This window comes from Staurois parvus, unplaced genomic scaffold (genome assembly GCF_062004578.1).
Source record: "Staurois parvus isolate SC_StPar_1 unplaced genomic scaffold, SC_StPar_1.0 ptg000255l, whole genome shotgun sequence".
Taxonomy (NCBI): Eukaryota; Metazoa; Chordata; class Amphibia; order Anura; family Ranidae; genus Staurois; species Staurois parvus.
The window spans coordinates 1,001,218-1,145,396 of NW_028318051.1; the positions used below are offsets into that span (position 1 = coordinate 1,001,218).

Below are 144,179 nucleotides of genomic sequence, written 5' to 3' on the forward strand. Positions count from 1 at the left end.
TCTGAACCACAAAATTTGAGATCTATTTTTCTTTTGAATGTTATTGAGTAAAATTCTAGGTAACCAAATCAACAAATACCTCAGTAACTTAGTTCATAGGGACCAAGTGGGCTTTGTCCCAGGATGCCACTTGATTGCAACATTGTAAAATTCCAGGTTTCCTCATGAACCTCTATAAAGCCTCTTATTAGTTCTCCTGGGATTACTTGTAGTAATTACACCATTGGGGATTTTAGGACTTTGCATGGGTATCACCTCTGTACTCTGCCCATTGGCTGTTGTCATTTATGCTGACTTTCACTCACAATCCTTTAACATCTTCATCCCATCTCCCCGATCCTTTTCATCTTGGCTATAAAGCCAATAGTGATCGTGATTAGAAGCCATCAGGATATCATTGGAATTACTAATGCAGGACATTCTTATAATTTAACTTTTTTGTGGAGTATGCCCTTCTGGTGCTTACTAATCCCACTCCATACAATTTTCCAAATCCTTCATCTTATTCAATCCAGTTTCCCTTATTAGTGGTCCTGTGACACGTTAGATTATTTGGGCATGAAGCTGACTCTTCATTATAAATCCCTATTCCCAGCTAATTATTATCCACTCTTACATTATCTTCCCTCTCTTATGCAAAGCTGGAACTTTCCATCCCTTTCTTGGCTAGGCTGTTTTAACGTGACCAAGATGACTATCCTTCCTAAAGCCCTCTACTATTTCCCCCCCTACTGATTAATGTCCCAGTCTTCTACTTACGCTCACTGCAAAACAGGATCCTCTCCTTTATCTGGGCTCATAAATGCCTGAGGGTCCCATATTTTAACCGATTCACTTATAGGCTTCAAAGAGGTGTTCTTGGAGCTCCCGAATTGTGGTTCCATCCCTATTACAAAATTATTATGGCTTCCGTACCAAGCACATCAGCCTTATCTAAACCCTTTGATACAGCATAGCCTAAAGGTCTGGGACTCAGTTTGCTATTCTGGCAAACCGATGTCTCCCCTTTAATCTTTGCTACCTTTCTTTAATACTCCACTCTTTCCTCCTGACTTGGACCAGCCTAGGTCTTTCATGTGGAGCTCCACACATGGTTTGCATTTCCTGACCTCACACTCTTTTCCTACTTGGGCTTCCAAATGGGATCATCATGATGCCCTAAACTTAGAATACTTCTGCTATTTACAACTTAGGCACTGGACCTCTTTGAACATGTTTGGCTGAATTCAGCGGGATCACCTAGACTTATGACAATATTATAGCCTACGCTAAACCCCTTTTGTATGTTGTGCATTGGGTGCAAGATTTATTGGTATCTGTGGACTTGAGGGACTGGAACAAATCCTGGCCTAGTAGAGCTAAATGTTCCTTTAACACTTACTTACATAGTTATATAATTATAAAGTTGAATAAAGACATCAGTCCATCCAGTTCAACCTGTGTGGGCGTATGAGTGAGTATGACTTTATGTCTAAGTTATTTCCCATATTCCTGTATATTGCATTGACTAAGATGCCCATCTAAGAATTTTTTTAACTTATTGACACTCCCGGTTGACACCACCATTTGTAGATGGGAGTTGCATGTCCTTACTGTTCTAAGAGTAAAGAACCCCCTATGTAGCTTAAGGGTAAACTGCTTCTCATCCAACTTCATTGAGTGTCCACATGTCTTCTTAAGCGACCCGAGACTGAACAGTTTTTTCACTGTGCTAGAATCACTATTCACATATTTGTATATTGCAATCATATCTCTTCTTAAGCGTCTCTTCTCCAGGGAAAATACGTTTTCTGTATGTAGTCATTCCTCAAAACCGAGGTCCTCCAGCCCTCTTATCTGCTTTCTTACTCTTTTCTGGACTCGCTCCAATTCAAGCACATCCTCCCTGAGGATTTGTCACCAGAACTGGAAGACATACTCAAGATGCGACCGAACCAGAGTTTTGTAAAGTGGTAGAATTATAGGTTTATCTCTCGAGTAAGTACCCTTTTTAATGCATAGCTTTGCTTGCTGTAGCTTGGCATTGCATACTATTGTGAAGCCTGTGGTCTACTAGAACCCCCAGATCGTTTTCCATCCTAGATTCCCACAGAGGTTCTCCCCCTAGCATGTAATTTGCATTCATATTTTTAGTCCCCAAGTGCATTACTTTACCATTATTAATATTAAACCTCATTTGCCATGCAGTTGCTCACCCCTTTATTTTATATGCAGTAGGTCATTCTGTAAGGTTGATATATCCTATTGTGAGTTTATTACCCTGCTTAATTTTTTATCATCAGCAAACACTGAGATTAAACTATTTATTCCAACCTGTATATCTTTTATGTACAAATTAACAGAATTGATTCCAAGACATAGCCCTGGGGCATCCTGTTCGCAACTATAGTCCATTCAGAAGATACGCAGCATATCACCCTTTGGATGCACTCCTCTAACAAGTTTTCTATCCAGGTACATACACTACTGTCAAAGCCAACAGACGTTAATTTGTGGATTAATCGTTTATGGGGTCCTGTATCAAATGCTTCAGCGAAGTCCAAATACACCACGTCCACATGCCTCCCTGTATCCAGATTACAGTTTAACTCCTCATAAAACGTTAAAAGGTTGGCCTGGCAAAAACAGTCCTTTATAAGTCCATGCGGGTTACTACTAATGATACTATTTTTATCAGCAAATTCTGGGATATTGTCCCTTATCATCCCCTCCAATAGTTTACATACTATTGATATTAGGCTGACTGGTCTGGAGTTTACAGGTATGTATCCCAGTCCTTTTTTTGAATATTGGTACTACGTTAGCTTTTCGCCAGTTGGCTGGTACCATTCCGGTCAGTAAACTGCCCTTATATATTAGCAATAATGGTCTAGCAATAACCTGGATAAATTATTTAAGGACACTTGGGTGTAAGTCATATGTCACTTGTTATTTATTCATATTACGTTTTCCAGCCAAAAGGGAAGATTCCATGCTGTGTTCATAAAAACACCATCTTGTCTATTATACCCCTCCTTTTTCTTAGAAAAGAACAAGGAGAATAATGTATTTAACACAGCTGCCTTCTCATTATCACTTGTAACCAGATTCCCCTGACTATCCTTTATGGGCCAATATGATCCGGCTTTGTCTTTTTACTAATAATATATTTAAAATTTTGGAGGGGATTCTCTTTACTCTTCTCTGCTATGTGCCTCTCATGGTCTATTTTTGCTGCCTTGATCACACTCTTACATTTCTTATGGCATTATTTATAGCAGGGGTGCTCAACCTTTTGAAGATCGAGTGCCACTTAAGTGATTTGGTAACCGGTCGCAGGCCACAATGAAATGAAATGGTTCAGAATTTCACATTTTTTATTTTGAATAGAATAATGAATATTTTCCTCCTGTAGCCAATTAATGCCGAAGAGAGTCAGAAGAGGAAAAGCAAGCTTTTGGGGGGGTTAAGGAGGAAAATGGGGAAGATCGGTTCCTGAATATACCACCGCACCAGGTGGGGTTGCAATTGCAAACCCCTGTTGCTACACCAGTGCTTGGGGGTTGTGGTAAAAGTACTTCTCAACTGTGGGGTTTTACTGCCACTCCAAACCGCAAATGTAAACGAGCCCTTGAGCCCACTATAAGGCTGCTTTCACACTGATGCGCTATGGTTTACCCGCACCACAGGTGCAGCGCGGTGCACATGCAGCTTTCCTGTGGGTTAACACTAGAAATTCTGGATGAACCCTTTGCACACTGCTATATACCCTTTCTAGCAAACTTTGCAATAAAAAATAGGTATATTTAGTTCACATTGCAATATATACTATATTGCCAAACGTATTGGGCCAGCCCTCCAAATCATTAGATTCAGGTGTTCCAATCACCTCCATAGCCACAGGTGTATAAAATCAAGGACCTAGGCATGCAGACTGCTAAGTGAATTCAAGCGTGGTACTGTGATAGTTTGTCACCTGTGCAATAAGTCCACCCGGGAAATGTCCTTACTACTAAATATTCCACAGTCAACTGTTAGTGGGATTATAACAAAGTGGAAGCAACTGGGAACAACAGCAACTCAGCCACGAAGTGGTAGGCCACGTAAAATGACAGAGCGGGATCAGCGTGCACAGACATTGCCAACTGTCTGCAGAGTCAATAGCTAAAGACCTCCAAATTTCATGTGACCTTCAGATTAGCACAACAACAGTGCACAGAGAGCTTCGTGGAATGGGTTTCCATAGCTGCATCCAAGCCTTACATCACCAAGTGCAATGCAAAGCGTCACGTGCAGTGGTGTAAAGCACGCCGCTACTGGACTCTAGAGCAGTGGAAACGTATTCTCTACAGTGTAGAATCACGTTTTTCTGTCTGGCAATCTGATGGACGTGTTTGGGTTTGGCAGTTGCCAGGAGAACGGTACTTGCCTGACTGCACTGTGCTGCAAGTGTTTGGTGGAGGGGGGATTATAGTGTGGGGTTGTTTTTCAGGGGTTGAGCTTGGCCCCTTAGTTTCAGTGAAGGGAACTCTTAAGGGGTCAGCATACCAAGACATTTTGTGGGAACAGTTTGGGGATGGCCCCTTCCTGTTCCAACATGACTGCACACCAGTGCACAAAGCAAGGTCCATAAAGACATGGATGAGTGAGTTTGGGGTGGAGGAACTTGATTGGCCTGCACAGAGTCCTGAACTCAAGCTCATAGAGTACCTTTGGGATTAATTAGAGTGGAGACTGCGAGCCAGGCCTCCTGGAAGAATGGTGAAACCTTCCCATAGACACACTCCTAAACCTTGTGGACAGCCTTCCCAGAAGAGTTGAAGCTGTTATAGCTGCAAAGGGCGGGGCCAACTCAATATTGAGCCCTACGGACTAAGACTGGGGGGCCATTAAAGTTCATGTGCGTGTAAAGGCAAGCGTCTAAATACTTTTGGCAATATAGTGTATCTTTAAGCAATTTTTTTATTGCAAAACTTGCCGGAAAGGTACCATGGGTACCGGGACCATGGGTTCTCAGTGACACCCAGGTCTTTGTGCTGGGAGCGCGCAGTGCAGCACGCTCCCAGCACAAAGGCAGGTACACAAATATGCGGCCCCACTGAAAAAAGCCCAGTTCTATGAGGCCACATATTTGTGTGACATCGGCGTCAAGGGGTTAATGCACATAAGGCACTAAGTGAGTTTAATTACCACCTTAATCAGCCACAAAACCTGTGTAATTAATATGTGTTCAGTTTTAAAGGGATGAGGTGGCAACCCTACTGGTCCCCCTTTCATATTCATCTCACTGCAGCAGTGTTCTGGACCCTGAGAGGGCCCCACCGTTGGACAACCAATAAAAAGTGTATACATCACCCAGGCAGCAACATGCGCACCCGAAGGAGGACCACCCCACTCCGCAGCAAGGAAGCTGGAAGACCTGGAACTTTTGCACCATCTGGCCAGATCTAGGTAAGCAAAAGGGGCTTGTTGGTATTTTTTTAAGCCATGCTGCTTTATAGAAACTCAAGTGATAATGAAAATACATTTTATAATAGACCTATTCAATAAATTGCCTGCAAAAATAACTTTGGCTAGATAAGGGTAGCTGCTGCTAAGCCATTGAGCCCTTGATAATATCTCAACATTTCACACTCTCACCAAAATAGAAAACCCCATTCGAATAGTTATGACCCAACTTATCCTGGAGTAACCCGTGATATTCTACTAACAAGCTCCAATGAGATCCAGCCAGCTGATCACTCCCTCTTGTGGGTTAATTTTTTACTTTTGCACAGAATTTAGGAAAAGCAAGGAAGAAAAGTCCGATGACAATACAAGCAACTGTTTGGATTATTACATTTATATTTGTGAATTTTCTTCTTCATCTGTATCTATTCCAGGGGGTCTCCAAACTTTGGCCTGCTACAAGATTCTATCTGGCCCACAACTAGGGTCAGTGGAAGATCCTCAGCACAGACTGAGGATTCACATCAGGTGGTCTCTGCTTCCTCCCACAGTCTCCAGCGCAGATCTGATGGGGACACTAATGCAAGAGGGAGCTCGAAGGTGGACCCTGATGTAAGGGGGACTGTGATGGAGACACTGGTGTAGGAGTGGACTTTGATCGAGACTGTGATGTAAGAGGGGATTCTGCTGGGGACCCCGATGTAAGGGGGACTCTGATGGAGACACTGATGTAAGGAGGGCCTTTGATAGAGACATTGGTGAAAGGGGGAACTCTGATGGGTACCCAGATGTAAGGGGGGGCAGGGGCGGACTTACCATTTGTTAACTCGGGCACTGCCCGAGGGCCCGGGGTCAGCAGAGGGCCCCATGTGATGCCCCTGGTACCTTTTCCATAGGCTTTTTTGGGTGTGGTTTAAGCGTGGGTGAGGACACAGGGGCCCCACAATCCCCTATTGCCCGGGGGCCCCATGAGTTGTCAGTCCACCCCTGGAGGGGGGGGGTCTCTGATGGACACTCTGATGTACAGGGGAATATGATGCAGACTCTGATGTAAGGGGGGACTCTAATGGGGACCCTGATGTAGGAGGAGGCTCTGATGAAGACACTAGAGTAAAAAGGGGGACTCTGATGAGGAAATCTGCTGGGGACCCTGGTGCAAGGTGGGCTCTGATGGAGACACTGGTGTAAGGAGGGACTCTGAGGGAGACTCTGATGTAAGGGGAAATTCTGAGGGAGACTTTGATGTAAGGGGGGGCTCAGATGGAGACTCTGATGTCAGGGGGGACACTGATGTAGACACTGGTGAAAAGGAAGGACTCTGAGGGAGACCCTGATATAAGAGGGACTCTGATGAAAATTTAAATGTAAGTGGTTACTCTGATCTGGAACCGGATGTAGGTGGGACTCTGAAGCAGGCACTGGTGTAAGGGGAGGACTATGATGGGACCCTGGTATAAGAAGAAAATCTGATGAGGACACTGATGTAAGAGGGGACTCTGAGGGAGACTGTGATGTAAGAGGGGACACTGATGAAGACATTGGTGAAAGGGAAAGACTCTGTTGGAGACCCTGAGACAACAAGGACTCTGAGGGAGACTCTGATGTAAAGAGGGAGTCTGATGGTGATGTTTTTTAAATTCTTCTCTTTTGTTCTGAACCATGCCCTGCTAACAACAAAAAACTCCAAGTAAAACATATTCATTCATTTAAACTTTATTCATTCATTGATAAAACTGATTTTTTTCACAGAATTTTTGTAAAATCTACGATGAAAAGTTTGGAGATCGCTGGTCTAATCAGTCAGTAGCAATGCTGCCAAAAGACATTTCTTTTGCTATTTTAAGCAAGGAATTCAAAGCCATTGTAGTTTCAGCACCGATTTCAAAAGAATAGCACTGAATTCCAGGCAGTATGGACCATGAGATGGGAAGAAAGGGGTTATAAAAGCAGGGGAAGAAAGATAGGAATTAAATGAGAGTTACAGAGCTCAGGATCCAAGGAATATGTTTGTTGTATTTACAGGTTCAAAATATATTAGAGATGTCAGAAGAAGCTGCACAGTGGCCCAGAAGAATATAGAGGGAGCAGAGAAAGATGGGAGCCAGGCGCTCGGTATTATTATTATACAGGATTTATATAGCGCCAACAGTTTGCTCAGCGCTTTAGGTATGGTGGTAGAAATGCTTTTACTTACATAGCTTTCATTTAAAGTGGTTTTAAAGCTAAAAAATGTTTCTATCTCAATGCATTCCCTGTGTTAAGGGGAAAACCATTTTACAATTTGCTATGTTCCCCTACCTCCATAAATACCCACCTATGTCCTCAATCGACCCAGCACTGTTGCTGCCTGCATCTCTTCTCTCCCCTCTCCCTCCACTCACTGAGACACAGCAGTTTGAACCATCACGGTCAATCAAATGCTGTGAGGAACAAGCGGGGGCAGGGCTGTGTGTGTCTATAGAGGCACACAGCCCTGCTCAGGTCTGCACGTCTGCCCCCATAGCAAGCGGCTTGCTATAGTGGCATAGTGGCAGACACAGAAGTGTAGGAGCCAACATCACTAGCAGGAGGAGGTTCAGGGCCGCTCTGTGTAATACCATTGCACAGAGCAGGTTAGTATTACATATTTATTAATTTAATTGAAAAAATTTCTTTAGAAACACTTTAAAATATCTTAAAAAATTGAAGTCAGTTCCTTGCTTTTATCAGTATATGGGATTGATTTAGCAACAGCAGTTTGTTCAGAACTTCATCAAATAAAAGGAGACAGTACAGTTAAACTGCATTACATGAGGGTTAGGTGGGCCCTGATCATTAGAGCTTACAATCTAAAGAAAGGGACAAGTGTTACAAAACTGTAAAGGATGAACTGATGAAGAAAGTGAAAGATCTTGTTGCAAGGAACAAGGTAAGTATTTTCTTCTTAATCCTTTTCCCCTAGACATTATGAGCATTTAACCCTTGCTGGGGGGTTATGGCATACTGAATTGGTGGATTATTTTTATTTTAATGGAGCTGAGCTTTAAGAGACCAAAAGGGATCATATAAGAAAGGCTCATAGTTAGGGTCTACATTCACTTCCTCGCTTCTTTTACTTGTTGCTCCTTTCCCCACTATGTTTCATTTGAGACTTTGCCTGCCACAACAATTCTCCCCAACTCCATGATGGTGGTGGGGAAGCACCAGATTTGTTTATGTTATATTTTGACAGATACACTATACTGCCAAAAGTATTGGGCCAGCCCTCCAAATCATTGGATTCAGGTATTCCAATCACCTCCATGGCTACAGATACATAAAATCAAGCATCTAGGCATGCAGACTGCTTCTACAAACATTTGTGAAAGAATGGGTCGCTCTCAGGAGCTCAGTGAATTCAAGTGTGATACCGTGATAGGTTGCCGCCTGTGCAATAAGTCCATCCGTGACATTTCCTTCCTACTAAATATAACTGTTAGTGATATTATAACAAAGTGGAAGCAACTGGGAACAACAGCAACTCAGCCATGAAGTGGTAGGCCACGTAAAATGACAGAGCGGGGTCAACACATGATGAAGCGCACAGTGCGCAGAAGTCGCCAACTGTCTGCAGAGTCAATAGCTAAAGACCTATAAACTTCATGTGGCCTTCAGATTAGCACAACTGTGCGTAGAGAGCTTCATGGAATGGGTTTCCATGGCTGAGCAGCTGTATCCAAGCCTTACATCACCAAGTGCAATGCAAAGCACCGGATGCAGTGGTGTAAAGTACGTCACCACTGGACTCTAGAGCAGTGGAGACGTGTTCTCTGGAGCGATGAATCACTCTTCTCTGTCTGGCAATCCGATGGACATGTCTGGGTTTGGCAGTTGACAGGAGAACGGTACTTGTCTGACTGCATTGTGCCAAGTGTAAAGTTTGGTGGAGGGGGGATTATGGTGTGGGGTTGTTTTTCAGGGGTTGGGCTTGGCCCCCTAGTTCCAGTGAAGGGAACTCTTAAGGCGTCAGCATACCAAGACATTTTGGACAATTTCATGCTCCCAACTTTGTGGGAACAGTTTGGGGATGGCCCAACATGACTGTACACCAGTGCACAAAGCAAGGTCCATAAAGACATGGATGAGCGAGTTTGGGGTGGAGGAACTTGACTGGCCTGCACAGAATCCTGACCTCAACCCGATAGAACACCTTTGGAGTGGAGACTGTGAGCCAGGCCTTCTCTTCCGACATCAGTGCTTGACCTCACAAATGTGCTTCTGGAAGAATGGTCAAACATTCCCATAGATACACTTCTAAACCTTGTGGACAGCCTTCCCAGAAGAGTTGAAGCTGTTATAGCTGCAACTCAATATTGAACCCTACAGACTGGGATGAAAATTAAAGTTCATATGTAAAGGCAGGCCGACCAATACTTTTGGCAATATACTGTTTGTGATATCTACCATTGTCATAATCGCCCAACAACTACATGACTTCACCGCCACCTGCTGGTCCTAAAATGTACTGTATATTCATTACTATGCACAGAAGCATCAAGTCATATTACCATCGTCTACACTGTACATCATACCTGGGTCTCATAGGACGTGGCGGACTACAGCGTACACCCATGTTAGGCCATATTTACCTATATATGGATGCATAGGTGTTCCATGTATCCCTGTGCAGGCAGTCCCATTGACGTCAATTGGGATGTACACTGTCTGCATTCGGGGATGTGCACCCACATGGCTGTCAAATTGGGAGCAATTATAACACTAACTATTTGATGGTTTGACAGTTTAGTTGAGAGCGTACTGAACAATTTAAAAGCCCTGAACACAGCCAGTGTGAGGTCCGGGACACACATACCCACATCCATACAGATGTCAAATTGGGAGCCCATGCAGCCACTGCAGCCCAGTTGCTATCAATGGGACTGCAAAGGATGCATGGAACATTTGTGCACCTGTATGAGGGTAAACATGGCTTCACCTAGGCGGACGTTGTGGTACACCCTATGTGATACAGTACACACACAGGCACACTAAGGCTTCACCCACACTTTTGCATTGAGGGAATGAGCACCTTACAGCAGCGTGTGAAACCATGCGCTGTGTGTTGTGGTGCTATGATGCCATTCACTGAACCCCAACACACCTTGCCAACACACTACCGTACAGTGTGGTATTGCTTTTCTACAAAGAATACATTCATCTATTTTGGTGCATTTTAGTTTTCAAATGAATGGGCTGCTGTAAGGGAATTCCACAGAATAGTGACCAGATGTGCACATGCACACAGAAATGCGCGATTGCGCACACGCACAGTGAAAATTGGCATCAGATGGACTATTTAAAGGATGCTACTGCCTGTGCTTAGTGCTGACTGGTATCCAGCTGTTTCCCTGGGTCCTGCTGTATTCTTGTATGATCCTCTTGTTGCTGACCCGGCTTGTTCCTGACCTGACTTCGGATTCCACTCCTGCCTTGCTGCTCATTCCTGACCCCGGCTCTGTTCCTGACTTCGGCTTGCTTATGATTTGGTACCTCTCTGCCCACCCATTGATGACTTTGGCTATTCCTGTGACCTTGCTCCTGTCTCTGATCTCAGCTTCCTGTCCTGCTCGAGTGCCCGCCTGGCTGTCTATTATACCAGCTCTGTTCCTGCTTCAAGTCAGCTGGGAGATCTGACAAGTCATTTATCCTGATCCTGCTGGGCAAGCGGAGTGCCTTTTTAACCCAGGTGGGATTCCGAAACATCGCTACCATTCCTGAACCGGTGGTTCGCCAGTCTCTTCAGGACTCCAACTGCAAGCTCTTCAGGCAACACCTGCAGGCACTCTTGTTCTCCTGGTCCCTCAGCATCCTCTATTCTACTTCCAGCGGGGTCAGTGCTAGTGACACAAGTGAAGCCGACCTCGTCATTTCACTCTCCTATCAGGTACATGACTGCTACCCTACATGTATCACGTTAACGCACTTTGTCTTTCCGTGGTTGATCTTTCCCTGACATGTCATTTGGAACATCCTTGGCTAATTTTTCAACAATATCTGTTATCTATCATTCAATGTGATACAACTTCTAAATGTGTGAGTAACCAGCTCTGTTGTATATATATTTCTCTCTCAAAAATGTTATTCTGTACTATATTGTTTACTTATGTAATATGATGTTATGTTTTAGACCTGACATATTTAGTCTGTGAAGAAGGAAACAAGAATTCCGAAACGCGTTGGATTTGTCTGAACAACATCACTGTACAAGCTTCTTTGGGCCTTGAACCCACTTGCCCATTCATGTAATACAGACTGTCAGGTTTTATGCGCGCTGTGTTTGTTCAATAGGTGATGCATTAATTATTGGATTCTAGATTCCACATTAAATCTCCTGATTCGTTTTATCATGTCAATTCTTTGTAATAAACATTACTGTTTTATATTTTTTGTATATTGATTGTATTTTGCCATATAAAGTCCCAGGGAATATTTCTAGTTTCCTTGTGTTAGAGCACCACAATAGTGTCACTAGTTCTGCCCAGTTCCAGTCCTTGGATATTCACTGATGTATAGGGATGACTATGATCCTTACTGAATCACATATATAGAATGTTATAAGATGGCTGTATACTCCATTTTGTCTTATCTGAAATGTTTTTATAACTTCATATATTTCAAGCTGTTCATTGCAAAACACATATCTTGATTGGAATTGTGCCATTAGGCATGTGTGAGGTTTTAGGAGGGGTGTCCACTTTGGTCCTTCCAAGGTGATCTGTTTCTATTTCATATGAAGGACTTTGTAAGCAGAGAAGGACTTTATGAAAAGCGGACTGCAGGGAGGGTGGACACTGTATTCCCCATATACGTATATGCATCAATCGGAGCCTTAACTCATCTGAAGGTACAGTAATTATTCAAGTTTCCTTTAAAATAGAGGAACGTGAGCAGGAGGTACTATCCTCCCTATACACTGACATATAGGGGGAGATTTACTAAAACTGGTGCACTGGGAATCTGGTGCAGCTGTGCATGGTAGCCAATCAATTTCTAACATCAGCTTGTTGAAATAAAGTGGAAGTAAGCTCCCACTGGACACTTGTACCTACCAGGGGCGAACTGACAACTCATGGGGTCCCTGGGCAAAAGGGGATCATGGGGCCCCTGTGTCCTTGCCCAAACTCAAAAAAGCCTATGAAAAAGGTACCAGGAGCATCTTATGGGGCCCCCTACTGACCTCAGACCCTCGGGCAGTGCCCGAGTTTCCAAATGGTCAGTCCGCCCCTGGTACCTACACTTATAATAAAGCTTACCTGTAGGCACAAGGAATATTTCCTAAATGTGCACCGTTTAGGAGATATTTAGTGTCCCTGCAGTCGATGACATCACCGCACCGGAGCATGCATTCTGAAGAAACAGCTTACCCATGCTGTTCCTTCAGAGCTCTGCGCCACAGCCAAGACTCCAGCACACATAATTTACATGAACATTATAGAATCTACAAACGGCAGTAGAGATACTGGAATTTGAATTGTTTTATACTGGTTATGGTGGCGATCAGCGACTTATAGCGGGACTGTGGTGGGTATTCTGACACTCAGTGGGAACTAACTGCCATTGACATGCCCAGTGACACTAATACAGTGATCAGTGCTAATAAAAAGCACTGATGCTGTATTAATTACACAAGGCAGGAAGGGTTAAATATCTGGGGCCATCAAAGGGTAACTGTGTGCTGTATGTGTTTTACTGTGTGTGCTGTTTTATTTGGGAGACATGCTGCTTTGTATCTCTCTGCTATGCAGAGATACAAAGCAGCATGTCCATACTGACAGGAGAGAGACCTGTGTTGTTTACACACAGCCAGGGGCGGACTGACAACTTATTGGGCCCCAGGGCAATAGGGGATCATGGGGCCCCTGTGTCCTCGCCCACACTCAAACTACACCCAAAAAAAGCCTATGAAAGATACCAGGGGCATCTCATGGGGCCCCCTACTGACCCCGGGCCCTCGGGCAGTGCCCGAGTACCCGAATGGTCAGTCCGCCTCTGCACACAGGTCTCTCCCCTCTCAGCTTTGCCGACGATCACAGATTGACATCCCCAGCCACTAATAGCAGTGCAGGTAGGGCAGCGCATACGCGTACCCCCTACCCGGAAATGAAAATCATGTATATATACGTGATTTTGCGCAGCCGTGCCGCCCCATAGCAGTACTTCTTCTATAGGGCAGATGGCAAGTGGTTGACAAGCAGCACCACAGAAACAGCAGTGGGGGGCTGAAGGCTGACATGTTTCACAGCTTTCACAATCTGGTTATGATTAAGCTCTGAGACAGGTGTGAAACGCGTCAACCTTCAGCCCCCCCTGCTGTTTCTGAGCTCTTGCTTGTCATTTTAACCCCTTGACGCTGACATAACACAAATATGCAGCCTCATGGAACTGGGCTTTTTTCTGTGGGGCCGCATATTCTTGTACCTGTCGTTTTGCTGGGAGCGCGCCACGCGCGCTCCCAGCACAAAGACCGCAGTGTCGCTGAGAGCTCCGGGTCCCGTTCTAACGATCGGGAGCCGGTGCTCCCAATTCCAGGTCACGTGATCGCTGTGACAGCCTCTGATTGGCTATCACAGTGATCAATCACTGTACAGCCTGGCCCCCTGTCTTTTTTTTCTCTATGAATGGAGGAGAGAGATACATTGCATCTCTCTAACTCCTGGCATAGAGGGGGAAAACAAATGTCCGTAAGAAGAAAAAAAAAAAAAGATAAATAAATATTAAAAAATAAAATAAAAAATAAAGAAAAATACCCAGATCAAAGTTTGATCTAGTTCAGTGCCAGGGTAAGTGTTTGGGTAGAGGTCGGGGTCCAAGGTCAAGGTCAAAAGTCAGTGTGTTTTAGGTAAAAAAAAAACAAAATGTGCACTATTGTTTCTGGGCTGTACTACACATATATATATATATATATATATATATATATATATATATATATGTACTATACACATATATGGTATCGCTGCGATCGTCAAGACCTGGAGAATTTATTTTTGGTTGTTCTTTGGTGGTAAGTTATGGTAATAACAAGAAATAGAGCTAAATAAAAAATTTTTTTTTGTTTTACTATTTTGGGCCAGTTTTCCTTTGAATAAAAAAAAATCAGGAGATATCCATTGCCACTCACCACCAAATGAAAGCCCAATTAGTCCTGAAAAAAACAAGGTATAATCCACCTGGATGTACAAAGTAGTTGTGATGATATGTACGGTTTTACTAACACATGTCAACGTTGCAAAATTGTACCTAGCTGTGCAACTGCATTTACCCGGTGGTGTGTCATTGGACACAGCTGATCACGTGGTAAAAGGCCACTGTGATTGGCCTTTTACCGTAGGACACAGCGATCATGGACATTGTCAGATGCACGCCCTCCCAGAACTGGACAACCATGCTGTAGCTGTCATTCAGATATAGCGCGGTTGGCAAGTGGTTAAGTAATATTTAGGTCTAAAATGTTCATTTTAGCGTGTATGCTAAGCAATACAAAAACAGTTCTGGCAGTGAAAGGGTTACAGTTGGTTCACACTACTGCGACCTGAAAGTCGTGCGGCTTACAGTGCGACTTTGCCAGGTGACTTGATTACTACTTTGAAGCAACTTTCCGGGAATGCCTGGGTAATCTTCCTGTAATGTGGGATCCAAATCACATAAATATAGATAAGGATCCGACTTGGAGGCGACTTCCATTAAAGTCTATGGGCACAAGTCGGATAGAAGTCAACTTGTAGTGCAGGAACCTTTCCTAAAGTCAGAGCAACTTCAGTAGTGCTAATTAAGATGGCTCTATGTGGCTAAAATGGGATTTCACGTCATGCGACTTGGGGTCTCACAAGTCGAATCCCAAGTTGCGGCAGTGTGAACCAAGCCTTAACCGCTTTCCTGCTGCCCTAAAGCAGATATTCTGCTACAGGGTGGCAAGGGTGCGACAAATCACGTATATATACGTGATTATGCATTTCCGGGTAGGGGGAGCACGCCCTACCTGTGCCACCATTAGCGGCCGCGGCTGTCAATCACCGGGTCCCAGCCGGTGATTACCGAGCATTTCTGAAGGGGAGGAGGACTGTTTTGTTTACTAACAGCCCTCCTCCCTGTAAGCTCGAGCACACTGCTCTGGACAGCTGTGCACAGCCATCCACAGCAGTGTGATTACAGTGAAGCACACAGACACCGCCTACCAGTAAAACACTCCCTGCAGAGAGAAAACCCTTTGACTACCCCACATGTTAACTCCTTCATGCCCAGTGCCACTAGTACAGTGTCAGTGCTTTTTTTTTAGCACTGATCACTGTATTGGTGTCACTGGGGATGTCAATGGCACCAAGTCAGTTCCCCCCAGTGTCAGAATGCCCACTGCAGTCCCGCTAAAAGTTGCTGATCGACGCCATTACTAGTACAAACCCAGTATATATACCGCCATTTGTAAATGCTATAACTTTCATGTAAGCCAATTAATTTACATATATTGGGATTTTTTTTTTAGCAAAGACATGTCGCAGAATACATTTTGGCCTAAATTTATGATGAAATTTGATTATATAAATTGCACTTGTGAGCCACTGAAAAAGTGAATAAATTGCTATATCATTAATAATGTGGTTCGCTGACATTAGTACACATCCTCATAATCATGTGTTATTAAACCATAAATATTAAAACTTAAATGTCACGCTCCAAAATTAATACCATTAAAATAAATATACATCAATGAATCTCCAACTTTGTGTCATTAATCCTGTGCTTAATCAAAAAGTAACATGTGTGCCATGTGACATAATTGAAACAACTAAAAGTAAAAAATATAAATTAAATTAATCAGTAAATCAATCTGATAAATATATTAATAAGTAAATGGTGACAGCCCCACAAATTAATTAGTGTGATTCAAACGATATCTGTATTCCTTGTGTGAGTGCCCTCCAAATTATAATATCAATATGCGCTCACCTCAATGAAAGCCTAATATTTAATTTAGGCAAACATAACTTTGTGTCCTTAATTATGGTTGGATATTTTCAGCTGCTGTGCATTTCGGGTCTGCTGGGTGATGGATATCCCCTGGAGTTTCCTAGATAATCCAATCCTTATTTGCAGGTGTGGATACAGAGACTTCTTTCTCCTTATGCTGCAGGATTACTCCTCCATCCCTCCTCCATCCCTCCGTTTTCTCCTTAACCTCCCTAGCGGTCTGATTATGTCCATATTTTTGTGCTCAAAGCGGTACATTTTTTTGTATGGAAATATGTATTTTTTTTATTGTAGGCCTGTAATTTTTAGGAATAACTCACTGAAATCTGTCCAAACAAGAGTCTAGTAAACATCCCAGGTATGTTACAATTTGAAACACGAAATCATAAATTATAATTTAAGTAACAATCCTAAAAAAATAATAATAATATAATAATAATAAATTTAATTCAATAATATAATCAAACCAAAAACACTGAAATTTGAAATATAGCGCCAAGTCTGCACATCACTGAGCAAAGTCGCAGAATCGTTTTCAGTGTCTGATGACGAATTTCCCCACGAATCATTATCACTCAATTTTGCAAGTGGTTCTGATTTACTATCGCTGTTCTCTAGCCGGTCTAAAACCGCTTTTGACATAAAGGGACGCTTTTTGGACACCATGGACGTTTCTCAGTTTCCAGGCAGAAAGAACAGTAACAATGCAGGCAGGGCACAGGACAAAGCACGCGGGACAAAATATATGTGAAATGGTTTGATAGAGTAATGTTTTACTATGTGATTTAGTGAATTTAGTGAATGTCACTTTTTGTCAATTTAAAATTTCCCGCCGTTCCGTCCCCCGTACTTCCTGACGTCGCAGGGAACGGAACCCAGAAGACAGATGCCGGCATCCACCGGAAGACATTACCGGGGACACTGCAGGGGGGACATTGCGGGAGCGCAGGACAAGCTAAGAGAAGAACAGATCCCGAAGCAACACTGCAGTGTATTCCCGAGTGTAGCTCGGGGTTACCGCTTGTGGTACTGAAACTTTACCCGACACTCAGAAATACCGCCAGGGAGGTTAAGCGCTCGTTCACACTTGACTGTTTTTCCAACTCTTGCCAAACGTCCCTATAGCGTTTGACAAGCGTTGGTCTGGCGTTTGCATGTGCGGTTTAGCAGCGGTTGCTAGGCGTTTGCCAAGCGTTAAAAACGTCCCACAAACACCTATAATGAAGTTTGAATGGTGTTACTGCTTTGCAACCGCCGGCCGGGCGTTTGCGGAGCGGCACCATAGGCTTGAATAGGAGGCTTCAACTCCTCCTGACTCGACCAGAGGCGTCCGTTTTGCCGCGACGCAACGCTAATGCTCCCATTTGAACAGCACTATGTGCTGCACTGTGCAGAATTTTTCCAGGTGTCCGAGATATGGTAAAAACGCTTCCCAAACGCCTGTCTGCCGCATGCTAACAAGGCTAGTGTGAACGTAGCCTAATGCAGGCCATTGATGGGTTGAAAATCAGCCGATTTTTCGGCCGAAAATAAAATCGGACGATTTTCGGATCGTTAGTGGGTTAATAGGTCGGCCGTTTTTCGGTATTTTGGCAGATTTTTTTTATCGGTAAAGTTTGAAAAAAACGTCCGATTTTGCTGATCGGCCAATTTTCGCGGCAATGATGGGCAAATCGGCCGATCTTTTTACTGATAAAAAATCTGCGCGTGAGCAGTGACCTGCAAGAGGAAGACAAAAAGAAGTAGAAAAAGAAGAAGAAAAGGATGAAGAAGGAGAAGAAGAGGAAGAAGAAGTAGAGGAAGAAGAAGAGGAAGAAGAAGAGGATGAAGAAGAAGAAGAGGATGAAGAAGAAGAGGATGAAGTAGAGGAAGTAGAAGAAGAGGATGAAGAAGAAGAAGAGGATGAAGAAGAGGAAGAAGAAGAAGAAGAGGAAGAGGATGAAGAAGAAGAGGATGAAGAAGAAGAGGAAGAAGAGGATGAAGAAGAAGAGGATGAAGAAGAAGAAGAGGATGAAGAAGATGAAGTAGAAGAAGAGGATGAAGAAGAAGAGGAAGAGAAGAGGAAGAAGAAGATGAGGAAGAAGAAGAGAAAGAAGAAGAGGATGAAGAAGAGGAAGAGGATGAAGAAGAATTCCAGTCCTGCAGAGAGCTTCTCTATTTCTTTGACAGTTCTTTGACATTTATAGCAGCTACAACAATGTATCTATTTGTTTCCGAATAAAAACATCTGTATCCGAAATGGATTCAAATAGATACAATGTTGCAGCCGCAATAAATATCAAAGAACTGTCAAAGAAATAGCGGAGCTCTCTGCAGAGACACTTTTTGCCGGCTGTAGATGGGGTGAAAATCGGCCGATTTTTTTTTTTACCGTTCCTGGTAACGTCGGCCGATTGAACGACTGATTTTTCGTTTTTTTAAAGAAAAATCGGCCACTTTTCTCCCCATCTATGGCCTGCATTACTCTCCACTGCGATCTGGGGTTGCCTGTGCAGACTGTCTCTTGTTTCCCAGATCCTCTCTGTACAGCTGACTTATTCATATATTTATCAGATTGATTTACTGATTAATTTATTTTTTTTACTTTTAGTTGCTTCAATTATGTCACACGTTACTTTTTGATTAAGCACAGGATCAATCAAAGTTGGAGTTTCATTTATGTATATTTATTTTAATGCTATTATGATGAAGTTTGATTTTTTAATTTTTTTTTACTGGACATGTTTTTAGCAAAAAGTCAAAAATATTGTTTTTGCAAAATTGTTGGAATTTTTTTTTATAGTGCAAAAAATTATAAACGCACAGGCAATCAAATACCACCGAAAGCTGAATTTGTGGGAAAAGGACGTAAATGTAATTTGGGTGCAGTGTTGCATGACCGCGCAGTTGTCAGTTAAAATAATGCTGCGCTGTAACGCAAAAAATGGCCTGGTCAGGAAGGGGAGTAAATTCTCAGGAGGGAAAGTGGTTAATGTTCTTTTTTCCCCTGCAGTTGGGTCCCTGTGATAGAAGGAAAAGCTGAGCATTCAGCAATAACCACAACCACCAGGAGGTCTAATTCCCTCCCACTCTATCCATAGCGATCAAATCAGTTTTTTATTTACAGACTAAACTTTATTGACATCCAAGTAAAGCCCTCTACTTCCGCGTGTGACGCTAGTCCACAACGCGCAGGCGCCAGGATTTCCTGCCTTCACCCAAAACTTTATTGCTCCCGTACACCCTTCCCTGTGTCGTCGTGTACGCATGCGCTGTGTACAACCCTCTTTTTGGCTGTCGTTTCCTCCTCACACCGGGCGCTGCCATCTTCACCGGGGCGGAAGAGTCGGAGAGAGCGAGGTGTTGGCTTGACGTCGCCTGCGGGCCCCGGCCGAGCCGTGTCGGGCTGTTCCCAGACTCGGGTAAGGCGGCCCCGGCCTCTGGAGTGTCCTGTTGTTATGGTGAACTCTGTGTTACCTTGTAGCCATGTCTGTGTATGGGGGGCTCTGCCTGCCTGGCTTCCTGTCAGCCTTGTCACCGGCCCCGGGACTTTCCCAGAGCTCGTACAGCCCTGTCCCTGGAAATGGCCCCCTTGGCTTGGCATGTCTGTGTACAGGAAATGTTTTCTGTGTTCTGTCCTCTTAGTATTGAGCAGAGTGGGGGAGGGGTAGACCCTCTGTCAGGTTTTGGTTGCTGTGTGTGTCCCCGATGGGAAGATTCACCCCTCTGTGTGCCCTGGTGACCACCAAGACACAAAGTTGGGAGGAATCCAAAGCCATTTTGAGTTGACATCAGAGAGAGGGAAATCCTCCAACACATCACTCTCAACTAGAAATTCTGTTCACTTTGGATAGATTCCCTCTCATTTCCTGTTCTTCAGGACAGCTAGTGAACGGAAATCAACGCCAGCGGGGCAAGAAATGAAGGGAAGTGAAACCTCCCTGGGGGGAGAGAAATCTTCCCAGTGGGACAGAAAGGAGAGAGAATGGAAATCTCCCCAGCAGGAAGGTGAAGGAAATCTCCCCAGTGGGACAGGAAGCCAAGGGAAATCTTGCCAGGGGGACAGGAAGAGAAATCTCCCCAGCGGGATGGGAAGGGAAATCTCCCCAGGGGGACAGGAAGGGAAATTTTCCCCAGCAGGAAGGGGAGGAAAATCTCCCCAGGGGGACGGGAAGGGGAATCTCCCCAGGGGGACGGGAAGGGGAATCTCCCCAGGGGGACGGGAAGGGGAATCTCCCCAGGGGGACGGGGAGGGGAATCTCCCCAGGGGGACGGGGAGGGGAATCTCCCCAGCGGGAAGGGGAGGGGGAATCTCCCCAGCGGGAAGGGGAGGGGGAACCTCCCCAGCGGGAAGGGGGAACCTCCCCAGCGGGAAGGGGAGGGGGAACCTCCCCAGCGGGAAGGGGAGGGGGAACCTCCCCAGCGGGAAGGGGAGGGGGAACCTCCCCAGCGGGAAGGGGAGGGGAAATCTCCCCAGCGGGAAGGGGAGGGGAAATCTCCCCAGCGGGAAGGGGAGGGGAAATCTCCCCAGGGGGAAGGGGAGGGGAAATCTCCCCAGCGGGAAGGGGAGGGAAATTTCCCCAGTGGGACTAGAAGCCAAGAGAAGGGAAATCTGCCCAGGGGGACAGGAAAAAGGACATTTTCTCAATATAATTTTACAGGAAGTAAATGGAAATCTCCCCAGCAGGACAGGAAAAGCATGGAAATCTCTCCAGCGTGTCAGGAAGTGAATGGATATCTCAGTGGGGCAAGGAAGTGAAGGGAAATCTCCCCAGCGGGACAAGGAAGGAAATTGTTTTTAACACTCCGCTGCCTCATCCAAAACGAAAAAAATTCCTATTATAGGGTGACATCTAGTTCCCATTTGGAAGGAAGTGACATTGTGAAAACAATGTTCTATTAAACTAAAATATGAAGGTTCAGGTATAACTTGCAGTACCGCTCTAAGCTGAGATAAAGATCTCCCTGCTGATTGCAGTGAAGGGAGCAGGCGCCTATGCATCATTCAGGGGTGCAGAAGCATCATCAGAGAGTGAAACATGTCAGGAGGCATTGGCTGGAGCTGCACTGACTGAGGCGACACTCATCTACACATTCATGCATTGGGTCAGTGAGCAGTGCTCCTTCCCTTCTCTGAAAATGTGAAGATTGTTTATGATACACAGCACTTTAGAAAACTAAATATCATCTAGTTAACCACTTCTGAACCAGCGATGTGCCTGTATGTCGCTGGACTTTCAGTGGTTATAACAGAGTAATTCTTGCAGCTACAGGCATCACTCCGGTACCATTTTTAGAGCCACGACCAGCTCTCTTGTATAACCAATCGGAGTGGCTAACTATCCAATCAAGTGCTTGTACAAGCAGCAGGAGGAAAAGCGTACATAAATTAAATTTGTCATTTTGTTTCCCACAAATTGAGCTTTCTTTCGGTGATATTTGATGACCTCTGTGTGTGTTTTTTGTTTTTTTGTTTTTTTATCGCTATAAATAAAAAGTTGACAATTTTTTGAAAAAAACTATTTTTGACTTTTTGCTATAAAACATATCCAATAAAAAATTTTTTAAAACTCTTAATTTCTTCATAAATTTAGGCCAAAATGTATTCTTCTACATGTGTTTGCTAGAAAAAAAAAATTCCCAATAAGTGTATGTTAATTGGTTTGCGTGAAAGTTATAGCGTCTACAAATGGCGGTATATATAGTGGCATTTTAATTTTGTTTATACTAGTAATGGCGGCGGTTAGCGACTTATAGCGGCTCTGTGGAGAGAGATACAAAGCAGCATGTCCATGCTGACAGGAGAGAGATGTGTGTTGTTTACACACAGATCTCTCCCCTCTTGTCACTATTGACGGATCACCAAGTCCCGCCTGGACTAGATCTGGTGGTGTTTGTACAATCAGATTGTATAGTAGGTGGCCATCTTAATGTCACAATAAAAATTTGCTTTAGACCTATCATAAACTACACTATATTGGCAAAAGTATTGGGACACCCCTCCAAATCATTGGATGCAGGTTTTCCAATTGCCTCCATGGCCACGTGTATAAAATCAAGCACCTAGGCATGCAGACTGCTTCTACAAACATTTGTGAAAGAATGGGTCGCTCTCAGGAGCTCAGTGAATTCAAGCGTGGTCCCGTGATAGGTTGTGACCTGTGCAATAAGTCCATCCATGAAGTGGTAGGTCATGTAAAATGACAGAGCAGGGTCAGCGCATGCTGAAGCACACAGTGCACAGAGTCAATAGCTAAAGACCTCCAAACTTCATGTGGCCTTCAGATTAGTACAACAGTGCGTAGAGAGCTTCATGGAATGGGTTTCCATGGCCGAGTAGCTGCATCCAAGCCTTGCATCACCAATTGCAATGCAAAGCGTCGGATGCAGAGGTGTAAAGCACACCGCCACTGGACTCTGGAGCAGTGGAATCGTGTTCTTTGGAGTGACGAGTCACGCTTCTCTGTCTGGCATTCCAATGGACGTGTCTGGGTTTGGCAGTTGCCTGGAGATCGGTACTTGCCTGACTGCATTGTGCCAAGTGTAAAGTTTGGTGGAGGAGGGATTACAAAGGCAGAGCGAGGTCCATAAAGACATGGATGAGCGAGTTTGGGGTGGAGGAACTTGACTGGCTGCACAGAGTCTTGACCTCAACCCGATTGCCAAGTGTAAAGTTTGGTGGAGGGGGGATTATGGTGTGGGGTTGTTTTTCAGGGGTTGGGCTTGGCCCCCTAGTTCCAGTGAAGGGAACTCTTAAGGCGTCAGCATACCAAGACATTTTGGACAATTTCATGCTCCCAACTTTGTGGGAACAGTTTGGGGATGGCCCTTTCCTGCTTCAGCATGACTGCGCACCAGTGCACAAAGCAAGATCCATAAAGACATGGAGGAGCCAGTTTGGGGTGGAGGAACTTGACTGGCCTGCACAGAGTCCTGACCTCAACCAGATAGAACACCTTTGGGATGAATTAGAGCGGAGACTGTGAGCCAGGCCTTCTCGTCTGACATCAGTCCCTGACCTCACAAATGTGCTTCTGGAAGAATGGTCCAACCTTCCCATAGACACCCTCCTAAACCTTGTGGACGGCCTTCCCAGAAGAGTTGAAGCTGTTATAGCTGCAAAGGGCGGGGCCAACTCAATATTGAACCCTACGGACTAAGACTGGGATGCCATTAAAGGTCATGTGCGTGGAAAGGCAGGCCGACCAATACTTCTGGCAATATAGTGCAAGGGCCTTCCAAGGGGGCAACTGTGAGGCCTCAACTATGTCTGTAGTGTCTCGATGTGCCAGGAAGTGGGATTGAAGTAAATGTAAGTAAAAGAATATTAGCATTTTTGGGGTTTTTTTTTAAAGTGTATTTTGAACCAAAACCTTATTTTCAAGTTTGGATGCAGTGGGAAAGGGTTCGGACCATGTCAGGTTGTTAGTGTTCTCGGTGTCCCTGCTTAGGAAATTAAATCACTCTGGATCTCCCTTTGACCATTGTTACAAGAACAGAAGGTGAAGCTGGGTAGGAGAAAGGGTTAAAACCCCTGATAGTTTTTTCCTTCGTATATTTGTCCTTTTCCGGAGAATTTTCTTCACTTCCTGTCAAGCAGTTTCTGTAAACCTTAACAAAGGGAAATGTTGCTTTAAGCAGTACGTGAGCTAAATATAATTTATTTTCCCGGATGATTTATTCCCTATGTGATTGCCATGTATCTGCTTTCTTGGCTTCATCCCCAGCCAGAAACCCCCTTTTCCAAAAATCACATTTATCTGGGTCACAGCACCCCTGCCCAGTCAAAGTATGCAAACAAGACATGTCTCTACAACAGCACCAGTGATACTATGTCTCTGCCACCATAGCAACATAAAAATGATTGGGTCTTGGGGTGGTGATGTGCTGTACATGTAGTAACAGTTTCAGAAAATTGTGTAATGTTGACTGCAACCAGTATCATTGGGTTATTGATTTCAGAGGTTGTCTTTTTAAATGATTGATCATTTGCAGTTTAAGATGAATTCCGTTTTTGTTTTTTTCCTGCTTTGCTTACTGCCATTTAGTCTGTATTGTTAAAGTAGAATTCCAGATCATATATCTGTATACTTGCATTTTCAGTCTGCTCCAGTCAGGTGATCTGAAGCTCCATCTCCCCTGTGTCAGTCAGCTGCAGGGGAGAGGCGTGCTTGAGACCTGGGAGCCTATGGGTGATGTCACAGCTCCCAGAATTCCCAGCCGTGGTGGAACTCGCCCTCCTCTCCCCTTCAGCCACCACTTACTGGCAAAGGGGATCACATGACCCAGCAGACTGAAAAAAGGTAAGTGTACAGATCTTTTTTTTTTACACAGGTTAGGTAGCAGAAGGGGGGGGGGAGGACATTTTAAACATAGTATTAGGCTGGAGATCAACTTTTTTTTTTTTTTTTTTTTTTTTTTTTTTCTTTTTTTGTGTGTGTGTTTGACACAGCTGTTTCCTTGCTTGGGACAATCTGTTGCTTTTTTCAGCTTTCCTTGTATGTTTTCCTGTTATTGTTATAAATAAATATATATGAAAGTTCAACAAGCCTGCTAGCCTACATGTATACACAGAAGCTAGTTCCTTACTGTACCTCAGTGTTTCTCAGCCTTTTTTCAGCCAATGCACTCTTTAAAATTATGGACAGTCCCGAGGCACCCTTTAAAATTATGGACAGTCCCGAGGCACCTTTTCAAATTATGGACAGTCTTGAGGCACCCCGTTCTAAAATGGGGTGCCTCTAGACTGTCCATAATTTTAAAAGGGCACCACATTCTAAAATGTTAAAAACTATTCTAATAGTTTTATATAATGCAGCAACATCCACACATGTAGGACACTCAACATTGGAGGGGATTTATTCTTCCAAAGCAAATACACTTTTGCACACTGGTACTGACTAGTATTCCAATGTTTCTCTTCTCCTTCGGTTTTTCTCGATCACTGGGCTATTGTGAGCCCAGCACTGATGGTCAAACTAGGATGCTGTGCAGGCAGCTGACATCCTCCTTATCAACTGGTGATGTCATTGGTTGTCAGGAAGCAGGCAGCTAGGTGGTAATGGTGCTCAATGAAAACTTGTGGCTTTGTGTAACTAGAAGGCAGACTTGTTCCACCCGCTGGTTTGTATACAAGTTTTAGGCAAATTTTAGACATTTTGCCAAGGCACCTCTGAAGAAACCTCAAGGCACCCTGGTTGAGAAAGGCTGCTCTACCTTACTAAAAGAGGTTCAGTGATGTTAATCTGGTTCACATCCAAGTACAGATTTACCACTGTCATTTATTTATGGAATCTGGATCCAAAAATTTGGAGCTGTTGTCCCAACTTTTCGGGTTCTTTTGTTTTATTTGGAAGATGAAGTGAAGCCTTTTCTCCAGTTATTTTTATTTTCTTTGGTTTTATAAATTGCTCTTACCTATAGAGCTGTATCGGATGTCATGGTAAAATTGTATGGCAATCTGACATGAAGGCGGTGCTCACATGGGCTGAACAAGAGAAGTCTAGATTCCTCTATCTATGCTAAAGAGCATGGATAGAGGAATCTCTTTTGCTGGCTATTGTATTCAGACAGCCACAGCACCCATTGGTGTCTGAATACCTGTGACTGCATCTAAAATGATGCAGTCACTGGTTGGTGTCCAGTATTCCACCTGGCTACTGCAATTTTCAAATGAAGTTTGAGTCAGGTGTTGTCTAAAGGGCCACCCACAGCTCAAGCTGTGTACACATGCTCAGTTTTTTTTTTTGTTTTTTTCAATCAATCCAGTGGGCTGAGTAAAAAAAAAAAAAAATGACAGATCGCTGAAACATCACTTGTGTTGGTGCAGAAATCTCCCACATGTCTTTGTATTTTACCCAACAACCCAAACCCCCCGCTTAGCCGCTGATCAAATTAAGATTTGCCAATATCCTGTTTGAAGAAAGTCATTCATTGGCTGCTTTCTATAGGGGCAGACATGCTGTGTGTGTCCATAGACACAAATCGTGCAGCTCAGCCACCTACTCCCTCCTAACTGGATTTGATTTACAGCAGTAGGAGCCAATGGCTCCAGCTGCTATCAGCAAAACCTTTGAGACCATGAAAAGGGGAGAGAAGACTTGCAGCTTGGACACAGTGCTAAATGATAAATGACTCTGGTAAGTATTGTGGAAGGGGAGGGGGGGGGGAACAGACTGCAAGGTTTTTAATGCAGACAATGCATTAGGCAACAAACCTTTGGTGTTTACATCCACATTAAAACTGTTTCTCCTCTGCCTTAATATGAGTGATTAACCATTGCAGTGAGAGTGCAGCCCCACTACAAGGAAGAGCAAGGTGGGCACAAGCGGTAAATTGTGCTAGTAGCCAGCTTGTGAAGATCTGTAATCTGTGTATTAGTCCTCCCTGACACTTGAGTCGTATTTAGAAAGCACTGCCAGTAGGAACTATAGAAGGGCTTCTTTTTATTTATTTGTAGGCAGTTCATGATCAAATAATTGTTTAGGTATTTCTAAAGCAATTTTTTTATGTCATACAAAAATGTTGAATTTGGCCCCAAATCGCAGTGTTTGTGTTGTACGTCTTCTGTTCAGCAGGCTCAAGCCTGTTTGAGATGGGACAGAACGCCTCTCCCTGTCTGGGGCGTGATCAGGTGTGCTTACATCATGAAAGCAGTCAGCAAAGTTTCACTCCTGTCATGTCGCTAGCAATTACCACCGGCTTTGTGAGAAGAGAGAATCGGGCTATCCCTGAGCACCTTATGAGGATGAAACAATAAGGTTGTGAAATTTTTCTTTTTTTTAACCCTCATACTTTATAAAATGTTTTCCAAATGCATCTTAATGATTGGACAAATTAAAGTGCCTGTAAAAGTCTTTGATGTTGAGGTGTGTTGCCGTCATTTTCGTTTCCTTAACTCTTCTTTCTCTAATCAGTATTGCATATATAAAGTTGCTGAACTTCTTTTTTTTTTTCTTTTTTTTTTCTTTTTTTTAAGTATACTTCTGTTTGTTAAAAGTCTGTCCTTAGAAGTAAAAGGCAAGCTTAACCCCTTCACGCCTAAAGGAAAAACAAATCTAAATGCCTAAGCACAATATTGCAACGTTGACATGTGTTAGTAAAACTGTATATATCATCACAGCTACTTTGTACATCCAGGTGGATTATACCTTGGTTTTTTTTTAAGGACAAATTGGGCTTTCATTTGGTGGTAAATGGTAATGAATGTCTCCTGATTATTTTTTTTTATTATTATTGGAAAACTGGCACAAAATAGTAAAAAAAAATAATCCTTTTTTTTTTTTTTATTTAGCTGTGTGTTTATTGTTACTATCATAACCTATCACCAAAGAAGAACTCAAAATCAATTCTCCAGCTCTTGACAATCGTAGCGATACCATATATGTGTGTGTTATTTGTTGTTTGTACCCGTAGTACAGCCCAGAATCAATAGTGCACATTTTGTTTGTAGTTTGTTTTTTTTTTTCCCCCCCTAAAACACACTAACACAATTTTTTTTTTCTTCAAATCCTGACCTTTGACCCTGACCTTGACCCAAACACTTGCCCTGGAACTGAACTAGATCAAACCTTGATCTAGGTATTTTTTCTTTTCTTTTTTTTATTTATTTATTTTTACAAGCATTTTTTTTGCCTCTATGCCAAGAGTTGCAATGTATTTTTCTTCTCCATTCATAGAGAGAAAAAAAAAACAAGGGGGCCGGGCTGTACAGGGACTGATCACTGTGACAGACAGCCAGTCAGAGCCTATCACAGCAATCATGTGACCTGGAATTGGGAGTCCCGGGTCCCGATCGTTAGAACAGGATCCGGTGCTCTCAGTGACACCGCGGTCTTTGTGCGGCGCGCTCCCAGCAGAAAGACTGGTATGCAAATATGCCCAGTTCTGTGAGGCCACATATTTGTGGTGCGTTGGCATGAAGGGGTTAATGGTACCTGGAAATTCCTAGTGAAATCAACCTGGCAGCTGCTGTATTTAGTACAATTAAACCAGCCATACAAGGATAGAAATTCAAAAAAGTTCAGCAGGGACTGGGCAGTTTTCATTCCATGCATGGACTAGCTGGTTGTACACAAGTTGATCAATCTATCGAACGACTTATATACAGCCAGCCTGTCGGGTTTTTCCTGAAGAATCGGTGCCACCAGCTATAGCCATCAACACTGACCATTGTATTCTGCCAGCGGGGAAGGCTGTCAGAATGAAATACCACAGTGGGAAGGATTCCCCCCATCCACGTTGAATGTGTGGATGGGGGAATCGGTAAATTTTTCTTTCTTTTTTTTTTCGTTCAACCCATTGATTGAACAAAAAAAATAAATCGTGTATGGCCTGCCTTACACTTTAAAGGCTGTCGAGGCAAACGGCTAAATACACAGATTAAGCACTATATATGGGAGGTGTTTTACATGCCAAAGGATTTATATATCGGTCCATCCAGTCCTGACTTTTACACAAAGCAGTCCTCCATAGTAAAAGAGTGGACGTGTTCTTTCTCTTCTCTGGTTTCATTTTCACCTACAGGTCCCCTTACCCACCCTGTGACTGGAGAGTGCAGAGAATGGGCACACTGATGAGTTCATCTTTCTGTTGCTCTGCTGTCTCTTCTGTCAGCATGGTCCTTTTACTGCAGCAGCTTCCTTCCCTCTTTTTTGATCTGTGCTGTACGTTTGATTGCAAAAAGCCAATACAGAATGCTGCTGGAAGCAGTCTGTGCTATGGTTGCATTCAAACTAGACAATTAGCTGTGGCCAGTTTTTATGCAACCAGAAACACCGGTTCTGCACACAATATGTATGCAGCCAGGGCTGGTCATAGGCCCTAATCACATGTAACTGTTAACAGAGGCAACATTAACCATTGATTTATACAATGTATAAAAAAATGACAACATCTGTACGCATGTGGCTAGTTTTTCTGTGAGCAGATGGCTAACTAAGAGTCCTTACACAGCTGCCATAACAGACACAGGTTCACTCTTCTCTCCTTGCGCTCCCCAGCGTTTTAGAACATAAGTTTTCAATGTGGAAATCTCCGCTCTGAACAGAGTCTCTATATTGGTTAAAGGGATGCGATAGGTTTTGTTTAGGGTATTGGTACCAGACATCAGAGATATATATATATATATCTCCATCCCATATTCTGGGATTCTTGGGTATGAAGATTAAGGGCTCGTTCACACTTGACTGTTTTACCAACTCTTGTCAAACGCCCCCATAGCATTTGGCAAGTGTTGGTCCGGCGTTTGTGGAGCGTTTTGTAACGCTCGGCAAACGCCACATGCGCGGTTCAGCAGCGGTTGCTAGGTGTTTGCTGAGCGTTAAAAATGGCCCACAAACGCCTATAATGAAGTTTGGATGTTGTTACCGCTCCGCAAACACGTCACAATCGCACTGCAAACGCCGGGCGTTTGCGGAGCAGCACCATCGAATAGGAGGCTTCAACGCCTCCTGACTTGACCAGTGGCGTCCATTTTGCTGCTCCGCGACGCTATCGCTCTCGTTAGAACAGCACCATGTGCTGCAATGGGCAGAATTGTTCGAGGCGTTTGGGAAGCTGTAAAAACACTTCCCAAATGCCTTTCTGCAGCTTGAAAACAAGGCTTGTGTGAACTTAGCCTTACAATGGTAGTGCAGTATCGGACTTTGAGACCCCCCCTCCCTCATATTGGTAGCAGGTGAACAAGGCTGGGAAATCAGGTACAGAATCTTCACTGCCATGAAATTTCCTTTTGGTGTGTGTGCACTGGAAATGTCCACTAGAACTTGTAAGCGGTATGAACCCAAAGTTGGGGGTTTTAGAAGATGATGTTGTGTAGGACATTTATGAAAGTCCTTGGCTGCTTAACTCCTGAGAGGACCAGTCGTGGTGCTGGGACTTCAGTAAACTATCCTGGATGTATGATGGGAGAGGAGCACCTGTGTAGAAGTCTTTGTACATTGGCACTCCTCGCCCATCACACATTGAAGAAATAAGTGTCACTGGCTGCTTCAGTCAACTATCATCCATCCAATGCTAACATGTCACATTTTGTGTAAACTGGCCCTTCAGACAAACTTGGAATCAGCTAAATGTCTTTTTTCAGTCTAGAGCATGCAGCGACTGTTCTGCCCTGATATCTCTGCAATGTGATCGGCAGCTTGTCTCTGCAGCAGCACTCTCTGGTTTAAAATAGTTGTAATGTGATCCAGCGACCAACAGTCACGTCACCTGTTGGGGGTTGTTTTGCAATTATCTACGAAGATAGTGGATTGATTTTTGCAAGTGTACAATGTCATCGTAATCCACTATTTGTACCTGGCAAGGCAGGGTGTTCAGTCTAAAGGTGAATCTGTTGCATATTGGCAGATCGGCATTACAGCACATTATTGGAACAGCATGTTACAGGGACGCTTAGGAGTAGAGACATTCTAATGACCAGGATAAAGGAGTTTTATAAGCAAATCCTTTTTCATTTTGAAATGAGCATGGAAAGGTCACATCTCTTCACTTCCTGTTCAGTAGACAGAACAGGAAGTGTCAGTAGACATAACAGGAGAAATCTCTTCAAAGTAAGATCCCCTCTTAGACCATTATCTCAGGATCAGGTGTCCCTATTGAAAGTGTTCCTCTCTGTTCCAGCGACAGCTCAAATGTTTTGATTTCCAAGACTTTCAGTTCTAGTGACAGTGGTTAATCAGGACAAATGGAGAGAATGAATCTCCATAGCGGGGATACAGACGTCAATAAAAACTTGACAAGGGTTCTAACGTTACGATGTCACTTCCGGGTCCCCGATGTGAGATTGCAATACAATCTCTGGGAAAGAATATAATATGGTGCAATGTGCACCACGTTACATTCAGTGGAGCAGAAGGGACACATGCAGGGTCTTTTAGACCTTGGATGTCTCAAAGAGAACCTGTCACCAGAAATCATCACATCACCAATAAAAATATTGAGGCCCCCACATAAACACACGTACAAACGTAAAAGCACACGCTGGGGCGCCTACGCATGAAACCGTCGATTGTGATACTCATATTACATATTGCCGCGCACGCCAGGATGAGAGCGATAATTCTAGCACCAGACCACCTCCGTACACCATACTGGTGACCTAATAAGGAGCTTTAAAAGTGTTGACCTATAGAAAATCTAGGGTACTGAAGTTCATCGCCATTTCACGAGTGCGCACAAATTTAAGGTTTGACAAGTTGGATATATATTTACTTGATGCAACCTCATCTTTTTATATTTTACAAAAAAATAGGGTAATTTATTGCTTTTTTGTGCCCTAAAATTACCTTAATTAACATAAAAAAATTGGAACTATGATTGTTTTATTCTCTAGGGTCTCTGATTTCAGAAAATATATAATATTTGGGGGGTTTATGTAATCTTCAGGCCTAAAATGATTTTTTTAAACGTGTGCAAAAAACGCAAGAATGACTCTGGCAGTGATGGGGATAAAGTGGCATCGTACCGTCACTTCCGGGTCAGCACAAGAAGGGAAGGGGAGTGGACTTGTCCGCTCTTCTCCTTCCCTTCTAGCCGACGGTGAGCCAGGCCCACAGATGGGCAAGCGGAGCCCGGGAAACCTCACGGCGGGGCGTCGCGGAGAGACTGGTACTGTGTGAAAGCAGTTGGCGGCAGTGCTGCCGCCGATTGCTTCACCTGACAGGCGAGCCCGCTGCTTGCCCACAGCAGGGCTAAAGGAGGGAAAAAACTACCTGCCCAGTGCCCGGAACTACATGTCCCGGTCGTCAGGCGATAGGAATTCAACATCCCTGTGGTATTATATCATATATAACGCATGAACATATTCTTTATGCACTTTATGGATATTCTATATTGCACTTATTAGGTTGTGGTTTGCGTGGCACTATTATATATTACAATCTTAGAAGAAAACCTTTTAGAGTCTGCAAAAGACTTGAGACCGGAGGTTCACTTTCCAGCAGGACAACGACCCTAAACATACAGCCAGAGCTACATAGGAATGGTTTAAATCAGGGGTCCAAACTTTCTAAATAAAGGGCCAGTTTACGGTCCTTCAGACTTTACGAGGGCCTTACTGCGGCCAGTGGGAGTAGAAAATTCCTAACTTCAGTGAGAAAGAAATAATGCCCCATTGTTTGGTTTCAGTGGGGGGGGGGGGAATTCTACCCCATCATTTGATGTCATTGGACCCTATCGTTTGTGTCACTGGGAAGTCATTGGAAGGAGTTGTTCCCCCTTTATTGGTGTAAGTGGGGGGAATTATACACAACTGTTGGGGCACTTTTTTCATATACTAATACCAAGGGCCAGATAAAAGAAAGCAAAGGGCCATATCTGTCCCCTGGGCCACAGTTTGAAGACCCCTGGTTTAGATCAAAACATATTCATGTGTTAGAATGGCCCAGTCCAAAGTCCAGACCTAAATCCAATTGAGAATCTGTGGCAAGCTTTGAAAATTGCTTTTCACAGATGCTTTCCATCCAATCTGACAGAGCTTAAGCTATTTTGCAAAGAAGAACGGGCAGAAATATCCCTCTAGATGTGCAAAGCTGGTAGAGATCCCCCAAAAGACTTGCAGCTGTAATTGCAGCGAAAGGTGGCTCTACAAAGTATTGACTCCGGGGGGCTGAATACAAATGCACACCACACTTTTTTCAGATATTTATTTGTAAAAAAATTTGAAAACCATTTATCATTTTCCTTCCACTTCACAATTATGTTCCACTTTTTGTTGGTCTATCACATAAAATACATTTACGTTTTTGGTTGTAACATGACAATGTGGAAAATTTCAAGGCGTATGAATACTTTTTCCAGGCACTGTATAGTGTGTACGTATCTCAATCCCAAGCACAAAGTGTCATTTCTGTCGGCTGCTTTGTTCCCTTGCTATAACCATGAGTCACTTTTGACTAGTTTTCCTGATACCAAGAGAAAAAAAGGTAACAGTCACAGGCTGTGTGCTGGAGCTCCCTCCTCTTGACAACCTCAGCTCTATTCCTGTGTGCTGTGTAAAGTGGGTGTGTTCCTTCCCTCCAATTAGCTCTCCATGCTCCTCTCACTGAGCTCTGTAGTGTGTATTTCCAGAGCTCCACCCTCTGTTTTCTGAAAGCTCAGACAAGCTTTAAAAATTCTGGATTTGAATGGATATTAAGTAAAGAAGACTACTGATAAACGGGTACAATAAATGTAAAAGGATTTGTTTCATCTTTGTGTATCAACTGAGACCAGTCACCTCACTGGGTATATGTAAGGGTTTACAGCCACTTTTAATGAAGAGAATGCACTAAGGTGAAAAAACTTTTACCTTTCAGAACCGCTTTAAAGTTTGTCTGAAGGCTAATTTTTATTGCTTCCCAATGTAGCCTACCGTTCACTGCTTACTTTACTTCTTACCTCTTACACTCCATGATGGCTGTCTTCCTGGATTTGTAATGATTAACCACTTGCCTACAGGGCACTTATACCCCCTTCCTGCCCAGGCCAATTTTCAGCTTTCAGTGCTGTCGCACTTTGAATGACAGTTGCGCGGTCATGCAACATTGTACTCATATGAAATTTTTATAATTTTTTTTGAGACAGAGCTTTCTTTCTGGGGTTTATATTTTTTGCTAAACAAACCAAAAACAACTGAAAATGTTTGAAAAAAAAAGTTTTTCGTTATAAAATTTTGTAAATTAGTGATTTTTTTTCTCCTTCACTGATGTGCGCTAATGAGGCGGCACTGATGGGCACTGATTAGGAGGCACTGGTAGGTGGCATTGATGGGCATTGACAGGCATCACTGATGGGCACTGAAAGGCAGCATTCATATGTGGCACTGACTGGCATCACTGATATGTGGCATTGATGTGCACTGGTAGGCACTAATATGTGGCACTGGGCACTGGCAGATGGCATTGAAGTGGCATTGATGTGGCACTGGCAGGTGGCATTGATGTGGCACTGGCAGGTGGCATTGATGTGGCACTGGCAGGTGGCATTGATGGGGCACTGGCAGGTGGCATTGATGGGCACTGGCAGGTGGCATTGATGGGCACTGGCAGGTGGCATTGATGGGCACTGGCAGGTGGCATTGGGCATTGAAGTGGCATTGATGGGCACTGGCAGGTGGCATTGATGTGGCACTGGCAGGTGGCATTGATGGGGCACTGGCAGGTGGCATTGGGCATTGATGGGGCATTGATGGGGCACTGGCAGGTGGCATTGATGGGGCACTGGCAGGTGGCATTGATGGGGCTACACTGATCATCAGGGCACACTGATCATCAGTGCCCTGATGATCTGTGTACATGTCCCCTCTGAGTAATGCCGATTATTGTGTCTCCTCTCCTCACGAGCTGTCAGCGTGACAACTCATGAGGAGAGGAATGCCGATAACTGGCATTTCCATATTTACATGCGGTCAGCTGTGATTGGACACAGCTGATCAGATGACTGAGCCGACGTCATCGGCTCTTTCCTTTGATCTGTGATCCACTGTGTCCAAGAGACACAGCACACCACCGATCGCTGTGCGCCCCCGGGGGGCACACATGCGTGGTTAGAGTGTGAGGACGTCATATGACGTCCTCCCAGAACGAGAGAACCACCTTGCTCCCATCATTTCCTATGACGGGCGGGAGGCAGTTAAAGTGATTCTAAACCTTAATTTTTTTTTCTTTTAAATAACAAACATGCTATACATACCTGCTCTGTGTAATGGTTTTGCACAGAGCAGCCCTGATTCTCCTCTTCTGACCCCCCCCCCCCCATTCTGAGTACTCCCTTACTATTTGGGGGGGGGGTACTCGTGCAGGTTTGCTCCCAAGTCCCACTGCCTGCGTCCTTTGACACAGATGGCAGAGCTTTGCCCTGCCCCCGCTTTTTCATCATAGGATTTGATTGACAGCAGCAGAGGTGCACTTGTACTATTTTTCCCAATGCATGGCAGGTGTGAACGGGACAGATAGAAAAGAGTGTTGATTTTCTTGCGGTGCATTAATTTGTGTTGGATAATGTGGGTTAAATGGTTCAGGTGTAAAAGTGGCGTATTATACATTCTGTGTGTATGAGTCCTTCCTATGGAAGCCTAGGATATTGTCACTGTGTGAGCTGTCAATTGTGCTTGATACATGGGAAATGTGTTTGAAGATGATAACAATATTGGTGTTGACTGACTTGGCCATCTTGCTTCCAGAACTGAAAACACAGGAGTAATTCTGCACTTCCAGTTCTATGTACAGACCAATTTGCAAGCACAGGCCAAGTGTAACAAACAAACGAGCAGAATTAATCTTTTATTGCTCTGTCTGCTCTTAGGTAAAATTTGATTGGTTGTGAGAAGCGGGTAATTAGCCAAATGGGACTAATTTATGACTGTCAAGCCTGTGGAACTATTGAAATGGACAGGGAATACAACAATGGCCTACTCTAACCCTGGAGTCCTTGTTCTGTTTTTAGCATTGTAAGAACGAAGATCATCACCGGATCAGCTTGCTTTCCTGATGCGCAGCATTTTCCAGGAATGTGTTGTTACTCCCCAGGTTAGACTCTTTCTACTTTACTATACTGACAGAATTATAACCAGGATTGAATATTGACTCTCTTTTTCCAACTGACATTGACAAATAAAGCAGACTTGTAGGCAAATATCTAAACCTAACAGAAAAAAATGTATTCCAGTGTCTTTGTAACCTGTGCAATAAACTGAGATATCAAACAATGTTATCAGCTTTCGTAACTGCTGCGAACTGCAAGATACTCCCCTCCCCTTCCATGTGGTAGCAGGAGGAGAGTCGTCCACATTACAAAAGCAATCCTGAGTGCAAATACTGCTTCTCCTATTAGTACAATATGGTAATTGAGCGTTGTCACCCCAGGACAGGAAGTGATTTCTGTTATCAATGCATTTTTTAAAAATGCATTATGAAAGAGAAGAAAAGGCGGCAATCACCAACCCGGTGACCAGCCCCAGTGAGTGGGGCGAAACATGTCAGGGGGTGTGACCAAAGCGGTTCTGGCAGAAGCCACATTCATCTACATACTAATGCACTGGGTTGATGAGCGGTGCCTTTTCTTCCCTTTGACACCTCAGAATGGCATACGGACGCCAGCTCCCTTCACTGCAACCGGGGGGGGGGAGGGATGGGGGGGAGGAGATCTCTGTCTCAATTTAGAGTGGCACTGCAAGTTTCATTTGGATCACTGCATTTTTTAAAATATCTTTAACCCCAGTCAAACAGTTAAATGCCTTGTTGAAATACATATGGGAGCTGTTTTACCTGCCAAAGCATTTGTATATCTGTCCACCCAATCCTGAGATCCACACAGCCTGCCAGACAGAACAGCCAAGCCAGTAACCTGACTTTACTACATTGCAGTTTAGCAATACCGTAAAGCAGCAGACTGAGCACCTCCTGCTGCAATCTTGTCATGTGGGCTTATTCTTTGTCATCACATGAATATTGCAGTACACCTTATGGTGTACTTTTCCTCCCTCTCTCCAGTCTGAGCTCTGCTGTATAGTTAGTGCAAATAGGTTGAAACCAAGACAAATTATTATTAGTAAAACTGTACAGTGCAGAATTTGGTGCAGCTCTACATAGTGCAGCTCTAACATTCTGAAATGTATGTGGGATTCTTTGTATCACTTTTCCAATAATGGGTAAGTTGGAAGTAATACAACAAATGCCCCTGTGGTGAATATTTCCCGCAGGGAGCATCTAAGGTCACAGGTTTTGAGAGTATTTGGATCAAAAAGGTGTCTTGTTCTTGTTTTTCTTTCTTTCCATATTGCATTGGCCTGTAGTTTCTGGGGGGAAACTGAGGATCACTTTTTTCAGGAGACATGGCAATATGTATAGATGTCACCCAAATGTCAATCTCTGATAGGACTAATGTTCTTGAGTTGAGGTGGTAATTTTGACTTTTAGGAATGAAGAAGGAATACCAACAACTATGGTTTAGCCAATTATGCCTCAGTGAGGAAGGTTAGGCAATGGGAAGAATCACTCGAGCAATCTAAGAAGTGGTGCAGGAGATAAGGGAAGCTTTTTATAACCTGTGGAATCTTTTATAAAATTTAGAATTTTGCTATATATTGTCACACATTAGAATTTTATTAATGCAAATTTTTAAAGATACTAAAAGACTCACTTTAAGCACTGTTACTTTGTATATGTCCATGGGGGGGGGGGGGGGGATTAGCAAATGGGGAAAAAGCATAGCGTATACAATTGCAACTCAAGTTATATTGTAATTGTTATTAAAATTACCTTTCCTTTTCAATCTGCAGATCTGTAATTTTCCTGTAAAATGCAATATATGGCTACCTGGAGGAGTTCTATACACAGATGGTGTATAGAACGCCCCCAGAAATGCCATTTCCTGCTTGAGTGATTGGCTGACTGATTTTCCCAGAAATCTGCATTAAGTTACAAGTCACATTTTTGGCATCGCCTGCAAGAAAATGTCATTTTTGGTGAGATCCTCTCAAAGGGAAATTTTACATCTAAAGGGATGCAGACCCTGCCACTTTCCTCATTAGAACCCTGCAGGTGCAGCAGCTGATTTTTATTTATAAAACCACTCCCATACAGATTCACTCTGCACATGGCCACAGACAAACCTCTATTTCTTCAAAATAACAAAACGTAGAAATCAGCAACAAAGTTTAACATCCATGCAATGTTCATGGATCACCCAGAGAGGAATATTGTTTTCTTAACAAAAGTGGAGCTTCTCTTTAACGTTTAAGCCCTGCTTTATTGGATTTTCACAAGTTAAATAAGGGCAGGCTTGCAGATCAAGAGGCTTACTATACCATTTCCCTACAGTTTCTAGTAGCTGCACTGCTGATTGCATGGACAGAACATGCGCCCCCCCCTTTTATTTCCCTTAAAGAGACTATTGCTTTGCCCCAAATAAGCAAAGTGAAAGCTACGTTTCTCATCTGTTGAATCTTATCAGGCAAAGGAAAGTATTTTAGTGTTCATAGTACACGGCATCTCCCTGTCATTATTCCAGTGGCTAAATAGTTAGCACTTCCGCCTGGTAGTACTAGGGTCGTCTGTTCATATCCCAACATGGCACCACCTGCCTGGAGTTTGCATGTTCTCCCTGTGCCTGCATGGGTTTCCTCCGGGTACTCTGGTTTCCTCCCACACTCCAAAGACATGCTGGTAGGTTAATTGGCTCCTGTCTAAATTGTCCCTAGTATGTGTATGTATGAATGTGAGTTAGGGACCTTAGATTGTACGCCCCTTGAGGGTTAGGGACTGATGTGAATGTACAATATATATGTAAAGCTATAACGGTGCTATATAAGTACCTTAAATAAATAAACGCTGAACTCCCAGATAAGTAAATATTGTCTGAATACAAGGTGTTACAGTGGATAAAGAAAATCACCCCCCCCCCCCTTTAAGATAATCACATTTTGTTGCTTTGCAACCTGAAATGAAGACGGACACAGTTTTTGTTTTATCCAGCTCAGTGCAACTTTCAACATCCAAAGGAAAGACATTAACACCAACATGTCTGAAAATGTCAGCTTTGCCAAAATGCACCTTGAAGATCCTGAGGCCACATGGAAAAAGGTGATCTGGTCAGATGAGACTAAAATTGAATGATTTGGCCTCAATACAGCTCGCCATCCAAATAAAGCTCTTCCTACAGTAAAGCATGGAGGTGGTAATACCCTGTTATGGGGGTGTTTCTCTGCAGCAGAGACTGGAGCACTTGTCAGGATAGAAGGAAAAATGGATGGGGCAAAATACCATTAATTTCTTGAGAAAACATCTGCTGCCCTCGACCAGAAAGCTGACAGTGGGAAGAAGGTTTACCTTCCAACATGACAATGACCCAAAGCACTCAGCAAAAATGGTCACAGAGTGGTTGAGGGAAAAAAGACAAATGTCCTTGCATGGCCTAGTCCGAGCCCAAACTTAAACCCCAATGAAAATCTGTGGAATGACTGTAGTCCACAAACGGTCACCATCAAATTTAACTGAACTTGAGCAGTTATGCAAAGAAGAGCGGGAAAATATTGCAAAGTGTAGATGTGCAAAGTTAGTGTACATATATCCCAACAGACTAAAGACTGGAATTAAAGCAAAAGATGGTTTGACAAAATCCTGACACAAGGGGGTGATCCTTTTTCTAACTCGGTGATTCCATTTTTGAAATTTTTGAAATTTTTTTTCTGACATGTTGGTGTTATATATTTCACGTGGATGTTAAAAGCTAAATACAGCAGATTAAAACAAAAACTGTGTGTGTCTTCATTTCAGGCTGCAAACCAGCAAAAGGTGATTATTTTAAAGGAGGTGGATCTTTTCTATGCCCACTGTATATTCTTACTTGAATGTTGGTGAACTTTGTCTTCCAGATCTGTGCAGCTATCCAGCAAGAAACTTTTCCTCTGTGCAGGAGCCTCCTATAATTAGGACTGGTCACTGCTGCTCTATGTTGTTGGGCAGCATGACCGCACTTGTATCCACCCATCCTCTAGTTTCTGCAGGCAGCCTGCTGGATTCCTCCCACAGTTCTCTTCTCTGCATATACTATGTACAGCACAGTGATGATGGCGTTTGGTATACACAAGGTGGATTTTTATCCTTTGTGGTTTTTGAGGAGTACATTCAAATGAGAGGTCCTGTGCCCAGAGCTCAGCTTTTAACATTTTTCTTGTTTATTGATTAGCACCCTCTGTAAGCATATGAATATTACTGGTTTCTGTGTCCCTAGGATCCAGATTCCTTTTTTTTTTTTTGTCTGCAACATTTTGCCAAAGGGGCATTCTTCACTTGTTATGGTATTAAAATGCCAGTAATAAGAAAATAGATTTTCTGTTTTTCTTTCCCGTGTGTGATACTTGTGACTCCGGATTTTCTTGTTCTTGCTTGTCTCTGCAGCGGGTGACTTTTTGATGGCTGCAACAGTGGCTATTTTCCAAAAGACTGACTTGAGCAACAAAAAGATATGTCAGAGTGTAGTATTAAGAGTTGAAATTAACTAGCAGATTGCATTAAAACAACGCCTGGTACACACTAGCGCAATTTACTATGCGAATCATCCCCGCTGTCAGTCTGCGATTCCTGGGTGATCAACATGGGGACAAGGTGTTTTGCAGTGGGTCCCCCTCGGGCAAAGTACCCCATCCCCACCATGTTGCGAGCATATGGCCTAGTATGAATCTGGGGGGGGGGGGTGTACACCAAAAGGTCTGGTTGTGCAGGGAACCTATTATTATTTGATTTACTTTTAATGGCAGGATCCTTTGTTTACATTCTGCTGTCAAACAGGAATCCTTGATATATGCTTTTAAGTGCTGATCATAGGTGCACTTTACAGTTCAGAAGATAGAAATTCTTCCTCTCAATGGCCACAAGTACTATGCAAGGCAGTAATGCATACAGCTTTCAACACCACAGTCCTCCTGAATCTCTCAAATGCCAAGACATGGGTTGGCAGGATTTCTGCTAAAGTGGGAATCGGCCAGTTTAGGTTCTATACCTCCCCTTCAATCAATATGCCTGGAGGATTTGCAGTAATGCAGCAGCAGATTTTCCAAAATTAGAAAATATGCTATTCCTGAAGTAGCTACTATGTGTATGGTAATGGGTAGGTAAGGCCACATTGTTGCGCTATGGCAATGCATGAAAACACTTTATGATTGGCATCCATTCTTAATGGAATTCCCAACACACCTGTGTTGGAACACATAATTCGCTAACATATAATATGGTACACCGCATTACTGAAAATTGTGCAGTTCTTGCAATTCATACATTACCTCAACAGTGCGAGTACAGTTTAAGAGCCCATTCACACCAGTGGTAGTGTTCAGTTACCACAATGCCTGGTAAGAGTTGTTGGGACAATGCGGCACCATTAATTCTGAATGGCACTCCAATGCACCTTCCAAGTGCACTATAGCCGTCACCACTAATCATTGTGTTCTGTTGGCAGGAACCTTTGCCTGCAGGAGGGATTTCTGGTGGAAAGAGATTAAATTGTACAATCTATAGCCAGCCTAACCGCGCACTGGTATGAACAAATACTATAAAAGGTAGGCTTTTATCCTTTGTATTGGGTATAGCTGCCCAATGGGGCAGGTGTCAACAAGCCCTTAAAGTGATATTAATGCTAGATTAAAAAGATAAATATTGAGGTTATACATACCTGCTCTGTGTAGCGATATTTCACAGGTTGCTTTCCTTCTCTTCTGGCAGTCCGTATCAGTGCTGTAGGCTCCTCTCACCTTCTGGTACCTCCTGTAGCAAGCAGGGTACTAGGGAGCCATCCTCATGTGCCTGATCCTATTGGATCGTGAGTCATGCTGTGTGTCCATAGAGACACATAGTGCCAATAAACCACACCCCCGCTCCCTCCTCACAGTTGTTTGGCGGGGCCTAAGGGGAGCCTATGGCACTGTTGCCCTCAGTTTCTCTTGTGAAAGTAGGAAGTGAGGGGAGCAGTGCTGGAGCCAGGGACAGCGCTGGAACAGTAACATAAAGCCAGGGAAGTGTTTGGGTAAAGGGGAGTTGGACAGGTATTGTTAAGTTTTTTTGTTTTTTACCTTTTACAGTGGTTCTAAAGCCATTCTCTGCATTAAAGTAAAAAAAACCCTTCTGTGTCCAGGATCCCCTCCCCAACCCCCCTTATATTTATCTGAGCCTGATCTCGATCTAGCGCTGTATCCAAGAGCAACGGCTCTCTCGGCTTTCTTTCCTCACAGGGCAGATTGATAGCAGCCGAAACCATTGGCCCCCACTGCTGTCAATCAAATTCTGTGACAAGGGAACGGAGGGCCGGTGCAAGCCCCACTGTCTGCGTCTATGGACACAGGCAACACGGCTCAGGGTGGAGCTCGCAGGTGTGCCATGATAGGAAGTGGCTTCTTATGGTGACACACAGAGTAGAGGAGCGAGGAGGGCCAGCAGGGGACCCCAAAAGAGGAAGGTCAGAGCCACTCTGTGAAATACCATTACACAGAGCAGGTGATTACAATATAGTAGTAGTATTATTATTATTATTATTATTATTATTAATTAAAAAAAACTTTTTACAAATGCCTTAAGGGTTTAAATCACTAATTCAGAGAATGCAATAAGGTAAAAAAACATTTTAGGCTTTAGTACTACTTTAACTTTCTTCAATGCCATCTTTGTGTAACTTGTTGTCCTTACAGCATCATTTTAGCTTCAGCATGCAGATTTAAATACTTTCTATTAAAATTGTAATTTTTTAACTAACTGAAATAGATATTTTTATAGCTTTTCTGCTACACAAATAGACGTCGGTAGTCACACAGAATTTAGAACACTGTTGTTGAAATAGGGCATGAATAAATGAATATGTGGCCCGGGCAGTGGATCAGGTGTCCTCCCCACGGTACTCTTTCTAGATAACTAGCATACTAATAGATCACTTAGTTTGTTGCTTGCAGTAGATCTGTATTTCTGTAGATTGGTCAAACACATATGATCCATCCTTCTTGTGATCTGTTTATATGAGAGATCATTCTACAAGATGTAAAATCTCATCTCAGCTTAATCTGCAGCTTTTATTAAATGCCTGTTGATCCTATTCAGGCCGTATATTTTATGGTTCTGTTCACCTCTTCCAATTTTGCGCTTGCTTTGTCACATTGTTTCACAGGCTTCTGCTGGCGACGTGGCCAATTCAACACAAATCACACAGGCATGGTCCACTGTTTTTCATCATCAGGAAACCCACTCTGGGAAATTACATGCAGCCATCACTGGAGTGCATGTAAGAAGTGGCTGCAAAGAGGCTGCAGGAGATTAGATGCAGCAACAAATTAAAACAAGGTGAAAGAAAGTATTTTATTTTTAAAAATGGCAAGTTTAATGTGCTTTAGCACACTCATTCAGTTAGGGTTTACACCTTCCCCAAACAAGGACATCATGGACCAACTTACACAAATCTCTCCTGAGCTCCCTTGTAGTTACTTCTCACTCCACAGACTGGCAGGAATACCTGGCACCTCCAGATATAAGGGAGCTGGTGACCTGCTGTGACAGTGCCCAGGCTTAGCAGACAGTTGACCTAGGAAGTAACATGGATGCGGCCCCGAGTTGCTAACACAACCGGTTTTCAGTGCCGAAAGCAGAGGATGAAGACGTGACAGAAGAGCGCAGGAAAGGGGAGTAAAAGGGTGGACAATGGGGATGCTGTTTGCAAAGACACTGTCAATTTGCCCTACATGGACAGGATGAAAGTGTAAGCAAAGCAAGTATCCAGCACAACATACTCACAATCTTTCCTTTATTGTAACAGCCTTAAAAGCCAATTACTAACATGTTTCTGCCTCAAAAGGCCGTAATCATAGCTATGGCCAATAAAGTGAAGACTCAGAGGATTAGGCTCCATGTACACGGGACACTTCTGAACGATGGAAACTGCTGGAAAATGTAGGGTAAAAAATGTCTGTTTAGCCGCGTCTGCATACCGCGTTTATGAGCGTTTGTGTTTTAGAAGCGGTTTTTTAAAGATAACCTCAGGAGACCTTCCAAAAAGCCCAGAATGCACTGAAAAACAGTAAAAAATTAACTATGTCAGAAATTTTGAGATAGAGAGAGCAGAAGCAGAGAGAGCAGTATTTGTCGAGATTAGCTTCAGTCGATCCTGAATACGGCTGCCAGACTCATTCACCTTTCCAACGGCTCCATCTCCGCCACCCCCCTTTGCCAATCCCTCCACTGGCTTCCGATTGCGCAACGGATCAAATTCAAAATCCTAACACTGACGTACAAAGCTGTCCACCATATTGCCCCGAACTACATCACCAACCTAATATCCAATTACTGCCCAACACGCACACTCCGCTCCTCACAAGACCTCCTTCTCTCTAGTTTCCTGGTCTCCTCCTCCCATGCCCGCCTCCAGGACTTCTCCAGGGTGTCAGCCATCCTCTGGAACTCCCTGCCCCAACCCATCAGATTATCACCTACTCTCCTCTCCTTTAGGCGCACCCTGAAAACCCATCTCTTCAGGGAAGCCTACCCCACCCCCTGCTAACCTGCCGACCTCCTCCACTCTTCCTACCACTCCATCCCCCACAGCTATCTCCTCCTGTGCCACCACCCCCCCCCCCCTCCTAGATTGTAAGCTCGAAAGAGCAGGGCCCTCGATCCCCTCATGTTTTGCATTGTATTGTATTGTTCTGTCTCATGTTCTGTCCCCCTTTGTAATGTACAGCGCTGAGCAAACTATTGGCACTTTATAAATACTGTATAATAATAATAATTAGCTGTCTTTTTTTTTTTGTGGTATTTGGATGTGTTTCAGCTCATTTCTGTGCAGAAATAATTGCAGCAGAGTCTAACATATTTGCTTTCATGCGAAACCTCAAAGTATGGTGTACCGGGTCCATTTGAGTACCGAGAAAATGCTTAGCATGCATTTTTCATGATGGAAAAATGCTCTGGACAGCATCTGGAAATGGAAGAGTTAAAAAAATTTTCCAAACACTTATAAACACATTTAGCCGTGTTTGTCGTTTGAAACGCTGATAAAATCTCCTGAACGCAAGTTTGGTGCACTAAAAAAAATGAATGTAAACGACTGGAAATGGCATAGTGTACATGGAGACATAGGAAAACATTAGGGAGAGTTCAGGGGCTGCGTAAAAAAAAAAAAAAAAAAACGCAGAAAAGCTCCTAAATATGAGTTTTATCAGCTGCAGCGTACATGGAGCCTTATGTTCTGCTGAATACTTGCTTTGCGTACACATTATTTTTGCTTACACATTATTTTGCCTAAAAAGAAGGCTTTTCTTAAATGCTTGGCATATCCAACTTCTGGGAAAACGTCATCTGATGCATAACTACAGTCGACATGGTCAACTGACCAACAGAGACAAAAGGACATTGCGCAGGATTGTGAACTGGAATAAGAAAACTTCTGCAAAAGTAACTGCAGAGCTCAGTTTCAGTCATGTGAAGACTGAGATTGAGCTCTGCAGTCACTTCTGCAGCAGTTTTCTTCTTTTGGGTCACAATTCTGCGCAATGTAATTTTGTCTCTTTCAGTCAGTTGACCATGTCGACCGCACCTATGCTTATCAGACAACATTTTCCCAGAAACTGTATATGCCATCATAACCTTTGATACTGTAACTGGTGACACGGCAAATTGGCAACTTCAGTTACAGAGGCACCAGCTAAGCAGCACCAACAATTTGCCCTCTTTTAATCTCTGACATGATTCCGCATTACTAGCAGAGCGTGCAGTAAAAGGATGAAAGTGAGGCTTCCCACCTGTTAAAGGTGTCTCATCACACAGCAGAAGCAAAAAGAACGTTACATCACTTCCACTTTGAACCTGAAACAAGTTGTCACTTTCACAACTGCAAATCTTTTAGCGTTTCCATTTTTGTGTCTAACGTCTGTAAGATCAGGTACCCTTCTCTGCTAAACAGGCCTGAGTTGTATAAACTGGATAGACAGAAATGCAAATCCTTTGGTGGGTAAAATGGCTCTTCTATGTATTTCATCTGTGTATTTAGCTGCATTTTCACAGGGTGACAACCCTGCTAAACCTTTTCACTATAGAACGAACAGCTTTGACCTGTTAAAGTAGAAAAATAATATTTCCCCTGCCCAGATTATTAACCACTTCCAGTCCGGACACTTTTACCCCCTTTCTGTCCAGGCCAATTTTTCAGCTTTCAGTGCCATCACACTTTGAATGACAATTGCGCGGTCATGCAACACTGTACCCATATGAATTTTTTTTTGAGACAGATAAAGCTTTATTTTGGTGGTATTTATTCACCACTGAGATTTTTATATTTTTTGCTATGTAAATGATAAGTCCAAAAATTTTGAAAAAAAGTGTTTTTCTTATAAAATTTTGCAAATAAATAATATTTCATTATAAATCTTGGCCAAAATTTATTCCGGTTATCTTTTTAGTAAAAAAAAAAAAAGAAATTAGTTTATAACCAAAAATGATAACTTTTAAACTTTTTTTTCTTTTTACATTTTATTTTTTTATTTATTTATTTTTTTTTTACATTCTGTCACCCTAGCAGTATAGTGTCACCATGGTGACACTGTACTACTTGTGGGGGTGATGAAGATTTTTTTTTTTTTTTTACACTGATTGCTTGTACACCCATAAAGGCTGTAAAAACAATCATTTTTCCTTCTCTCTGGCTGCATTCTTGCAGCCATTGAGAACTACTGTGTGAGCTGTGATTGGCCACAGCTTGTCACATGGTACAAGGCTGTTGTGAATAGCCTTGTATCATGTGACCTCTGTGATCATTCAAAGATTTTACAGGTAGTAAGCAATGATGTCAGAAATGACATCTTGCTTACTGCTCTACATGTGATCACTGATTGGCCAATCTGTGATCACATGAACGGGACCTCGCACAGAGGTCCCGTATGACGATCGGTGTTCCATTGTGTCCGCAGGACAGAGCGCGCACAAGCAGGGGGCGGGGAGGCAGTTTATAAACGGCCACCCGACCCTGCACTGCCACCGTCTGGCCTTTTTTATACAACGGACCGACGGGAGGTGGTTAATAAAACCACATTACAAGGGTGGTGCCCCCTTACATCATACATTTGTGGTGTAGTATAGCTGCATTTTTCACGCAGTGTATAGCATGCTAATATGCTAGTTAAAGAAAAATTAAACCATAGCAACATATTGCACTGCCCTACAAAACGCACAGCAGCGCACATGTTGTATAGGACTGTGGCAGGGGGAGGATTCTATAGCCCAGAGAATATTTTTGATTTTTGTTAGGGCAAGTGCTGTGCTGAGACACACAAAATATGTTGTTGGGAAGTACTGCACATATGATTCACTCCTGTGTTTTGTAAACATTGCTCCAGTATCCAATTCAAAATAATCCGGCATACCTAGCCTGGTGGCCTAAATGACACAACATCTGAGTGAGAAGGCATTCCGACTAGGTGAGGTTTCTATGAAGGCTGGCACAGTCTCCAGGTAAAAATTTTATATGACCTGTTTACGAGCCGGAAAACTGCGGAGGGCATTCTCGCTGCAAAGGTTAAAGATAGCAGGGTACAAGCAAATAAAAGGTTTCGCCTATTTTACCTCCCTCATTATACCTATTGCACTTGCTCTCTGGAGTTTGTATTTTGTGTAATTAAGGCAAATATAAGGATTATATCCGGGAAAATGCTTGACTTTTAACTTGTGATCTCAACTGACAGTGACTAAATAAATACTAGTGTTAGACTGGAGCAACTTACACGTAACAGAAACATTTTCACTGGGCTTGGCCTCATACATTGCACTGTTCTGTAGTGAGAACCAGATACAAACAAAGCCTATAACCTAAGAGGAGAGGTGTTCCTTCTCATCCTGTTATTGGCTGGTTATCAGGTCAGTCTTTCCCAATGATAGACAGTTTCGAGCTACAACCTCCTTATTGCCATCCTAGTATATTATTACAGCTGGCCTCAACTACAACAGACAAATAAGCAGTCATAGAAAACTATAGCATTACCTTACTAAACAATACTGAACAAAAGAGACTAATATTTTCAACTCACACCACTAAAGCTGAATGGCAATTATTAAAGTTAACCAGTTATAAATATCCTAAATGTATCCTAGATTGTCAGCTCCAAGGAGCAGGGCCCTCGAACCCCTTGTGTATTGTTTTGTATTGTTACTGTGTTGTCTCGTGTACTGTCTCCCATTATATTGTACAGCGCTGAGCAAACTGTTGGCGCTATATAAATACTGTATAATAATAATAATAATAGTTAAAATGGCTAGCATAATATTGTTTCTTTATAGTAGCTTCCTCTAATCTTCTGCACAGCAAGCCAAACCAGTCCAGAGTTATACAGCATATTGCTGTCACTCTAGCACTGGCAGCTTTCAGTCAGGAGTGCACAATGAACAAAGTCATGACGATCAAGGTGGTGATGGTCTGTAATTGTCCTGGCAGCAAGCTGTTGGCGGTTTGGTGACCAAGCTGCGTTCTTTAATTGCAGTTCAGAAAAGTGAAGTCCCCAACCTGGCTGCTTCTGTGCAGGGGTGCCTGGACCACAAGACTGTTGGCACAGAATTTTACACTCGTTGACAGATATTTAGATTGACTTTAGGTATACTATCTTGTATAGGTATGCAAGTTATATACAGTGGGGCAAAAAAGTATTTAGTCAGCCACCAATTGTGCAAGTTCTCCCACTTAAAAAGATGAGAGAGGCCTGTAATTGGCATCATAGGTAGACCTCAACTATGAGACACAAAATGAGAAAAAAAATCCAGACAATCACATTGGCTGATTTGGAAAGAATTTATTTGCAAATTATGGTGGAAAATAAGTATTTGGTCAATATCAAAAGTTCATCTCAATACTTTGTTATATATCCTTTGTTGGCAATGACAGAGGTCAAACATTTCCTGTAAGTCTTCACAAGGTTGGCACACACTGTTGCTGGTATGTTGGCCCATTCCTCCATGCAGATCTCCTCTAGAGCAGTGATGTTTTGGGGCTGTCGCTGGGCAACACACTTTCAACTCCCTCCAAAGGTTTTCTATGGGGTTGAGATCTGGAGACTGGCTAGGCCACTCCAGGACCTTGAAATGCTTCTTACGAAGCCACTCCTTCGTTGCCCGGGCGGTATGTTTGGGATCATTATCATGTTGGAAGACCCAGCCACGTTTCATCTTCAATGGCCTTGCTGATGGAAGGAGGTTTGAACTCAAAATCTCACAATACATGGCCGCATTCATTCTGTCCTGTACGTGGATCAGTCGTCCTGGTCCCTTTCCGGAGAAACAGCCCCAAAGCATGATGTTGCCACCCCCATGCTTCACAGTAGGTATGGTGTTCTTTGGATGCAACTCAGCATTCTCTCTCATCCAAACATGACGAGTTGTGTTTCTACCAAACAGTTCTATTTTGGTTTCATCTGACCATATGACATTCTCCCAATCCTCTTCTGGATCATCCAAATGCTCTCTAGCAAACTTCAGACGGGCCCGGACATGTACTGGCTTAAGCAGGGGGACACGTCTGGCACTGCAGGATCTGAGTCCCTGGCGGCGTAGTGTGTTACTGATGGTAGCCTTTGTTACGTTTGTCCCAGCTCTGTGCAGGTCATTCACTAGGTTCCCCCGTGCGGTCCTGGGATTTTTTCTCACCGTTCTTGTGATCATTTTGACCCCACGGGGTGAGATCTTGCGTAGAGCCCCAGATCGAGGAAGATTATCAGTGGTCTTGTATGTCTTCCATTTTCTAATTATTGCTCCCACAGTTGATTTGTTCACACCAAGCTGCTTGCCTATTGCACATTCAGTCTTCCCAGCCTGGTGCAGGTCTACAATTTTGTTTCTGGTGTCCTTCGCTGATCTTTGGTCTTCACCTTAGTGGAGTTTGGAGTGTGACTGTTTGAGGTTGTGGACAGGTGTCTTTTATACTGATAACAAGTTCAAACAGGTGCCATTGATACAGGTAATGAGTGCAGGACAGAGGAGCCTCTTAAAGAAGAAGGTACAGGTCTGTGAGAGCCAGAAATCTTGCTTGTTTGTAGGTGACCAAATACTTATTTTCCACCATAATTTGTAAATAAATTCTTTCCATATCAGCCAATGTGATTATCTGGATTTTTTTTCTCATTTTGTCTCTCATAGTTGAGGTCTACCTATGATGCCAATTACAGGTCTCTCTCATCTTTTTAAGTGGGAGAACTTGCACAATTGGTGGCTGATTAAATACTTTTTTGCCCCACTGTATATTGACTTTAGGCATATCTAACTTATGTAGTGAGCTCATAATGTGTTCACTTTACTTCCTGAAGCTAACCTTACTTTTAAGAACCATAGCCAACCTCTAAACAGGTTTCTAACACAAATGAGGACTTTCTTCTGCATAATCATCACCTGTGCTGGATGCTGCACATTAAGATCATAAGGCCTCTTCCAATATATATCAAAAGCTACCAGTCTACTTTGGCAATAAGTGAGCGGTGAACCATAGCAGCAACCTCCTGATAGGAACTCCTTAATTACACAATAGAATACCTCAAGGCAGTCTAAGGAGAACGGATTATAAATGTTGGAACTCCTATGTAAAAACTGTTAAGTCTAGCTTGCAGTTTATCACTCAGTCCCTACGGGTTCACATTTCTTGGCTATGTTGTCATACTGACGTCGGCACCACCTCATATTGGCTGCTCACATGACTTCGCTGTTGTGCTTGGAATCAGAAGTATGGGAGATTGGACTACCTTACAATATTTGATGTGGAAGAGCTCTAGAAAGCTAATGACACACATTTTAGAATGAGCAATTTTTTTCCGCTTATAATCACATGTTACATTGCACTCTTCAGTCTCTGATTCATGTAGTAAGAGTAGTAAGCGGCCGTGTGACATTGCCAGCATACTTGGGCCCAGGTGACTGTGTCAGAGCTTTTATCTGGCTCTGATAATTGGTGTGGTCATACTGCTACCCAGCAACATGTCCACCAGCCCTGTGCATGTGTCTGTGGAACAACTAAAACTACGATGTGGTTTTTGAAACTCAAGTTTTCCATTATTGTGTAGGTAAACCCTAGCGATAAACTCATCTTATTTGCCAGCATTTGATCTGTTAAATATATCCTAGATCGTGTTTTAGCTTCTGTTCACTCTGGTGTGACTTGTCATGCGATTTGACAGTTCCAGGTCATACCCCAGTGCCAATAATGGAACCGTTCATATCGCCGCGACTCATATCCCAGGTATTATGAAAAAGGTTCCTGCACTACTTTTTGCCAATTTCATTGCGACTTGCATAGACTCCTGTTATATGAAGTCGCAAGCTGCAACAGGGGTGTGGAAATTTTTTAAAAAAACTACTTGTCCAGGGACTAAATCGGTGTCCCAATCTACTTGTCCCTCATGACAATCTACATGTCCTGATAAAAAAATAAACTTTAACCAAAACCGTATTTAAATCTGCTTTAAGTAATGTCTGGGGCTTTATGGCGACTTAAACGTTTAATATTTTTAACATTGCGCTGTTTATCTCATCCCCTCCCTGCCTGTCTCCAGCACCGCATCCAGGGACTAGCAGGAAGGGGAGAGACCTTCAGTGTAATGAGCACCGATTGGGTGCTTGTCAGGAAAGGGGAGGGTCGGGCTTATCCTTTATCCCTTTCGCTGACAGAGCCATTTTTGCGTTTTTTTTGCACACGTTTACAAAATAATTTAAAGCTTGAAGATTGCACAAAGCTCCAAAACATTATATATTTTTTTAAATAAGAGATCCTAGAGAATAAAATAGCGATAGTTCTAATTTTTTATGTCACACGATATTATAACAAAGGCCTAGGAAACGCAAAGTTTCAGTAAAAAAATACACTTGAGTTACTTTTAGGGCACAAAAAGCAAAAAAATTATCCATTATTTTTTTTTTTGTAAAATATAAAAGACGAGGTTGCATCACTTAAATAGATATCCAACATGTCAAACCTTAAATTTGTGTGCGCTTGTGAAACCGCAACAAACGTTAATAACCCTATATTTTCTGTTGGTGACGCTTTTAAAGCCCCTTATAGGTCATCCGTTTATCGTTACTGAGGTCTGGTGCTAGAATTATTGCTCTCTCTCTGGCGCGAGCGGCGATATGTAACGTGTATCACAATCAACGTTTTCATGTGTAGGCTCCCAGCGTGTGCTTTTACGTTTTACGTGCATATATGTGGGGGGGGGGCTTTCAGAATTTTGAGGGGGGTTTATATCCAGGGTGTAACTTACATTTTTTAAAAATTAAAAAAATATATTTATTACATAGGGGACAAAAAGTCCCCTATGTAATGATTTTATGGTCACAGTTTCTCTGTTTTGAGATATCCAAGGTCTAAAAGACCCTGGATGTCTCCCCTTGAATGTAATGCAGTGCACATTGCTCTGCATTACTTTCTTTCCCGGCCTTGATGGCCGGGAATCTGTCAACGGGAACCCGGAAGTGATGTCACTTCCGGGTCAGGACAACAAGGGGAGTGGATGTGTCCGCTCTCCCCCTCCTCTATATCGCATCCTGGCATACCGCTGGTACCCACTAAACCAGACCCAGGCCCGCAGATGGGCAAGCAGAGCCCAGGACATATAGTAGGCAGGGGAGTGGCGGCTTGCACTGTGGACTCACTGGGGTTTATTTACTAAAGCTGGAGAGTCCAAAATCAGACTCCCTTCTGCATAGAAACCAATCAGCTTCTAACCTCAGCTTGTTCAATGAAGCTTTGGCAATGAAACCTGGAAGCTGATTGGTTTCTATGCAGAAGGGAGTCTGATTTTGGACTCTCCAGCTTTAGTAAATAAACCCCACTGTGTCGAATGCTTTCACCTGACAGATGAGCGCTGCTGCTTGCCCGCAGCAGGGCTAGATGTAAAGAAAAACTACCTGCCCGGCACGCGGAACTACGTGTCCCAGGCAGCAGGCGATATGAATTGCACATCTCTGCACAATGAAATCGGCAGTGCAAAACGCACTGATGTGCCGCTTTGGAATCGCGCGATCAGTGTGAACCGGGGCTTAGTATATCTGTTAAATAAATGGAAAATTTGTAGCTCATGTCAGAAATTCAGAGCTGTCATGTGCTATCTGAAGGCATGCCTTTTAGCCCTCCCATCTTTCATCTTGGACCACAGATCAGTTAGTCTGTAAGTGGTAAGGAACAGAGTAAGTGGGAGTGTTTGAGTAGCTTTGCTTGATGACTGAGCATGGCTGACACCATTCAGCCCACAAGAGTGCTGCGTGTTCTCAGCTCAGGACTTTGGGAGTGCATTTGTAGCATATCAACAGGTATTTTTCTGTACTTGCAGGATCTTTGAGGGGATAAGCTATGGGGAACTGCGCATGTATTGGCGTGGTGTGCGTGCTTGTGTGTATGTATGCTATGTGTCCATTTGCATCCACCTCTGGGTGTAAAAGAAAAAGACTGCATTATTGTGGACTGGATTAGAGAGAGCCTGATTTAAATGGACAGCAAAGTCTGTTGACACCTCGGCGCCCATAAAGCTGACAGGGGTCCTCAAAGGCTGAAAAGGACCTGATGTGAAATCTGTCTCAATTAGCAGGTATCCTGCTCACTGCTCCTCTGCTGGTTGGAGCGGACTCCACTGCTTGTGAAAGGCGTGTTTATAACAAACAGTACAAAATTCTGGGGAGTTTCACTGTGTTTCTAAAAGTAGGACCAAGCAGACCTAAGGTGACGACCACAGATTAGTTTATCAAGCTAGTTTTATTATGTGACAAAAAAACACCTACACTCAAGATTCAGAGGGAGATGAACTAAGAGTTGTTTGGCAACCTGTGGCCTTCGTGGGAGCAGTTTTCAAACCACAAAGAAACAAGTGTATAGTTTTAGCGTGGGACAAACAATACTGGAATTTCTCAGCTAACTAGTACAAAGTTGTGGTGTTTTTTTTTTTTTTTTTTGTTTTTTTTTACAGATCCGTAAACATTTGAAGTGCATTTCTGCAGTTGGAGAACATATATGTGCAGATGACAACACATAGAGGTTAAAATAGGAGGGCATCTTTCCATCATAGGCAGGATGGTTGTAGCTAGAATTGTGCTTTTAATATGCAGGATTCAAAATGTTTAGTCTTTTCTGGTGGCGTTGGCTTGCACAAAGTCATCTGCCTAATGTGAAAGGGAAGTAGATCTATGTTATGCACAACACTTGACACTATGTTATGCCTTAACACTTTATGCAATCTGTTTTGTTTTCTAGTAGTGATCCCAAGTATGCTGCATCAGGCCTTGTTGAATTTCAAAGAAAAACAAGGAATGTTGATCTAAAGCCCAACTCTGGGCAAAATCTCATTTTTACTCATCACTCCCTCCCTCTTCAACCCGTTATGCTTAACTGTACACTCTCTTTTCAGTCCGACATCGATCCTAAGAGGGTTCCTCTGCTGGCTGGGCAATAGGAATCATCCATGTTATGGACCATACCCTATATAGCCTCCTACCTCCATGTACACTACTCCTATGAAGTAATAAATGCTGAAACCTACAGTTCTGCAAAGCATGCCGAGTGACGAGGTTCTGGCTAAATATCATCCTGGACAAAACTGTTTATGATCAACTTATTATCGTTGTCTTAAGCATCTCCTACGATTGGTTAATTGATATTACAGATCACATGACTTAGGGCATCTTTGCAAAAAATTATGCTCCCCTCACTACCATTTTTAACTTGGAGGACTTGAACTGTGCTTGATTTTAAACTTAAGCAGCAGGAGAGGTGTAAGGAGTTCCGCTGAATGTATGAAGCAGTAGCAGAGAGATGCATACAGTGAAGTTACTCAGATACAGCCTCCTTTCCAGCAAAGATAACCTTGGGCAGCACAGTAGTGGCACTACTAAATCTCACTTCAAATCAAGTGAAACTAGAAACTAGATGTTCCCTATAAAATAACCAAGATTTACTTCTCCTGCGGATACTCGCCTTTAGTACACGTATCTGCTGGTCCATTTATCTGTTGCAGCTTGGAGAAGCCTATAACTTCTAGGGTTGGGGTACCTCCAAGCACCAGCGGGAGAGACAATGTACAGCAGGAGAGACAAACCACAGCTGCTTCAAATGTTTTATGCACCATCGGGAGGAAGTGGCCAGTGTAGTGAAATGCGTTGACCATGTTTTTATAATATTCTGTGTTCAATATCAGATTTTATGAATATTCCACTGCTTTTCCTTCACATTTGGGCATCTCTGCTGACAGCACTTTCCAATCTTTAACTGTAACCATCTTTTTTTTTTTTTTTTTTTTTTTTTTTTTTTTTTTCAGTGCTTGCGCCTGAGTGGCCATTCACCAGGCCCACATACTCTTACTTGAGGGAGGGGAGAAGATTGTAAATCTGGTGTGAGCTATGTTACTGACTGATCTGGAGCACACACAGGGAATAGACTAGGGGCTCCAGCAGGCAAATAATGTGGTGGAAAATAATCGAGAAGGCAGACATCAGTGGGTGGGGGGAGGTAGTGATCTGAGAAGAGAACATGTGACTTTGCCCTGAATGGATAGAAATGTCCGATGTCTGTGCAGCTCGGTATCTCTTAAAGTTCTTTAGAATATTTGTGTGTACATTTTGTGTTTCCCAGTGAGCAGTATACATAATACAGCTATTCGGTGGTGTCAAATATGGATTTACACAGCTCAAGAGTTCACATTGGTTCTGCCTATGTGACTTATGCCAAGTGATTTGCCAGTGAGTCATCCAATCCATGAATATGCATACCATGCAGGTGGCAGCAGAGTTAATATTCATTTAAATCAGGGCAAGTTTGTTTTTGTTTTTTTTTCCTCATTTCCTCTGTAAATTTCCTGTTCTGGTGGGTTTTTTTTTATTTTTTTTATTTTTTTTTGAAAGCCAATAAAATGTTAGCTTTACTCTAAGCATGTTTGCATGTATTTCTATTGTATGCTTAGGAGACTTAAACCACAACTGGAGCAAAATTTCTGGGACTATTCAGGTGCTACAGTGATCAACTATGCATGTACACAGTCTCAAACCCACCTCTTTATTAGTACAGAAAGATAAAAATGCATAAAACGGGAAGAGGCTTGAAGCTTATTGTGTATATAGTTATAGTGTGTGTGTAATATAAATATATATATATATAAATAATGTGTGCGTGTGTATATAGAGTGCTTGCACTTTGCTACCGCTGTATATGTTCAATATCCCACCAGTCAGCTCTTCACAGATTGTACTGTATGCAAGAGATCTGTTGTCTCATGCTGTTGCCATTGATGGAATATGCGTGGACAGATGATTGAAAATCTGTTCAAAGCTTCCAATATATTTAGAGTTGAGTACCTGCACATCATTGGTCATTGCTCTAGGTTATTAATTGAATTCCATGTTCTCCTGCTGTAAACAAGACCTTTGAAACCTATATTTATTTCAGGTATTTATATAGCGCCGTCAATTTACGCAGCGCTTTACATATATATTGTACATTCACATCAGTCCCTAACCCTCAAGGGGTGTACAATCTAAGGTCCCTAACTCACATTCATACATACACATACTAGGGCCAATTTAGACAGGAGCCAATTAACCTACCAGCATATCTTTGGAGTGTGGGAGGAAACCGGAGTACCCGGAGGAAACCCACGCAGGCACAGGGAGAACATGCAAACTCCAGGCAGGAGGTGCCGTGGCTGGGATTCGAACCAACAACCCTAGTACTACCAGGCGGAAGTGCTAACCATTCGCCACTGTGCTGCCCATATATCAAAATATAGTATGCACGAATGGCAAAGGTTACTTGTTTTAATTGCTTTCTACCCCTTGTGTGTGAGGACTTAATGTGCGTTCAGGCACTGACCAAATTTACCTCCAAACCTCCCTCTTCACGCCTAGTATGTCTCAGCACTATTTATTATTTTGTTGACATGTCCATTGCTATTTTCAAGACCACTTTCTAGATATGGGGGTCCTGTAGATAGTCCTATATAAAGCTTTCACTGCTCATTCAAGCTCCGACGTTGGGGCAACAAACATGTTGGTTTCACTTTGTCTTCCATAGGTTTCAATGTTACAGGCTTTCACTGGCTTCTCCTGATGGGCACTCCTCAGTACCCATCCTATGGCCTGTCAATCTCAGTGCTCTTTTGAGACAATCAGAGAGGCAGAAGCCCAAGATCAGAACAAGGTCTATAGACATGGCACCTTCATTGCTTATCAGCTCTTTTGCAGGAAGACCCACTCTTTGCTACATCAAACAGCATCAGTATTTCAGTCCAGTGCGATCTCACTTACTCATCAGCTGCAAAGGTTTTTGGTTTTTTTTTCCTCTTGGAAATGTTGATGTTCTTTGTTGTGCCTGCAGTTATATACAGTACTGTGCAAAAGACTTTTAGACAGGTGAGAAAAAAAAATGCTGTAAATTAAGAATTCTCAGTTAACAAAATGAACAGAAGAGAAATCCAAACCAAATCAATATTTGGTGTGACCACACAAAACCGCATCAATTCTTCTAGGTACACCTTAATCCTGAGTTCACATATGTGCGGGCCTAGTTTTCAGTGTGATTTGTAAAAGCGTCCAGTGCGATTTTCTTTCAGCGGCTCAGGTGCAATTCCAATGCACATTGGCTCACTCCCGAGCCGGGCTGTGTGATTCCATAGGTGCCTCCTGAAACACATGGAAAAGGTCCCTGCACTGTTTCAGGAATCGTAGCCCGCATGGGAACTGCAAGTGCAGTGCGGTTCCCAGTGCGTGCAGCGTGCTATTAGGATTAATGGCACCCGCATACATCCGTTGCATTTTTCTGTGTGGCTGCGGGAACAGGCTAGGGCCCGCAACGGAAGCCGCCTGGATCATTAATACCTCATGGGACTTATATTTTAAATGCAACTGTGTAAGTACCTGAATTTGACCTGTTATTGACCTTCTGCAATCCCCTGTACAGCAGAGCTCAGACAAAGAGGGGCATAACAGCACAATAAGTTGTATTTTGGTGCTGATTAGTCTACAAGGGTAGTTCTAATAGGTGTAGAAAGCAGTGTTAGAGTGATAAGCTCACTGCTGCTTTTCATTCCACTATCCAATCACAGGGTTAGGGAGGGACTAGACCTGTAATTGTTTAACTGCAGCAGAAAAAAATGTGGCTTCATGTTATGGCCAGGGCTTTGCTGTGTGGCAGAGCTGTGTAAATCCCATGACTGGATGGACTGAAATACAGATCCTATAGCAAGTAAAACCAGTATTTTCTTTGCATTTCATCTGCGTATTTAGCTGTATGCATGGGGTTCAATTTAACAAAAGTCGGGAAAAATCGATTTATGGGGTACAGCTATTTTGCTCATGGGTGCTGGAATGTTAACCCAGAAGCAATATTTCCATTATTATAGAAGCATGATGGATCAAATCACTTTGCTTCCTTTGTATCTTGGAGACTTTAGCAACTAGTATTCTGATACGCAATGTACTCCCAAGCATTGTGCTTCCTTTTAAGTTCTCCAAAATTCTCAACTATGAGGGGTTCAACTAACATAACCCCTCATAACCATGACCAGTATGGAACTCTTACACAAAGATCTTATCACCACTGTCTAGGAGAGATATGAGAAACCTGAGGCCAGCATCTATTCAAAACTAAAATATCAGTATGGGTGGACTGACCTTTATCTTTTTACTTCATCCTACATGTGGCTGGAAAGTGTTTATCAGATTGTTCTAAACTGCTGTAACATGCTCATTTTAAACATTTGATTTTTCCCTACAGACATAATTTGAAAAGGGGAAATGGATGGTGGGGCCCCAAAACCAGCTGCAGTAAATGGCATCACGATGAAATCACAGCTTCAGGTTACAGGTAAGTGTTTGTTTATAAGTTTGTTTTAATTTCATTTCCACAGCCATTTTTCACACAGTGTCTTTCATTTTCATGCTTATCATAGACCCCTCTTAAAGCGACTCTTTCACTTAAAGAAAAAAAACAATTCTGAAGCAAGCAACCTGCAATAGGAGACTGGCCATAGATGGTTTAAATTTGGCTGGTTCTGCAAGTACCGACCATCTATGGCTGGTACTAGAGGGGCATAGCAGCATAGAAAAGCAATGGCTGAAGCTAGGTAGTGAGCACAAAAAAACAAACCATTAAAGACATTTTATACACCGTAAGGAAGCATTTTGTTGAAATGTAGCATTTGGAGGATTGGTATGATGGTGATCTCATACTGACAAAGGCCATATTGTGACTTTTTAGATCTTTTTTATTACTTATATTGATTGTAAATTCTTTTTTTTTTTTTTTCTTTCCCCTCCAGCTCTGTGCACTGGTATTGTACAGGGCAGCCCCAAACCTCCTCTTCCGGGGTCCCCCACCTGTGCTCTCCGCTCCTCCTCTTCTGTGTCTCTCCCCAATAACAAGCCGCATACTCCTGAGCCATACTGTGTATGTCCATAGACACACATAGTATGTCTCGACCCAGCTCCCTCTCCCTCCTCCCTGAACTTGAATGACAGAAGCAGAAGTGAATGGCTCCCCCTGCTGTCAATCTTCCCTGAGACCAGGGAGAAAGAGAGCTGCAGACAGGCACAGTGCTGCTCTAATACAGGACTGATAAGTATTTTTTGGGGGAGGGGGAGTGCCCAGCTAGTGAAAGGTTTGTACCTTATTGCAGGGAATGCATTTGGGTTAAAAAAAAAACAAAAAACCTTTTGGCTTTAAAACAACTTTCAATTCCTGGCTTGCAGTGAGTCCTTACTTTGGTTTCTTCAGGGATTGCAGCCTCCAGGTGAATGTTCAGCATCTGCAGCTTTCAGGCTTGTCAAATCTTTTTGAGTTGTGCTGTCAGTCAATCTACCACCACCTACATAATTACAGGACACAGTAGGATTCCAAACATCAAATGTTTCAGATGTAAAAATTCTGCCCAATGCCTTAGCTCTTGAAGACTGCAAATATAGGCGTCATCGCCAACTTTTGTAAGCGATTTGTTTTGGGGTTTTTTTCCTCACCATGTTTTGCTCATGCCCTCCCTGCCTGCCAGTAGCAAAGACAAATTCCTGGTAGATGTTGGTATATGGGGTAGCATATGACTCTCCCCCCTTCTTCCCCGTGACGTCATTGGTGTGTGTCTTTTGACACTCTGTCAACCAGCACAGTCACATGGAAGTGGAAAAAGTGTCTTCAGCACTATGTAAGCTCGCGATCATGACTTCATATTTACACACGTCTAACAGCATCCAGTGAGTAATCAACAACTGGTGTGGTGTCTGCTTCTATCTGATTTAAGGGTTTTTTTTTTTTTTTTTTAATACCTTCTTATTATTGTCCTGTTATTATTCACGAAATGAATAGCCATCGTTTCTCCGTATGAAATGCATACAAAACCTCTTTAGGGATAGGAAGTTGATAATTGGTAGTCAGTTTTTCATGCTGTCTCCACTACATGAAAAAAGTAGGTGTGAGAGAACCTCTAAGTATTTTGTTTTCCATTCACCATCTGTTGTTCCTCTGTAAGTCTGCGGTTTGTTTTGAGGGAAGCCATGCGATAAGAATCATAAAATGTGAGTATGGCAGGCTGTTAATGCAGGATCACAGCTCACATGTTAATGGCATATACCAAAACAATGATTGTATAAATAGATTACACAAAGTGGCAGAAGGATATATTAAGACCATTATCTCAGCTGGTGCAGGTGAAATAGCCCAATCCTAATAGAAATCATAGGTGCTTGGCTGTCATGCTGATCCTCAGGGTTTAGTACTTTACCAACCTGAGATAACAAGTGAAATCAGTCATGTTGATACTTGTTCTCGCTTACAACCAGAGAAATAGTGAGACAGTCGGGCAACTTGCTGAATGTGGACAGCACTGATGGTTTACAAATTTCTCTCATGACAGGTTTGCTTTAGTAACTTAAAGCAGAGTTCCACTCACGCTGTCAAAAAATAAGTCAGGAGCTACAAAAACTGTAGCTGCTGACTTTTAAAAAAACACTCACCTGTCCCACGGTGTGTCCCCTGCAGCCCGTTTTACCGGCCGTCTTCTCTCCCTGGGCGCTGGCATCTTCATTGTGGGCACCCGGCTGTGACAGCTTGCGGCTTCACAGCCGGGTACCCACTGTGCATGCGCTTCTTGAATGGTCCTGTAGTCTTCTGGGACGTGTCCCAAAAGACTACGAGGAGGGAGGACACCTTCCACTTCCGATTTGCCTAGGCGATCGGAGCCGAAGTGGGAGCGGGTACCTGTCAAATTCGGGTACCTGTTACCCCCCCCCCCCCCCAAGGGGGCCAATCCTTAATGGGGAGCAGGGAACCAGTCTTTAAAGCAGAACTTCCTCTTTTTGGTGGAGCTCCACTTTAAGCGCCAGAAGACTTTACCGCCTTCATGACCATTGCTTTTTTTGCTATTTGGCACTGCTAGCTTTACCTGGCAATTGTGTGGTGATCTAATACTGTACACAAATGAAATTTTTTGAATATAATTTTTTTTTTTTCATACAAATAGCTTTTTTTGTGGTATTTGATCACCACTGTTTTTTTTTTTTTTTTTTTTAAATACAAAAAAAAGACCGACCGGTTTGAAGGAAAAAAATTTTTTTTTAAATTTCTGCTATAAAACATGTCCAATGAAAAAACAAATGTCTTCATAAATGTAGGCCAAAATGTATTCTGCTCAGGGGTGGACTGACAACTCATGGGGCCCCCGGGCAATAGGGGATCATGGGGCCCCTGTGTCCTTGCCCAAACTCAAAAAATCCTATGCAAAAGGTACCAGGGGCATCTCATGGGGCCCCCTACTGACCCCGGGCCCTCGGGCTGTGCCCGAGTTTCCAAATGGTCAGTCTGCCCCTGATTCTGCTACATGTCTTTGGTAAAAAAAAAAAAAATAATCCCAATAAGTGTATATTGGTTTACATGAAAGTTAGTGTCTACAAACCATGGTGTGTATATATACTTGAATTTTTTTTTTTATATACTAGTGACAGGTGATTAGCGACTTTTTTATAGTGGGACTGTGATAATATGGCAGGCAATCTGACACTAACTGACACTTTGTGAGAACTGACTGACACTAATGTAGTGAACAGTGCTAATATACACTGTCAGTGATAGCACTGATAGGGATCCTGATACAGGAATGTCTGAGACACCTTAGGAAACATCTGTTGATATCCGCATTGCATATCCTCTCCTTTCTTTCCGTTCTTTTTCAGTTGGTGGCCAGTTGTATTTATCCAATTTTCATATATTATTTGTGTATAAATGTGTGTGTTCCCCCTCCTTGTTCATTGCTGTAAAATTACTAGAAATTGTTTGTTTATTATACCTGTTTATGCTTCCATTTGTTTCTTGTTTTTAAAAGCTGCATTCCTAATTTTATCTAGTGGTGTTGCAATGCATTTGTAATACTTATTTCTCTTACACAGTCATATCTGCTAAGCTGAAAGACAGCAGAAAGAACTGGTTTGGTCCAAGTCCATATGTGGAGGTATCAGTTGATGGCCAATCCAAGAAAACAGAAACCAGGAATAATACTCACAGCCCAAAATGGAAGCAGCATCTCACTGTGTAAGTGATAACCTATAGGTAGGAAGGAGTGTGCACAGAGTGTAGTCTGGTGGGTTAATTACCTTTTATTTATTGATTTATTTATGTTAACCAGTGTCGTCAAATCTAAAAGCAGAACTCTGGGCATAATTTGTATTGTATAGTTACATTGGTCTAGCTTTAACCGTTGAAAATTATGCATATCTCACTGTGGAAGATGCAAATCATAGTATTGGTGCTACTACAGTGATATTCCAGGCCCTGTGGGACAAGGTGGGGTGGTGATGACACAGTTGTGTCCAGTCGGAGAACACCTTGTATTCAAGATGTTCTGTAAATGACAGCAGTGCTAAGTAAGTGACCCCCTGTGTACCCTAGGGAGCCCACTTGGCACAAGACATGAAATATTGCTGATATCACTGTAGTAGCGCTGACTACTACAGTGACTTGCAGCTCCCACAGCAGTCTTTCAGGTATGAGATGGGTATACATATAGGTCCCTGCAAATCGTAGTAGTTGGCACTACTACAGTGATATTCCGGGCCCTGTGGGACAAGGTGTGGTGGTGATGACACAGTTGTGACTTTGTCCAGTCGGAGAACACCTTGTATTCAAGATGTTCTGTAAATGACAGCAGTGCTAAGTAAGTGACCCCCTGTGTACCCTAGGGAGCCCACTTGGCACAAGACATGAAATATTGCTGATATCACTGTAGTAGCGCTGACTACTACAGTGACTTGCAGCTCCCACAGCAGTCTTTCAGGTATGAGATGGGTATACATATAGGTCCCTGCAAATCGTAGTAGTTGGCACTACTACAGTGATATTCCGGGCCCTGTGGAACAAGGTGGGGTGGTGATGACACAGTTGAGACTTTGTCCAGTCAGAGAACTCCTTGTATTCAAGGTGTTCTGTAAATGGCAGCAGTGCTAAGTAAGTGACCCCCTGTGTCCCCTAGAGAGCCCACTTGGCACAGCACCTGAAATGTTGCTGATATCATTGCAGTAGCTCTGACTACTACAGTGACTCTCAGCTTCCACAGCAGTCTTTTCGGTATAAGATAGGTAAACATATTGGTCCACGGTGGACCAATGTAACTGCAAGAAAAAAAAAAAAATCATGCCTCACGTTCATCTTTAAGATATTGTCCAATTTTAGTCTGTCTGCTTTATAGAGATGCAGTCATAGAGGTGCATGTATCTTCATGGCCTTGTCTTTTTTAAAATACATACATTATACTAACTGGAATGTGAGGAATAGAATCTGTTAAAAACCCTGGTAGATTCTTCAGCACCCAGCATCAGGTATGTCAGATGCCTGTGTGTCTCCGCTGAATGCTGTGGGCTCTTTATTATCATGTAGTTGTGTTAAATGTACTTCCTGAATTTTTAATATAGTGCAATGTTCCGGGGCATACTTACTGTAGAGGCAATAGAAAATGAGACTGTTACGGCTCAGTTTGTTTACCTTGGCTTAGTTCTGGAAAGCGTATGCTGGTTCTCAATCTTAAAATGTAACTAAAGGCAAAACATTTTTTTAGATCTAGGTAGAGTGGTGAGGGTTAAAAATAATACATATTTTTATTGCTATTTTTGTCCTAGTTAGGGAGAATCACTCTCTCGAAATGCCCTGATCATCTACTGGAAATTAAAGTGAAAGTAATTCCAAAATGTTGAGAGCCACCAGAACAGGAATGGAGGGGACAGGAGGTAGAGGCAGATCTCTGACAGAAAAACCCCCAAAAAACCGACACATTATATTTTCCCCAACTATCTTTTGATCATGAAACTGAAAGTGTCTGTTTTGACACAGAACAAAAAAACTTCTATTATAAAAGCGCCCTGCAAATGAAGACACTTAAATTGTATCTAAAGCCCAACGTTTTTATTTTTACCTGGAGTGGTGACTGGTTAGAATCTCCTTCAGGTTTTGTATTGCTGTCTGCTCCCTGTTAGGGAGATTTATTCTCTCTGTTTGTCCTGATGACCACTGTCACTGGGACTAACAATGATGGGATATCCGTAATTTAGAATTGTCTCCAGAACATGAATTTAGAATAAATCTTGCAATGGAGACACTTGTTCCAGTGACCGCTATCTAAGGCTGGCCATACACTATGCGAATTTCGTCCAGTTTCTGATGAATCGGACAAAATTCGCTTTGTGAGTGGCCTCCCCCTGAATATCCTTCGATTAAAAAATCTGATGCAGCCACTGTTCAATTATTCTTACTGTCAGAATTTAGTAAGTACAGGAAGATGTGTCTGTGTGCTGTATAGGTTTTTTTTTTTTTTTTCCCCAGCCCGCAGGCTCAAAAAAACCAAAAAAAAACAGTGTATGGCCAACAAGACAGGAAGAGAAAGGAAATTCTTCCCTGCTCTATCCAAACCTAAAAAAAATTGGCTTTACGTACATTTTAATTTCCTGTTTGGGGAGTCCTTTTTTTCGAGAGCTACAGCCTCCAGCAGTAACCTCATGTCTGACACATTACTGGGTGTGTTAGATACTTGGTCCCCCACTGCACTGTGGTTCCTTCCCCTGGCCTCTACTCATTACTCTGTCCTGTGTGACATGGAGGTCTTCAGGAGAAACCACGGTGTGCTATGGAGGAATCCGGCAACAAAATTCCCAGAAATGTCTGTTTTAGAATGTACCTCTTGAAGATGGTGAAGTAAGGGCTTGCTGCCTACAAGAAAGGTAAGTGGTAAGGGCCTTTTTATTGGGAGCTTTTATTATATTTTTTTTTTATTTTTTTGTAAGTGACAATCACTTGAAGGGCACCATGCATTTGTGCTTCGGTGTGTTTTTTGTTGTGGTTTTTTTTCTTTGGATTTGTTTTTCGTGGTTTATGCCAACGGAAACTGTTTTATCCTAAGTTGTCCCTGACCCTTTCTGTTACCATGCACAGCCATACCTTTTTATACAGGTTTGGGGAATGGCTTCTGTCTCCTAGGCTAGGTTCACAATATGTATTGCACAACAATGTGCAGTGCAGTGTGGTGCAATTTTAGCCTAGTTTAAATGGGCTCAAATTGCACCGCATCGCACCAAAGTAGTGCATGAATTGCTTTTGGAAATGAACAGCAACCAGTTTGCATGGTAGTTTCGTATCTTGCAATCTGGTACAGGCAAATGTACTGCATTGCAACCTGTGTTTGGAGTGTTGTTCACATTGCAGATCACAAGGGCAGTGCTTTTGGAATGTAGTGCAGGAAACCGGCACAGATCATGGGTTTCTATCACTGCGTTCTAGCGTGAACCAGGGCTTAATTCCTGCGCCCAGTATTGCACTGTCATTTCAGTTGCAGTTTGTAAAAGTGACTGGTTGGTAGAAAAATCAGTACATTTTAACCCGTATTATTTGATACATTGTTTACAACTGCTACATTTGTAATCCTGCTTCAGTCTCACTGTAAACAGGTGATAACGTCTGTAAACTGCTATAGTTTTACTTATGCCTTTCTTTTTTTGTTTTGCAGGATTGTTACACCGCTCAGTGTGTTAAATTTCCGGGTGTGGAGTCACCAGACCCTAAAATCAGATGCTTTACTTGGTAGTGCATCGCTGAACCTGCATGAGACCCTGCTCTCAAATAACATGAAATGTGAGTATGCGACCCTACACATTGGGCACCATGTACAAAGTATGTCTGAGAGGACATCCAATCAGATTCACCCTTTCAGCATTTTATAGCTTGCCCTATATTAACAATTAGTTTCTGTATGCAACACATTCCTTCTTTTAGAGGGTGTAGTTTTGAGATGTACTGATTGGTATAAATTTTAAAATATTTGGCATTCACATGTCATTTAATAAAAAAGAAATCCGAGAAAACGAAGCTGTAATTGTTTCCCTAGACATCAGACTACTGTCCACCAGCTATGACAGATTACAATGTTTTAACAACTGGGTTGTATGTAGGGTATATTTGAATGCTGTGTAACATGATGGCTTGTCTGCTTAGCCAGTGCTTTTTAATAGGACAGCAGGCTTGTGCATATGTTTCTGTAAAGCGTGTGTGGGAAGTATAAATGCCATGTGTAGATCTATTCAGTGGGGAGTTTGCATTCCCTGAGTAGGTCTAAGGGACTGTTTACACATAACATGCACTACAATCTGCAGTAACACACTTTGCAATGCAAAGCAATTGCACTCCAACACACATCTACCATGCGCTGCAATGCATATGCGTTAAAGGGCATCACAATGCAGAGCTGCACACACTCTGTCCTGTGGTCCAAACAATCCTGTATGATTAGGTTCATTTACAGCCCATGCATTGCAGCCCACTGTATGTGCCTGTTTGATAAAGCGAACCCACTGACCAGTACTAATGTCTTTTAAAATGCAAGTCTTTACAGACTAGAGCAGTTGTCCCCCAGCTGCTGCTCTTTGCTGTCATTAAACTAGTTCTTCCACTAACAATAACAATGGAGCCCTATTATTTCCACTAACTGCAACAATGGGACACTATTCTTTCCACTAACTAGCAACAGGGCACAATTCCTCTCACTGACATTGGTGTTGGAGCACTATTCCTCCCATTGATGCCAACAATGAGGAACTATTCTTTCTACAAAGAGCATTATGGTGCTCTGTTCCTCCCACTGACACCAAGGATGGGGAGCTATTCCTCCCACTGACACCAAGGATGGGGCCTTGTCCCTCTGGCGGACACCAAGGATGGGGCCTTGTCCCTCTGGCGGACACCAAGGATGGGGCCTTGTCCCTCTGGCGGACACCAAGGATGGGGCCTTGTCCCTCTGGCGGACACCAAGGATGGGGCCTTGTCCCTCTGGCGGACACCAAGGATGGGGCCTTGTCCCTCTGGCGGACACCAAGGATGGGGCCTTGTCCCTCTGGCGGACACCAAGGATGGGGCCTTGTCCCTCTGGCGGACACCAAGGATGGGGCCTTGTCCCTCTGGCGGACACCAAGGATGGGGCCTTGTCCCTCTGGCGGACACCAAGGATGGGGCCTTGTCCCTCTGGCGGACACCAAGGATGGGGCCTTGTCCCTCTGGCGGACACCAAGGATGGGGCCTTGTCCCTCTGGCGGACACCAAGGATGGGGCCTTGTCCCTCTGGCGGACACCAAGGATGGGGCCTTGTCCCTCCGGCGGACACCAAGGATGGGGCCTTGTCCCTCCGGCGGACACCAAGGATGGGGCCTTGTCCCTCCGGCGGACACCAAGGATGGGGCCTTGTCCCTCCGGCGGACACCAAGGATGGGGCCTTGTCCCTCCGGCGGACACCAAGGATGGGGCCTTGTCCCTCCGGCGGACACCAAGGATGGGGCCTTGTCCCTCCGGCGGACACCAAGGATGGGGCCTTGTCCCTCCGGCGGACACCAAGGATGGGGCCTTGTCCCTCCGGCGGACACCAAGGATGGGGCCTTGTCCCTCCGGCGGACACCAAGGATGGGGCCTTGTCCCTCCGGCGGACACCAAGGATGGGGCCTTGTCCCTCCGGCGGACACCAAGGATGGGGCCTTGTCCCTCCGGCGGACACCAAGGATGGGGCCTTGTCCCTCCGGCGGACACCAAGGATGGGGCCTTGTCCCTCCGGCGGACCACAGGCACTAGGTCACTCATATTTCTTTTTTTACTCCCACTGAGTCTGAGGCATTGTTTGCTTTCAATGATGCTGGGACATTTTCTACCCTTTCAGGTGACAGTCTGAACCCCCCCCCCCCACCCCCTTTCCTAAAGTAAAAGACTATGAGCTGGCCTGTTATTTAAAAAGTTTGAAAATCCATGGACTAGAGTGTGGAGATTTGTAAAACAAACACTGTTGGCGATCCTTCAGAATTTGTTTCTATAGCGCATTGATAAAGCAGCAATTTGAGGTTGTTTTGTATTTATTTATTTATTTCAGGTACTTATATAGCGCCGTCAATTTACGCAGCGCTTTACATATATATTGTACATTCTATTGTACATTCTAAGGTCCCTAACTTACATTCATACATACATGGGACAATTTAGACAGGAGCCAATTAACCTAGCAGCATGTCTTTGGAGTGTGGGAGGAAACCGGAGCACCCGGAGGAAACCCACGCAGGCACAGGGAGAACATGCAAACTCCAGGCAGGAGGTGCCGTGGCTGGCATTTGAACCAACAACCCTAGTACTGCCAGAAGGAAGTGCTAACCATTTAGCCACTGTGTATTTTACATTTTCTCATTTTCTATGGATATAAAAATCCAGATTTTTCCCCTTCATTTCCACAATGTAAATTCAAAGAGAAGAGTACAGTTAAGAATGCACATTATTGATATTATGATTTGACTTGAATCTTCATGCGTACTGTTTCTTTTTTTTTTTTCTTCCCCCTTTACTACGTACTATTTATCTGACTCGTGGATGAAAACGTTTCATGTACAGCGCTGGTTATGAAACACGACAAGCTTGGTTTGTCTATACATAGTCTCTGCTTGTCCCTTAAGATAACATCATTCTAATTTCCCAGTAGTCAGCACTTTCCTTGGTCATGTGACTGGATGTCACACTACTGGAAGAGAAGATATGAGAGTAAACTCCAACTGCAGGATTAACATGATACATAACTCCGTCTACAAATTAACATCGTTCTTAAAGCTAAACTAGAGTTGGATTTCAAAAAAAAAAATTATGTTTGTTAAATCATTAAATGTGCCACTGAAAGCAACATAACTACCTAAATGTGACTTGATATTTGTCTCTTGTAATCTCCTGTACAGCTGAATTTAAGCAGTAGACCCATAGAGTATGCTACATACACATGTGGCTATAAGAGACATAATAATTGAAATAGAGAGCTGAATAGAGGGATGCTTCTGCTTCGCTGTCCAATCACAGACCGGGGGGCATAGAGGTGACTTTGCTGCATTGGTTCAGTAGCCAGAACTCCCTTTCTTCTGCTTGTCCACACACTTAAGTTGATTTACTAAAACTGGAGAGTGCAAAATCTGGTGCAGCTCTGCATAGAAACCTATCGGCTTTCATGTTTTTAGTGATGCACTTAGCCGGAACCGAAATGGACAGTTGTGTTTTTTTTTTTTTTAAATCTAATTTTTTTTTATATATATCCAGTAACATAAATTAACTTCAATTGAAAGTGTGTGTATAATATATGTACATTGTACAGTAATGTAAAATATATGTTCACCTTTTGAGAAAAATAACAAATGCACATTTTTTTGCATGTAAAAATTGTTCAATTATTACTTTTTTGTTGCAGGAGCCCAGAAAGCATTGCACCAGCCATGCAGGAGGACTCCTGCAGACCTGTCAGTATATCTGCTTGCCCTTACATCCCATACGAGCAAGCTGATACACTCTGAAAGGAAAAATCAATGAACTACCACAGCACTCACAGCACCCTGATGTAGTTCATTGAGAACTACAAGCTTATAGCCACTAAGGCTGTCAGAACTTGTAGTTTTCTCATTCACAGAATATTATGAGTCCTGTGGCTGGACAGGTGGAGTCTCGCACAGCCGTGTGTTTTTATAACGTTTTGACAGTGGAAGGAGAAGATCCCCCACTAGCTGTCAGAGTGGGGAGGAGCAGGGGTCGGTTCTTTCATAACATGTTGCATGTTACACCCTGAATTTGTGTGTTATGAAAAGTAAACTTCTTTAACCTCTTCCCATCTGCCCTTTAGCAGAAATACTGCTACAGGGTGGCCCGGGTGCACACAATCACGTGTGTGTGTATATTACATACACGTGATTTTGCATTTCTGGGTAGGGGGCACGCGTGAGGCCTAATCATGCCACCAGCCGCGGCTGTCAATCACCAGGACCCCGCCAGTGATTACTCACGAGCTCCTGGTGATTGCCGAGGATCTCCGACGGGGAGGAGAACTGTTTGTAAACAAAACAGTTCTCCTCCCTGTCAGCTCGTGCACATTGCTTTGCATGGCTGTGCCATACAAAGCAGTGTTCTTACAGTGAAACATACTGACACGACCCCATTGTAAAACATACCCAGCACACAGGTAACCCTTTGATCGCCCATCATGTTAACCCCTTCCTGTCCAGTGCCATTAGTACAGTGTCAGCGTGTGTTGTTTTTCTTTTTTTTTTTTTTTCTTTAGCACTGATCACTGTATTGGTGTCACTGGGGATGTCAGTGACACCATGTCAGTTCCCCCCAGTGTCAGAATGCCCGCCGCAGATCCTCGTTCCCGCTATAAGTTGCTGATTGCAGCCATTACTAGTAAAAATAAAAATTCCAGTATCTATACCGCCATTTGTATATGCTATAACTTTCACGTAAACCAATTAATTTACACGTATTGGGATTTTTTTCTAGCAAAGACCAAATTTTATTTATTTTTTTATTTTTTACTAGACATGTTTAAAAGTCAAAAATATTTTTTTTTCTCAAAATTGTTGGTCTTTTTTATTTATTTTTTAAATTTTATTTATATTTATTGTTTAAAAAAAACAATCATCTGCATTATTGGCACTCTATTTCCAGCTGATAATTTTCGGCGGTTAATATATCGGAGCATCTCTACAGGTTTTATTGTCAAAGATTCATTGAACAAGCTGAAGTTAGAAGCTGATTGGCTACCATGCACAGGTGCACCAGATTTTGCACTCGCCAGTTATAGTATATCAACCCCTTAGTGTTTCATGCAGCCATGTGCTCCCATGGAGTCCATGTGTTAATTTGCCTCTTGAAAATCTTTGTTGTAAATTTGAAAATAAACTTTTTCCCTTTTTTTGCTTTCAGTGGAAGAAGTGATTGTGAATTTACAGCTACAAGGTGATAAGGAGACAGTGGGTGACCTATCGGTGTGTCTTAATGGACTGCAGGTTGATCCAGAGATTTTAACAAATGGTGATGTCACTTGTGTATCGGGTAAGAGTTGCATCGTATAGGTAATATGTATCTATGTTCAGGAAGAAAAGGCCAAATTTTGATCCTTGTGTTACCAGCTTTAGTTTGTGACTTTTGGAATATTTTATGCCAGTTTTTTTTTTTTTTTTTTGGAGGTCAGCAGTTGCAGCACCATTATTTTTTTAGTGACTAAAGCAATCTTGTGCTTCGGCTATTCAACAAGTATTTCAGCAGGTTTCCTTTCACACCCTCAAACTGCAGCAGCATATGCTTGCCTTCACTCCTGCAACTATCCATGTAGCTCTGGAAGCCAAAAGAATTACCTGGTATTTCTGGGTATGGAGATACAACCAGTTCACTCCATGTAATTCTACTGATGCTTGGTACTTTCTGAGCAATGCTGCAGTCCACAGTAATGTGTAAGCTTCCAATGCAGGGACTCTGGACATGGCTGTCTTTTGTTCACACTGGCTGAACAGAGAGGTGGGGAAGCAAAGGAAAGTTGAGGGTGAGGGGCATTACTTTAATTCTCAGTCATGTGTATGTAGATCAAGGGCAGCACAGTGGCTAAATGGTTAGCACTTCCGCCTGGCAGTACTTGGGTTGTTGGTTCGTATCCCAACCACGACACCACCTGCCTGGAGTTTGCATGTTCTGCCTGTGCCTGCGTGGGTTTCCTCCGGGTACTCCGGTTTCCTTCTACACTCCAAAGGCATGCTGGTAGGTTAATTGGCTCCTGTCTAAATTGGCCCTAGTATGTGTATGTATGTGGGTTAGGGACTTTAGATTGTGCGCCCCTTGAGGGTTAGGGACTGATGTGAATGTATAATATATTTGTAAAGCGCTGCATAAATTGACAGCGCTATATAAGTACCTGAAATAAATAAATCAAAAGTACACTAGCATTACAGGACAGACACTTGGTAAGCATTGTATCTAAATTCCAACAAGAAACCATTGGCATAAATGCCTTTTAGTCCTTTTTCTTAACTGTTGCATAACCACTAGGCTGCTCTCTTGGTCTGCAGGGCCAGGGCATTGAGCTGGCTGATAATGCAGTGACCAAATAGCTATTTCTTGTCTGCCTAGCAGGAGTGGCAGTCTGTGATATAATGTGGTGACAGTGGAACTTTGAAAGCATGCAATGCATGCATAGTGCACATACCAGTAGAGTGCCCAGTGAGGTAGCAATACCACATAAGGAGTCTGTGCGTAGCATTGTCACCCTGGGAGAAAGCCAAAACACTCAGGATCAGCAATCATTTTAGACCTCTTTAAAATATGCGGTTTAGCCATTGTAGAGGTTTTGTTGTTTGGGTTTATACTTTAGGTATCTGTACACCTTCATATCTGCTGCAGTTTGTGAATTTCTGAACAAGATTACAATTATAGCTTTATAGTACAACTGTAAAGAGCTATCCAATTTAACATTTAGTATTTTTGTACTTTGTTTCACAGATAATTCTAGAACTCAGACTGAATCAACTTCTGCCAGGTACGTCTTCAAAGCAACTCCGCTTTTCCTGTTGTCAATTGGCAGAATAGCGATTGCATCATACATAGGGCAAACTGGTAGCTATAAAAGTTGAATGAACTGAATCGGTTTCATCTATAAACCGGTCACTGCATTCTTGTGTACCAAAGACTGCATATCTGTGACGTGTTTGGTGTCATGTTCACGTAATTGGAAAGTTTTAGGCCTATTTTTGATCAGTTAATTAACACATGACCCAATTCCATTCCTGGCTTTTACTTATTTGTCACAGAAACCACTGTGACTTGGGCTCCTGGAGGGGCCTGGGGGCCAGCCTCTTTCCCACTGACTATGGACCCAGGACTAAGGAATTCCTCCCTCCTGGGGTTGGGAGACACCTTTTCCCCAAGAGGGTTATACCACATCCCTGGGTACCTGGCTGGCTGTGAATTATACCAGCTACCCTTTCCATGCAGTTAGGGCTGGAGGGACTGTTTCTGGGTTCCCTTGGCATACTGTGCATAGTGCAAGTATGTGCAGGAGGTGAATTCCAGCATATGTGGGGTTAAGGCACTTTATTTTTCTGTTACAGGTTTCCTGGCATCAACTATTTGCTGTAATTAGGTTTAGGCCAGGGGTCTGCAACCTTTAAGACATAAAGAGCCACTTGGACCCGTTTCCGAGAGGGAAAAAAAGACTGGGAGCCGCAAAACCATTGCAACATTTAAAACAAATCCGACACTGCATATATTGCAAAAAGCGCTCTGGTCATGAAGGGGGTTTAAGGGCCCAGTAAGCAAAGGGTTAATCAGGGCCACAGTGTATTGTCATAATCACAATCATAGCCTTAGGTCAGTGGTGGGCAACCTTTTTTTTCAACTGAGCCAAATCTCGCCAAAACCACGATTAAAATTTATTTTGAGAGCCACATTTTTAAAACTGAAAATACATCCCCCATATAGTAATTCATCCCCCATAGTAATTCATCCCCCCTATAGTAATTCATCCCCCCTATAGCAATTCATCCCCCATATAGTAATTCATCCCCCCTATAGTAATTCATCCCCCCTATAGTAATTCATTCCCATATTGTGTCAATTCACTTACCTGTACTCCGCGCGTTCCTCTCGCCGTGTTCCCGCGCAGTTCTGGTCTTCAGGGCGGACTGTGAGAGGAGAGGAGTTCGTCACGCTGCCCCGCCTACATCCTGACAGCCAATGTTTGCCACGCTCCGCGGGCCGGATTATAAGGTCCGCCGGGCCGTAGTTTGCCCAATGCTAGGCTAGCTGCAGAGTCCTGACTTTTGGGGCGGCCGCCCGAGAGGAGGGAGGGGAGCGGGCGCCCGGCACACAGAAGAGCTGCATTAACCTCCCTGGCGGTATGATTCCTTCCGATTTTTTTGTGCTGAAAGCGGTACCATTTTTTCGCATGGAAATAGTTTTTTATTGTAGGCTGTAATTTTTAGGAAGATTTCCCCACAAATCATTATCACTCAATTCTGCAAGTGGTTCTGATTTACTATCGCTGTTCTCTAGCCGGTCTAAAACCGCTTTTGACCTAAAGGGACGCTTTTTGGACGCCATGGACTTTTCTAAGTTTCCAGGCAGAAAGAACAGACAAAATGCAGGCAGGGCACAGGACAAAGCACTAGGGACAATATGTATGTGAAATGGGATGAAACAGCAATGTTTTACTATTGAAAATTGAAAAAAAAAAAAAAGACATTTTTTAAATTTTTTAAATTTCCCGCCGCCGGCGGCGCCCGTACGTCCCGACGTCACGGGGACCGGAACACAGAAGCCGGATGCCGGCATCGGCCGGAGGAGATGGCCGGGGACGCTGCAGGGGACACATCGCGGGAACGAAGGACAAGGTAAGTGCTGCAGGGACCCCCAGAGCAGCGCCGCATGGTAAGCCTGAGTGTAGCTCGTGGTATAGAAATTCTACCACGAGCTACACTCGGGAAAACCGCCAGGGAGGTTAAAAGAGCCGCGGCTTGCCGACCACTGAGCTACGTCAACCCTATTGCCTGTCACCTGGTGGGCAGTGTGCTCCGGAGCCGCAGCAAAGGTGAAAAAGAGCCGCGGGTTGCCGACACCCGGTTTAGGTGATAAGCTCTCACTTTGTTTAATCCACTCCAGAGTCCAGACTGCTAGGTGCTGGGAAGGTTTTTGTGTATAAATACTGTGATGTTTGTTAATAAAATCGGTTTTTATTTCACTCCAACCTTGGTTCTGTCTGATGCTTGGGGTAAATTTGCTATATTCGGGTTCCAGAATGGAGGAATCTGTAGTTTGGCAGAGATACCTAGTCGGGGTATCGGGCAGCTTTTGTCTTTGTATTGGGTAATGCTGCCCATTGGGGTAGGTGTCAACAAGCCCTTAAACCAGTGGTACTCAACCTTCCTAATGCCGCGACCCTTTAATACAGTTCCTCATGTTGTGGTGACCCCCAACCATAAAATTATGTATCCAGTAATTATAAGTCATGAAGTGTCGTTTTACCTCCAATACTGCTGCTTTCAACACAGTAGCTGCTTTCAACACAGTAGCTGCTTTCAACACAGTAGCTGCTTTCAACACAGCAGCTGCTCTTTACACATTGGAAATATGTGTTTTCTGATGGTCTTAGGGGACCCCTGTGAAAGGGTTGTTCGACCCCCAAAGGGATCGCGACCCACAGGTTGAGAACCACTGCCTTAAAGTGATATTAATGCTAGATTAGTAAGAGGTTATACATACCTGCTCTGTGTAGCGATATTTCACAGGTTGCTTTCCTTCTCTTCTGGCTGTTGCTGAGTAACAGTTTGTTTCAAATTCTTTATTTTAAATAAAGTATCCAACAAACCATATCTGAAATGGGACAATTAGTAGAGTCATTTGAATTACAACATAGAAGTCATACATGGAAAAACAGCATTTCCATAAAAATACAGGGAGTAAGTAGGATTGTACAATGCAGTAAAGTGGAACTTTAGGCTAAGGAATTAAAATTGGTTCACTGTACAAATTCAGCAATGTTGAATCTGACTGAACTGCCATGCATGCGCTGTAGTAGTGTCCTCCCAGCCTGGCCAATGACAGTAACTGGTAATCAAGACCAGGAAGCCGCCCATCCAAAGATGTCAGCGGCCAGGCGAGAAGCTCAGGGATGCCGCATTGCTGGAGCTGAGATGAGTATTGTTCTGTTTTAGGGACAGTAAATCTATTGAAAAGAGCAACCCAACCTGTTGGAGTAACCGTTAACATTGTAGTTTTTAATGGACAACCACAGAGAATGGTTATTATACTTCAGCACTATTTAAAATATTTTCTTACAGATAATCTTCTCCCAAAAGGTGTATTTCTGTTTCAAGAATTTTAATTCCTTACCCTGTTATATCGCTTGCTGGTATTTTATCTATCAAGGAATTTCCTGTTCTGTCCAATTTCCTTACCTATTACAAACCAATGGAGGGGTACTCCTTCATAGTGTATAATGCACCATATGACACCTTCAGTATGGCTTGTGGGAGGAGGCAGGGACAAACCCCAATGTGGGTGAAATCACCATTAGGCTTTCCAAGAAATCTTAAATACACCTGTAAGTGTTGTGCAACCTAGAAGTTTTCATAATCTCCTTTTAATTTTTTTTCTTGTCAGTATGGATACTGCCGATGGCACAACTCCTAGTGATAACAGGTCACCCAATGGAACCAATCCACAAACTCTGTCCAATGGGGGCTTCAAACCTAGCAGACCCCCAAGACCATCACGACCCCCTCCACCAACCCCTCAGAGGGCATCCATTTCAGGTAGGACAGTCATGGCTGCTCTTATCTTTGTATGCAAGGCACCATTCTTTCGGGGACAACACAATTTTAATATTCTGTTACCAAGTATGCTTATTGCTAGTAATGTTGTTTTCAGAGCGTAAAGCTGGTCATATACTATACATTCTGATTGTACAATCTTCAGCTGCACTTAGAGTAGAATAGGGGTTCCTCGTATACATTTAGTTATAAGCACAGGTGTTTTTTGCTTTATAATTATGTGGTGCAAGGGCCTTCCTAATTGGATACTAAGTGATTGTTTGTCCCTGTATAGTTTTGGCAAATCTTAATGAGATTGTATGGAAATTGTACGATCTGATTTTATCGTGTATGGCCAGCCTAACACAGTGTCTCTCAAAGAGACTTTTATATCACTTTGGCAATGTGCTATGTCTCTGGCCACCCTTGCAAAGTAGCACAAATTAAATAGTCTGGATGGAAGGTTGGGGCACTAGCCACCTTCAGCAGTATTTATGTAACATAGTGAATGCGATGTCAGGGTCCTGGTCACCTCTGCAGTGTGTGTGTGTGTGTGTGTGTGTGATCTATCTATATATCAGCCATATCATTATGACCACTGACAGGTAAAGTGAATAACCTTGATTATCTTTTTACAATGGCATCTAAAAGTTGATGGGACATATTAGGCAGTAAGTGAAAATGTTGTCCCTGAAGTTGATGTGTTGAAAGCAGAAAAAATGGGCAAGCGTAAGTATTTTAACGACTTTGACAAGGGCCAAATTATGATAGCTAGATGACTGGCTGACAACATCTCTAAAATGGCAGCTCTTGTGTGATGACCAGTCTGCAGTGGTCAGGTCCTACCAAAAGTGGTCCAATGAAGGAAGACCGGCATACTGTCAACAGGGTCATGAGTGGCCAAGGCTCATTAATGCACGTGGGGAAGAAAGGCTGGCTCATGTAGTCAGAGCCAGAAGAAGAGCTACTTAACTTAGACTGTTGAAAAAGTTAATAAAGGTTCTTATAGAAAGGTGTTGGGACTGTTTAGCTTCAGACCGGTCAGGGTGCCCAAGCTAACCCATATCAGCAGCCCAAAGATCCTAAAGTGGGCATGTGAGCATTAGAACTGGACCACGGAGCAAAAGAAGAAGGTGGCTTGATCTGATGAATTCATGAATGGTTTGAGGAACACAACAAGTGTGAGGTGTTGATTTGGTCTCCAATTTCTTCAGATCTCAGTCCACTCAAGCACCTGTAGGATGTTCTAAAAATAATAAGTCCGATCCATGAAGGCCCGATCTCACAACTTACAGGACTTAAAGGATCTGCTACTGATGACTTGGTGCCAGATACCACAGCATACCTTCAGAGGTCTAGTGGAGTCCATGCCTTGACGGATTATGGTGGGTCGTCATAATGTTATGGCTGATTGTATAATATAATCTCCAGGCTCCCAACGTGGTGATTGGGAGGTCAGAGCACTGGGGATCATTGCAATGTATACAGTATGTGGTCATAAGTTTGAGGACACCTGACCATCTCACCTACATGAGAAGATTTAACAGCTCATTCTTGAACCATGGGAATTAATAGTGGAGCTATAAGCAGCCACCACTTTTTCAGGAAGGCTTTGAGCACATTTTCATGTGTGTCCGGTGAAATTTATTTTTACCTGCAAAAAGATGTGCGTTTATTTATTTTTATATTTTTTACAAAAATTGAACTTAGCCTTTAACACTGCTCTTTGCTGGAAATACCTAAACGCAATCACTTGAAGGGGGTATACATGTACAGTTGGCCATATAGTGTATATGCAAACTAGTAACTTGGGGGTGAAAGGTTAGCACCCTGCTTGGGCAAAGCATAGCTTTACTTTTAGAATAATATATTCTACTTAACAACTCTGTTTAGAAAAATAGCAACTGATCACACACAAGATGAGTAATGTAAGATGTCTTCAGCTCTGCTCTCCACCCACAGGACAGGTCCCACAGAGGCATTTCGCCCCATAGTGGACTTAATCATTGAGGCACTCTGTTTAGAGATTGGCCTAGATCAGGGGTCTCCAAACTTTGTAAACAAAAGGCCAGTTTACTGTCTTTCAGACTTTAGGAGGGCCGGACTGTGACTAGTGTGAGTAGAAAATGCCCCAACATCAGTGGGAGTAAACAATGTCTCAGGCTTGATGGTCGATGGAATTGAATAAATTCTACAGTACATGTGGTCAGTAGGAGGAGAAAAAGTGCCCCATCGTTTGTTTCAGTGGGAGGAATAGTACCCCATCCTCGGTGTGGGTGAGGGGAATGGTGCCCCATCCTCGGTGTGGGTGAGGGGAATGGTGCCCCGTCCTCGGTGTGGGTGAGGGGAATGGTGCCCCGTCCTCGGTGTGGGTGAGGGGAATGGTGCCCCGTCCTCGGTGTGGGTGAGGGGAATGGTGCCCCGTCCTCGGTGTGGGTGAGGGGAATGGTGCCCCGTCCTCGGTGTGGGTGAGGGGAATGGTGCCCCGTCCTCGGTGTGGGTGAGGGGAATGGTGCCCCGTCCTCGGTGTGGGTGAGGGGAATGGTGCCCCGTCCTCGGTGTGGGTGAGGGGAATGGTGCCCCGTCCTCGGTGTGGGTGAGGGGAATGGTGCCCCGTCCTCGGTGTGGGTGAGGGGAATGGTGCCCCGTCCTCGGTGTGGGTGAGGGGAATGGTGCCCCGTCCTCGGTGTGGGTGAGGGGAATGGTGCCCCGTCCTCGGTGTGGGTGAGGGGAATGGTACCCCGTCCTCGGTGTGGGTGAGGGGAATGGTACCCCGTCCTCGGTGTGGGTGAGAGGAATAGTGCCCCATTGGACGGACAAAGGCAAGCAAAGGGCCACATTCAGCCCTTGGGCCACAGTTTGGAGACCATAGGCCTAGATCATAAATGGTTCTGTCAGTATTTACAACTGCACCATGCCCTGCATACTGAGGGATTGACTCCTTCCCGCCTCCTTTCTCGCACACCTTTGCTTGATACGCTTGTTCAGGCTGAATCTACCAAGGGGCTTATCTCAACAGCCTACACACAGTTGCTATCAAATTTTCTTCATAAATTTACTCCTCTTTGTCGTCATAGATGGTAGGAGAATCCAGGTTCTCTGTCTGAGGAGCTTTGGGATGATGTACTACAGAATGATGAGCTGGTTTTGCTCACTCCCACACATAGTGACACAGCTTTTAATTCTGCATTGTTTACCCTACACCAGACTTTTTCTCTGTAGACACCCACATGGTCATGTCATACACTTATTGCGGAGATGCCCAAAACTCAAATGTAATTGGAACAGGATTATTACAACATTAAATTACTTATGATACTACCCTAACCCCTGGTCTTATTACCTGCATCCTAGCTCATCAAATCCACTGTATTGGACACCAATTTCACTTAGCAGTCATAAGACCACTGTTTATTGCACAAAAATTGCTTGCTTTAAAATGCATGTCTGCTAACCCTTCAACCTTAGATGAGTGGAAATCTGAACTGAACTTACCCTGAAAGTGTTTTTGTTCTTTTAGCATCTCCCAATGGCATACTCCTAAACAACTCAGATGCTTCAGTGAACGTAGCAGGCAGCAGTGTGGCCCCTGAAACAGACCCATCATCCACTGCAGCACCCGTGTCCAGACAGATAACCCCAGTCAACATTGCAGCTGTCAACCAAGGGGTGCTACCTCCTGGGTATGAGGGTGGAGGGGAAAATTGATGCATTATTGTAGGCTGTATAAGCTATTAGATGTTTTTCTACTTTATCTGTACTTCTCTGTTTCAAAAAAAATATTATAGCCTAACTTCAGTAACAATCTATCCTTTTTTTTGTTTTTGTTTTTTTGTTTGTTTTTTTTCTATAAACTGAAAAGAGTTAAAGCTTCTGTCACGGTTCATTAGCTCAAAGATAACAATCCACAACAGTCTCCCAAACACTAGACATTGTTTGATTTATTTACTAAAGCTGGAGAGTGCCAAATCAGGTGCACTTCTGCATAGAAAACCAATCGGCTTCCAGGTTTGATTGCCAAAGCTTATCTGAACAAACTGATGTTAGAAGCTGGTTTTGCACTTTCCAGCTTTAGTAAATAAACCCCTGTGCATATATATATATTTGTCTGATTTACCGATTAAGTTTTTACCCCTCTACCTGTTCTCATGACACTTGGGTTGTTCCCACTTCCTGTCTTGATGAGTCTAGTAAATTGGGGGAAAAAGTGTCAGCAGGACAGGCAGATGCAGCAATGATTGCTGGAGGGATTCTAACAACAAAGTAGGTAACTCTGTCTTCCCATTGAAGAGATTTTCCGAGGGTATCTGTTAAAAAAAAAAAAAAAAAAAAAAAGTATATATTTTATTTATATATTTTGGCAGAATCTGCTCTTGAACCTTTGAAAAATCTGCAATCAAAACTCTTTCATTTGGCATTGAAAAATATTGATAATCTTGCACAGTAACATTCATCTGGCAATATTTTTTAGCTTTTGTCTTACGAAATGTGATATTAGCTTAGTTAATTTGTTCATTTGTTTGAGCTCTTCAGCAAAAGACACAGTATTGTACAGGAGTTGAGAGAACACTACATGGACCATGGTGAATTAGATGGTGGTAGTTGCAAATTTTTATGTCACATGATATTAGGGCAACAGTTTACCAAACCCAAATTCACCAATGGTAATATTAGTGCACACAAGCATAATATATTGGCCATTTTTTGGGGTTAAATCTTTAGAGATTAGGTTATGCAGAGTAAATAGATACCACACAGGTCAAACCTTAAAATTGAGCATGGCTGTATAACCGCAATAATGTACAGTACCTAAGATTGTACATAGGCAATGCTTCAAAGGCTTGGAGTTTGCATGTTCTCCCTGTGCCTGCGTGGGTTTCCTCCGGGTCTGCGGTTTCCTACCACATTCCAAAGACATGCTGGTAGGTTAATTGGTCCCTGTCTAAATTGGCCCTAGTATGTGTATGTATGAATGTGAGTTAAGGACCTTAGAATGTACCCCCCTTGAGGGTTAGGGACTGATGTGAATGTAATATATATATATATATATATATATATATATATATATATATATATATATATATATATATATATATATATATATATATATATATGTTAGTGCTGTGTAAATTGACGGTGCTATATGGGTACCTGAAATAAATCACAAAGGGTACTGGCAAGCATCTATGTGATAGCATAGTGGACATGATAGGTCCCCATTAAAGTGTTACTAAACCCAGGACCCTGCGTTCACTATATCTGGTCTTCCACAGTACACAGACCATGGAAGTGCAATTATTTTATTAAATTTAAACTGCTAAATACCTTTTCCCATCAACAGTATATAGCAGTCTTGTGACTTCTATCAGTGTCCGGCTGAGCACTAATTATTCTTGTAGAAGGAGTTTTCATTCTCTTCTGACTGTCCTGTGAGGCTGCTTGACCCCTGACCCTCTGTCCGGACAGCATTGATTGGTCCTGTGCCGATCACATACGCCCTTCCAAAATAAATATATAACACTCTAGCAATACAAATCACACAAAGCATGTGCAGATGGACTGGAAACAGTAAAAGAAGGGGAGTATCAGAGAAGACCTGATCAAACAGCCTTTTTACACAATGCAGTAGATTAACTCCCCTTAGGTTACACAGTGAGTATAACCAGCATGCTTTACTGCATATACAGTCTGATTTTACTGTTGTATGTTTAGTAACACTTTAAAGAGGAATTGGGGTTCATCTCTGCATCCCATTGAAGCTGTCAAGTTTCCACAAGAAAGTCAGTTGAGGAATTGCACGCATGCTCCTGGGTGCTGTAGTAGCCAGGAGTGTGTTTAAATGCTGTAGCCTTACTTCAATGGTAGCGGAAGGCTTTGTCTCTAAAATTAAAGTGCCAAGTCCCTTCAATAAAAGAGGTAGTATTTTTGCCTCTCTACTGGCCTGTGACTCCCAGCTTCCCTTCGTTCCAGCACTACTGCTTCTGCCAGTCATTTTGGCATCTTACACTTTTGGAAGTGTTGAGGGGCACACAGGCGTCTAACTTATGGATGTGTCAAATGTCCGTGAGACAGTAGCTCTAAAATGAAGAGAAGACACGGAATACATGAGTGTTACATTTCTCGTTCTGTTGCAAGGACCTCGCATTTTGTTTTGTTTAGAGACTTGAAAGGGCCTCTTAATATTTTCAGTTTAGGTTGAAGGACCTCTCAAAAAAGTCAGATGGAACCAGAGGTGAACTGACTATTTGGGAACTCGGGTACTGCCCGAGGGCCCGGGGTCAGTAGGGGGTCCCCATGAAATGCCCCTGGTACCTTTTTATAGGCTTTTTTGGGTGTGGTTTGAGTGTGGGCAAGGATATAGGGGCCCCATGATCCCCTATTGCCCAGGGGCCCCATGAGTTGTCAGTCCACCCCTGGATGCAACAAAGACTTAAAGTGGCCAAACCTTCTGGATTTCTTTATATTTTATTCATGGCTCTCTGTAAATTTTAGCAGTTTTATACACACCCTGATGAACATGGTAGTTTTTTTTTTTCTTAGAATGTGGCTTAGTGGGCTCTATAGTTTGTGTTGACTGTTTTTTATTGGTTTATTTCATAGTTGGGAGCAGCGTGTAGATCAACACGGGCGTGTTTATTTTGTGGACCATGTTGCAAAAAGAACCACATGGGATCGACCAGAGCCTCTTCCACCTGGGTAAATGTCTGCATATATCAAGTATTATTTCTATAGGAACAAATAACTGCCATTTTAAAGTTGTTCTTTTTTTGTTCATTTAGTAGTCATGCAACCCCATGGTCTGTCTGCTTATTATACTTGTTAATTTAAAAAAAATCCATTTAATATTACCGTGGTGATATAATTTGATCCAGCTATAGCAGTGACTTAGGGCATGTTGATAAAACACAGAATTTTTTGAATTTTAAACTTAACCTGTGGGTTACTAGAAGTTTCTAAGTTGCTGCAGACCATGATGGAAAGCACATTCAGATGCAAGCACCTCTATCAGGCTTCTTTCCAGTATGCCTCAGAACCTAAAATGCCACAGTGTTCTATAAAGGGACTCTGTGCAGGCACCTAGAGGTGTACATACATGAAGCAGCCTCCAAGACCTTCCTGATATTGTAGGAGCTTGCCCCTAAGCCCTACACACACATATTCTGATTGGCCAATCTCTGTGGTGTGCAGCCCCAATAACTACTAAGACTGTGCATGAAATAGAAAGGGGCGGTCAAACTCCTTCACTATCAGGAAGTGTCACAACTTGGCCTGGTTTAAGATTCAGCCATAACAGGAAGGATGGAAGGCTGCTGCAGGTATAGCCCCAGTGGACGAACTAGAAAAACCAAAGAATGTACCTTGGTTTATGAATGCCTCGGACAACTTAATTTTTCAGTTTACAAATGAAAATGCATTGAATAGAATGCCTTGATTTACAAATTTTTTACGCAATACAAAGAGTATGACGGTGCTGATTTTTAAATGCAATTGCCGGGGTTTTTTTTTTTTTTCTTCACTATAGCTCACAAGATTAGCTGTCACTTTCCCCAGAGTTGCAGGAAACTTTGTTTCTTTTAAGAAACTAAAAGGAATCATTGTTTCTTTTAACTTTGGAAAATAAACTAAAAGAAAACTTTCTTTGAGCGGGAAGGGGGGGGGGGTGACAGCTGAATTTCTGAGCTACAATGAAGGAAATAAAAAGCAGTAATTACATTTACAAACCAGCACCATAATAAAAAACACAGCGTGGGGTTCCCCTCCCATCCATACAAAGCCCTTCGGGTTTGGTATGGATTTTGAGGGGCACGGTCATGCCATAGTTAAAAAAAAAAAAAAAATATGGCGATGGTGTTTCTCTCAAAATCCATACCAAACCTTTATTCGAGCATGCAGCCCAGGGGACATTCTTTTAGGGCATATGATCTGGTGTGGTTCAAGGGGGGTCCGGGGTGGTGCTTGCTCGTCGTTTACCCCCCATTACCTGACATGCTGGGCTGCATGCTTGGATAAGGATCTGGTATGGATTTTGGGGGGACCCCCATGCCATTTTTGAGGGAGTTCCCCTCAAAATCCATACCAGACCCGAAGGGTCAATTCTTTTACATTCAGCTGTCAGTGGGGAACCCCGCTGACAGCTGAAACATTAACACATGGTTGTCACTACTAAAAATACTGCATGACTTAATGAAATAACTCGTGGTATTTTAGTAGCGTTTACTTTTTTTCTGTCCTCCGGAACGGATTAATTGGTTTTCAATGCATTCCTATGGGAAGCGGTGTTTCGGTTTACAAATTTTTTGATATACAAAAAGTCCTGCAGAACGAATTACATTCATAAATCGAGGTATTTTTGTAGTTGTAATATAGCAAATTAAGAAAATATAACATTTTATGTATGATGTTGTTGGCTTACATGTGCAACAAACTTTTATATCTAGGTGGGAGCGCCGTGTAGACCAAATGGGTCGGATCTACTATGTTGACCACATCACACGGACTACCACGTGGCAGAGACCTACTATCGAATCTGTTCGCAACTACGAACAGTGGCAGCTTCAACGAAACCAACTGCAGGGAGCAATGCAGCAGTTTAATCAACGTTTCATTTATGGGGTGAGCACTATAGCTGAATTAACCGTAGAAGGGACATTGTTGCTTTGATATCATATTGTAATCGTCTCTTCACTACTTACAAGAGAGCTCTATTTTTGTTTTAGAACCAGGATTACCAAGGACAGAACAAGGAGTATGACCCACTGGGGCCATTACCTGTTGGATGGGGTAAATGTCCCTTTTAGTTCTGTATATAAAGGATCTCATTTATAAACATATATGGCTTTTTACCTTCTTGTGTCTTGTCTTTCATCGTTCTAGAAAAGAGAACTGATGCCAATGGCAGGGTATATTTTGTCAATCACACAACGCGGACGACTCAGTGGGAGGACCCAAGGAATCAGGGGTAAGTCCATGACACCCAAAGAGAAGATGCTTTTTTAACCACTTCCTGTCCGGACACTTTTACCCCCTTTCTGACCAGGGCAATTTTTAGCTTTCAGCGCTATTACACTTTGAATGACAATTGCGCGGTCATGCAATACTGTACCCATATGAATTTTGTACAGTTTTTTTGAGACAGATAAAGCTTTATTTTGGTGGTATTTATTCACCGCTGGGATTTTTATTTTTTTTACTATGTAAATGAAAAAGTCCAAAAATTTTGAAAAGTGTTTTTTTAAATAAAATTTTGCAAATAAATAATATTTCATCATAAATCTTGGCCAAAATTTATTCCGTTATTTTTTTAGTAAAAAAAAAAATCCAAATTAGTTTATAACCAAAAATTATAATTTTTAAACTTTTTTTTTTACATTTTTATTTTATTTTTTTATATTTTTTATTTATTTTTTTTTTTTTTTACATACTGTCACCCTAGCAGTACAGTGTCACCATGGTGACACTGTACTACTTGTCGGGGGTGATGAAGATTTTTTTTTTACACTGATTGCTGTTACACCCATATAGGATGTAAAAGCAATCATTTCTCTTTCTCTCTGTCTGCATTCTTGCAGTCATTGAGAACTACTGAGTCAGCTGTGAGTGGTCACAGCTTGTCACATGGTACAAGGCTGTTGTGAATAGTCTTGTACCATGTGACCTCTGTGATCATTCACAGATTTCACACGTAGTAAGCAATGATGTCACAAGTGACATCTTGCTTACTACTTTGCATGTGATCACTGATTCGCCAATCAGTGATCGCATGATCGGGACCTCGTACAGAGGTCCCGTCCAACGATCGGTGTTTCACTGTGTCCGGAGGACACAGCGGGCACCGGATCGCGGTGGTGCGCTCTCCCAGGGAGCGCGCACAGCTAGAAAAGGCGGGTGCCGTTTATGAACGGCAACCTGCCCCTGGACTGCCACCGTCCTGCCGTTTATAAACAGCAGGCGGACGGCAAGAGGTTAATCTAAACAGGAAATGCAGCCAAAGACAAATGGAGGCAGCAGCTTTGAGGAAAATTAAAGTACACACATCAGGAGAGATTTTTATAGGCAGCCATTGCTAAACCTTTTCTATTCATATTAGTTGCCTGGCTGTCATGCTTTTGCTCTGGCTTCAAATCTATTAGTATTTAGTCACATTCATCTGGACTTGTTCTGTAGCTTTGAAGGTGTTTTGCAGCTTATCCAAGCAGTATCATCAATTCTGAAGAAGCTGCTTGTAAAGCTTTATGAATTGAGTTGTTGCTTTTAAGTGTTTCTTAAACCAAAACTTTTTTTGATGGTGTAAAGAATGGCTAGAACTCCTTTTTGTTTTGTTTTTTTATACTGCCTGTGTCTCCGCTGGGGTAATTCATCATCTCTATTTGTCCTAGTGACCTTTTATTGCTGGGTTTAAAGGTGAGAGAAGAGTTGTCATTAAAACAAGAATAGAATGTCCTGCAGTTGAGGTGAGGCACCTGTTCGGGTGACAACTGACTAGAAGGCACTTAGAAAAAGGTTCCTACTCCTCATATTCTGGCACAGGTAGATAAAGGAAATGGGACATACAGAAGAGGTTTTAACCATTACCTCTTTTGAAAAAAAAAAACCTTTAAAAGTTAAAATGTTTTTGTTTTTTTGTTTTTTGGGGGACTTTACACCAATACCATCTTCCATACCAGATAATTTTTCCAATTTTATCCCAGCAGGTTATTGTTAGGAATAAATTGTAAATACGTAGAAAATAAATTACAGGAAATTGCATTTGTTTCAAATGCAGGATGTAGGTAATTTGCAATTTTTTTGTAAGGTTGTGGAATTATGAAGGTCAAAGTGAACATATACACACTGCAACACACGCAGCTCTGCCTGATCCTCTGTATGGACACGAAGTTCTGTGACATCAACTTCCCTTCCGATGTAAAAACAAAATGGCACTGGCACACAAGGGTATTAAAAAAAGGGGGAAAAAATATATTGTTTTTTAAAATTGATATAAAATGAGCATACTGATTTCTGTCTTTCAGGCAGCTGAATGAAAAACCATTACCAGAGGGCTGGGAGATGAGATTTACAGTGGATGGTGTCCCCTATTTTGTAGATCACAATCGAAGAACCACCACATACATTGATCCCAGGACTGGAAAGTCTGCACTGTGAGTATAAGATGGAGAATTCATACCAGGGCTAGGTAAAGTGCCTCTGAACCCAAGAACAAAAATATAAAATAATGCAATATGCCAGTGCTTAGATGTGGTAGTTGCATTTGGTTTTTTTTTTTTTCTCTCTCAGTCTAGGACGGACAAATACTGCTTTTGCATAGATACAGTACGTAAGCATTGTCACCCTAGTACTGGATGTGTGATGCACTTTAATAATGAATTCGTGTTCTTTGAATGCTACAACCTACATTACTCACAGAAGTATGTTTAAGTATTCACATGCACATTCCAATCTACCTCCTCAGTTATCCCCTACTGTTATTTTTTTAAATTGTAAAAGTCATTTGAATGTTGGGGTTTACTATATCCATTCTAACCTTCTCTTTTTATCTATGCAGGGATAACGGGCCGCAGATCGCATATGTGCGAGATTTTAAGGCAAAGGTTCAATACTTCCGGTTTTGGTGTCAGGTAAGTACACCCACCCATCAATGAATCCATGGCTTCAATGATATGTTCAAACACATACTTTATCAAAATTATGTGGATAACCTCTGCCATTATAGGTCATTTTATGCAGTGGAAGTGCAGTGCTTTATTAGTTTTTTTTCAACTTTAACATTAGAGGGTTCTATGTATTTCCAATGCAAAGCAATTCCATTTTGACATAGAAAAAAGGAGGTGTAAAAATACTTTAAAGCCTAACTCGTTGGTGACCCAGCAACTTTAAAATGCTGGTCCTGGTGTGGAGCCTGCAGTGTTTTGCAAAGTTCTCTCTACTTTAGTACAGTGGAGAGAAATTATATGATTGGAGAAGATGCTGATCACATGACTTGAACATTTTAATTGCTCAATGCACATTTGCAAATCTCACCACTGTGCTTTAGGCCTTAAGTACACTAAGCATTAGGCTTCAGTGTTTGAAACTTCGGTATTTTGATCTGCTGTAGCCTGTTGCATTATGAGAGGTTGAAAGCTGCTGTGGCTGGACTGGTGCACAAAGCTGGTACTATAGTATAACTAAAGGCAAAATTTTCTTTTTTTTTTTTTTTTTTTTTTTTTGAATGCTTGTCTGTTTTTATTGCTGTCTCTGCCTCCTTTAGGGAGATTCGCCCTATTTATCCTGGTTACTATTATCATGGAAAGTAAAAGAAAATCCCACATTTTGGGTTGTCCCCAGAAAAGTAATAGAAGGGAAATCTTCTAATGGGGACACTAGTGCTGGTGACCTGGGGGTCCCTAAGGAATTCCCTTAATTTGCAGGAATTTGCTCTTCCTGTATTTCTATGGGAAAGAGAGTGAATGGAAATATCTGCAATGGGATACAGGTGGATAAAAAAAAAAATCTTACTGGAGTTATAACCCTCCCTTAATCTATCCAAAATGAAAAAAAAAATGTTTTGCCTGTAGTTCTACTTAACATTTAGTGCATAATGCACACAGGGAGGAATGCTCAGGTCAGGATGCAGACTGCTTATAGAGCCCATAAAGTTTAAAGGGGCTGCAGCATGGCTGGATGGTGTATCCGTGTCTGCCTGCACTTAAATGTTGGCTCAGGAGTCTCATGCATCAGAGCTAAACACCCAATGTGCATGAAAGCTTATAGATGTGCATTTTTGTTTTGTTTTTTGTGTATGTTTTTTAAATCAGTGGTTTGATTGTGACCATATCATTGCTTTATGAGTGTACCCCTTAGTGTTAGATACCTTTTAAACCTCAGACTCATTGTGATATTCCAAGTTCAAATGCAATTATATACTATATAAGTCACAATATAGCAAATCTTGATTCACTGAATGTTCTGTTACAGAAATCTCATTTTAATGTATCCATTATTTTTTTAGCAACTGTACATGCCGCAGCATGTCAAGATCACGGTCAATAGGAAAACTTTGTTTGAGGATTCTTTTCAGCAGGTATGTGATCACTTGTTTCACTTTTGTTTTTTTTTTCTCATTACTTTAAAAATGTTAGCACTTTTTTGAGGGGTAATATCACCAATGTATTGAAGCAGTCTTAAAGAACAACTTCACCTATAGTGAAATTCTTTTACTACAGCTCTGCAGGCAGCCTGGCACTTGCCTTCAACCATGATCTTACCTCTGACATGGACCCAATCCCACTTTAATCTTCCCTATTGATTTAAAAGGGTGAACCATACTCTGAGTGGCCACTGGAGTCTGCCATGAGTTTGGGTACTCAGGCATTTATTGCAGAAGAGACATAGGAGGGGATTCAATAAAGCTTCTGCGCCACTTTTCTGACATGAATCCCTTTTGTTAATGTATTGTGCCAAATTTATGAAGCATTTGAGACACGTTTGGTTCTAACAGCCACTCATGCAGTAAATTTAGTTAACTTCAAAATGTGTCACTTTTACATTGTAAGTGTACAATCCAAACACATACGTTCCTGTGTTAAAAGTGGCTGTGTGTATAAGTGGGAGCTGCAGCGACCGTCGGCTGGAACCGAACAGAATCAGCAAGTGAGAATGTTTCCAGCACACCGAGGATCACAAATATGGGTCTAAAAGTTTTAATGAACAATCACATAGTTACAGCAAGGCAATGTTTCAGAGTTTCGCAGGACCCCTTCATCAGGCATTTGTCGCATTGAATGTGCTAAACGCCAAAAGCCCAACTCTCTTTTGGCGTACAAAGAGAAAAACTGTCTCAGACACAGTTCAAGTACAAATTCAAATACAAGTTCCAGACAGGTACATGAATTTGGCGCATTCCTCACCACTTTTAGAATGCATGAGAGAGACTGCTTTAAAATCTGCCTGCACCAGTCTTTATGGTTTCTAGGGATTTTAGGCCTCCTTTGTGATACTAAGGCTTTTTTTTTTGGAGGGGAAGAGTTAACATTTCTGCCAGGTTTTTATCTCTAACTGTGGTTCCATTAAATAGTTTCCCTCACTTCTTATTCCTGTGGTACTGGTACAAGGTCAGGAAGGCACAGACAAAAAATTAACCTGTTCCCAGTCTAAAAATGTGTTTTTTGCCTGTGCAATTTCCTATAATTTCCTGTCCAGACAGGAAGTTGGGAGTTAACTCCCTCCATAGGACAGATATGTCAATAAAAACCTGAAAGATGTTCTCCAACCTTTTTCCAGTTCTACTGAAAACAAAATAAAGGCTGTGGCTAGAGTGGGGTTTTAACTTCTCTTAGTAGAAAATGTTTTTTTACATAGTAGATAAGCACATGAGTAGTATAAACAGATGTCAGGGTTATTCCACTTAGTCATGAATTTCTTCTTGCCAAGCTGACATATTGGATACATATATTTTTTTTTCATCTAGATAATGAGTTTTAACCCACAAGATCTTAGGAGGAGGCTGTGGATTATTATCCCTGGAGAGGAGGGGTTGGATTATGGAGGAGTGGCAAGGTAATATCTTTGTGTTTGCACATGCATGTAATATAGGTAGATATTTGTGACCATGTTTCGAAAACACCCAGCCTATCCATTTCTTCCACAGGGAGTGGTTCTTCCTTCTCTCCCATGAAGTTCTGAACCCCATGTACTGTTTGTTTGAGTATGCTGGGAAAGACAACTATTGTCTGCAGATAAACCCTGCCTCCTACATCAATCCCGATCACTTGCGCTACTTCAGGTTTATTGGAAGGTTTATTGCCATGGTAAGTCTACTGGTATTCAGCTTTATCCTCTTATCCACCTGCAAGGTGTATCTATCCTGTAGATTTTGGAAGTCCAACAAATGGACTTCATAAACAACAATTTTTCCTTTTTGTAAAAAACAAAAACAAAACATACATCAGACATGAAATAGTGAAAAAAAAATGTAGTAGATACCAATTATTTTAAGTTTAAAAGCTGTACTGTATCTTTTTTTACACGTTTTTTTTCTTTTTATATACAATTTCTTTTTCCCAGGCTTTGTTTCATGGCAAATTCATAGACACTGGTTTCTCGTTACCATTCTACAAACGTATACTAAACAAGCCGGTGGGTCTGAAGGATTTGGAATCTGTTGATCCAGAGTTTTACAATTCCCTGATCTGGATAAAGTAAGTTATAAAGTTGTATGTAAGTCCTGTACTTGGACTGCAGTTGATGTACATATGTGGAGGAAACTTTTTTTTCTTTTTTAGGCTTTGTTTTTGATCAGGCATAATTGTGCTCGACAGCTACTCTTGTTTCTGAAAATGAATTAGAGGTACTGGTATGGAAGGATTCATCACCTTCATATTGGAGTTAGAAGAAAGTAATAGACCTGACACTATCTTGTTACCATTGATAATTTGTATATGGGTTGCACATGCGTTATTTTCTTGTACTTCCCTAGAGATGGCGTGTATATATTTATATATAAAATAAACGTATACTACAGGGAAATGCAAAGGAGAAACATGGGGGGGGGGGGGGCGCAAAGAGTCACTCCAAATTCACTGAATAAGTATAATGCCTAGAACTTTGTCTCACAGACTAGCAAAGGGGAACCCAAACCAAAGTTGAGCTGATAATTGATAAAAAGATCTTGGTAGCCTACATTTGCAACAATGTGTAGGAACCCTACACTGCTTTTTAAATGCCTTTTGAAGTGTTTGTCGTTTTATATCAAGAGTCCCGACAATAGGAAGTTTAGAGCAATGATAAAGTATAATGGGAAGTATAAATACTATACATATACTGTGACAAATGGGTAAACTCATTTGCACTGGGCACCTGATTATATATATATATATATATATATATATATATATATATATATATATATATATATATATATATATAGTACATTCACATCAGTCCCTAACCCTCAAGGGGTGTACAATCTAAGGTCTCTAACTCACATTCATACATACACATACTAGGGCCAATTTGGACAGGAACCAATTAACCTACCAGCATGTCTTTGGAATGTGGGAGGAAACCGGAGTACCCGGAGGATACCCATGCAGGCACAGGGAGAACATGCAAACTCCAGGCAGGTGACGCCATGGTTGGGATAGTAATAGAGTTCACAATTAACTCTAAATTGATGATGTATAAGGACTTTGAAGCATTGCCTATGTACAATCTTAGGTACTGTACATTATTGCGGTTATACAGCCATGCTCAATTTTAAGGTTTGACCTGTGTGGTATCTATTTACTCTGCATAACCTAATCTCTAAAGATTTAACCATATATATATATATATATATATATATATATATATATATATATATATATATATATATATAAATAAAATATACTCTTTTTTTTTTTTTTTTTTTTTTTTTTATGCACGTACCAAAGTGCTTGCATTTACAGGTTCAGGGATCGGTTTGCATCATTTCTTTGTGTCTGTGCTACCTTTGCCAAGTCAACCTGGGTGCATGAGCAACAGAAGCCGATTGAAGCAGTTCCAGGTTCAAAGCAAAACCTCTCAGAAGCACCTGAACGTATATTGCATTTAACACACTTCTGACTTTGAAGCCTATAAAATAAGCCTGGACTCATAAAGCGGCCTGTTCAGCCATTCAATGAATTCCTGCCTACAATACCTATATTAAAGCCCAGTTGAACATTTGGTTCAGATCTGCTAAATACATTCCAGGTGCATCCAGACAAATATGTTCAAAATCTTCAGTTTTTTTGTTTTGTTTTCAAAGTGGCCACAGCCTTTTGTAGAAAAACTTGTCCCATGTCAGCAGCAGTATGGGGCCTTGCACTCTGCACAGGTACAAGATGCCCCCTGCTAAGGTCAAAGCTCAAGCTCTCCATTAAGGAGGGAGTAATGAGTTTTGCTGATTGCAGAGCTGTAGGACTAACACGGCACAGGGGGTATGTTGGACTTCTGCAGATATACCACTGCTTCCACACAGAGAGCAAGGGTCCTCGGCAGCACACTGACAGGGACAGGCTTTTCTGCTCAAGCTATAGCTGATTTAGATAAAAAATGTAAGACATTGATCATCTTTTGTTTTGATGAACCGTGAAATATATTTAGCTGATGGAACTTTGTTTAAATTTGGCCTTAACAGTTTAACACGATGCTTCATATAAGGAAAGCTGAGTGATGGCTTTCATACTGAGAGCTGAAAGCCAACATTCTGCGTTGCTAGTAGCTCTAAAATGCGACTGTCCCCAACAGCTCAGATCCTACTATAGAGATCCCAATATGAGTGGTCACCAGTCAGTGCAGGCAGGAGGCTTCATTGAAAAAAACTAAAAATACCTTTTAGCTTTGCAAATTAGTAATCACTTTATTGTTAAGTTAACTCTCACATACTACAGACACTGTTAAATTGTCTGGGGCATCTAGGCATCAGTGAGCTCTGGCTGACAAAGGGTTTAAAATATATATATATATATATATATATATATATATATATATTTAAAATATTTACTATCCCTTGTTTATACTGAATTCTACCATAGATCGTGTTGGTGAAAATATTTTCTTGGTTAATGATCCTGGTGGTATTTTTCCCCAGAGAGAACAACATAGAAGAATGTGGTCTGGAGATGTACTTCTCAGTGGATAAGGAGATTCTCGGGGAAGTAAAAAGTCATGATCTCAAGCAAAATGGAAGCAACATCCAGGTGACAGAAGAGAACAAAGAGGAATATATCAGGTAGATGTTGCCATGTATAATAAAAAAAAGTTCAGTATAGTGTGTTCATGAACACATCATGTATAACTCGTATTGTATTTGCTTTCTGCAGGCTGGTGGCAGAGTGGAGACTGTCTCGAGGAGTAGAAGAACAAACTCAGGCTTTTTTCGAGGGCTTCAATGAAATTCTTCCCCAGCAGTACCTGCAATATTTTGATGCCAAAGAATTAGAAGTAAGGCTTGTCAGTTACAGCATAATAGCAGGGTTTGTGTGTCTAGTCACTGTGAATATCTCAATTTATTCTAATTTTTGTATATTTTAATCCACAGGTTCTTCTGTGTGGTATGCAGGAAATAGACCTAAATGACTGGCAAAGGAACACCATATACCGGCACTATACAAGGAACAGCAAACAGATTGTTTGGTTCTGGCAGGTAGGAAAGCCGTGTTTTTTTTTAAATGGTTAAAGAATAGATATGAGTGAATTGGGTGAATCTGATGCTTGCCTCTCAAATGTAAGTTGCGCTAAGGTTTAGATGAAGCATCATGCACAGCTTCAATTTAAAACCGTACATTATCATTTGTTTGATGTATTGGACATACCTAATGTATGTTACACTAGCAAGTTTTTAGCAGCTACAGAATCAATGTCCTTCGTGTTTTTGTGTTTGGGAAAATGAACTGCAGTCAATGAGAAGTATGTGTTGCAGAAATTCAAAGTGATTTGTAGAACGTTTACTGGGTGATTGATGTGTTGCGGCATTTGGAGCAAGTGACAGAATAACATACATTACAGATTCCTAAGCCAAGATCTTAAGGGCTAGTTCACACTAGATTCAGTCCAGTGCACTTTTTTTTTTCTGCATAAAAAATGCATGCACAGTGTTTTCCATGTATACCAGTGGTCCTAGATCACACCAGTGCAGTCAGTTCCAGCCAGGTGCAGAAAAATAAGTAGGACATGCTGCACTTTTTCTGCACAGAACCATATTGGAACATGGCAAACTGCATCAAAATTGCATCGGAACTGCGTGTGGTGTGAACTGTAAGCAAAAACGTATCCAGAATGAGTTTTTGTACTGTGAACAGACCCTTAAAGTATAAGTGACCCCCCCCCCCCCCCACCTTGGAAAACAAGCCATTCAGTTTAAAATAGAAAAGAAAGGCAAACCATTCACATACCCTCCCTTATCAGCTGCATAAGAAGCTGGAGGAGAAGTGGCAACACAATGATCCTACCAGTGAATGGCTGTGCAGAGGAGGGAGGGAATTTCAGCACAAGCCTGATCATTGGATCAGCTCTCAACACAGCCAGGAAACTGACCACTCTGTGCTTTCATGCCTAGTGTGGTCAGTTTTTGTTATGAAAGCAGGGGGACTGGCAGAAGGACTAGGTATTTCACACACAGAGAACAGGATACTTTTTCATACAAGTACATGGTACAGCAGAAACATTGGAAATATGAAATGTTGGTTTTACATATTCTTTAACCATTTGGTAGGGCGGACAGTGTTGCAATCTAGTTAACAACCGATGATGCCCCATGTGGGGAAAACTGAGTAAAGCACACTACAGACATGATAAATTATGGTACGCATGAACTCCAAAGCCCCCTCATAATTACTTAGGGGGAAGCTCAGTAGCTGATTTAGGCAAGTAAAAAGTACACAAAAAATGTAAGCAGTAATTTGAATATTACGTTGTGCTATGTGAATAGCATGTAACAGATATAAAGTAGGTGTTATCTCAATTAGCCTGCAAAAGAGGAAATACATTTTAAGGAGTTATGTTATGCAATTGCTATTGACCATGGCACATAATCGATTTTTAGAGGCTTAGATAAAAAATGTATTTGACTACTGAAACAACTCTGTATTTTACAACAAATGTCCAGAAAGAAGAAAAAAAAGATTTTGAAGCTATAAATCTCTGATATAAAGTTGCTATTGCGACATGGCCCTAATCTTTCTATCACATGTCAGATTCTGAGACCATTTTATTTATCACTGATCAGATACAGCCTTGAAACATGTATTCATTTAATCAGAAACACACTTACTGAAAAAGAGATATGTGCTATAAATGGTATTTTGGTTCTTTTCTTCAACAGTTTGTGAAAGAGATTGACAATGAGAAACGCATGAGGCTTCTTCAGTTTGTTACTGGAACATGTCGGTTACCAGTTGGAGGCTTTGCAGACCTCATGGGTATGTAACTGAGCAGTAGTGAGGTGAAAAATCTAACTGCCAAACCTGTACAGTATATTCTAAAATACACTGAATACACTTACTAAATGACCTTGACTTTCTTTCTGTGTGCTAGAATCAATAGCACCCTTTTTGCACCCTTACATGCCAAAGCCAGCAATATCTTTAGCCCTGCTGCTCACCATTCCCCTTGGATGGCTCATTGCTCACACTTGTAGTAGCAAGGCCACCCCTGGATTGGCGTGGTGACACTGACACATAAAGCATACGTCATCAGCAGCTTAAAAACTGAAGAGATAATTTTGAGATCTGTCACATTTGGCAATTATTATTAAATAGTAAAGTCCTATGCTGTTTTATCTTTACGTCAATTTGTTTTAAAGTGTTACTAAACCCCCAACAGTAAAATCAGTCTGTATATGCAGAAAGCATGCTTGTTATACTCCACTGTAGAACCTAAGGGTTAATCCTCTGCATTGTGTAAAAAGGCTGTTTGATCCTGACTTCTCTGCCCCTTCTCTCATTCAAATGTCCAAGGTGTTTAGCAGTTTATATTTACTGAAATAATTGCATTTCCATGCAGTGGCATCCCTAGGCAGGTGCCGGGGGCTGACACCGGACCCGCTACACAAAAAGGTAAGTTGTAAAGCAAGCCGACGATCCTTGCAGGATGGATCAGATCTGCGGATTATGCTCTCCGCAGATCCGATCCATTCTGCGGGGATCATCGGAGGGGGTGTCGCCAAGTGTTATCGCATCGGGTGACACCAACCCTAGGGACGCCCGTTTCCGTGTACTGTGGGAGACCAGATAGATTGAATGCAGGGTCCTGAGTTTAGTAACACTTTAATGTGTCTATACTGATCTTTATATGGCTTAACCTACTTTAAAACAACAATTTTTAAACGCACGAAAATGTGATCTGGGATGCATTACAAACAATAAAAATCCTTTGTGGTTAGCATCTGTCTTGATAACTGCTGCTTATGTCTTCCATCTTTAGGGAGCAATGGTCCTCAAAAATTCTGCATTGAGAAGGTTGGGAAAGAAAACTGGCTGCCCAGGAGTCACACATGGTAAATACCAATGGACCGTACTAGTCTAAACTGGTTTTAAAGTGCACCTGTTATTGAAAAACTATGTGGGCTACCTTTGCTGGCTTCCTTGCAAATATGCTAGTTTTTGCTGAGAGAGAATAGGTTTTGTAAATTTGAGCCCTATTCAGGGCCTATTCAGAGAGCAGCAGTCCAGATCTCCAGAGTGCTGCGTACTTAGGGAGTTTTAACAAAGGCTGCAGCGCCATAGCACCATCAAATAATAGAATAATCGCAATAATTAAAAAAAAAAAAAGCAAGGTTCAATTAGAATTAAAAAAAAAAAAAAAGTACTCTCCCCTACCCTTTCTCCTTTCCTTACCCTCCTTGTCCCCTATACCCTCTTTCTACTCTACTCTTCACTCTTTTGCTCTCCATTTTCGTCTTTTCATCTTTTTTGGAAGAGTCACTTTGAGACATGAAACTATTGGGTGTTTATTTTGCTCACTATGCTTCTCAGAGACACCTTAGTTTACTTCAATGAACACTGGAACCCTACTTGCTTAATGGTTTGCTGACCCTTTGGTCACACATATGAGGACATGCATATCTGTTTATTTTGTCTTTGTGTACTTCACATGTTATAGTAGCACGTTATGTAACTGTGTTGATACTTCCTCAGAATTGTATTCGCATACCCGTTATATACTGTGCCAACACGGTTTTATGTCGCTGTGATTTATTTATATATAGAGAGAGACAGACAGATAGATATAGACAGATAGATGGAGAGGGAGAGGGGGGGGGGGAGATGGAGAGGGAGAGATATAGATATGGAGAGAGAAAGATATAGATATGGAGACAGAGAGAGATATAGAGAGAGAGAGAGATCTGTGTAAATATTTTTTGTTTCTATGGTTGTAAATTACTTTACTTTATAATCTAAATAGTAGAGAAAACAAAAGATTTTATCTTCTATTTTCTTTTCTTTTTTTTTTTTTTTTTTTTTAGTTTCAACCGCCTGGACCTCCCACCTTACAAAAGCTTTGAGCAGTTGAAAGAGAAGCTACTGTTTGCAATAGAGGAGACGGAAGGATTCGGACAGGAATGAGAAGCCCTCCACATATCCTCCAGGCACAATGCTGCAAGTGTGAACACTGCTGATTCCCGTCCCTGGCCTCTTTCCACTTCTCCGAGCCACCATCATAATTTAATCTGTTTCAACTACATCTTCCCACCCACCTCCTTTCTAGTGTAAACTTCACACACTTCTCATACAGCGAGACGTGAGACATGACCTGTGCATTAGAAGAGACAAGTCCACCAATGTGTAGATGTAGCAGAGTTTTAGGCAGTCTTCTCATACAGCGAGACGCGAGACATGACCTGTGCATTAGAAGAGACAAGTCCACCAATGTGTAGATGTAGCGGAGTTTTAAGCAGTCTTCCAGCCATGCCACGATTTCCTCCTGTGAAAAGGCTCTTTTCACATTGACAAAGTTACGCCACAGGACACTCACAGCCCACTGAGCTGTATATAGCCATATTTATTATGCACTACGGGAAGGTGTCCTGTGGAGTAATATGAGATGGCAAATCATACCAAAATCAGCACAGAAGATCTCCCCTGATAACTAGGGAAGGTGTCTTCTCATCTACAGAAGTGTGCGGCTTCCCCTCTAGGTTGTACATGGAGCCAACGGATGGTGCTTCCTGTGAGTCAGCTTGAGCTGATAACAAATGTTGGCCATAATCAGTGTAAGATAAAAATGTACCCTTTTCCAAGTCAATCATGCTTGGTATAGGAAAACAGCAGTCAATAATATGAAACATTTGTACAGTGAAGTAATTTTATATAATAAGTAACATCATACCATAAGCCAAACTTTCTTTTTTTTTTTTTTACAAGGCACAGTGACCTTTGATGACCTGAAAATAATTGTTCTCTCTAATCATGGTTCTGTTATTGTCCCCATGAAAAAGTGTTCTATCATGAAGTAAAAGATTCAGATTACAGGCTCACTTCACAAAGCTTTATGTAACAATATGGATCCGAATTTTAGAATCATGTGACTAATTTTGAAATTTCATTGGATTCGGCTGAAAATCACTGTTACTTTTTGAAAATAGGATCCTTCCTCCTGGTGTTTTAGTTGTGTGAATATCGTTTATTGTATTTTTTTGCTATTTCTTTCATGAAGGTTTCAACACTGACATCTGACATGCTGACCTGTACATGAAATCTGAAACTGCTTAAAGGGAGTGTGTCAGAATGTAGATGGGAGCTGCCTTTGCTGGGGCTGTCATTCTCATCCCTGCTTGCTGGCCTGGAAAAATAGAGACAAGGAATTCAGAACTCCTGACCTGTATGCTTATTCTGGGATAGCGACAGTAGATTGAGCGTGCACCTTACTTTTAAACCTTTAGACGTTAAAGCGGAGCTTCAATGTATCTGAGCACCACAAAGCGGTTGTGCTTAGCAAGAAAACGTTTTCCCCCTCTCCTGAAGACTACTAGGATGTATGACATCCTTTACCAAGGCATGGAAACCAGGAAGTAGCTGAAGAAATGTAAAAGAAGGTTAAAACAAGTAAATATGATATACTTTCTTATCGATTTACCAATGCTAGCAGCATAAGGATTAACAATAGTCAGTGTTGGCTGAGAGGGTGAAGTTATTTTAATGCCTTAAAATAGACAAGGAAAATGTCTGATATTACCTGTATGAATCTGACGATATTCTTCTGTGCCCGTCTGATTTAGTTCTACTTTGTTACTTGTCTTCATGGTTCAGCTCCAGAAGGTGCTTAAAGCGATATTAAACCCTCACGTTTTTTTCCAGATTTCTGTTCCTGAGCCATAATCATGCATAAAGGGTCTAACTTTTTTGCCCATTTTCACTTCTAAATGTATTTTTTTTTATGTCAGTTTTCCCCACTTCCTGTTGTCTTTCTTGATGGATGCCCCCTTTGCAGCACCGACCTCATGGGGGGGGGGCACAATCATGCATGCTCATATCTGTATACCTACATCTCTGCGGCAGCACGCTGGCTGCATCAGGACCCCAGCCATGGAGAATGTTGCATCTCCGCCTCCCATGGCCTTGATTGACATGGGCAACCAAAGCTTTGAACTCCAGCCCTACCTCTGCTCTGCCTCTTGTCTACAGGTAGAAGAAGATAGGCGTGCTGGGGAGGCGTAAATGGGCATGCCTGTGGGAGGAGCTGCTGCTGAGAACTCCACACGTCCTCAGGCAAGTGGCTCCGACAGCTTTTTTTTTTTTTTTCTTCCCAGATTTCTGTTCCTGAGCCATAATTCTGCATAAAGGGTCTAACTTTTTTTGCCCATTTTCACTTCTAAATGCTTTTATTTTTGTCCGTTTTCCCCATTTCCTGTTGTTCTTGATGGATGCGCCCTTTGCGGCAACAACCACATGGGGGTGGGCACCCATGCATGCATGCTCACATCTGTATAACTACATCCTTGCGGTGAAACGCTGGCTGAATCAAGACCCCAGCCATGGAGAATGTTGCAGCTCCACCTCCCATTTCCTTGATTGACATGGGAAACCAAAGCTTTGAACTCCAGCCCTACCTCTGCTCTGCTACTTGTCTAAGATAGGCGTGCTAGGGAGGCGCAAATGGGCAGGCCTGTGGGAGGAGCTGCTGTCCTCAAGAAAGCGGCTCCGACAGTGAGGCAATATGCATGCACAACAGTGCTAGGCATTTTGGGAAATGTAGTCCTGAAAGCTCTATGAGAGAGATGCCAGGAGCGCGCTCTGTGGAGTGAAAGTTGCTGTACAACAAAACAAGCAGGGCAGATGAACGGTCAATAAATGAAACCTATTTTAATTGCAAAATGAAAGAAGGATTTAGGCTATTATACTTCTATGTGCAGCATGGAAGTATAATATGTAGAAAAATGAGTCTTTACAGCCACTTTACACTTGGCCCAGCGGCAGTTGGCAGGACTTAGAAGTCAGGGGAACGCAGGCCATAATAAAAAAGTGAAACTAAATCAAAGGGAGGCACAGAAGAGTCTGTTCTAATAAAAGTATTAGCAGTTTTATTGTAGCGTGTGCTGTTAGGCAGGACTTGCTGTTAGACGTTTGGAGTTCTAGTTTACTTCCGCTTCTGCTCTTCAGCTATAGGTGATCCTTGATGATGCAGAGAGCAGCCCTGATGTGATTGGTGGATCCCTGTGCCTGGGCACCTTTCAACTCAGAAGTCTAAGGACATCTACTGGCAGAAAGGAATTGCTGTACAGAATAGATGCTACAGAACTATTTCATTAGAAAAAAATTGCCAAGAGTTGAGGATCAATTTGTAAAGGAAGGATGAGATGACAGCCACAGAGCTTGCATCTTCAAAACAAGTCAGCAATGGCAGCTCTACTTCAACAAAAAATGTAAAATAATTTTGGCAAGAATTCTACTTTAAATGGCCCCTGTGATGAGCCATGACTAATCTTGAAGAACTACTTGTAAAGCTTAAATCTTATTGACCTGAGTTTTTCAAATGGCCCAAAGTTGCCAGCACGCTGGAAGATTTTTTTTTTTTCCAGCCATTGCACAAAAACAGTTGTTTGAAACAATTTAAGCTTTAGTTAAACCTTCATTTTGAATTGACTAAATAAATTCCAGGTTCACCAAACGAGATCTTTAGTATCTCACAGTTTGTTTCCTATCTAAAGCAGCCACAGCTTTATTAGAAAACCCTATTCCCTGCCAGCAGCTGCAGAGGCAGGACCCTTGCTGTGTGTAATCAGTGGTTCCAATGCAGAGGTCTGGCATGCCCGAGTCCAACTTCTAGCTCTGCAATCAGCAAAGCTCATGCCCCCTGCAGATTGGTGAGCTCTAGCTCTAATTCTTCTGGGAGCAATTTGGACCTCTGCAGAAAGATCAGCACTTCCCCACAAAGAGCAAAGACCCAGCTCTACAACATACTGGCAGGGGAAAGGCTTTACTACACAGGCCAGCCTGATTTCTGAGGAATTTGCACACCTTTTTGTTTTGATGCACCTGGAGTATTTTTTAGGAATTAAAACTGAAAGTTTAATTGGGCTTTACTTTGCTAAACCACTCAGATTCTCATATGCTACACTAGAAGCTTTGCTATATCCGCTTATTTAAAGCCAGTAGGAGTAATAGAAATCTATCAAACAATTTTTCTTCTTAATTTTCATAACTTTGCACATTTGCATTTAAAATCTGTCCATATGGTTCTTTCTCCTTCTCTATGTATAGAAGGAATATGATGATTAGTTTACCGTTACATAGATTGAAATCCATTTTTATGTTTGTTAGAAATTGTTCATCTATTATGTGAATAAGTGCGTGCTTTCTATGTTAGAGGACCATTTTTTTTTTTTTAATGACTGACTGCTGGTATAACACAGATTACTCAAGCTTTAGGTGTCACGCCCCATGGTCTGTCCCTAGGCGTGTCCTGTGTATTCTTGCTTGACATTCATCACCTGTATTCTGCGCATGCTGACAAAGCATGCATGTGACTTTGTGTTGTTAGTGTAACATAGCTGAATTCACCATCTCCCCATTTTGCCATGCATGGTGCACCTTAGCCTATAATGGCTGGAAGTATAACAAAAGCATATAGCTTACCACACCACAGTACAATCTACCTAATCTCCTTCAGATCTACACACCTATTTAGTGCAACAGCCTGCCTGACTGGATCGTTTAGTTAGGTCCTCATATTACCTAGTAGGGCAGCTGCACAGATGAGGGGCTGTAATGCATTAGCTTTGGCTTAGACTCCCATTGAAATCTGTGGATTTCCAATGCAAGCAAAGTGGCCAAGAAAGCTTCTTATTGGTAATCCAGAGTGAGCATCCATTTCTACTCCACATCTAAGGAAGAGATTTCTTTAGTGATGGAAGAGAAAAACTCCATAGATATATGGATGCCTTCAGTGCCTCTTTGTCCCATTTGCCCCGAGTTGCGTTTGTCTTGGTGCAGATGTAACTGAGCTAGTAAAGCACATTTAAGTCCTATAAAGATTGCACCTGCCAGTTTCAAGGGCTCATTTACACTTGCTTTGACCCTAACAGACATTAAAGCACCTATCATTTCAACAGCCTTTTTTGTGTGTTTGCTTCAATAATGCTTTTTTGAAGCTTTAAAGAAGCTTGCAAATGCCCTGTGTGTGTATTGATTTTAGATTTGTTTTAAAGGGGCCTAGTAGTACTCCCACTCAGCTGATCCCCAGCTTCATAATACCCTCATTCAGCGGATCCCCTGCTTAGTAATACCTCCCCCCCCCCCCCCCCCACTCAGTAGTGCTGTTCCCTCACTCAGTAATAACCCCCAGCTCTGCTGTTCCCTCACTCAGTAATAACCCCCAGCTATGCTGATCCTCCCACTCAGTAGTAGCCCCCAGCTCTGCTGATCCTCCCACTCGATAGTAACCCCCAGCTCTGCTGATCCTCCCACTCGGTAGTAACCCCCAGCTCTGCTGATCCTCCCACTCGGTAGTAACCCCCAGCTCTGCTGATCCTCCCACTCGGTATTAACCCCCAGCTCTGCTGATCCCCCCCACTCGGTAGTAACCCCCAGCTCTGCTGATCCCCCCCACTCGGTAGTAACCCCCAGCTCTGCTGATCCCCCCCACTCGGTATTAACCCCCAGCTCTGCTGTTCCCTTACTCGGTAGTAATCCCCAGCTCTGCTGTTCCCTTACTCGGTAGTAATCCCCAGCTCTGCTGTTCCCTCACTCGGTAGTAACCCCCAGCTCTGCTGTTCCCTCACTCGGTAGTAACCCCAGCTCTGCTGTTCCCTCACTCGGTAAGAACCCTCAGCTCTGCTGATCCCCCACTCGGTAGTAACCCCCAGCTCTGCTGCTCCCCCCACTCGGTAGTAACCCCCAGCTCTGCTGCTCCCCCCACTCGGTAGTAACCCCCAGCTCTGCTGATCCCCCCACTCGGTAGTAACCCCCAGCTCTGCTGATCCCCCCACTCGGTAGTAACCCCCAGCTCTGCTGATCCCCCCACTCGATAGTAACCCCCAGCTCTGCTGATCCCCCCCCACTCGGTAGTAACCCCCAGCTCTGCTGATCCCCCACTCGGTAGTAACCCCCAGCTCTGCTGATCCTTCTTTCTCTGGTCCCTGCTCGCTTCCCACTATATTGCTCCCACACTGTGCACCTTTCTGCCACTGCAGTCCCCCCCATCTGCTGTTTCTGCCACTCAGTCCTCTCTCTCCGCTCCCCGTTCACCTTCTGCTATAGTGTTCCCATGTTGCACATACCGTGTGCATTCTGCTAGTTGCTCCGCTCCAGTCCGGACCCCGCTCACCTTCCTGCTGCTCCACGCTGCATACCAGATGTGACATCTGCACCAGTCACTTCCAGAATACATACATATGAATCGGAAGTGACTTCTGATGTCTTTCCAGTTCGCTTGTTGGTTTACCAGTGCATCCAGGGATATCTCATACCTGCAATACCTACAAGACAATGTGAAGCTAAAGCTGAATAAAAACCTCTCAAGCTGCAGGTGCTGTTGTCATAGAATTCTATGTAGGCTTTGAAGACGCTTTGAAACACCAAAACAGTGACATGGGGTATCATTTTTGAAGCAAATCAAACACAGGGTGTGAACAGGACTGAAAGCTAACCATTTTATTTAGTGTCAGGTATATTGATTGGCATTCAGAGCTCTTTAAAAAGAGTGTCCAATGCCACATTTTGAAGCAAGTTGTAAATGAGCCCTAAGTGTTTCTTCGGGTCAGCAATCAAGCAGGGGACAGTAGGACAAGTTCTGTTGCCTTGTGTCTAGACTGACAAGCTTGTGGCTTGAGCACTTGTGTGTTTGAGAGCATTTAGGGACTTGTGTGAGCTCCAACGCTTCAAAGCAGCCCTTTTTCCAATTAGATATCAATATTTATTATATGCACCTTCTGCACTTTTTTCCCCCCCCAAGTGAAATACTGTGCGATTTCAACATTATTGCACTTTATTTACCAAAGTTTACCATAATGTATACACAAGATTTTTTTTTTTTTTTTTTTATGCAATGCTACTTTTATGCTGTTCACTGGCAGGTGCTCATTCCATAGGATTACTCTTTTAGAACACAGGCCTCCTGAAGTTGTCCAGTCACATGACCTCCAAACACAAGCATGAGTTAAGCACAGTAGAAGAGACCTAAGCAGCATGTCGGTGCATGTCTGAGCCAATCAAAACACTCCATTCCCACACCTCTATACTTGTATCCATCAGCCTGTGGAACTGTTGTGTTTTTCTTTAATTTTGTTTGTTTTTTCTCTCTCTTTGGTGTTTTTTCTTCTTTTCTTTTTTTTCTTTGTTTCTTTTCTCTTTGGTGTTTTTTTTTTTTTTTCTTTAGTTATTTTGTTTTGTTTTTTGAGCGCCTTGTTACCTAAACTTTTTAAACTCGCCCACTAATTGTCCAATTAAGCTACATCTAACCAATTTTACCAAATGATGTGAAAACACTTGTGTAAATATTAAGTAGGGCTTTGCATCCATGTCCTTTTTCCTTTACTCAGCTCTAAGTCTTTAACCCTTTTTAAGTTTTAAGGTGCATATCTTATAACGGAGAAAGGGGCTCTATAATAAACGTCTAACTTGTAAATCATTTGCAGATAATATACAGAGGCTCTCCACCCTATATTTTTAACACAAATCTATAATTAATATGGACATCTCCCTAGTTCTATAGGGTAGGCTCCTACACTATTTTTATGACCGATGACATAGGAAGACATAATTGCTTGTAAATATATAAATATATATTTGGGATTTTTTTTTTCTTTTGCCCCAAAAAGGGGTGGGGGCGGGGAGATGGACCTTTTTTTTAACCCCTTAATTGCAAGATTCCGTCTTGTAGGTGAGGTGTTGATTCCTTTCAGTAGCTTTTTAATTAGATCCCTCTCCCTGCTCCCTTTTCTTGTATCAAATACTGTCTGATTAAGGAAAACAAAAATCTGTTGGAAAAAAATATACAAATGTAAAAAAAAAAAAATAAAAGGATTTTTGCTCAGTTTCACTGTGTTGTATTTTTTTTTTTTTTACCTTGTGCTTTACTTTGTAAACAGGTACACTGATAGACAAAAGAAACCATGAACTGAATTTTTATGGCTGGGCTAGTGCTGCTAAACTACACAGATTTTGAATAGCAAAAATTGGGGAAAAAAAGATTTTTAGGGTCCATGCACACTATGTAGCATAAAAAATAGCAGAACTGCTGGCAGAAAAAAGCAGCATAAGCATGCCAATGGAACATATTGTACAGGCATTTGCAGTTAAACATGCAAAACACTAGAAAAAAATGTACACGTAATGCTTGAAATGCCTAAATGCCACGTTTAGCCATGACAAGCGTTTCTGCCTGAATGCTCCTCTCAAAAATTCTCTAGTCTGTGCTTCTACAGGCTGAGAGAAAAAAATGCCAAATGCCTGTATAAGCAGCATTATTTAGGCCCAGTGTGCATGAGGCCTTAAAGTGGAACTCCACCGTAAAGAGGAAGTTCTGCTTTTTGCTCTCCACTTCTTTTTTTGGCACTTTTGGGGGGTGGGAGCGGGTACCTATTTTCAACCCACTCTGGTTTGGTTATGTGATCCCATGTGTCAGCCAGCCAAGCTCATTGATGATCTACTGATCCAATAGTACGGCTACTGTAGTTCAAATTGCTGAAAAAGTTAATGGTACCAATACAAAGGTGTGAGAACACAGAGTGCATTGCAGTTTGTTGCATATGGGGCTGCGTAGCCGTAGATGGATCAGGGTGCCCATGCTGACCAATGTCCACAGCCAAAAGCACCTACAATGGGCACATGGGCATCAGAACTGGATCCCAGAACAATGGACTCATGTGGCCTGGTCTGATAAATTCAGGAATAGTTTGAAAAACACAACACTGAGTTTGAGGTGTTGACTTGGCCTCCAAATTTTCCTGATCTCAATTCGATCAAGCATCTGTGGGATGTGCTGGAAAAACAAGTCTGATCCATGGAGATACCATAGTTCAACTTATCTGCTACTGTTGGCTTGCTGCCAGATCTCACAGCCTACCTTCAATGGTCTAGTAGTGTCCAGGCTTCAACAGGAGATGGAGGGTAGTTATAATGTTATGGCTGATCGATGTATATATTCCAAAAGCAGAGAACATGGAGAAAAAAAATGGTGGCAGATGCAATTTGTTTTATGTTGCACAATATTCATGCAGCTATCAAACATTTTTCAGGCACCTTCAAAGCCCTGAGAAAATGAATGGGTGACTTTAAAGCCACACGGATCCCTTTTACTTGAAAGCAATATTTTTTATGTCACACAATATTAGTGTAATGGTTTATCAAGCTCAAACTTTCAGTAAAAAAAATATAAACGAACGTTAAATTTAGTGTACAAATGCAATATATTACCAAATTTGTAAAATAAAAAGATGCAGTTGTCCCGAGTAAATTGATACCCAACATGTCAAGCGTGAAGTGGTGGCAAACTTTGTACTCTATTAGCTTGTTACCCAGCCACAGTGGCTGGGGAAAGTGACAGCCAAACCCAGAAGTGATGTAATATACAGGGGTTGGATAAAAATGGAAACACTACATGATTTGCAGTTGTGAAAGTGACGACATGTTTCATGTTGAAAGCTGAAGTGATGTAACATTCTTTTGCTTCTGCTGTGCGATGAGACACCTAGCTAACAGTTGGGAAGCCTCACTTTCGTCATTCACTGCGTGCGCTGCTAGTAATACGGAGTCATGTCAGAGTTTCAAAGAGGGTAAATTGTTGGTGCTGCTTAGTTGGTTCCTCTCTGACTGAAGTTGCCAATTTGTCATGTCATGAGGTTCAGTATCCAAGGTTATGACGGCATATACAGTTTCTGGGAAAACATTGTCTGATAAGCATTAGCACGGTCGACATGGTCAACTGACTGAAAGAGACAAAAGGACATTGCGCAGGATTGTGACCTGGAATAAGGCAACAACTGCTGCAAAAGTGACTGAAAATCTCAGTCTTCCAAAGCCCACAAAATCTCCACAACCAAAACAATCACTGCAATTGCCGAACTACCAGTGACCAATATTAACACTCAGAAGAGGAGAGAGTGGCGCAACAACCATAAATTGTGGACGATCGATCAATGATAGAGTGTAATATGGTCTGATGAATTGAGCTTCGCACTGTTCCCAATTACCAGATGTGTTGACGTGTGGTGATCACCATCCCAAGTTTGCGATGAAGACTGTCTTGTGCCAATGGTAAAGCATAATGGTTGGTGGTGGCACAATCATGGTTTTGGCAGCCATATCTTGGTATCATCACCTTGAAAAGTAGTCACTGCCGGCGATGATGTGCAAATTTTGACCAACCATGTGCACCCCAAGGTGCAGACATTGTTTCCCGAAGACAGCTTCTTTGAATAAGACGATAATGCTCCAATTTACACAGCTGGTGTTGTCAAATCGTGGTTTGATGAACATGCAAAGTCTCGCACCGTCCCTGGGTGCCACAGTCGCTGGACCTCAATATCATAGAGCCACTATGGTCAATTTTGGAGAACAAGGTTGGGGCTCGTTTTCCACCTCCAACATCTCTGCCAGAGCTGGAGTGATTTTGGCATGAAGAGTGGTATCAGATTCCATTGCCCACCTTCCAAGACTTATATTTGTCAATTCCCAGGAGAATCTAGGCCATCTTGGATGCCAAAGGTGGTCCACCACCATATGAGGTAACAATTGTGTTCTTTTACCTGGTGTTTTTATAATTTTGTCCGATTCCTGTACATTGCTTACAAGTTCTTACTAACTACTGTAGAAGAGATCTGTGTACAGTACAGGCAATTGCTGATCTCCCTACCCTCTTCCCAGGGCCACCTGCAATGCTGGTCCCAGGTCCGCAAGAGCTTGGGAAACGTGGCAGAAGGGGATGAAAATACTGGGAGGTGCATGAAAGTAATCAGGTGTCAGATGGAAGTGATTGCAGCACTGCTGAACAGACAGAACCCCCTCTGCTGCTGCCATGTTGATGGCAGGAAAAGAGTTTAAAGCTACATAGAAAACTCCAGTCACTCCTAGATTCACACCTAAGCGTTTGGCAAAAACGCAGTACAGTCCATTTAACATGATTCCCTATGGGACAGGTTCATATCTCCACGTTTTCACCCAGTGCATTTTTAGAAAAGGGCTTGGGACTTTTTTGAATGCAAAAAGTTCTGTTTTTGGTTCTATAGACTTCAATGGAAACGCTGCAGAAAAGCATGTATTGCGTTTTTGCCGTGTTTTGATGTATTTTAAATCTGCCTAGCAACAAGAAAAATTTAAAAAATGGAAAAAAAAAAAACCTCAAAAGTATCAAAAATGCTGCAAAAATGCAAGTACAAAAACTCAAAACACAATGCAGAAATGGCTGAAACACAACCTGCATAGGTGTAAACCTTGCCTTGGGTATAAGACAGCTCTGTATTCAGTAAGACTTGCATGCAGGCCTTTTTTTCTGCTGGAACGCGGGGGAACGCAGTTCTGGCACTTCCAGCACTGAATGTATATAATGGCAAGGGGTGCTGGAGGGTCTATTGATGCTTGCTGCTAGTGGATCTATTGTTGCTGGAGGGGATCTATTTTTTTTGAGGGGGGGGTCTATTGCTGGTGGGGGGTCTGTTGTTGCTAGGGGGGTCTTATCTTTCTTGGGTCATTTGGTGCGGGGAGGGATCTACTGTTGAGGGAGGGGGTCTATTATTGCTGGCTGCTGGAGGGCTTAGAGATTTGATGTTGTTGCTGGGGGATCTATTGTTGTTGGGGGATCTATTGTTGTTGGGGGATTGGTATTGATGTCACGGGATCTATTGTTGTTGGGGGATTGGTATTGATGTCACGGGATCTATTGTTGTTGGGGGATTGCTATTGCTGCCGAGGGATCTATTGTTGTTGGGGGATTGGTATTGCTGCCGGGGGATCTATTGTTGTTGGGGGATTGGTATTGCTTCCGGGGATCTGTTGTTGCTGGGGGTGATCTATTGTTTCCAGGGGTCATCTATTGTTTCCAGGGGTCTATTGTTGCTGGCTGCAGGGGATCCATTTTTCTGTTTTCTCTGAACAAATTAAAAATACTTAGCACAATATACTTTGTTCTGTATTCGCTAAAAGGGGCAGTACTGGGAGGTGTTTAGGAGGTGGAACCAATGAACGGTGCTTGGGGGTGGAGACAAGGGTGACTCTGAAGAGGGGAGTTCCTGCACCTATTCTCTCAGGAAAAAAAGCCCTGCTTACATGTAGTATTTATTTTAATACAGGCATGTGAATCTGAGTTGGTATCAGCCCTGGTCAGTTTCTGTACAGCAGAGCTCAAATTGGGAGAGGGGGAAGCATCACAATCAGCCAATCTGTTGTGCTGCAGTGCAAGGAGAATGCTGATAGGAGGAGAAATAAAAGAGAGCTCATTATTTACCTGTGAAAAGACTTGTAAGCATTACTTAAAGTGTTCCTAAAACCACAACAGTAAAAATCGGTCTGTATATGCAGCGATGCATGCTTGTTATACTTGCTGTGGAGCGTAAGGGACTAAGCCTCTGCATTGTGTATGTTTGATCCTGTCTTCTCTGATCCTCCCCTTCTACTGTCCCAAATCCATCTGCTGATAGAACAGAGCTCTAGAAGTCATTCTGCACGTGCTCTGTTCAGTGTGTATTGCTAAATATTTTTTTTTTTTGTTGTTTTTTTTTCTTGGGAGGGTGCATGTGATCAGCACAGGACCAATCGGCACTGCCCAGACAGAGGGCAGGGGTTCTGCATCCTGCAGCAAAATGAAACCTCCTACAAGCTTTAACCAGTGCTCTGCTAGACTGCTTTAACTGCTGATGAGAAAAGGGCTTTAGCAGTTTATATTTACTAAAATAGTTGCATTTCCATGTTGTGTGTACTGTGGGAGACCAGATATAGTGAATGCAGGGTCCGGGGTTTAGTAACACTTTAACTGAGTCAGTTCTCCTGCCTTGCCAGCCAGGGTTGTACGATGTTGCAGAGCTGTATACGTTTCAGGACTGGATGGTCAGAAATACAGCTCTTGTGCAGGTTATATGCTGTATCTGTGTATTTTGCTGTCTCCCTGGAGCTCAGTTTCAAAGCAGTATTAGCCTTGGTTCACACTGGATCCGACTTTGAAATCATGTGACTTCAAGTGAAGCCACACCATTTTAAAGTCAGATGGCAGTGCGACATCATACACAGAGGTCTATGCATGTTGCACCTCAGATCGGTAAAAGTAGTGCAGGAACTACTTTTCAAATCGGTGTGCGAAGGCGGACTCACACTGATTAAAACAGTTCCATTGCCGATCAGTGGATGTGATTTTTGAATAGGCAAATCACATGACCATTCACATCAGTGCAGGGGCAGACTGACAACTCATGGGGCCCCCGGGCAATAGGGGATCATGGGGCCCCTGTGTCCTTGTCCAAACTCAAAAAAGCCTATGAAAAAGGTACTAGGGGCATCTCATGGGGCCCCCTACTGACCCCGGGCCCTTGGGCAGTGCCCGAGTTTCCAAATGGTCAGTCCACCCCTGCATCAGTGTGAGCCAGGGCTTAAACCCCAAGCCAAACATGTATTATACTGTATAATATACTGCAGATTACCAATCATTAGATGTGGTGGCTGCATTCGTTTTCTTAGCAGTTTTCCCTGGTGCTTTGGCCACTATCACATCTCCTGTATTATTGAGACACTACTCTGGATGAAGGAGCACAGGGGCCACAGCTGACAGCAGCATTATCAGTCTGGAGGGGGTTAAATGTACTAGCAGATTTAAATACACTTACAAATTGAAGACAAATTTACAGCTAATATTCTATAAGCAGTTACAGCTTTTTTTTTTCTTTTGGGATAACTATTTTACAATGTAAATTGAAATATTCCCCTGGATTTAAGAAACAACAGACTTGCCAGCATCAGAAGTTAAAAGAAAGAAAAACTAAAAATAGAAAACTAATGGAGCCATAACATCTAAGAATTGTTAAGCTACAACAGAGTAAATGTTTGCGTTTTTTTTAATAGTGCTTTAATTGCGGCCATTATGCCAGTGTCCGTGCCGATCACCTGTTAGGGCGTACGCAGTGGCTTCGACAAAATGGCTCCAGTACTGGAGACACATGGGCTTCGCTCTTTTCGTCCAAGCTGCTATTGGCTGTTTGCTGCCCAGCTGTGGAAGGCGGGATTAGCGAGGGTTTGGCCGCTGGATGACGCCTCTTTCTGCGCATGCTCTAGAGTGATCTGGTGACACCGGGAGACGAGGCGGCGGACATGGTGAGTGATGTGCGGGGTTGGGATGTTTGACGGGAAGAACGTTAACGGGAAGCGTCTCGGGGAATTCTTTCCCTTTGCTGGGGAGATCCTCATCCGGTATTATATGACGAATGAGGCTGGAGGGACAGTTGCCAGGGCCGGTGACGTCAGCTGGCCCCCGTCTGTGATTGGTCGCCATCCCTATAGAGCTGCTGCTTTATGTCCTGTGTGTATTATCAGCCCGGCTTCTATCTATATATATCTCTGGGGGAACCTTTGTACTCCTCTCATTTAAAGGGGAGCAGTATGGAGGCTGCCATTCCTGACAACACTTGGTTGCCATGGTAAACCATACCTGCAGAGTATGTACTTCCTGTCTATAGTGTGTATATACAGTACCTGGGTATATAGGGGCGGCCATGTTGTATTTAGTCTTTTTCTATAGCTAGGGTGTGTGTCGGGAATATGCGCAAAATCACGCTTTCTCCCAGCGCGCACAAAAACGCACTGCCCCTTAGCAGACGCAGGGTGGCACCATTACCACTTGCCGCTCCTGCACAGTAGATTTACTGCGGCCACATTGTGTGTGTGTATGTGTGTGTATGTGTGTGTGTGTGTGTGTATATTTATATATATATATATATATATATATTACATACATACATACATGATTGGGCCTGCACCTGAGTAGCAGCTCCTCCTGTGACCGCTCTGTCCTCTAGACCAGGGGTTAAAATTTAGAGTCCAGACCTACTAGCCAGGCACAAACCTTACTGGTGTCCCCCAAGGCGGTGTCGAGCGGGCCTCGCGTGCCCCGTGGCGGTGGAGAGGGTGTCTCCTCTCAGCGCAGGAGAGCGGACCTCTCCTGCACTTGTCCCCTCAGCGGCGCTGCTACTGTAACGGCGATGCCGCGGAAACCGGAAGATGTAAACTGGAACTCGGCTTCACAATGAGTCGTTCCATGCTTCTTCATCTGTGCTCGCCACAGAGGAATTTCTCCTCACATTTGGCTAGCGGGCGAGCGGCTTTTTCAAGCTCTGCTCTAGACATAGCCGATCTATAACTAGTAACCCGGTACCATGTGATGGCTGTGATGACCAATCAGAGCGACCACATAACAATGTAAACAATCTGTCATGAACAGTTTTCTTTTCATGAACTGTTTGCTTTTGATTGTGATCAGTGATTGGCCCACAGCAATCACATGGTACCTGGCTACCTGTACCATGTGATTAGCTTAGCCAATCACAATCAAAAGCAAATTGTTCATGAATGGGAAACTTATTGCTTATACAGTGATCTTCACTCTCTGGATCAGTCGCTTAAAAGGTCACATCAAAGTACTGCCAGGCACCTTTTCAAAGTCAAAGCGACTTTAAGGCTCCGTTCACACCAATGCGCTTTTTAATGCTTTTTGCAGAAACACACCACAGTCCATGTAACATGGTTTCCTATGGAACATGTTCACATCTATGCTTTTTAAGCTGCTGTGTTTTTAGAAGAGGTCAGTGACTTTATTGTAGCAAAAACACTGCTTTTTGCTTTTAATAAGAGTTCAGTGGAGAAGCTGCTGAAATGCATGGTAGTGTGTTTTTGCCGTGTTTTGCATTTTTATTCTGCACAGGAACAAAAAAAATTCCACTTTAACCAAAAAAAAAAAGCTGAATAAAACAAGGTAAAAATGCATGTAGAAAAATGCAAAAACAAACTGCAAAAGCACTGCAAAATGGACATAAAGCAAACTGCATTAGTGCAGGGTTCATAGCAGACTAGGCTGTGACTTATGAGAATTTGATGTCCAAAGACATGTGACAAGTCACACAAGTGTTACTGGAGCCTTAGGCCCAGTTCATGCGGGCATTCCGTTTGTCATCCATCTATTGATGGATGAAAAACGGACATCCGTGCATCTCTATTATTATTATTATTATACCGGACTTATATAGTGCCGACAGTTTGCTCAGCGCTTTACATTATGGAGGGAGGCAGTATAGTGACAACACAGTTCAATACAAGAGGGATTAGAGGCCCTGATCCTTGGAGCTTACAATCTAGGAGGGAGGGGATAGTGGTACAAAAGGAAATTAGCTGTGTGGGATGAAGTGGTAGGAAGAGTAGAGGATTCCAGTATTAGCTGGGGTCAGGGTAGGCTTCCCTGAAGAGATGGGTTTTCAGACTGCGCTTAAAAGTGAGCAGAGTAGGCGGTAGCCTAATAGATTGGGGTAGGGAGTTCCAGAGGATGGGTGAGGCCCTTGAGAAATCCTGGAGACGGGCATGGGAGGAGGAGACAAGGGAGCTAGAGAGTAGGAGGTCTTTCGAGGAGTGGAGAGTACGGTTTGGGTGATATTTAGAGACAAGGTCGGTGATGTAATTAGGGGCGGAGTTATGAACGGCTTTATACGTCAGTGTTAGTGTTTTGAATTTTATCCGTTGAGCAACTGGAAGCCAGTGGAGGGATTGGCAGAGAGGGATGGAGGACACTGAGTGGAGGTCAGTGGAGGGATTGGCAGAGAGGGGTGGAGGACACTGAGTGGAGGTCAGTGGAGGGATTGGCAGAGAGGGGTGGAGGACACTGAGGGTGGCAGATACAGAGCGGTTAGTAAGGTGAATGAGTCTGGCAGCAGCATTCATAATAGGCTGGAGTGGGGATAGCCTGCGGTGAGGGCAAGCGGATGATCGGTGTACATCCGCTTCCATTAACATCCCTTTTTTGAAACAGAAGAAAGCCCTATTTTTGTTCCATAAAAAAAAAAAAAAGAAAAAAGGAACAGACGAAAAACAGATGTAAACGGACAAACGGTCCATTTTTACATTGGTAGTGGATGTAAAAACGGATGTAAACTGATAAAAAAACAAAACAGAACACCCATGTGACTGGAGCCTTTTGCAGGTCATACATGGCTCAAAAATCTGAAAGAATTTATTTTCAAAAATCATAACTAAGAATTTTCGTTCAAATTTCGCACCATTAGTGGCTATTAAATTTGAGTGGTCGGGCATGTTGGAAATGTTTTTGAAAAATGAAAGCACTTCTAATCATTGATGGGAGCATCGTGTGAGAAAAAGAAATGCGCATGAGTCGTGACCTGGAAAGAAAAGAAGATTCCCAGCCACGAAGCAATGGAAGGTGGAATTGAAGGCTTGGTTGGTCGAATTTTGAAATCAATGGTGGCATCATCGGATTACAAAACGCATAAAATATACGATTTTCTAAATAAAATTTGTTCCGAATTCGACCCATGAATGGCCTGCATTAGTCACACCGCTGCAGTTTAAAGTTGTGCGTTGTGTGCAATTTTAAGTGCGATTTCTGAAGACTTTATTACTACTTGTGAAGATCTTCAATGATTTCTTGCAAGTTGCAGTGTGATTTCCATTGTATTTTGTGTATGTGAAACCCAACAAAACTGAAGAATAAGGCTCCATATACACGAGCCTACCCTGAGCACTGGCCGCTAGAAAATGCGCTACCGCAGTTCTGCCACGTGTCGCGTTTTCCCACGGCCGGCAGTCAAAATGTTCCTTGTGGTCTAACCTCACCTAACCGCGGCAGTTCATAAACTCTGCTAGAAGCCTGTGTGTACACGGACATGGAAGCTTTTATGGAGTTGAGTTTAGGAGCTTTGGCAAAAAAAATGCCAAATTAGGGGAGACCAAATTGCCTGGACGCTATAGGGGCGTTTGGCAAGCATTGGTAAACAGCCAAGTGTGAACGAGCCCTAAAGCAGAGCCCTAAAATTTGTTAAAAAAAAAAGAAATAAACTACCCTTGTAGTGGGGACCCTCCGTACTGCAAGGGTTAAATGCGTATTAGAAATACTCCAGGTTGTTCTGCTTGTCCTCACATACTATGCAGAACTTTTGGTCCTGTGTTGTACTTGATGGAACCACCAGCTTTCAGGGACTAGTCACACAGCTGGCAGGCTTCATCCAGAGAGGAAAGAGAAAAATGAGTAGAGGGATGACTTCATCAGTCCGCTGCTGCCCTTTCACTGTCCAGTCGCAAGTGTGGAGTTGGAAAGGGGACAGCGCTATATTTTTTAGCTGCGTAAATCCCAGGACTGGATGGACAGAAATACAAATCCTTTGGCAGTTAAAACAGAGTGTAGAGGGAGCAGTAACGTAACCCCTCCATCATGTATGACCACTAGATCCAAGCACTGTATCTTGGGAAGAAGTCGGCTGCCTCGGTGTAAGGTCCATATTAAGCATTATATATGTGGTCAAACTGCGCAAATCTCTTGTGTCACAAAGCGGCAAATATTAATGGAGATATCCGCTCTTTATAAAACTTAATTGGAATAGATACTGCGCTATGTGAACCATTAGATTTCATACAATGTACATATGCACTAGGAAAACCCTCATACCTCTAAAGGGCGATCAAAATAAATAAATATATAATTGATTGAATAATGCTATGCAAAATACACTAATCACAAGTGTGCATAAAGAACAGCAAAACAATAACTTATTGTCATATATTAAAGTCCATATAAAGATAAAAACTCCACAATCAGTGATAATACTGTAAATCAACGCCGTAGGTGCAATGTGGATAATCTTCCTGCAGATGGTCACCAGAGTGTGTACCACCACCTAATAGTTAAATGGAGGCTTACCAGAAATGGAGACCCCCTTAATTATTGGGGGTCCCAACCAGCACTGTGATATAGAGCACTAGCAGGCTTTCCGTGTCATGCCCGGAACAGGGTTCTTCCAAACCTCCAACTCAAATGTGAACTCAAAGTGCAGTGTCAAATGAGATCATGAAAGAAACAACATGCCTCTCATAGTGCTGTATGTATCAAAAACTTCTTTATTTGTGCAAGTGAAATCCTACTTACAAGCTGTAGAACAGTTAAAAGCACTCAAATAGACCAGTTCCAAGATGACCGACAGCGCAATGACGTCAGAGGGAGGCTCTGCCTGACGCGTTTCGTCATCAAAAGACCTCTTCTGGGGGCTACATTTTCCATATTAAGCATTGTTTCTCTGTTTTGCAGGCGGACGTTGAAGAAACATTAAAGAGAATCCAATGCCAGAAAGGTGTACAGGGAATTATTATTGTTAACTCAGAAGGTGAGTGGGCAACCAGTGAATGAAACCAGAACAGTGTCATGATTGTGTCAATCGCTTGCTGACCCACCTCAGTACATTTACTGTGGCAGGTCGGATCGTACAGACACAGTCGTGTACCTGTGCGTTGCGGCTTTCTTCCGGGTCTGACGGCACGTGCACAGGCGGACCCGGAAGTCTGCGCTGCCATTGGTTGCAGCACAAGCCGATCAGCAGGTTCTGGCCAAAGATTTATGGATGGGACCCACTGATCGGCGAATGACAGAAGAAAGCCCTCTTCAGACAGCAGCGATGTTCTGTAAAAACCAGAACATTGCTAGTAAAACAGCACATATTATACACACTAAACATTGTTAGACACACATTTAACCATTTGATCACCCTAGATGTTAACCCTTTCCCAGCCAGTGTCAGTAATACAGTGATGGTATATATGTTTAGCACTGATCACTGTATCAGTGTCACTGGAGATGTCAGTGACAGTCAGTTCCTCCCCATCGTTAGTTAGTGTCAGATTGCCCGCCTTACTATCGCAGTACCATTATAATTTGCTGATTACCGCTATTACTAGTATAAAAAATAGCTAAAAATTCCAGTATATATCCCATAGTTTGCAGATGCTTAACTTTCACACAAATCAATCAATATACACTTATTGGGATTTTTTTTTTTTTTTTTTATCAAAGACATGTAGAAGAGTATATTTTGGCAAAACGTCTAAAGAAATTAGATTTTTTTTAAAAAAATTTTATTGGATACATTTTATAACAGAAAGTAGAAAATATTGTCTTCTTTTTTTTTTTTTTTTTTTCAAAATGTGGGGTCTTTTTTTTTTTTTTTTTTGTTAAAAAGGATCATTGCAAAACATAAAAAAAGAGTGGTGATCAAATACCATCAAAAGAAACTTCTTTTTGTGTGAAAAAATTGATATAAATGTTGTTTGTGTACTGCATTGCATGACAGAGCAATTACCAGTTAAAGCGGAGTTCCAGTGAAAATGTAAAAAAGTAAAAGTCAGCAGCTTTACCTATGAATGTTAGTATCCAGTTATATTTTGTGTATCTAGGAAAGAATCCAGGACTTTTTTAAAGCAATCCACTGAGCTGGCCAGAACCAACTCTTGAGGGAGTCTATTCCATATTTTCACAGCTCTTACTGTGAAGAAATCTTTCCGTGTTTGGAGATTACATTTCTTTTCCTCCAGACATAAAGAGTGCCCCCTTGTACTCTGTGATAACCTCAGGGTGAATAACTCTACACCAAGTTCACTATATGAACCACTGATGTATTTATACATGGAGATCATATCCCCCCTTATGTATTATACATGGAGATCATATCCCCCTTATGTATTGTACATGGACATCATATCCCCCCTTATGTATTATACATGGTGATCATATCCCCCCTTATGTATTATACATGGAGATCATATCCCCCCTTATGTATTATACATGGTGATCATAACCCCTCTTATGTATTATACATGGTGATCATATCCCCTCTTATGTATTATACATGGTGATCATATCCCCCCTTATGTATTATACATGGAGATCATATCCCCCCTTATGTATTATACATGGAGATCATATCCCCCCTTGTGTATTATACATGGAGATCATATCCCCCCTTGTGTATTATAAATGGAGATCATATCCCCCCTTGTGTATTATACATGGAGATCATATCCCCCCTTGTGTATTATAAATGGAGATCATATCCCCCCTTGTGTATTATAAATGGAGATCATATCCCCCCTTATGTATTATACATGGAGATCATATCCCCCCTTATGTATTATACATGGAGATCATATCCCCCCTTATGTATTATAAATGGAGATCATATCCCCCTTTATGTATTATAAATGGAGATCATATCCCCCCTTATGTATTATAAATGGAGATCATATCCCCCCTTATGTATTATACATGGAGATCATATCGCCCCTTATGTATTATACATGGAGATCATATCCCCCCTTATGTATTATACATGGTGATCATATCCCCCCTTATGTATTATACATGGAGATCCTATCCCCCCTTATGTATTATACATGGATATCATATCCCCCCCTTATGTATTATAAATGGAGATCATATCCCCCCCTTATGTATTATACGTGGAGATCATATTCCCCCCTTATGTATTATACGTGGAGATCATATCCCCCCCTTATGTATTATACATGGAGATCATATCCCCCCTTATGTATTATACATGGAGATCATATCCCCCCTTATGTATTATACATGGAGATCATATCCCCCCTTATGTATTATACATGGAGATCATATCCCCCCTTATGTATTATACATGGAGATCATATCCCCCCTTATGTATTGTACATGGACATCATATCCCCCCTTATGTATTATACATGTTGATCATATCCCCCCCTTATGTATTATACATGGTGATCATATCCCCCCCCCCCTTATGTATTATACATGTTGATCATATCCCCCCTTATGTATTATACATGGAGATCATATCCCCCCCTTATGTATTATACATGGTGATCATATCCCCCTTATGTATTATACATGGAGATCATATCCCCCCTTGTGTATTATACATTGATATCATATCCCCCCCTTATGTATTATAAATGGAGATCATATCCCCCCCTTATGTATTATACGTGGAGATCATATCCCCCCCTTATGTATTATACATGGAGATCATATCCCCCCTTATGTATTATACATGGAGATCATATCCCCCCTTATGTATTATACATGGAGATCATATCCCCCCTTATGTATTATACATGGAGATCATATCCCCCCTTATGTATTATACATGGAGATCATATCCCCCCTTATGTATTATACATGGAGATCATATCCCCCCTTATGTATTATACATGTTGATCATATCCCCCCCTTATGTATTATACATGGTGATCATATCCCCCCCTTATGTATTATACATGGAGATCATATCCCCCCTTATGTATTATACATGGAGATCATATCCCCCCTTATGTATTATACATGGAGATCATATCCCCCCTTATGTATTATACATGGAGATCATATCCCCCCTTATGTATTATACATGGAGATCATATCCCCCCTTATGTATTATACATGTTGATCATATCCCCCTTATGTATTATACATGTTGATCATATCCCCCTTATGTATTATATATGTTGATCATATCCCCCCTTATGTATTATACATGGAGATCATATCCCCCCCTTATGTATTATACATGGAGATCATATCCCCCCTTATGTATTATACATGTTGATCATATCCCCCCCTTATGTATTATACATGGTGATCATATCCCCCCTTATGTATTATACATGTTGATCATATCCCCCCCCTTATGTATTATACATGTTGATCATATCCCCCCCTTATGTATTATACATGGAGATCATATCCCCCCTTATGTATTATACATGGTGATCATATCCCCCCCTTATGTATTATACATGGTGATCATATCCCCCCTTATGTATTATACATGTTGGTCATATCCCCCCTTATGTATTATACATGGAGATCATATCCCCCCCTTATGTATTATACATGGAGATCATATCCCCCCTTATGTATTATACATGGTGATCATATCCCCCCCTTATGTATTATACATGTTGATCATATCCCCCTTATGTATTATACATGGAGATCATATCCCCCCTTATGTATTATACATGGAGATCATATCCCCCCCTTATGTATTATACATGGAGATCATATCCCCCTTATTTATTATACATGGAGATCATATCCCCCCCTTATGTATTATACATGGAGATCATATCCCCCCTTATGTATTATACATGGAGATCATATCCCCCCTTATGTATTATACATGTTGATCATATCCCCCCCTTATGTATTATACATGATGATCATATCCCCCCCTTATGTATTATACATGGAGATCATATCCCCCCTTATGTATTATACATGTTGATCATATCCCCCCCTTATGTATTATACATGGAGATCATATCCCCCCTTATGTATTATACATGGTGATCATATCCCCCCCTTATGTATTATACATTGAGATCATATCCCCCCTTATGTATTATACATGGAGATCATATCCCCCCTTATGTATTATACATGGAGATCATATCCCCCCTTATGTATTATACATGTTGATCATATCCCCCCCCTTATGTATTATACATGTTGATCATATCCCCCCCTTATGTATTATACATGGAGATCATATCCCCCCCTTATGTATTATACATGGAGATCATATCCCCCCCTTATGTATTATATATGGAGATCATAATACCCCTTATGTATTATACATGGAGATCATATCCCCCCTTATTATACATGGGGATCATATCCCCCCTTATGTATTATACATGGAGATCATATCCCCCCCTTATGTATTATACATGGAGATCATATCCCCCCTTATGTATTATACATGGAGATCATATCCCCCCTTATGTATTATACATGTTGATCATATCCCCCCTTATGTATTATACATGGAGATCATATCCCCCCTTATGTATTATACATGTTGATCATATCTCCCCTTATGTATTATACATGGAGATCATATCCCCCCCTTATGTATTATACATGGTGATCATATCCCCCCTTATGTATTATACATGGTGATCATATCCCCCCCTTATGTATTATACATGGTGATCATATCCCCCCTTATGTATTATACATGGAGATCATATCCCCCCTTATGTATTATACATGGAGATCATATCCCCCCTTATGTATTATACATGTTGATCACATCCCCCCTTATGTATTATACATGGTGATCGTACCCCCCCTTAATCTCCGTTTCCCAAGAGAGAATACATTCAGTTCCTCTAATCTTCCCTCATAGCTGAGCTCCTCCATGTCTCTTATCAGTTTGGTTGCCCTTCTCTGTACTTTCTCCAGTTCCCCAATGTTCTTTTTGTGAATTGGTGCCCAAAACTGAACTGCATATTCCAGATGAGGTCTTACTAATGACTTGTACTGACCATTCTGCATCAATGGGGAGAGAGGTGTATTGATTTAGAGGTTTTGCTATGAGTCAGGTCATCAGGTGAGACAGAGTAGGGGGTCAGAGGCTGCAGAAAACACTACCGCGTGCATCATCGGGGTGATATTAATCCTATAGTTCCTTATTACTTCATTTCTTAGGGTCCATCCACCCCAGCTATGTGTTCTATCACACGGTTGCTGATTGTAAGATCAAGAGCTGACCGCTCAGTCTCTGCTCTCCGCTGCACCTCTGCTGGGATTTCTCGCCTCTCTGTGGTGTAAAAAATACAAGAGTTCTGCTTTACAATCTGAGGCTGTAGTTACTAGTCCTGGAAGAAAGAGAATGCTATAGAAATACAGGACCAGACCGTGTTTGTTCACAGACCAGGCTCCAGCAGAACTCCACCTTTGATTAGAAACAACTTTCTTCATCATCATTTTATTCATCTGCAAACATGCTTATCAATAATGCATGCTCCTTCTTTTGTAGGAATTCCCATTAAGAGTACTATGGATAATGCAACTACTGCACAGTATGCAGGTCTAATGCATCCCTTAGTGATGAAAGCCAGGTGCTCATTGCGGGATATTGACCCCCAGAATGATTTGACATTCCTCCGGGTGCGATCAAAGAAAAATGAGATTATGATTGCTCCAGGTAAGATCACACAACATACATCTCCAACCATCTTCTAACTCCTGTGAAAGATTGTATTTAATCTCTCCAGATCGCAAATCTGTATACCTCCTATACCTCCACAGTGCTTTTTTTACACAGTGAGAAAAAAATGCTGCTGCTACGGATTTTTGGCATTTTTTTTTTTTATGCCTCTGAAAGCAGCTGTAGGTTATCTAATGTGCATAGGAGGGTGCAGACTCGTTCATTACCAGAGATTTAATGAATAAATGTGAAAGATGACAAAATGGGTCTTTACAAAGGTAAAAGGTACAAAAGCATTAACATCACAAGACACCGTACAGTGCAGGAATTGCATAACCCAACAAACGACTCTGTAAGGCTGGTAAGCTGATGTGTTTTGGGGTCGTACCCCTCGTCTTTAGAGCTTCAGGTACATAAAAGCATGTAAATATGTATAAGCCTGGGTTCACATCAGTGCGGTGCAGTAAATCCCATGTGATTCGCACAGAAACTGCACTGCATTCCTGTACAAATCACTTGTGATTTGTATGCGGTGCGATTAGAGCCATACATTTTGTATGGCTCTAATCGCACCGCACCCACACCAAAAAGGTGCAGGACCCTTTTTTGGGTCCCCACTAGAATCGGATTGCATGGGTATTCACACCCATGCAATCCAGTTCTGTACATCGCACTGCGTTTTGAGGACTGCTTTTGGAGTGTTGTTAACTTAACATATGCACCAGCAGTGGTTCGCATGAACGGGGAGCGATTGTGATGCAGTGCGGAATTCGCACTGAAAACCGCATCAGTGTGAACCTGGGCTAAATGTGCCTAAACGCCCGCTTATGCACATAATTTTATTCTAGTGGTAAGAAGACAATTAATATTTCAACAATTAGATTGAGTTTGTGCTCATATGCATCTAAATGTAATACACTCATAAACATGTATACACACACACACAAAAACACAGCATTTTTTTCTGCCAACTTTTGGCCACAATTTCGAAGGACTTTTTCATACGTCTGTGTGCATGAACCCTTAAAAGAACACTAAAGTTTTTCTGGAACAAAGCGAACAATACAAAGTTATTTGCAAATACATTTGTTTTTAACTTTTTTAAATATTAATAAAATAAATATAAACAAAAAAACAGCAGAAAAATAATAGATAAAAGTATAAGAAGAAAAGACAGGGCCTATTAAAGCTAACTAAGGGTTATTAGTGAGTTAAAGTGGTTGTAAACCTCAGACATGAAATATGAAGAAAGCATATCCTTCTATAGTGTGTACTTGTCTCAATCTAGATCACTTAAGTGTCATTTCTGTCTGCTGCCTAGTTTCTCTGCTATAAGCATGAGTCACTTCTGACAAGTTTTCCTGACACAAAGAGAAAAATGGTGACAGAGGAGGGCACAGCCTGTGATTGACAGCCTCGGCTCTGTTTCTGTGTGAAGGGGGTGTGTCCCTTCCCTCCATTCAGCTCTCAGAGCTCTTCTCATTGAAGCAACCTCAGATCTCCGCTCCCTACTTTTCAGAGCTGAGAGGTCCTGTGTAAATTCTGCAGTTTGAATGGATGTAGGGGGAAGACAGCTGCAGATAGACAGGTATAGCTTATGTAGGAGGATTTGTTTCATCTCTGTTGATCCCCGAAGACTAGTCACTTCATTGGGTATACAGAAGGATTTACAACCACTTTAACCTCTTCACACGCAAATGTGCGACCTCTGGGCCTAGACGCTGAGCGGCCGTACATTTGCGTTCTATTAAAAAAAATATGCTGAGAGCGCGCTCCCACCACACATGTCTGGTACTCACGGAAAGGTCCCAATCTCCTCTTTCGATCGGGACCTTTCCCGATCATGTGACCGCTGTGACCCTAAACTCCACCCCGCCTCCCGGCTTCTGAAACCCTTAAAGGGCCGGGAGGCGCCAGCGCCAAGGGGTTAAATAGAGACAAAAGTTATTTATGAAACTTTTACATTTTACAAATTTGCTAAATTTACAAATTTTATTTATATAAAAAAAAAAAAAAGTCAGGTTTCTTTAACTGACATCCTATGCAGATCAAAGCTTGTCTCTTTGGTCAGCGGATGAAAGAAACAATGTTACTTTGTATCTCTCTATGTTCAGTTTGAATAGTGTTCATAAACATTGTGTCTGATGGTTTCTTTTTGTTGTACTGCAACAGCTGCTACAGCTGCCCGTATACTGTATATGCAGCAACCCCGACTGTCATTTTTAGTAGCTGGGGAATGGTAGTAGGGCAGAAGGATAGGGCATAGTGCATGCATCCTGTGTATTAAAAGCCTCGAATTACCCTTTAACATCAATTGTTCTGTTTATTTTCAGATAAAGACTACATGTTAGTGGTCATCCAGCAGCCGTCGGAGTGATCCCTCTATCGATTGTAGCAATCCTCCTTTTTAGTTATGCCTTCGTGTATTTTGGTTTGTGGACCTGCCTAAAACAGCATCTGAATGGTGAACATCAAAGCCCCACAGATCAAGACTACATTAAAGCCTTGTATGCCTACTTCTCACACTTGCTGTCCTGGATACCCATTGCAGAGTGGCATACAGTACATTGACCAGCTGTTCTATAGCTCTCAGCTCTGGTCCTCAGGGTCCCTAACACTGCATGCTTTTCTCTTCCCATCAATTGTGAGATCATGTTGCTTTGTTATGCTGGATACACAGTTTTGTTTTATTTTCGATTTGTCGAAATGACCAACAGTTGTGTGATGTTTACGTCACTGTGTATAACCAAAATGGATTTAGGCCTTCTCACTGCTAGTTCATTTTGTACATTTGGCATATGAATTCAGGCACAAAAAAAGGTCAAAATGGTTCAATTCACAAAGTTAAGCCCCAACTTTTTTTTTCTAAGTTTTCCTGCTGTCTGTGTTCCATTAGGGAGATTTCCACTTCATATTCTGGAGATGCTACAAGAAAATCTTAGTTGTCACAGTAAAAGTGTCCCCATTGGAAGATTTCCCCTCACCTCCTGCTGCGATGTCAACTCCAGTTTTTGTTTCCTTTACATTCTGTCTCCATTACAACTGTCATCAGGGCAAATAGGGGTGAATCTTTATAGTGGGGACTCATACAACTATAAAACCTGAATAACCCTTCCTCACTCTATGCAAAACAAAAACGGCCTTTACATATACTTTATATACCAGAACAAAAGATCTGTATTTAGAAAAGTGACGGCTATTTTCAGCTCAGTCCAGCGAGATTTGAAAATTACAATGGCATTTGCATAATAAAGATCTGTGGTAAATCTTTGTGAATTGAACCTGAACCTCACTCTGGGAGCCCATGGCTTTTTATGTAACACACGTACCTGTGCCCCAGTATAATGAGAGACATGCACTGTTAGAAGACACTGAGGTCTGGAGGGCCAAGTGCCAGTGTTCTGTAGTATGGAACCTAACAAGTCCAATGTTAAATATCTGTACTGGGGGGTTTATTGTGCTTTATATAGACTGTAACCTTATTAATGTATTAATATAATAAAGAGCTTCTGGCATTTTTGTAGCAGGAATAAGTGCATGGGAAAGTTTTTAGAAACAGATGTCCATGTTGCTATGCATTCCCTTTGTTCATACAAATGGCACATAGAGTTTGTTGGCTCTGCATTAAAAACCTGTTACACTATATCTCTGATTTGTTTGTGAATGATCATATCCAGAGCTAATAGTGCTGCTACAGGAAACTGGCTTAAAGGATAAGTTCACCTTTTGGAACACATTACATTTCCCAAACCTATTTAGAGTGGAACATGTAAAATGTTCCAGCTTCTGCCAACAGTTCCTCCATTCTCCCCCTCCCTGTAACAGTAGGTAGAGGATCCTCTCCCTGCACCCGCCACACCGCTGCGTCATTCACTCCTTTACTTTGTGGGAACAGTTTGGGGATGGCCCCTTCCTATTCCAACATGACTGCACACCAGTGCACAAAGCAAGGTCCATAAAGACATGGATGAGTGAGTTTGGGGTGGAGGAACTTGAGTGGCCTGCACAGAGTCCTGACCTCAACCCTATAGAACACCTTTGATATGAATTCGAGTGGAGACTGCGAGCCAGGCCTTCTCGTCCAACATCAGAGCCCGACCTCACAAATGCGCTTCTGGAAGAATGGTCCAACCTTCCCATAGACACCCTCCTAAACCTTGTTGACGGCCTTCCCAGAAGAGTTGAAGCTGTTATAGCTGCAAAGGGCGGGGCCAACTCAATATTGAACCCTACGGACTAAGACTGGGATGTCATTAAAGTTCATGTGTGTGTAAAGGTAGGCGTCCCAATACTTTTGGCAATATAGTGTTTATATATTCACTACATGCTTGCTTTCAGCCAATAATTCTTTGAATGGAACACTTTCACTGGAACATAACCCATAGGTCAAAATACGGGTCAATGCTTAGTTATATGTTCCCAGCTCCAAGTGCAGCTAGTCTAATACCTCTGTACAAGGGTGATTGACTCCTCTAAGAGCATGCAATTATCTCCAATAGATGGAATACACCTGTTTTATCTGCTTCTGCCTTGTTTGCACAAGGCAATAATATTTATTGTGCAATGGGAAGCTGGCCACACACTAATAGATTTTAGAGCGAACGTTTGTAGGAACATTCTTACAAAAATTCAGATGAAAAAACTCAGTAAATTTGTCAACTTGACTAATTTCATCTGAAAGTACTTGAAAATTTAATTTGCTTTTAACATTTGACTTAGGCACAAATGGACTTTTGTTACACAGAATTCTTCTGGTGTATGGCCAGCTTTTGAATGTTATTACAGAGTTACTTCCATATGGCATAAAGAAATGCACATGCTGAATACCAGGGGCACATGCTGTATACCAGGGGTGCTAAACAGCTGATTTGGTAACCTGTTGCAGACCACAATGGAATTAAATCTTTCAGAATTTCGAATGTTTTCATTTTGAATAGCTTAATGAACATTCTCCTGCAGCCGCTCAATGCTGGTGGGAGGGAGAGCAGGAGAAGGCAGCTTTCAGCAGTTACAAGATGAAAATGGAGAGGATCGGTCCCTGTATATGCCACCCCCGCTGTCCAAGTGTAAAACAGAATGTGCCAGGGAATCCGCATGGGTTCCCTGGAGCATGGGTCGGGGTTGCCATTGCGACTCCTGATGCTGCACCAGTGGTTGGGGGGGGGGGGGAGTTTGGTATAAACACATTTAACTGTGGGGTTTTATCACCCCCCCAAACCACAAACGTGAACAAGCCCTTACTGTCCTGACCCCCCTATAAGGCTGCTTTTACACTAATGCACTGCAGTTTACCCACACCACACCTGCGGCGTAACTGCGGTGTAACTGCATTTCGCTGTAGACTTCCTGAAGGATATAGTAGAGGTCTATGGCCCAATGCAGCTAACTTGCAGGAAAGCCACAGTTGCACTGCACCATGGATCAGTGTGAAAGCATCTTAGTTGTTAACCCTTTAATAGGTGCTAATGTGCCCATTGTAAAAGCACAGTGTATGTATTTCCTCTTCCAGCTTCTGTTGGCATTGCTCTCCATCTCCAGGCTGCTAGAAAGGTCCCAGGCAAACTGCACTTGATATCACTCCGCCTGGGACAAGAGTCGGCGCTACAGAGGAAGCAACAGCTTATGCACTCCTGCAACCTCATGCTTCCTCCGATAGCGACGGTTTGATGCATTCTGAAATGGCGGGTTGGCAAGCCCCAGATTGTGATCAACAGGTTGCCAACTCCGGCCATGCATTTGAGGTCGAGGGCCACATCCGGGGGCTCCAAGGGCCATATATGACCCATGGACCACAGGTTGAGCACCCCTGCTGTATACTATACAGTGAGGAACAGAAGTATTTGAACACCCTGTAATTTTGCAGGTTCTCCCACTTAGAAATCATGGAGGGGTCTGAAATTCACATTGTAGGTGCATTCCCACTCTGAAAGACAGAATTAAAAAAAAAATTCAGTAAATCACATTGTATGATTTTTAAAGAATGTATTTGTCTTGCACTGCTGAACAGAAGTATTTGAACACCTGAGAAAATCAGTGTTAATATTTGGCACAGAAGCCTTTGTTTGCAATTACAGAGGTCAAACATTTTCTGTAGTTCTTGACCTGGTTTGCACACACTGCAACAGTGATTTTGGCCCACTCCTCCCCAAAGATCTCTAGATCTGTCAGGTTTCGGGGCTGTTGCTGAGCAACACGGAGTTTCAGCTCCCTCCAAAGATGTTCTATTGGATTTAGGTCTGGAGACTGGCTAGGCCACTCCAGAACCTTGATATGCTTCTTACGGAGCCACTCCTTGGTTATCCTGGCTGTGTGCTTCGGGTCGTTGTCATGTTGGAAGACCCAGCCACAACCCATCTTCAATGCTTTGACTGAGGGAAGGAGGTTGTTGCTCAAAATCTCACAATAAATGGCCCCATTCATCCTCTCCTTAATACAGTGCAGTCGTCCTGTTTCCTTTGCAGAAAAGAACCCCAAAAGCATGATGTTACCACCCCCATGCTTCACAGTAGGGATGGTGTTCTTGGGATGCAACTCATCCTTCTTTTTCCTCCAAACACGACGAGTGAAGTTTAGACCAAAAAGTTTCTACTTTGGTCTCATCTGATCACATGACTTTCTCCCATGCCTCCTCTGGATCATCCAGATGGTCATTGGCAAACTTCAGACGGGCCTGGACATGTGATGACTTGAGCAGGGGAACATTCCACGCAATGCATGATTTGAAACCATGACAGCGTAGTGTTCTACCGACAGTGGCCTTTGAAACTGTGGTCCCAGCTCTCTCCATGTCATTGACCAGCTCCTCCCTTGTAGTTCTGGGCTGATTCCTCACCTTTCTTATCATCAGTGATACCCCACGAGGTGAGATCTTGCATGGAGCCCCAGTCTGAGGGAGACTGAAAGTCGTCTTTAACCTCTTCCATTTTCTAACAATTGGTCCAACAGTTGATCTATTTTCACCAAGCTGCTTGGCAATTGCCCCCGTAGCCCTTTCCAGCCTTGTGGAGGTCCACAATTTTGTCTCTGGTGTCTTTTGACAGCTCTTTGGTAGTAGTTGGCGTCTGACTGACTGTGGGTTGGACAGGTGTCTTTAAAGTGCTCAGACAGGTGCTACTAAGTTAATGAGTGGAGTAGAGGTGGACTTTTTAAAGGCACAGTAACAGGTCTTTGAGAGCCAGAATTCTTGCTGTTTCTTAGGTGTTCAAATACTTATGTTCAGCAGTGCAAGACAAATACATTCTTTACAAATCATACAATGTGATTTCCTGAATTTTTTTTTAATTCTGTCTCTCAGAGTGGGAATGCACCCACAACGTGAATTTCAGAACCCTCCATGATTTCTAAGTGGGAGAACTTACAAAATCGCAGGGTGTTCAAATACTTCTGTTCCTCACTGTATTGCTGAAGTGTCAGCTGTCCATGTACTCAGTCAGTTGTGAAATGTGGAGACCACTGAAAGTTGGAATGTTATCCTTACAGACCAGTTGGATTTAAAGGGCCACTACTAGGAAATAAATAACAAAGGGTGTGCACAGTATAAGCCCTCATTCACACCTGAGCGATTTGCGGTACAATGCCCAAAGCACAACAATGCTCAAGATAAAGAATCCCAATATTCACTATGGACATCTGAGCTTTATGTTGCTTGTCCCAAGAAACTCAAAAAAGTATGAGTTTCTTTGGGGCAGAATCATATGTTTTTGGTCCTGTAGACTTTAAGGGAAACAGCTGAAAATTGTGCGTTCACAAGCGTTTTCAGGCACTCCCATTTAAAAGTCATGGGGCCAAAAATGCACGATTCCACTTCTGCAGTACAAGTCATGTATACAAACATTCAGGAAAAAAGTATCTAAATTACTGGCCATGCTCACGCTAACAGGCTAACCTGTAACTCATTGTATAAAAGAAAGAAATCATGCCCTTTTTAAAACACAAAAAACACAGAGACAGGCTATTACTACTTGGAATGTGAGCAAATGAGGTGCGAGATGACGTCACTCTTGTACATGCACAGGAGTTCAGCCATCCTAGGTAATAAAGCTTAAAGTGGAACTCTGGGCAAAATAAAAAAACGACTTTTATGATGCAATCTGTTGCTACTACTATCATGGCACTTTTTAAAGATAAGTGGGATTTCAAAAGAACATTCAATCATACTCACCTAGGTCTGTCCCCCACTACCTTTAAAACCAAGAAAGACCACTGATCACTCAGTTCTCAGTCTTCACTGAGCAGAGAGCCGGAGACTCACTGGCTCTCTGCTCTGCCGCCCCTCCAGCACTCACTGGAGCACCAGGCTGGGGAGGAGGCGGGAGCGGCTTGCACAGCCTCTCAGTGGGTGATGGTCAGGCATCTGGGTGGATCCTGACACTAAAGTCAGGATCTCTCCAGAGTCTGGACCGGCTGAGTGACATCAGCTGACAGCAGGCTTTAGCAGCTTCTCCTTGAATTCTTCCCTGTAACATACTTTTATTACCTATTGTTGGATCCAGCTAATAAATGTTATTCTTCCACTTACATGACAATGCAACAACACTTTGTGATCTAATTATAAAACATTCACTGGGCGAATGCCACACACATTAGTGCAGGAAGCAAGAATTTTGACAATTTCTGGGAGTGGGGAGCTAAAGTTACATCAATGAGGAGAGCTCTGAGAGTTGATTGGAGGGAAGGGATACACCCCCTTCACACAAAACAGAACTGAGGCTGTCAATCACAAGCTGTGCCCTCCCCTGTCACCATTTTTATTTTGGTGTCAGGAAAACTCATTGACTCATGCTTATAGCAGCGGAACGAGTCAGCAGACAGAAATGACACTTAGGGGTTTATTTACTAAAGCTGGAGAGTCCAAAATCAGACTCCCTTCTGCATAGAAACCAATCAGCTTCTAACCTCAGCTTGTTCAATGAAGCTTTGGCAATGAAACCTGGAAGCTGATTGGTTTCTATGCAGAAGGGAGTCTGATTTTGGACTCTCCAGCTTTAGTAAATAAACCCCTTAGTGCTCTGGTTTGAGACAAGCACATGCTATGGATGGATATGCCTTGTTCATACTTTGTGTTTGAGGTTTAAGTTGAAATGAGGATAATTAGCATTGCCCTAGGACTTGGGATATACAGTAACTTCATGTCACAAACACTGCACTGAACTGAAGAGGATTTTAGGCAACGCTTTTTTCCTGAAGATGAATCTTTTATTACCAATAGAAGTCTGCCTCCATCTGAAGTTCTATTTAGATATCATGTGCAGCTATATTCTGTGAATGTCAAAATAACTCCGGTCTATTTCACTATTCCACTTCTGCTTTATTCACAAATCTACATTATTCATGCGACTCCTGTCTCACAGTAAAGGGGGGATGCATGATTCATTTCTACATCTGAATTGTACTGAGTGCAATGACCTTCATTCATTGTATCATAGTTTGTTTCCTTTTTTTTCATGCCTTGTCTTCAATTTTAAAGCAGTATTAAACCCAAAAGCAAACATGTACATCTCAATAAATTAGAATATCATCAAAAAGTTTATTTATTTCAGTAATTCAATTCAAAAAGTGATTCATTACACACAGAGTGATATATTTCAAGCATTTCTTTTCATTTTGATGATTATGGCTTACAGCTAGCGAAAACCCAAAATTCAGTATCTCTTAGAATATTGTGAAAACGTTCAATACTGTAGACTCAAAACACTTGTATAGGTTTCCTGAACCTTTAAATCAGCGGTTCTCAACCTGTGGGTCACGACCCCTTTGGGGGTCGAACAACCCTTTCACAGGGGTCGCCTAAGACCATCGCTCCTCTATCCGTCTCCAGGCGGGTCCGCCAACATGCAGATAGACTCTATGAGGTAGTGGTGAGGGCGGCCGGAGGGGCTCAGCAGGGTGTCCCACACTCCCGGCTTGCTGCGAGCCTCTCGCGCTGAATTAGCACCAGCACACTGACTGGCCCGCTCCCTCTTCCCTGTGCGTTATGAGTGGCCGGCCAGGCTGGAGGCTCCTCCCCTGCAAGGGGCATGTCGGAGGTGCCCCGCTGCCACCCATTGGCTGCCCTTGCACCTGCTGCACGTTTCCCGGAGTGGGCAGCTGCTCACAAGCTGGATAGATGTGAGCCGGGCCCCCCTTTTTTTCTGGGGAGGGGGGATCTGGTTACCCGCAGAGCTTGTGCCCTACAGCCGCTCACCTCCCACGGAGGCTTCTCCTCACAGCACTTGTACGAGGGTTGACACCGGGGCACATGGCCCGCTAGAGGGAAGTACACAGCGACCAGCAATCCCAAACTTTCCGGGGTCATACAAGGAACCTCAGGACAGATGACTTGGTGTGGAAGAGGGCTGATATCCCTGGGGGGGAGGGGGGGGATACTGGTCATACACACTTCAATTTTACTATCAGATCCAATTGGCAATCAGATTAACTTCCGTTCCCATCAAATTCCTTCAGTCGGATAACCAGGCATAAAATGATCGACCGTTTTGCAATAATTTTATGGTTGGGAGTCACCACAACATGAGGAACTATATTAAAGGGTCACGGCATTAGGAAGGTTGAGAACCACTGCTTTAAATGGTCTCTCAGGGTCCTTTCACGTGGGCAGACCCGTTTAGCGGATCCGCTTGCTCAGCGTGGGAATCTCACTTCAACAATCAACTAGATGGATAGAAACATAGAAACACAATTAATGGCCTTTTAAATCCCTTGCACTTACATTTACACTGCGATGATGGTTAGGTCACAACCATGTTGCCTCACCAAACTGGCGTACTCAGATATGCAACTGCTGACTTTTCCAACCCCCAAACGCCCCCCGCCCCCTACTCTTGGCCCATATCCATAATATGCTGCCTTGATAACCAACAGTTTGCCATGTGGATGAATAGTGAGGCTTCTTTCATGGTGATGGACCAGTAGTGAGATTCAGGAGGGGGCAGACCAGACCTGGTAGCTAATTTCAGGAAACCTATATTGACCTCCTGGTATTGCCTCCAATTACAGTTAAAGCAGTTAGCTGAGGGGCCTTTTGTGATCATGTGAAGTAAACTTATGACATTTGCACCTTATGGAAGAATTATCTGCCAAAACCTTCCAGTAATGCCATAATCTCCCTTGTCGAACCTTTAACTTCCAGTGACATCTTCACCCAGTCTTCCTCTGCCTTTAGCATCTTTGTCCATCTGCCATGGTGGAAGATTGGACGTGTAGGAGGTGATTCCAGACCTGGAAGATGCAGTTGTGCGGGTGCTCAATTTTAAAAGATTACAAGAGGAGGAAGCACTCCACAATTCAGTGGAGGGGAAGGAGGGTGACTTGAGTTTTAGGGATGTTTCAAGCAACCATATATCAGATTACAGCCCAAATATGGGATGGTCTAAAAGGTTGACTTGGCCTTTCCTGAATATAAATTAACCCCCCCTTCTTTCATAGAATTTTAAAAAAAATTTGAACATAGTGGTTCCCAAACTCTTATGGCCTTCAGGGATACTCACATTATGCATCCAGTGAGGCTTCAGGACAGTGTGTGAAAATGTGCATGTGCCACTGCATGGAGCCAGCTGTCTCTTCTTGGTTCTTATAGCCGGCCCCCTGATAATACACATGCCACACCACATCATCAGGGGACTTTCTGCAAGAACCAGGAAGAGATGGCTGGCTCCTGATGATGTCAGAGCACTGGATGGTAGCAGTGGATTAGGTGGGAGCAGTGGAACGGCAGATCACTACAGGACAATACTGGATTTGCTGGCTGTGTAACTATTCTTATTGAGCATTAGATATGTGCATTTTGTTCCATTACAAATCAAAACATTTGTCCCAAGATTTGGATGTAGTTGAATTTCCAAATTACAATAGTAATGAATTTCAAAGACCCTAAAATAAATTATAATGAATCTAATTGTCCCAATTTGAATATGAAATTGAAATTGAATTAGAATTCGAAAATAAATTTGAATTGAAAATGGAAACATATTGCAATAAATATAGTAACTATAGTAAGGTAAAAAAAATGAAATAGGATGATGATTCCGACTTAAACTGCTTTATAGAATAGAATACAATAGAAAAGCACAGAATAGAAAGTAATAGAGTGGAATAGAATAAAACAGAATAGAATAGAAAATAAGGAATAGAAAAGAATAGAATAGATTATACTAGAATAAAATAGAACGAATAGTCGTCTTCCGAAATTCAAATGTAAAATTTTTATTTATTTCAGGTACTTATATAGTGCTGTCAATTTACGCAGCACTTTACATATATATATTGAACATTCACATCAGTCCCTAACCCTCAAGGGGTGTACAATCTAAGGTCCCTAACTCACATTCATACATACACATATTAGGGCCGATTTAGACAGGATCCAATAAAACTACCAGCATGTCTTTGGACTGTGGGAGGAAACCGGAGCACCCGGAGGAAACCCACACAAGCACAGGGAGAACATGCAAACTCCATGCAGGAAGCGCCATGGTTGGGAATCGAACCCATGACCCATTTACTGCAAATTCAAATTTTTAATCAAATTGAAAATCACGAATATATAATAGGAATTCTGAAAATGAATCATTCTAACATAATGAATATGACAAAACTAAATTATTATTTAACAAATGCATCTGCTTGGCACAGGTGTCATTCAGAGAATGCAAATAGTTGTCTGACTGGATAAGGAGAAGAGGTGGATCAGTGATGTCACTCTCCACCTCATCCAATCAGAGGATTCTTTGAATTCCTTAAGAAAATGGAAAGCATTCTGTGAATGGCGTGGTGCTGAGCAGCTGACCTCCTGCTCCCTGAAGCAGGGGTCTCCAAACCTTCTAAACAAAGGGCCAGTTTACCATCCACCAGACTTTAGGGGGGCCAGACTGTGGCCAGTGGGAGTAAACAATTCCTTATCTTTGGTTTCATTTGGAGGAACAGTGCTCCATTGTTGGTGTCAATAGAAGGAATCTGTCCCCATCATTGGTGTCAGTGGGAGAAACTGTGCCCTATTGGTGTAAGTGACAGGAATTATGCCCTTTTGGTGTCAGTGAATGGCATAGTGCCCCAAGGGCTGGATAAAGGCAAGCAAAGAGCTGCATTTGGACCCCTGGATGTAGTTTGGAGACCTCTGCCCTGGAGTAGCAGTATCTATTTCTGTGATTTCAAGTCTCTGGGGCATCAGCCAGGTATGGTTTATACATAGTTACATTGGTCCAAGGTGGATCAATGTAACTATGTATAAAATATTAATACCTGGAATTAATCTTTAACCCTAGGAACAAGAACCGCAACGCATTACTATGCAATTCACATGTGATTCAGTGCTGTGCGACTTGAGCCCATTCATTTTGAATGGGTTAACAATGCACCAAAGACGTGCATGCACCTTTTTTGAAACTGCACCACAACCGGACCTTGCAATCCGGAGCAGGCAAACACAGTGCATTTGTAACCTGCTTTTGGGGTGTTAACTTTGTATTGACTTCCACGCCAGATTGCCAGGGCAGTGTGATTGAAATGTGATGTGGATAAAAGTGCATGGATTACGTGTTTCCAGCACCGCATTGGTATGAACCTAAGCAAAGAAATAATATTGCTGCAGCCTCGCACCACAATAATATTTTATTCTTCAGGTGACTTTCATATTTGCTGGAGATGGAAATTATTTTAACCTTACACAACTACTTTTTTGATATGGCAAAGGATATTAACCACTTGCCCTCCAGAAGATTTACCCCCCTTCCTGACCAGGCCATTTTTTGCAATATGGAGCTGCTTTACTTTAACTGACAATTGCGCGGTCATGCAACGCTGCACCCAAATGGAATGTATGTCTTTTTTTTCCACAAATAGAGCTTTCTTTCAGTGATAAATGATCGCCTGTGCGGTTTTTATTTTTTGCACTATAAACAAAACAAAATTGACAATTTTGAAAAAGAAAACAATATTTTACTTGTTGTTATAAAACATATCCAATTAAAAAAAAGTAAAAATCAAATTTCGTCATACATTTAGGCCAAAATGTATTCTGCAACATGCCTTTGCTGAAAAAAAAACCCAATATGTGTAAATTAATTGGTTTACATGAAAGTTATAGCATTTAAAAATGGTGGTATAGATATTGGAATTTTTTTTTTGTTTAAAATTAGTAATGGCGGCAATCAGCGACTTATAGCGGGACTGCGGTGGGCATTCTGACACTGGGTGGGAACTGGCTAACTGTCACTGACATCCCCAGTGACACCAATCCAGTGATCAGTGCTAATAAAAAGCACTGACACTGTACTAATGACACTGGGCAGGAAGGGGTTAACATCTGGGGTGATGAAAGGGTAACAGTGTGCTGTTTTGCTATGTGCTATGCAGAGACATACAAAGCAGCATGTCCATGCTGACAGGAGAGAGACCTGTGTTGTTTACACACAGGTCTCTCCCTTGTCAGCTTTCCCCAACGATTGTCGAGTGCCAGCCGGGAATCGCTGGCCGGGACCTAGTGATTGACATCCCTAACCACCAATAGTCTCTGAGCAGACTGAGGATCAGTCTGCGGCAGTCCTCAATGGACATCCTCTCCCGCTGGTGGATGAGGCGCTTTCTGGCGCACCATAAAGCGTCCTTAAAACAGCACAGCACCCGCCAGGCGCCGTCAATGTCCTCCAGAGAAAAAGTCCCACAGAATAGTCCATTCAACACCCCAAAGTGAGTGATGGCTGTCTGTGGTACAAAGTCCTTGAGTTCAGGTTCCAGGGCCCCCAACAGGGCCTGAGCAAATGTGCACTCCCAGAAAACGTGGTGAGACGTTTCCTCGTGGATGATGCAGAAGGGGCAGTGTCTGTATCTGCTCAGGTTCCTGGCATGCATAAATGTCCTGAGAGGCAACCCCCCTTGGATTGCCATCCATGCCAGGTCTTTGTGCCTGTTGGTAAGGATGTTGGAAGAAACATTCCTCCAGACCACCTTGCAGGTGTCTGAAGGCAGGCCTGGAACTGACTCCACAATGTCGCTGGCTCGGATGAGCTTGTAGATAGTCTTTGGCTTCCACAAGTCAGGCTTGACTCCCTGCAGCCCTTGCTCCCTGATGAACTTGAAGGTATCCAAGTAGTACCAAGGAGTGTCCCAGTTGTAGGGGATGGAACTATCCCAAGTGTCCCACCCCAGGGACCTCCAGAGAGGAAACAGGAAGAAGCGAGACATTGCGTTCCCACCAGAGTCCATAATCCGTCTGGGCAAAGTTCTGCGGATGCAGTTGCAAGCAAAGAACACCCTCAGCTGGGTGGCGATGTCGGGCACGCCCTTACCGCCCTTGAGGGGTTCCTTGAACATGACTGCCCGCTTCACTCTGTCCATCTTGGAGCCCCAGATGAAGTGAAACACCACCCTGGTGATGGCCTTACAGGTGTTGACCCGTGGGGGCCAGGCCTGGGCGAGGTACTGCAACACAGGGAGAATCTCGCTGCGGAGTACCAGTGTCTTCCCTTCGATGGTGAGGTCTCTGAGGCTCCAGAGTCCAAACTTTTGACGCATCTTGGCCAGTCTCTCCTCCCAAGACTTCAGGGCTGCGCCCTCGGCACCAAACCAAACTCCCAAAATCTTCATGAAGTCTGTCTTGATGCCAAAGGGCATGGATTCAGAAGAAGGCAGGAACCACTTTCCGAAGAGCATGACTTCCGACTTGATAGACAAATATCAAATTAATTTGTGATGCATCAACACTAAACACATACTCATAATTTGTGTGAAAATATTGATTCTCCCTGATGAAGCCACGTGACGCTGTGGCGTAACACGTAGGGGAGGGGCTCTGACATCACGACGCTGATGTGGAGAAGCAGCAAGTACAAACTGAGGATCTGGGCACAGTTCAATCGTCTGTAATAGCACTGTAAAGTGTAAGTGCGAATTTTCTTTTTAATAAAAGCACCTAAACTTGTGTCTAATTTGCATATTTGCTCACTCCCTCTCTCCTCTTGTCTGCCATCTATTGGCTGTGAGGAGTACTACATGCAGGAAAAGTCTGCCATCTATTGGATGAGATGAAGTACTACACGCAGGAAAAGTCTGCCATCTATTGGATGTGAGGAGTACTACACTCAGGAAGAGTCTGCCATCTATTGGATGAGATGAAGTACTACACACAGGAAAAGTCTGCCATCTGTTGGCTGAGATGAAGTACTACACGCAGGAAAAGTGTGACATCTGGTGGCTGTGAGGAGTACTACACGCAGGAAAAGTCTGCCATCTGTTGGCTGAGAGGAGTACTACACTCAGGAGAAGTCTGCCATCTGCTGGCTGTGAGTTTTTTTTTTTTTTTTTTCTTTCATGCCTATTCAGACTGAATCACTGACACCATTCGATCAACAAAACGGAATCTGCTCAGCGTTCTTTGCATCATCTCAGGCATCAACATATCAAAAAACACATAAAAACATTTTATACACTTTATACATCCCCCCCCACCACTCCCCCACATTCCACATCCCGTCAGCCTCCTCTTCCCCCAACCTCTTCCTATCTAATTCCAACACCAAGGCAAACTTAGCCATACACCACTTAACACATTCCACTTCAGACAATATCTCTTTCTTCATGTACACTAAACACCTCGCAGCCCACACCACCTCCTTCACCACAGCCGAAACAATATGCATCTTTCTCTTTACATCCCTCTCACCACCCACCAAACCCAAAACTCCAGACTCAAAAGTGATGTGCTTCACCCCCACCACCCTCACCACAAATCCCTCCAACAACCTCCACACCTCCTTAGCAAACTCACATTCTCAAAAAACGTGTCTCTCCGTTTCACAACCTCCACACCCTTCCCTTGGACACTGGTTACTCCTCACCAAGTCCCTAGATTTTAGAAAGACCCGTGTAGATAAACAATTATGCAATATAAGCCACGCAATCTGTTTCTGCTTATTTGTCACACCAATTATTGCCAAGTTCTTCCAGTACACTTCCGCCCATTTGGAACTCAAACCCCGCACATTAGACACCACCTCTCCCCTCCGCAACCACTTCCATAAGGACTCCTTTTTCATTGCATCCTGCCCCAATTCCACCAATTTATTTTCCTCATAAAAGGCCTTCATACCCAGGTAATATGCCGGCGAGACCAGTGACAGTGGTTTCCTCAGATCTCTTCTGCACCACCCCCACCTCACCGCCGGCCACCCCACCAGGTACCTCATCAAACAAGCCGTCTTTCCCCCACCCATAAAGGCTTTAAAATGGGTCAACCACCACTGCACCTTTAGAAAAAGCTCAACGTTTGGAAAGCCATATCCTCCTGCACAACCATCCTTCATCACCGTTTCCCTTGAGATTTTCTCCATCTTTGCCCCCCAAAAAAACATGAAGAGCACCCTCATCACCTTCATTACCATCCGCTTATTAGGAGCAAACACCACTCCAAAGTGCACTAACAGTGGCAGGACACGCCTTCACCACCACCGTCTTCCCAGTGAAGGACAGGTTCCTCAATTTCCATAAACCAAGCTTTTTTCCCATCTTTGCCACCCCCACCTCCGCATTCTTCTGACAACACAGGTCACGGGAGAAAAACACCCCCAACACTTTCATCTGTTCCACCACCTCCACCTTCCCTCCCACCACCTTGCATGACCCACTCAAAGCGCACACCTGGCTCTTTCCCCAATTCACTTTCAGACCTGACGTGCATCCGAAAATGCTCAGCAACAGATCTCTCCTGGAGCTACAAACAAAAGCAGTGTCATCCATGTAGCACAACACCTTAACATTTTCATTGTCACCTCCGGGCACAAACACACCCCTAAACACTTTGTCCTTCCTCACATGCTGCAACAGAGGTTCCATCATACATATAAAAATAATGGGGGACAGGGGACACCCCTGCCTCACTCCCGATCTGATCTGCACCGGTTCCGTCAGGTTCCCATTCACTAAAATCCTACTGCTAACTCCCTTATATAAACCCCTTACCATCTCCACAAAGGCCGTCGGCAACCCCATCTTCTGCAACACCATAAACAGAAACTGGTGCGATACTTGATCATATGCTTTTTCCAAATCAAAGCTTGCCACAGCCAATGGGGCGTTGGTACTTTGGGCATAGTAAATCAAATCTCTCAGAAATATCAAGTGATCCGTCATCCTCCTACCCGGCACAGCACACGCCTGACCATCCCCCACCACCTTGCTGATGATCTCCCGCATCCTACCAGCCAGCCAGCAATCTGGTCAGCAACTTGTAGTCACAATTCAGCAAAGTTATCGGCCGCCAGTTTTTCATATCCTTGGGGTCACCTTTCTTAAACAGCAAGTTGATCACCCCTTCCTTCATCGACCGAGATAACATCTTCCCTGCCATACAGCACTGAAGTACCTCAACTACATGCACCTTCAACACCTTCCAAAATCTTAAATAAAATTCCAAGGGAATTCCGTCCCCACCTGGTGTCTTATTTTTCCTCATTCCCCTAAGGGTATCCTCCACCTCCTTTTCCGTCACAGAATCCACCAACATACCACCATTCTCCTCACCCAATCCACCATCCAAGATCCCACAATACTGCTCAACTTCCTCAACAGAGGCACCACCTCCTCCCTTATACAACTCCCCATAGAAACCTCTGATCACCTCCTCCATCCTCTCACCTTGCACTTCTACCTCCCCGTCCATTACAGAAGTAAACACTTTCTTTGGCCCATACGCCTTCCTAAAAAAAAACCGAGAGCACCTTTCTCCCTCCTCCATCTCTTACACTTTTGCTCTAAACACAACACCTTCCCCCCGCTTCTTCAAGGACAACTTCCGCTCTTCCCGCACCTCCTTTATTTCCTCCTCCACTTCCAACCCCAACCTTTTGCATTTGAACAGGAACAACAATTTAGACAGGATCCTCTCCTCTTCCTCTCTCCTCCTTCTAGCCCCTTCTCTCCCCTTCTTCTGAAAGAAGGTCCTAATACATGCCTTAGCCCAATCCCACCAACCCAGCACATTAGCAAACTCAGCTTTCCGACACACTAATGCTCCAAAGAACACCTCAAACTGCTCACAAACTTCCTTCTCCTCCAATAGAGTGCAATTCAGTTTCCATACCCCACCACCAAACCGCACCCCAACCTCCAGATCAAATGACCCCGTAAGGAGCACATGATCAGAGAAAGTCACCGGATCAACCCTATAACCGGTCACCTTCATTGTAGGGGAACAAAAGAAAAAATCAATCCTGGACCTTACAGTCCCTTTGTCAGAAATGAAGGTGAAAGATACCTTCCCACCTTCCACTTCCACAGCAACATCTTGAAGACGGAAATCCCCCACCACCTCATTCAGGAGTTTGGACGACACATCCATCCCTCCCTCCTTCCTTTCACCTTGTCTATCCTCCTTCCTCCTTATACAATTAAGATCACCAGCCACTATTGTAGGCAATCTTCCAGGTAACCACAACTTCAAGGTCTCAAGGAATACCACCCTCTCCTTTTTTTCAGCCGGAGCATAACAATTTATTAAACGCACCTCCTTCCCATACACATCCAATACCACCACCTGCATTCTCCCAGGGATCACAATCTCATGCGATAAGCACAGTACATCCTTATTTTTGATCAAGATCCCCACCCCCTCACTCCTAGATGCACATGCTGGTGACCATAAGGCATGCCCCTGCACCCACTCCCCCTCAGGGGCTCTCTCCACTCCACACTCCTGAACACATATCACATCTGCAGTCACTTTTCCCAGGTGCTCAAAAACCACCGCCCGCCGCCACCCAGAACAAATGCTCCGTACATTCACAGAATATACAACAAACAGCATTATGAAAAAAGGATGTATCATTCTCATATCAGCCATAATAAAGCTATTTACAGGTGTTCCATTGACTCCACTTTCCCACTTACACTCTCTACACCCCCATGCTGTCTTCTCCTAACCAAAGGAGGATTGGCGGACTCTACATCAGAATCCCCATCAAGGCTGCCAAGCAAAGCACCCCGACCTCCCCCACCCGAATCATCCACCCTCGCTCGTTTGGATGCGGATGAAGATGGTCCCGCCCCTTCCCCAGAGGCGACAATCAAACGCTGCCCACACTCCAAACTACCATCACTTTCCACCTCCACCATATCATCGTCCTCATCACTGTCTGATAGATCCCCTATCAGAGCCGCAAATCTATTTGGACTACTCAGTCCAGCAAGCATACTCTCCTCTGGCCGTTCACCAGTGTGTTCTTCCTGCCGACAGGGCAGTGAGTCACCGCTTCCTCCGCATTCCAGTCCTCCTGTCAGCCCGCTCTCCTCCACGTGGCATCTGACACCCGTTCCCGCCGCCGCAGCAGCTTCACCGGGTAAAACACTGGCACCGCCCGCCAGAACACCGGCAGCGGCATCAGCGTCACGTGTCCCCTCCGCCGCTACCGGCCGGTCTGCAGGGACAACATCATTAGCCAGGCGCTCCAGGATGAAGACAGCAGAGTCCGCAGCCGCGGGGCTCTCACTCTCCCCCTCCTCCTGTCGCACCCGTCTTGGCCTCCGCTGCTCCTTGTACAATCCACCGGACCCCAACCGCTTCACAAGTCTCTCCTCCAAGCCACTCCTCCGTCTTGCCTCGAAGTTTTCATCACACTGCCGGGCAAGATGTCCTGCCTTCCTGCAGATATCGCAAACTTTCCTCTCCCTGCACTCTCTGGAAGGATGACCCTCATGGCCACAAAAACGACATTTAGGGATCTGTTCACATTCCTGGCTCAGGAAAAGTCTGCCATCTATTGGATGAG

General features: G+C 42.8%; 2 protein-coding genes across 2 annotated transcripts; both read left to right on the forward strand.

Moving 5' to 3' along the window:
- Positions 1–19,624: 19,624 nt before the first annotated feature.
- ITCH (itchy E3 ubiquitin protein ligase) lies at positions 19,625–106,457 on the forward strand. Its single transcript, XM_089680993.1, has 24 exons — positions 19,625–19,808; positions 58,609–58,698; positions 62,265–62,406; positions 65,864–65,988; positions 71,110–71,238; positions 72,676–72,712; positions 76,333–76,484; positions 80,002–80,164; positions 83,082–83,177; positions 84,920–85,094; positions 85,199–85,262; positions 85,356–85,440; positions 87,491–87,619; positions 88,024–88,096; positions 89,470–89,541; positions 90,928–91,016; positions 91,108–91,267; positions 91,524–91,657; positions 94,072–94,212; positions 94,304–94,424; positions 94,522–94,626; positions 96,304–96,400; positions 97,404–97,476; positions 98,446–106,457. The coding sequence occupies exons 2-24, from the start codon at positions 58,629–58,631 to the stop codon at positions 98,543–98,545; spliced, it is 2,532 nt and encodes an 843-aa protein (XP_089537119.1). The 5' UTR covers positions 19,625–19,808; positions 58,609–58,628; the 3' UTR covers positions 98,546–106,457.
- Positions 106,458–112,591: 6,134 nt separating this feature from the next.
- On the forward strand, positions 112,592–127,071 carry DYNLRB1 (dynein light chain roadblock-type 1). Its single transcript, XM_089680994.1, has 4 exons — positions 112,592–112,711; positions 117,696–117,771; positions 123,256–123,423; positions 125,760–127,071. Exons 1-4 carry the CDS (start codon positions 112,709–112,711, stop codon positions 125,801–125,803), a joined length of 291 nt encoding a protein of 96 aa, XP_089537120.1. The 5' UTR covers positions 112,592–112,708; the 3' UTR covers positions 125,804–127,071.
- The last annotated feature ends 17,108 nt before the right edge of the window (positions 127,072–144,179 follow it).

What these genes read in the sequence shown, in the direction of transcription:
- ITCH (XM_089680993.1), top strand. Translation starts at nt 58,629, where the DNA reads ATGGATGGTGGGGCCCCAAAACCAGCTGCAGTAAATGGCATCACGATG. An exon ending in ATCAACGTTTCATTTATGGG is followed by an intron (nt 85,095 to 85,198) that starts GTGAGCACTATA and finishes TTTTTGTTTTAG; the next exon opens with AACCAGGATTACCAAGGACA. An exon ending in AGGCTTTGCAGACCTCATGG is followed by an intron (nt 96,401 to 97,403) that starts GTATGTAACTGA and finishes TTCCATCTTTAG; the next exon opens with GGAGCAATGGTCCTCAAAAA.
- DYNLRB1 (XM_089680994.1), top strand. An exon ending in TATTATTGTTAACTCAGAAG is followed by an intron (nt 117,772 to 123,255) that starts GTGAGTGGGCAA and finishes CTTCTTTTGTAG; the next exon opens with GAATTCCCATTAAGAGTACT. An exon ending in TGAGATTATGATTGCTCCAG is followed by an intron (nt 123,424 to 125,759) that starts GTAAGATCACAC and finishes GTTTATTTTCAG; the next exon opens with ATAAAGACTACATGTTAGTG.